Genomic DNA, 143,489 nt, shown 5'->3' with positions numbered 1-143,489 from the left:
ACCGGACTCCTTGTTGTTTTTGTGGATACAGACTAACACGGCTACCCCCTGATACTAAGAGACCATGATTCTCATCCTCCTTGTAAAGCGCTTTGGGATCCAGGGATGAGAAATGCTGTACAAGAGCTAACAAAGTATTTATTTTAGTTATTATTAGCAATCAGGATTACTGCCGAACAAGGCTGAGGCCCTCTTCTCCTTTTCCTTCTTATTTCCACTGCCTTTGACATAGTCAATCTCCCCCTGGTGGGATGTTCTGGTTTGTGTTTGGTTTTCCTCTGACTCCAATTTCTCTTCCAGCATTTCCCCCTTAGATGGCTTTTCCTCTGGGTCCTCCAGGCTCTGTCCTTGGTCTCTTTATTGTCTCCCTCTCTGGTAAGATTCTATTTTCCAACATACTCCAGCCAGAGATGTTTGCTGTACATGTCAGAAACACCTGTGCACCAAACCATTAAGCTGTGAGGGATCTGAGGAAGGGGCCAGTTCTGCTGAGTTTGTCTCTCAGCTGGTACTCTTACAGCACTCGATAAATACTAATAGCAAAGGGTGACTTCAGAGCCTTCTCTCTTACAGTAGCAGGGTTCAGCTGTCTGCATCTGGGACCAATCGAGGACTTGGCAAACCCTTATAACCACATCCAAATCACACAGGCAGCAGACTACAAAAATCCTGTGGTGATGTATCCAGGGCTCATCACTGACAACTTTTTTATTGTGATCAACACAATAGTCACGTTTGATTGTGGCTACAACTATTGTTACTACAGACAAACTATTATTTACAAATGCCATGCTAGAAGATTATTACACCTATAGAAAAGGCAGGAGGCCGATGAGCACAGTGAGTCTTACCACCCACAATTAGCCAAGGGAGTTTGACACAAGATTTGGATGTATGGCAGAGGTTTCATTTCACAAGACACTATTATTAGTGCGTGCACAAATGGTACAATAAAGATAGAATAAATTCAAAATGTCAGAAGTGTCAAAAAGGGCTTAGGGAGGCATCCCACGTTTTACCAATTCCTCAATCTTGGGGACAACAGTGTGGAGTCTACAAAGCCCTCCTGTTACAGCAGCATGAGATGAGCAGCCATCCAGTAGTGTGCAGCATCCTCAACAAAGAGGGTTGTTTCTGAGTCCCCAGGTGTGGTCATTTCCCACACCCCTCATCTGGAATGGCTGCATTTGTGCTGGAGATAGCATGGCAGCTTGAAGCCAGGCAGTCTCCCCTCAGATTGAGTGATGAGGAAGGAGTTTCTTACAGAGGCAGCAGCTCTGCCCCATTTTGCTTGCCACAACACAGCAGCATCTGCTGTGGAGCTGGTTGGTAACATAGTCCAGGTTGATTTTCTGCTGATGAGTCGGCGGCAAGGCCCCTCCTGTATAGCTTTGAAAAGTGGCAGTTGTGGCATCACCTGGATTTTGTCCAGGAGATTCTCTGATGCAATCTGACTCCCGGTGTTAGGAGCTGGGATATTTGAGAGAACTGGTAGCCACATAGTGTTCATTGACACACTTACTATTTTCATCATTTGTTTCAGTCATACATCAAGTAGGTTTGTGTGGGTAGAATTGAATCACGCAGGAACATAGTATTCTCCAATTGAGTAACAGAGAGCCATTGCTGAGCTGAACAATGTTTGCACATTAACTCTCTACGTTGAGCCCACAAGCAATTTAGGAGCCCATTACTGCTCTTATTCTTCTGAGCTGTTTTGGTGAGGTGATCCTTGTAGGTAAGGGTGTGAGCAAGAGTTACTCCTAGATCAGGGTTGGGCAAACTATGGCCCACAGGCTGGATCCGTCCTGTCAGGGCTTTGGATCTGGCCCATGGGATTGCCACCCCCATGGCGCCACGGGGCTAAGCCAGGCTCCCTGCCTGCCCTGGCCCCTCGTTGCTCCCAGAAGTGGCTGGCACTATGTCCCTGTGGCCCCTAGGGGAGGGGGGTGGGCAGAGGGCTCTGCGCGCTGCCGTCGCCTGCAGGTACCGCCCCCCGCAGCTCCCATTGGCTGGGAACGGGGAACTGGGGCTAATGGGAGCTTCGGGAGAGGTATGCACAGGCGAGGGCAGCGTACGGAGCCCTCTGCCCCCCATCCTTCCCAGGGGCTGCAGGGACATAGTGCCAGCCACTTCTGGGAGCAACGCGGGGCCAGGGCAGGCAGGGAGCCTGGCTTAGCCCCGTGGTGCCATGGGGGTGGCAAACTGGACACAGTACTCCAGATGAGGCCTCACCAATGCCGAATAGAGGGGAATGATCACGTCACTCAATCTGCTGGCAATGTTCCTACTTATACAGACCAAAATGCTGTTAGCCTTCTTGGCAACAAGGGCACACTGTTGACTCATATCCAGCTTCTTGTCCACTGTAACCCCTAAGTCCTTTTCTGCAGAACTGCTGCCTAGCCACTCGGTCTGTAGTCTGTAGCAGTGCATGGGATTCTTCTGTGCTAAGTGCAGGACTCTGCACTTGTCCTTGTTGAACCTCATCAGATTTCTTTTGGATTTCTTTCAATCCTCTAATTTGTCTAGGTCCCTCTGTATCCTATTCCTACTCTCCAGCGTATCTACCACTCCTCCCAGTTTAGTGTCATCTGCAAAGTTGCTGAGGGTGCTATCCACGCCATCCTCCAGATCATTAATGAAAATATTGAACAAAACCGGCCCCAGGACCGACCCTTGGGCACTCCGGTTGATACCGGCTGCCAACTAGACATGGAGCCATTGATCACTACCCGTTCAGCCTGACGATCTAGCCAGCTTTCTATCCACCTTATAGTCCATTCATCCAGCCTTTACTTCTTTAACTTTGTGGCAAGAATATTGTGGGAGACCGTATAACCCTATTATCCTCCGGGTGCTTGCAAATTGATTGTTTAATAATTTGTTCCAGTATCTTTCTAGGTATTAAAGTTAGGCTAACTGGTCTATAATTCCTTGGATCCTCTTTGTTCCCCTTTTTAAAGCTAGGTACTATGTTTGCCCTTCTGCAGTCCTCTGGGACCTCACCTGTCCTCTAGGAGTTCTCAAAGATAATTGCTAACAGTTATGAGATTGCTTCAGCTAGTTCTTTAAGTAACCTAGAATGAATTTCACAGTCCTGCTGACTTGAATACATCTACCTTATCTAAATATTCTTTAACCTGTTCTGTGCCTATTTTGGCCTGCATTCCTTCCTCCTTATTTTTCATATTAATTGTGTTGAATATCTGGTCACCATTAACCTTTTTTTTGATGACTGAAGCAAAATAGTCATTAACACCTCAGCTTTCTTGATGTCATCAGTTATTAGCTCTCCTTGCCCATAAAGTAGAGGACCGACATTTTGCTTCATCTTTCTGATGCTCCTAATGTATTTAAAGAACCTCTTCTTATTGCCTTTTATATCCCTTGCTAGGTGTAACTCATTCTGTGCCTTAGCCTTTCTGATTTTGTTTCTACATGCTTGTGTTATTCTTTTGTACTCGTCTTTAGCAATTCATCCATGTTTCCACTTTTTGTAGGATTTCTTTTTTGATTTTTAGGTCATTAATAAAGCGCTCCTGATGGAGCCATATTGGCCTCTTGTTATTCTTCCTATCTTTCCTTTGCATCAGGAGACTTATCCCACCAAGTCTCTGTGATGCCAATTAAGTCATAATTTAGCTTATGTATGAATACATATAGTTCTTCCTGTTTATTCCCCATATTCCTTGTATTTGAGTATAGACATCTAAGATGTTTAGCATATTCCCCCACTGATTTCCCTTTTGTTGCTCCTATGACCCTATTGTAATTTTCCATGTCCCCTCCAACATCTAACCCTCTGTTAAGGTTGCCTTTTTCATACTTAGCTGTAGACTTTTGTCACCTGCCCCATTTGAACCTAGTTGAAAGCCATCCTCACGAGGTGGAGAGTCGGTGCACAAAGCTGCTCTTTCCCTTCTTGGTCAGATGGAATCCATCTTTTCCCAGCAGACCGTCTTCCCAGAACTTCATCCAATAATTTAGGAAGCCAAAGCCCACCCATTGTCCCCATCTGCACAGCCATGCATTCATCTCCAGGATGTGCATGTCCCTGCTTGTGCCCTTACTCTCAACTGCAGGTTGTGTTCTGGTTCACCCTCCTACTCCTGACCCCTTCACGCTAGCTCCCAGAACCCTGTAGTCACTGCTGATCTGCTCAGTGTCAGACTCAGCAGTATCATTAGTGCCCATGTGGATGAGCAGTATGAGGTAGTGACCAGAGGCATGGATGAGCCTCAGCAGCCTTTCTGTAGTGTCTGAGGTGGGCTCCAGGTAGGCAGTACCCCCCTTGGGACATTGTATTAGTTTGGCAGATGGATGCCTCTATTCCCCTCAGAAGACAGTCCCCTATCCCCAGCACTCTACACCTCCTCCTGCAGTGGCTGTGAGTCTCCCAGCCTTGGAAGCAAATAGCTCCTTCCCCTCAGCCATTGGGGTCTGCTCCTCACCTCCAGTTGCCAATATAACATGCCAGTTCTTCACCCTGATGGACAAGAGACCTGGGTGGAGGGTGGAGCACTGTCTACTGCCCGACATGGCCAGCAGCCAATTTCCTTCTCGCAGATCAGCCAGTTCTCCTTCCTCCTCTGGTGCTGCTGCAGTCATCTGTAGTTGACTAGCATGCTCCATCCCAGATGTCTCCATGTGCATCCTGTTGATGCAGTCCTTGTGCTCCCAGATGCTATGCAGACAAGCCACCTTCTCCTGTAGCTCTCTTACCTGCTTCCAGAGGGACTCCACCAACAGATACCTCTCACACCTCGTGATTCTCCTGGCTGGCTTTCATTGGTGGGGATATGCAAGCCACATTTTCAGCAATCAAGACCAGCGCTGGGTGGAAGCTTCCAGAGTCAGTATGCCTGTCTGGTGGAGGACACGATGGGTGCAGGAAGAACTAGCATTGGTGGTGGAGACATGCTGTTTTCCTTCCATGATGGGTTCTTCCTTGTACAGTATCTGCAAGTTAAGGAAACAAAAAACAACATACAACCCTACCTCCCTTGGCTGGCTAAGTCCCTTAATTTCCCAGCTGCTTTTGCCTCACCAGCCACGTGTCTAAACAGCCACCAGCAGCCTGTGTGCTTTTTAAAGCCTGCACCCAACACACAACTGGAATGTGTGACTGAGCCCCTCTGACTCAGCTGCCTGTAATCACTGGCCTATCCAATCACAAGCTGCACTGCTCTCCCTTCAAAGGACCCCACTGAGCAGTGAGTTATAAAAATACTGAGAACTACACTCACAGAACACTTAGAAAGGGTTATCAAGTGAATGAGTGATTAGTCTCAGCAGAATTTTCCCTTTCTCAGGCCTCTCCATGTCAGACGCTCTACCCAGTGGGATGTAGAAAGCAGTAAATCATCCCTAGAGAGGTTGGGATGATTCTGCTTGCCCAGGGAGAATTGAAAAGGAACTCACAGGTTACTAGGACACCCCGTTCCACAACACCCTTCTAACCAAATGCTGCATCAGCAGGGGTTAGGATGTTAACTCTCTAGTGCTTGAGAAAGTGTGGGTGGAAGGCCCTGTAAGTAGTCTACAGATCTCCTCATAAGAGGTGTGTGATCTGTCTGTCCACAAAAATTGTTCTTCTGTTCACAGAGTGCATAGTAATGAAAGGAGTTGCACCTGAAGCTATGATGGCTCTGCCTTGTACCTTTATGCCCCTGAAGACTCTGTCCATATCTAACTCATACATTTTACTTCCTTAAGATGTTTGTATTCACCCAGAAGGAGAATACTTCTTTAATAGAATCCTATTATCTGAGGGTATGTCTACACTACGGAATTAGGTTGAATTTATAGAAGTCGGATTTTTAGAAATCGGTTTTATATATTCGAGTGTGTGCGTCCCCACAGAAAATGCTCTAAGCGCATTAAGTGCATTAACTCGGCGGAGTGCTTCCGCAGTACCGAGGCTAGAGTCAACTTCCGGAGCGTTGCACTGTGGGTGGCTATCCCACAGTTCCCGCAGTCTCCGCTGCCTATTGGAATTCTGGGTTGAAATCCCAATGCCTGATGGGGCTAAAACATTGTCGCGGGTGGTTCTGGGTACATATTGTCAGGCCCCCGTTCCCTCCCTCCCTCCGTGAAAGCAAGGGCAGACAACCGTTTCGCGCCTTTTTTCCTGAGTTACCTGTGCAGACGCCATACCACGGCAAGCATGGAGCCCGCTCAGGTAACCGTCACCGTATGTCTCCTGGGTGCTGGCACACGCGGTACTGCATTGCTACACAGTAGCAGCAACCCCTTGCCTTGTGGCAGCAGACGGTGCAATACGACTGGTAGCCATCATCGTCATGTCCGAGGTGCTCCTGGCCACGTCGGCCGGGAGCGCCTGGACAGACATGGGCGCAGGGACTAAATTTGGAGTGACTTGACCGGGTCATTCTCTTTAGTCCTGCAGTCAGTCCTATTGAACTGTCTTATGGTGAGCAGGCAGGTCATACAGATTGCTAGCAGTCGTACTGTACCATCTTCTGCCAGGCAGGCAAGAGATGAGGATGGCTAGCAATCATATTGTACCATCTTCTGCCGGTCAGGCAAGAGATGAGGATTGCTAGCAGTCCCATTGCATCATCTTCTGCCGGGCAGCCATAGGTGTGGATGGCATGCAGTCCTTCTGCACCATCTGCTGCCAGCCAAAGATGTAAAAGATAGATGGAGTGGATCAAAACAAGAAATAGACCAGATTTGTTTTGTATTCCTTTGCTTCCTTCCCCTCCCCCGTCTAGGGGACTCATTCCTCTAGGTCACACTGCAGTCACTCACAGCGAGGTAAATTTAGCCATGTATCAATCAGAGGCCAGACTAACCTCCTTGTTCCAATAAGAACAATAACTTAGGTGCACCATTTCTTATTGGAACTCTCCGTGAACTCCTGCCTGAAATACTCTTTGATGTAAAGCCACCCCCTTTGTTGATTTTAGCTCCCTGAAGCCAACCCTGTAAGCCATGTCGTCAGTCGCCTCTCCCTCCGTCAGAGCAACGGCAGACAATTGTTCCGCGCCTTTTTTCTGTGTGGACGCCATACCAAGGCAAGCATGGAGGCCTCTCAGCTCACTTTGGCAATTAGGAGCACATTAAACACCACACGCATTATCCAGCAGTATATGCAGCACCAGAACCTGGCAGTGCGATACCAGGAGAGGAGGCGATGTCACCGCGGTCACGTGAGCGATCAGGACATGGACACAGATTTCTCTGAAAGCATGGGCCCTGCCAATGCATGCATCATGGTGCTAATGGGGCAGGTTCATGCTGTGGAACGCCGATTCTGGGCTCGGGAAACAAGCACAGACTGGTGGGACCGCATAGTGTTGCAGGTCTGGGACGATTCCCAGTGGCTGCAAAACTTTCGCATGCGTAAGGGCACTTTCATGGAACTTTGTGACTTGCTTTCCCCTGCCCTGAAGCGCATGAATACCAAGATGAGAGCAGCACTCACAGTTGAGAAGCGAGTGGCGATAACCCTGTGGAAGCTTGCAACGCCAGACAGCTACCCGTCAGTTGGGAATCAATTTGGAGTGGGCAAATCTACTGTGGGGGCTGCTGTGATGCAAGTAGCCCACGCAATCAAAGATCTGCTGATATCAAGGGTAGTGACCCTGGGAAATGTGCAAGTCATAGTGGATGGCTTTGCTGCAATGGGATTCCCTAACTGTGGTGGGACCATAGACGGAACCCATATCCCTATCTTGGCACCGGAGCACCAAGCCGGTGAGTACATAAACCGAAAGGGGTACTTTTCAATAGTGCTGCAAGCTCTGGTGGATCACAAGGGACGTTTCACCAACATCAACGTGGGATGGCCGGGAAAGGTGCATGACGCTCGCATCTTCAGGAACTCTGGTCTGTTTCAAAAGCTGCAGGAAGGCACTTTATTCCCAGACCAGAAAATAACTGTTGGGGATGTTGAAATGCCTATGTGTATCCTTGGGGACCCAGCTTACCCCTTAATGCCATGGCTCATGAAGCTGTACACAGGCAGCCTGGACAGTAGTCAGGAGCCGTTCAACTACAGGCTGAGTAAGTGCAGAATGGCGGTAGAATGTGCATTTGGATGTTTAAAGGCGCGCTGGCGCAGTTTACTGACTCGCTTAGACTTCAGCGAAACCAATATTCCCACTGTTATTACTGCTTGCTGTGTGCTCCACAATATCTGTGAGAGTAAGGGGGAGAAGTTTATGGCGGGGTGGGAGGTTGAGGCAAATCTCCCGGCTGCTGGTTACATGCAGCCAGACACCAGGGCGGTTTGAAGAGCAGAGGAGGGCGCGGCCCGCATCAGAGAAGCTTTGAAAACCAGTTTCATGACTGGCCAGGCTACGGTGTGAAAGTTCTCTTTGTTTCTCCTTGATGAAACCCCCCGCCCCTTGGTTCACTCTCCTTCCCTGTAAGCTAACCACCCTCCCCTCCTCCCTTCGATCATTGCTTGAAGAGGCAATAAAGTCATTTTTGCTTCACATTCATGCATTCTTTATTCATTCATCACACCAATAGGGGGATGACTACCAAGGTAGCCCAGGAGGGGTGATGGAGGAGGGAAGGAAAATGCCACACAGCACTTTAAAAGTTTACAACTTTAAAATTTATTGAATGCCAGCCTTCTTTTTTTTGGCAATCCTCTGTGGTGGAGTGGCTGGTGGCCCCCCCCCACCACGTTCTTGGGCGTCTGGGTCTGGAGGCTATGGAACTTGGGGAGGAGGGCGGTTGGTTACACAGGGGCTGTAGTGGCAGTCTGTGCTCCAGCTGCCTTTGCTACAGCTCAACCATACACTGGAGCATACTGGTTTGATCCTCCAGCAGCCTCAGCATTGAATCCTGCCTCCTCTCATCACGCTACTGCCACATTTGAGCGTCAGCCCTGTCTTCAGGCCGCCACTTACTCTCTTCAGCCCGCCACCTCTCCTCCTGGTCATTTTGTGCTTTCCTGCACTCTGACATTATTTGCCTCCACGCATTCGTCTGTGCTCTGTCAATGTGGGAGGACAGCATAAGCTCAGAGAACATTTCATCATGAGTGCATTTTTTTTTCTTTCTAATCTTCACTAGCCTCTGGGAAGGAGAAGATCCTGTGATCATTGAAACACATGCAGCTGGTGGAGAAAAAAAAAGGGACAGAGGTATTTAAAAAGACACATTTTATAAAACAGTGGCTACACTCTTTCAGGGTAAACCTTGCTGTTAACATTACATACATAGCACATGTGCTTTCATTACAAGGTCGCATTTTGCCTCCCCCCACCGCATGGCTACCCCCTCAACCCTCCCCCCTCCCCGTGGCTAACAGCGGGGAACATTTCTGTTCCCACAGGCAAACAGCCCAGCAGGAACAGGCTCCTCTGAGTGTCCCCTGAAAAAAAGCACCCTATTTCAACCAGGTGACCATGAATGATATCTCACTCTCCTGAGGATAACACAGAGAGATAAAGAAAGGATGTTGTTTGAACGCCAGCAAACATACACTGCAATGCTTTGTTGTACAATGATTCCCGAGTTCGTGTTACTGGCCTGGAGTGGTAAAGTGTCCTACCATGAAGGATGCAATAAGGCTGCCCTCCCCAGAAACCTTTTGCAAAGGCTTTGGGAGTACATCCAGGAGAGCTGCGAATGCCAGGGCAAAGTAATCCTTTCACATGCTTGCTTTCAAACCATGTATAGTATTTTAAAAGGTACACTCACCGGAGGTCCCTTCTCCGCCTCCCGGGTCCAGGAGGCAGCCTTGGGTGGGTTCGGGGGGTATGGCTCCAGGTCCCAGGGTGAGAAACAGTTCCTGGCTTTCGGGAAAAGCAGTTTCTCCGCTTGCTTGCTGTGAGCTATCTACAACCTCATCATCATCATCATCTTCTTCATCCCCAAAACCTGCTTCCGTGTTGCCTCCATCTCTGTTGAAGGAGTCAAACAACACGGCTGGGGTAGTGGTGGCTGAACCCCCTAAAATGGCATGCAGAAGTGGCATCATCATAGAAGCGGCATGTTTGGGGCTCTGACCCGGAGCGGCCATTCGCCTCTCTGGTTTTCTGGTAGGCTTGCCTCAGCTCCTTAAGTTTCACGTAGCACTGGTTTGGGTCCCTGTTATGGCCTCTGTCCTTCATGCCCTGGGAGATTTTGACAAAGGTTTTGGCATTTCAAAAACTGGAATGGAGTTCTGATAGCACGGATTCCTCTCCCCATTCAGCGATCAGATCCCGTACCTCCTGTTCAGTCCATGCTGGAGCTCTTTTGTGATTCTGGTACTCCATCATGGTCAGCTCTGCTGATGAGTTCTGCATGGTCACCTGCAGCTTGCCATGCTGGCCAAACAGGAAATGAGATTCAAAAGTTCACAGTTCTTTTCCTGTCTACCTGGCCAGTGCATCTGAGTTGAGAGTGCTGTCCAGAGCGGTCACAATGGAGCACTCTGGGATAGCTCCCGGAGGCCAATACCGTCGAATTGTGTCCACAGTACCCCAAATTCGACCCGGCAAAGCTGATTTACGCGCTAATCCACTTGTCAGGGGTGGAGTAAGGAAATCGATTTTAAGAGCCCTTTAAGTCGAAATAAAGGGCTTCATCGTGTGGACGGGTGCAGGTTTACATCGATTTAACGCTGCTAAATTCGACCTAAAGTCCTAGTGTCGACCAGGGCTGAGGAAGATTGTAGTGACCTTAGGAATGAAGGCTGGTTCGTTCACAGAACTATCATTTGTGATATACATGTAATTGAGATGTCACTGAAAGCATGCTAAGCTCTGAAATCCCCCTGGACAGAGAGGTGGCAAGTAGGCAAAATACTTTCAGTGAAAAGAGGAAGAGATCTACCAAATGTGAAGCTGAAAGGTAGTTTTATTAGGATTTGTAACTGACAGATCAAGATCATGACAGGAATCTGCATATTGCCAGAAGACTGATAAGAGTTAAGAGCTAAGATGAAAGTGAGGATCATCATCATAAGGGACCTTTTGTCTGCAAATGATGCAGCCCTTGTGGCTCACAGTGTTGTTGCTCTACAACATCTTATTACCAAGTACTTTGATTTGTGCAAAATCTTTGGGCTAGCAATAAGCTTGAAGAAGACTGTTATCATGCAGCAAGGCTCTTCAGAACCAGATCCAACTTAGATGGCATTCATCTGGATGTTGCTGACCAATTTGGCTGCCTTGGCTCTACTGTTACCAGGAATGTAAATCTTGATGCTGAGCTCACTAGAAGAATTGGCAAAGCAGCCAGGAACTTTGTTTTTTTGCAAGACAGAGCCATGAACAACAACAAATTGTTAATTAAAGTGAAAATGCATATTTATGAGACGTGTTTTATCCACTCTTCTATTTGGCTCAGAAACATGGATGACTTACGTCAAACATACCAAAAGTGCTAAAGGAATTGGCGGATGTGATTGGAGAGCCATTGGCCATTATCTTTGAAAACTCATGGCAATCAGGGGAGGTCCCGGATGACTGGAAAAAGGCTAATGTAGTGCCAATCTTTAAAAAAGGGAAGGAGGAGGATCCTAGGAACTACAGGCCAGTCAGCCTCACCTCAGTTCCCGGAAAAATCATGGTGCATATCCTCAAGGAATCAGTTCTGAAGCACTTAGATGAGAGGAAAGTGATCAGGAACAGTCAGCATGGATTCACCAAGGGAAAGTCATGCCTGACTAATCTAATTGCCTTCTATGATGAGATAACTGGTTCTGTGGATGAAGGGAAAGCAGTGGACGTGTTATTCCTTGACTTTAGCAAAGCTTCTGACACGGTCTCCCACAGTATTCTTGTCAGCAAGTTAAAGAAGTATGGATGAATGCACTATAAGGTGGGTAGAAAGTTGGCTAGATTGTCGGGCTCAACGGGTAGTGATCAATGGCTCCATGTCTAGTTGGCAGCCGGTATTGAGTGGAGTGCCCCAAGGGTCGGTCCTGGGGCCGATTTTGTTCAATATCTTCATTAATGATCTGGAGGATGGTGTGGATTGCACCCTCAGCAAGTTTGTGGATGACACTAAACTGGGAAGAGTGGTAGATACGCTGGAGGGTAGGGATAGGATACAGAAGGACCTAGACAAATTGGAGGATTGGGCCAAAAGAAATCTGATGAGATTCAACAAGGACAAGTGCAGAGTCCTACACTTAGGACGGAGAAACCAATGCACCGCTACAGACTAGGGATTGAATGGCTAGGCAGCAGTTCTGCAGAGAAGGACCTAGGGGTGACAGTGGACGAGAAGCTGGATATGAGTCAACAGTGTGCCCTTGTTGCCAAGAAGGCCAATGGCATTTTGGGGTGTATAAGTAGGTGCATTGTCAGCGGATCGAGGGACGTGATCATTCCCCTCTATTCGACATTGGTGAGGCCTCATCTGGAGTACTGTGTCCAGTTTTGGGCCCCACACTACAAGAAGGATGTGGAAAAGCTGGAGAGAGTCCAGCGAAGGGCAACAAAAATGATTAGGGGCCTGGAACACATGACTTATGAGGAGAGGCTGAGGGAACTGGGATTGTTTAGTCTGCGGAAGAGAAGAATGAGGGGGGATTTGATAGCTGCTTTTAACTACCTGAAAGGTGGATCCAAAGAGGTTGGATCTAGACTATTCTCAGTGATAGCAGATGACAGGACAAGGAGTAATGGTCTCAAGTTGCAGTGGGGGAGATTTAGGGTGGATATTAGGAAAAACTTTTTCACTAGGAGGGTGGTGAAACACTGGAATGCGTTACCTAGGGAGGTGGTGGAATCCCCTTCCTTAGAAGTTTTTAAGGTCAGGCTTGACAAAGCCCTGGCTGGGATGATTTAGTTGGGGATTGGTCCTGCTCTGGGCAGGGTGTTGGACTAGATGACCTCCAGAGGTCCCTTCCAACTCTGATATTCTATGATTCTATGAAAAGATTAAACAGCTTTCATATCAGATGCTTGCGTAAAATTCTTTGAATAAGATCGGAAGACAGGGTGACAAATGTGGAAGTGTTAAATCGTGCTGGTTTGCCATTCATGGGAATGCTGGTTAGTAAGAAAATACTCAGGTGGCTTGGACATGTCAAGTGAATGCTGGATTACAGGATCCCAAAGAGTGTGCTGTACTCTGAAGCTCATGAAGGATCTAGAAAGAGAGGCAGACTACTGCACAGATTTCGGGATGCTTGCAATGATGACTTAGTATCCTTTGGAATCTCTGTGGATGACTGAGAAAGGAGGGCAATATGCCGCTCTAGTTGGCAGAGTTAGCTTGTAGATGGAGGGACGCATTGCGAGGCGGACAGGATCGAGCTTTGTGATGACCAATGTCAGAGAAAGAAAGAATCTGCTGCTTGGATTCAGAGCATAGCTAGTGCGTGGTTGTGCCCTAGACCCTAGGATGGGTCCTGCTTTTGAGCAGGGGGTTGGACTAGATGACCTCCTGAGGTCCCTTCCAACCCTGATATTCTATGATTCTATACCTGTGGATGGGACTGTCATTTGCTCATCAGACTCAGCAGCCATCAAAGAACTCATCGGCGCATACACCATGCTCTGTAAAGAGTGACTGTACCATTAATTATTATTATGATAAGAGTGATGTTCCTCAGAAATCTGTTATGTGATAGTGATGAAAGAGACCTCATGGCTTCCTTACAGTGCAATATGCCTTTAGCTGTTGACTTGTCTTTCCAAGAAGTGTTGGCCTTTGGCCCCATAGTTAGGCCATCTTGTAAAAACACTAGAATGTCTTTAGTTGCAGCTGACTTTGCCTTGATGTGTGTCCCTTGTAACAGCAACATTGAAACTTCAAGTAGAACATAGACAGCATTTGTGAATTTCCTCCCCAATTTGCCAGGAGGATGTTTATCACCTTAGAAAGAGGAATTGCAAATTTTTCCTCTCAGCTTCCCAGATGACTGGTTAGCCAACACTAGATTTTGGTTCAGGATAGGTCCCTGTTGCACTACATTTTGTATGTGTGTTGAGATTTGAGACATTCCAGTGACATTTAAATCAGGTCTGGGAGCTAAGGCCTGAGAATTAATAAGATGATTTATAATCACTGTGGCCTTTTCCTTCACTATCTTCTTTACCATCTTTACACTTAGTGGCTGGGGGGGGAGGGAGGAGGCATAAAGGAGGCCTTTTAGCCCTCTTCTGAGAACAAATTGCTATTTGGAGAATCTTAGATGCCATGGCTTCACATAAAAGCTACTGGAAGGAGCTGCCATCTAGCAGTTCTCAGAACAATTTTGGAGTAGTAGTCTGATAAGGCAGCACAGCTAAAGACCTTGTTTCACTCCAAAAGTATCATAAACTCTTGTGACCTTCTCCTAAATTGTTGCTCAGCCATTTTAAAGCAAACTTCCCCAAATCTGACCATTTACACTGGACAGTTAAGGGAGACAAATCACTGTTGTCTTATGAATTCCAAATCACTAAGTTGTCAATGATCTCTCCAAGGTTAATCTGTTTTCTAAATATTTTATTTCTTAAATACGAAAACGTACATTCATGGAACACTGAGATTGTAGATTTAAACACAACTCAAGAAATCTAAAGGTAAAGTTTTCACTGCAATATTGATTTGTCTACAGAGTATAGATTAAAACACTTGCAACAGCCTAACTAATAACAAAATACTAGATATTTGCAATAAGAATCTGAATGTTTCTTCTTCTGAGTTAGATGTAAAGATTTGCAACTTTAATGCTGTATTTTAAAGACTAAAATAAAATTGAATAGAAACAAAAATAACCAGTCTAGTTTCCTTGCCAAAGATGAATGAAATGTAAACAAACAAATGCTGAAAGACAGAGATTTAAAATTATTTCAATTACTTAACAGCTACAAATCTAACCATTTAAAAATAATTTTCAATATCCCCATGTCCCTTTTTATCAAGCTTCACGTAAGACTTTTAAAATTATTTGTCTATTCCCCAAACTGTTAAAACACCACAGGCACTGATCTCTTATTTATCAATGTAAAATGCATCAGTTGTATGGCTTGTAAACACGGTCAGTCAAGCTCTGTAGACTGATGCGATATGATGGACACAGTAACTGTGCTCTCTGTGTAATGAGAATATGGGTTTTGTCTCTCCATACTGATTATCTAGGAGGCCTTGTCCATTATCAGAACTCATTGTCTGACTCTGCATCCCAGCCACAGGATTCCAGCTGCTCATCTTGTGGGAACTCAACCTCAACATTGTAGGTGAAATCTGGGTCATCCTTCTTCTTCCTGTTCTTTTCAAACAGCTCATCCATGATACTCTTCCTTTTTGCCAGCTCCTTGTCATCCAGTTTGTTCAGGTCCTCCTCTGGGTCAATGGTCTCTTCCTGATGAATCTGCTCCAAGGTCTGGGCCAAACTCTGTCCCTGCAAGTGGCCTCTTAGCAAACTGTATAATTTCTGCAGCTGCCGCAGTGAGACCCCTTGTAGGTAAGCCTTGTGCCGAGGGTTATTCTTCAGCTGTTCTGCAGCCCTGCTGCAATCTGGAAAAAAAGTTCCCCCTCCCAAGAATTGTCCTCAAGCACACAATTCTTAAATAAATAAATAAATGATCTTTATCCAAAGATTCTCTGGGGTGAGGTGCTGCCCTAGGAGTCCCACTACTCATTTATAAACTAGACAGGTCAGGCTGGGAAGCTTCCTGGCTTGAGCTCCAAGCCTGGAGAACATTGGGCATTCCACTTCCAGAGAGTAGTCCTACTACACAACCTCCCATACAGAGCTGGTGAGAAGAAACCTACCAGTCCCTGAAGAGGTGCCCAGCTGCCATCTCTCCCACTCCTACCCCATTGCTGTTTTGCGGAAGGAGGCTGTGGGATGCCAAAATTAAGAATACTGTACCTGAGAACTTGGAGAAGTTTCGGATAGGCATGATGCGCTGGCGTGCTCTATCCTTATTTTCATCTTCATAGATCAAGATAATGGATGGAGGCTGAAAACGAATGCCACACTTTTTTGCAACATAAGTCATCCCAGCTCATGCTACTGGCTGAACAAAATGAAACCTTACAGAGCTCTACTAGGTGTGTGCTTCAATGTTCACTGCAAAAGAAAAAGGAAAACATGAATGAAACTGATGCTGCTCTTTATTTTAAGGATGGTTTCTGATCAGGGTTATAGCAGTTCTGATTCAGAAAAGCACTTAACTCTCTGTATAAGTCTGAATATGTGCTTAAAGCCTTTGCTCAATCAGTGCCATGGGGGGTACAATGACACCCAACTGTTGATTTCCAGATTTGTCAACTCTACCTCTGAGTCTGGGTTGTTTGGTTGATGTATACATGGCATAGTTTTTGTGTTCCAGGCTCGACGAGGGTACCCCATAACCAAATGGAGGCCCAAACATTTCTTTTTACTTAAAAAATGGAAAAAATCATACAACGCATCAGTGCATTAGAGACTTTTTCATAAACGATACTCCGCTGCAAATTACAGCCACTGATCTGGAAAAGCTCACAGTTATTTAACCATTAAAAAACCCTTTTTTCACCAATTTCTTGTTATTTATGACCGGTTGGATTAAAACCAGGGCACAAGGTTTGAATTAAGGGGAGGAGACAACTTGTCTGTGTAAGCAAAGTCTGAATAAGCTCTCCCCTGACATCTAGTGGTGAGCTAAAGATAAAGACTTCAGAAGCTGATCTCGATTGCATGGATACACCCACCCTGCCTAGGTGCTCAGCATAATGGGATTGCTTGCCCATATGATCACTTGTGGCTGGATTCTCCAGTCTCTTTGTTATTGGGGCAGGAGTAATAAAGTGTTGTTTTCCTTGTTGTGTGAAACAAGGGCAGCAGAACTGTACCTGGCATACCCCAATGGAGGGGCTCACCCTCAACTGAATGGCACTCGCTAAGCAAGGGACATGGGTTCCAAAGCTCAATGAGTTGAGAGGGTGGTGTGGGTCCTGGACATCATTTGATCTTTCTGCTCTCCATGGTATAATAAAAGAGCTAATTTAGATTCAATTGAGAGTCTTGTTACACACTGCAGAGCTGAAATTGCTGATACCTGGGTCTAAGTATTAGACCTACTTTAGGACAATGTCTCTGAGGTCCTATTGTACTTATGCAAAGTGTGGGCCATTAATGGTGGTTTGGAATCTTAATGGCTCCTATTAACCAGGACAATTACCTGTAGATAGCTCTATTTTACTTGTAAGTCTTCCTGTATACCTGTGGGCTGGCAAGTGGGTAATGAAGTCTTACAGACATGTGATCATGTCACCTGAACTGGAATCCATGTTTAACCTGGTGCTTTTCCATTGAGAAGGAGGGGTGGGACAAAGGATTCCCGCCGTATGCAAAAGATACATAAGTGGGTGGAACAGAACAAAGGGGGCGGCCACCATGAGATATCCCCTAGCTACCACCTGAGTTGAAACAAGGGCTGTACCAAGGGAAAGGATTGTGCCCAGACTAGGAAGGCATCCAGTCTGTGAAAGAAACTTACTGAAACATCTCTGAGGGTGAGATTTTATCTGTATTCAGTTTTATCACTGTACTAGACTTAGACTTGCATGTTTTATTTTATTTTGCTTGGGAATTCACTTTGTTCTGTCTGTTACTACTTGGAACCACTTAAATTCTGTATTTAATAAAATCACTTTTTACTTATTAACCCAGAGTATGTATTAATACCTGGGGGGGGGGGGGCAGACATCTGTGCATATCTCTCTATCAGTGTTATAGAGGGCGAACAATTTATGAGTATAAATATATAAAATATCTGAATAAAAAACAGATTTATTTGGGGTTTGGACCCCATTGGGAGTTGGGCATCTGAGTGTTAAAGACATGAACATTTCTTAAGCTGCTTTCAGTTAAGCCTGCAGCTTTGGGGCACGTGGTTCAGACCCTGAGTTTGTGTTGGAGCAGACTGGCGTGTCTGGCTCAACAAGACAGGGTGCTGGAGTCTCAAGCTGGCAGGAAAAGCAGGGGCAGAAGTAGTTGGCAGCCCTAAGGCAATTTCTGTGATCCAACCCGTCACAGGTACCTTTTCTGAGTTTTGTCAAATCTTCAGTGAAAGTGTTCTTAAAAGAAACTACACATGCTGGGTCATCATCTGAGACTGCTATAACATTAAATATATGGCAGAATATGGGTAAAACAGAGCAGGAAACATACAATTCTTCCCCAAGGAGTTCAGTCACACATTTAATTAATGCATTATTTTTTTAACGAGTGTTATCAGCATAGAAGCATGTCCCCTGGAATGGTGGCCAAAGAATGAAGGGGCATACGAATGTTTAGCATATTTGACACATAAATACCTTGCAATGCCATCTACAAAAGTGCCATGTGAACGCATTCTCACTTTCAGGTGACATTGTAAATAAGAAGCAGGAAGCATTATGTCCCGTAAATTTAAACAAACTTGTTTATCCTCGTGATTGGCTGAACAAGAAGTAAGACTGAGTGGACTTGTAGGCTCTAAAGTTTTACATTGTTTTGTTTTTGAGTGCAGTTATGTCACAAAAAAAATCTACATTTGTAGGTTGCACTTTCATGATAGAGATTGCACTACAGTACTTGTATGAGGTGAACTGAAAAAATACTATTTATTTTGTTTACAAATATTTTCACTCTAAAAATGATAATCAAAAATAATATAAAGTGAGCACTGTACACTTCGTATTCTGTGTTGTAACTGAAATCAATGTATTTGAAAATGTAGAAAAGCATCCAAAATATTTAAGAAATTTCAATTGGTATTCTATTGCTTAACAGTGCGATTAAAACTGAGATTAATCACAACTAATTTTTTAAATCGCAATTAATTTTTTTTTAGTTAATCATATGAGTTAACTGCGATTAATCGACAGCCCTAATTTCCAGAATAGATTACTGGACATCTTAAGAAACCTGCCAAAATTTTGTGAGTTATATCTATATAGCAGATTGTTAATAACTCATAGGAGAGAGGAAGAGTCAGAGATGGGGGACAAAAATTAAATAGAGGCACCAAAAGACTTCCATATGACAAGAGACTGAAAAGACTGGCATAGGTGCCGACTCACCCACCGGCAGCCAAGCTCTCCTCTTCCCACCAGCGCCTCCTGCCTGCCAGCTGCCCCACTGCTCAAGTCCTCTCCCTCCCTCCCAGCGCCTCCTGCACACCAACTGAAGTATAAAAATAATCAATGCTAGATAGAGAAAATAAATTGGGCCCACCTATTTACTTTTTCTCATAATACAAGAACAAAGATACTCTCAATTTAATTGAATAGTAGGACATTTAAAAGTAAAAAATGGAAAGGAGGAGGCTATGGAACTTGGGGAAGAGGGCCGATGGTTACACAGGGGCTGTAGCAGCGGTCTGTGCTCATGCTGCCTTTCCTGCACCTCAACCATATGCCAGAGCATATCAGTTTGATCCTCCAGTAGCCTCAGCATTGCATCCTGCCTCCTCTCACCACACCGACGCCACCTGTCCTCTCGCTCGTTCCTCCTCTCCTCGTGTTCATTTTGTGCTTTCCTGGACTCTGACATTGTCTGCCTCCACATATTCTGCTGGGCTCTTTCAGTGTGGGAGGACTGCATGAGCTCAGAGAACATTTCATCGCGAGTGCGGTTTTTTCGCCCTCTAATCTTCGCTAGCCTCTGGGATGGAGATGATAGGGGGAGCGTTGAAACATTTGCAGCTGCAGGAGGGAAAAAAAGGGATAGTAGTAGTTAAAGAGACATTTTAGAGAACAATGGATAGACTCTTTCAGGGTGAACCTTGCTGTTAACATTACATAGCACATGTGCATTCGGTACAAGGTCGCATTTTGCCTCTTATATTGAGGGTCTGCCGGTTTGCTGTGAGAGATTACACACGCAGGGCCGGCGGGCAACAGAATTCGGCTTGCAGGCAGCCATGGTAAGCCACAGTCTTTTGGCTTCTTTAAACTTCCTAACATGTGGGAATGGTTTCAAACAGCAGTGCCCTCATTTCACATACCAAATGGCCATTGGGTTGGCTCTTTAAAATGGGTTGGCCATTTAAAAGGAGGGGCTGCGATTTTCAGGTTAACATGCAGCACAAACTCAACTAACCCCCTCACCCTAGCCACCTCGGAACGTCCCCTTAATAAAATTCCCCTATTTCAACCAGGTGACCATGAATGATATCACTCTCCTGAGGATAACACAGAGAGATAAAGAACGGATGTTGCTTGAATGCCAGTAAACCCCAGGACCATACGCTGCCATGCTTTGTTATGCAATGACTCCAGACTACGTGCTATTGGCCTGCCATGGTAAAGTGTCCTTCCATGGAGGACGGAATAAGGCTGCCCTCCCCAGAAACCTTTTGCAAAGGCTTTGGGAGTACATCCAGGAGAGCTTGATGGAGATGTCCCTGGAGGATTTTCGCTCCATCCCCAGACACGTTAACACACTTTTCCAGTAGCTGTATTGGCCGCAAATTAATCATTAAACACGCTTGCTTTTAAACCATGTATTATATTTACAAAGGTACACTCACCAGAGGTCCCTTCTCCGCCTGGCGGGTCCGGGAGCCCGCCTTGGGTGGGTTCGGGGGGTACTGGCTCCAGGTCCAGGGTGAGAAACAGTTCCTGGCTCTCAGGGAAAACGGTTCCCTGCAAGCTCTCCGCTTGCTTGCTGTGTGCCATCTTCAGTCTCCTCCTCCTCCTCCTTGTCCCCAAAATGCGCATCCCTGTTGCGTGATAATCCATTGATGGAGTCAAAGCACAGGGGTGAGATAGTGGTGGCTGCACACCCTAGAATGGCATGCAGCTCACCATAGAGGCGGCATGTCTGGGCTCTGACCCTGCATGGCCATTTGCCTCTCTGGTTTTTTGGTAGGCTTGCCTGAGCTCCATAAGTTTCATGTGGCACTGCTGCGGGTCCCTGTTATAGCCTCTGTCCTTCATGCCCTTGGAGATTTTTTCAAATGTTTGGGCATTTAGTCTTTTGGAATGGAGTTCTGATAGCACAGATTCGTCTCCCCATACAGCGATCAGATCCTGTACCTCCTGTTCAATCCATGTTGGAGCTCTTTTGCGATTCTGGGATTCCATCATGGTCACCTCTGCTGATGAGATCCACACTCACCTGCAGCTTGGTACGCTGGCCAAACAGGAAATGAGATTCAAAAGTTCGCGTGCCTTTTCCTGTCTATCTGGCCAGTGCATCTGAGTTGAGAGCACCGTCCACAGCGGTCACAATGGAGCACTCTGGGATAGCTCCCCGAGGCCAATACCGTCGAATTGCAACCACACCTCCCCAAATGGGACCCAGCAAGGTCGATTTCAGCGCTAATCCCCTCATCGGGGGAGGAGTACAGAAATTGATTTTAACAGCCCTTTAAGTCGAAGTAAATGGCTTCATCGTGTGGATGGGTGCAGGGTTAAATCGATCTAACGCTGCTAAATTCGACCTAAACTCGTAGTGTAGACCAGGGCTAAGTGGCCAGATAAGAGGGTGGTGGTGCAGGTATACAGCGTGATCTTTGAGTAGGCGCCAATAATGGTGTGTTTGTTGGAGCCTCCTAGGTTCTGTCTTTGCTGGATACCAAACTGGGGATATTAGTGTTACACCATTAAGGCAGGAAATAACAGTGCAGAATGACAGGTTTCAGAGTAGCGGCCGTGTTAGTCTGTATTCGCAAAAAGAAAAGGAGTACTTGTGGCACCTTAGAGACTAACACATTTATTTGAGTATAAGCTTTCGTGAGCTACAGCTCACTTCATTGGATGCATTCAGTGGAAAATACAGTGGGCAGATTTATATACATAGAGAACATGAAACAATGGGTGTTACCAGAATGCAAGACATTGAGTGTAAAGGACATTGGTGATCAGTTTGGGCAGGCTAGTGAGGAACATTTTCCAGATCTGACAAACACAAGTTGTCTTTGTGTGCCAGTCCACAGAGCCAGTGCTAAAAGCTTCCTTTATCTTATTGCGCCCAGCTAATAATGTAGCAGTGTGACAGAGAATCTGAAGCCAGATTTCCTTTGTCCCAGTCCAGTGCCACAAGACTATCATTTCCCTCCTTTATTTATTCCTAGATTATTGGCTGAGAAACACGAGCTCACAGGGTGCATTATCAGGGCAGCTTTGTTTTTGCCTCTAGTGGCTCTAGAGCAGTAGCCAAGCGTGGGAAGCAGCATCAGTACTACCCATTGCCAGTTCCTGGTTTGGCACTTAAACTAACCTGAAATAGGAGAGGAACCCTTTGTAAAAGCTGAGGAGGAGGAGCAGCTGTGGGGGAGCACTGTTTAGCTAAGCCAGGAACAGGAGAGGGAACTCTGCTCCCTAAGCCCCTCTTACTTTAACCTCTGAATAAGAGCTGCAGGGCATTGCCCAGCGTGGAGTGTCCCTATGGAGTCCGCTGCTCCCATCCTCTGGGTGGGACATTGTTAAAGATTGGAGATCTTTAATTGTTTTCAGGACTGGATCCAGGGCTGTCGTTACCCATAGTCAAAGTAAGCAGCTGCATAGGGCACCAGGAAATTTTGGAAATTTGGGGCACCAAATTTCCTGGTGCCCTGTGCAGCTGTATGCTGCTCCAGCCCCAGCCCCTGCTCTGCCTCAGCCCCGCCCCTACTCCACCCCTTCCCCAAAGCCCTTGCTCCACACAGCCTCTTCCTGCCCCGCCCCTTCCCCGTCCCAGTCTGGGCCCCACTCCCCTGAGGACTGAAGCAGGGCCGGGCCCGCACTCACCAGTGGTGGGAAATGCAGCGGCCCAGCTCCAGCCGCTGGTGAGTGTTGGGGGGTGGTTCTCCCCTGTCCCAAAAGCCAGTTCCCTCCGCACGGAGGCCTGGGGCCAGCCGCCCCCTGCCCCCATCGAGGGGCTGCGGAGGGCCCCAGAATAGCTAGGGATCGCTCTGACTGGATCCTCCCTGGAGCCGGAGGGCAGCCAGTGTGCAGCGAGTGCTTTTGTGGGGGTACAGCAGGCTTGCCAACCCTCCAGGATTGGCCTGGAGTCTCCTGGAATTGGCATTGATCTCCTTGTGACTACTGAAAGCAATCCGGGTGATTTTAATAGGATATTTTAAGAAAATGACATTACATCATGTTGGGGAAAATTTTTTTTTCCCGGAATAGCTTCAGACAGAGTTGACAACCCTAGGGTGCAGCCAGTATGTGTGTAGGTAACAATGGGCCCCAGTGAGATGGGGGCACATGGGGGCAGGTAGAGCCACAGGCAGAAAGCAGGGGGTGGGGGTAGCTATAACCCCAGTGAGGTGTGGGGCAGGCCATAGGTGCTGGAACAGTTTTTTATAGTGGGGGGGCTGAAAGCCATTAAACAAAACTGTAAACCCTGTAAATCAGTGGTTCTCAAACACTTTTTTTTTTAAGGACCACTTGAAAATTGCTGAGGGTCTCAGCGGACCACTTAATGATCTTTCCAAATGTTGTTTGTACCATTAGCTAACTATTATAAAGTGCTTTGGATAAAAGTGCTATATTAAAAAGACGTAATAATAATTAACATTTTTTTGTTCTACAAATAAAAGCACACAACTCATATTTTAATACCAGTAGTCTTACCTTTCTAATGTGATGGATGTACCCTCTCTCCCTTGCCACGGCAGCCCCTGAGCTGGAGTTGGGAAGGAGGTGGAGGGTGTCTCTCCCTGGCAGCTGCAGCCCTGGTGCTGGGGAAAGTCACCTCTTTCTCAGGCTGACGCAGCCCTGCCTGTCCCAAATTCCCCCCACCCCATCTTTTCGCCCCACTGCCTCCTCCTACCTACCTCCTATTCCCCCCAAGGCCACTATCTCACCTTACATGTGCGGGGGGGGAGAGATAGCTCAGTAGTTTGAGCATTGGCCTGCTAAACCCAGGGTTGTGAGTTCAATCCTTGAGGGTGCCATTTAGGGATCTGGGGCAAAAATTGGGGATTGGCCCTGCTTTGAGCAGGGGGTTGGACTAGATGACCTCCTGAGGTCCCTTCCAACCCTGATATTCTATGATTCTATGATTCTTCTGCAGGATCTAGGCACCTAATTAGCCATGCCTGTGTGGCTCCACCAGGGCCACCCCTAACTATGGTGGTGCCACACGCAGCCCGAGCACCTGTGGGGGAGCAGCTGCTCTACTGTGGGGCTGGCCCCTCCACGGCGGGAGCTGCGCTCAAGGGCTGCAGGGCCACAGGGGCAGATGCTGCGGGGGCAGCAGCAGGGTAGGGATGCCCAGGGCAGTGCAGGGCATTAGCAGGGGGCCTGACCCCAGCAGCAGGAGTCAGGCCTGCACTCACGGATGGCAGCGGGAAGCAGAGCAACCTGGCTCCAGCTTGCTCCACTCCCCCAGCTCCCAGCCCTGTCTCTTGGGGAAGGGGGCTTGGAGGAAGGGGTCAGGCCCGCCCCTGCAGTCACCAGCGGCAGCAGCAGGAAGCGGAGCAACAAGGCTTGGAGATGGCACAGCAGAACAGGCTGGAGCCAGGTCGCTCTGCTTCCCACCGCCGCCACTGGTGAGAGCAGGGCCGGGCCCGATCCCTTCTGCCAGTTCTAGTACCCCCATGGGCCACGTCGCCCGTGGAAGGGGATTTGGGGGAAGGGGTGGAATGGGGGGGGTGGGGGTGGAGCAAGGGCGGGAAGAGGTGGGGCTGGGCGGAGCAGAGGTGAGGGCTTGGGGGAAGGGGTCAATGGGGCAGGGCGGGGAAGGGGCAGGAGGCCTAGCCGGGGGATGAAAGAGCCAGTGCCGCATATTCAGCCCCAAATTACGTGGTGCCTTACACAGCTGCGTATGCCAAAGGATGGCCCTGTGGGTGGCCCTTCATTCTCTTGCGTGCTGCCGCCCAGGAACGCACCTTAAGACGGAACTATCTGTGACCACCTGAATGGAGCTTGTGGATGACCACAGTTTGAGAACCACTGCTATAAATCAGGGAAACCACTTCAAACCAGGCGGTGCTGCCGCACCCCCTTCACCCCTAGTTCCAACACCTATGGAGCAGACAGGGGGCGAGGGTAGCTATAGCCCCAGAGGGACTGGGGGCAGGCAGGGGTGGGGGAGGTAGCTATAACCCCAGGGAGGTGGGGGGGGGTGGCAGGCAGAGGGATGGGAGGTAGCTATAGCCCCAGGGAGGCAGGGGTGGGGGTAGCTATAGCCCCAGGGAGGCCAGGGCAGGCAGGCAGAGGGACGGGAGGTAGCTATAGCCCCAGGGAGGCGGGGTGGGGGTAGCTATAGCCCCAGGGAGGTGGGGGGGGGTGGCAGGCAGAGGGACGGGAGGTAGCTATAGCCCCAAGGAGGCGGGGTGGGGGTAGCTATAGCCCCAAGGAGGCGGGGTGGGGGTAGCTATAGCCCCAAGGAGGCAGCTATAGCCCCAGGGAGGCCAGGGCAGGCAGGCAGAGGGACGGGAGGTAGCTATAGCCCCAAGGAGGCGGGGTGGGGGTAGCTATAGCCCCAAGGAGGCAGCTATAGCCCCAGGGAGGCCAGGGCAGGCAGGCAGAGGGACGGGAGGTAGCTATAGCCCCAGGGAGGCCGGGGCAGGGAAGGTAGCTATAGTCCCAGGGGGCGGGGGAGTAGCCAGCGCCTAGGCAGCCCCCTGCTCTGCCCCCACTACCGCTCCCTGCCGACAGACTGGGACAGCGGCCTGGCTGCAGGCAGGTCCGGGGGATGGCAGGCCTCGAGCCCCAACCCACATACCCTAACCTCGGCGTAGACGTCCGGGGCCCCATACGCCGCCCTGGCCTCTCGGTTACCATGACAACCGCCCCGCGCCCCCTCTGCAGCAGGAGTGGCTGTATGGCCCCCAGCGGGGCTGCCCAACACGTTGCCTGAACCATAGAAAATGAAACCGCGGCTCGCGGTCGGTTGTTGGTGGCGGGCTCAGCCTGTCCCTTCGAACTCAGGCAGGCGCGGCAGTCGCCTCTGCGGGGGCCTGGCCCTGTGCTGGAGAGAGTGCGAGGCAGGCGCGGCGGTAAGCGTGGGGTGGGGGCTGGCTGTCGGTGTCCCCCCTCCTCCGCCGCTGTGGCCCGTCCGGGCAGGGCCCAGGCCCCAGCGCCCGCAATCCGTGTGGCGGTCCGGCTGCGTGCGGAGCGCAGACTCGTGCGGACGGTGGCGGCGCCTTGCCCGTGTGTCTGCGGGCCCTGTCCCCCCGTCACTTCTCAGAGCCTGACCTCGGCGGGGCGCCCTGCCCCGAGTTGCGAGCGTAACTGCAGAGCCCCTTCTGTGCTGGCATGGGGCGGGGTGGCCGCAGCGCTGACGGGGCCCGGAGGGACATGCTCAGGAGCCCCCCAAGGCGTCTGTGTACATTAAGTGCATAGGGCGGGAGTGGGGCCTCAGCCGGCATGAAGTACCAGGTCCCCAAATTTATCTCCACAGGCCTGGCGGCCGGGCCAAAGCGAATGTGCCTGGCCCCCAGGAGTGAAAATCAAATTGAAAACTTAACGGCACAGGGCCTGCTCCGGCCCCAGTGGAAGGGGCGGGGCTGGGGGGTCAGCGTCTCCCTAGGCCGCGCCGCCGCGGGATCCACGGGCGATTTAAAGGGCCCAGGGCTTCGGCCGGTGCTGTCGTTACCACAGCAGCGGTCAGAGCCCAGGGCCCTTTTAAATCACTGGCCCCGGGGCAGCTGCTTCTCCTCCCCCCCCCCCCCCGTTGGCAGCCAGGGGGTGCAAAAGGGGCAGGGACGATAAAATGTTGCTGCGGCAGTGCCTTAAGTAGGGTCTGTGCCGTGGCAGCGCTTAAGGACCCTGCAGTATTTTAACGTCGCTGCCCCTTTCGCACGCCCCCATCGGCGGCCCTGCTGCTAGGGACCCGCCAGGGCCGCTGATGGGGAGCGCAAATCGGCGGCGATGTTAAAGCGCTGACGCAGCAACACTTTAAAGCAAGGCAGTAGGGGCCGGTACCTGCGGCTACTATTTACCAGTACACCGTACTAGCCTGTACTACCTTACTTTCACCCCTGCCGGCCCCTTTATGATTCCTTGGTCCCCACATGTTGGCAGTCCTTCTGGCACCCATGTCTGGGAAAGATGGGGACTCTGAGACATACGGAGGCCCTACCAGTACTCCTATGTCTGTGATCAGGACAAAGACCCATGCATGCACACGCCCACCCATACACCCACTGTCTCCCCTATGCATTGAGGGTGTGTACACTGCAAAAATAAGGTAGTTTCTATGCTAGCTCTGGTGAACATATCACTGAAGACACCGGACCTTGGGTTAGCTCAAATTAAAGCCTGTTGCAGAGCTTGGAGTTGAACTCAAGTTATTAACTCATGTTAAAAGATGAGTTGACATGTCTTTGCTGCAATTTTAATCAAATCAACTAGTCCGGGTGAGCTGTGTTAAGAGCACACACTTTTTGTGTGTGTGGTGTACACATGTTTTCTGTCTCTACTATTATCCATGTGTCATAGCTCGTGTATCAGTGAACTTGACAGTGACACAGCTACACTGCAGCTGGAAGGGGTAATTCCCAGGTTGGGTAGACGCACATGTGCTAGTTCTGGTTGAGCTAGTACACTAGAAATAGTAGTATGCATAGTGTAATGGGTGACGGGTTTGGCTAGCCACGCGAGTACAGTCCGAAATGCTAAAAACATACTTTAGATGGGTAGCCTGACCCACCACTATGGCCACATTGCTATTTTTAGAGTAGCAATCAGAGCTAGCAGGCATATGTCTACCAGAGCCCCAAATCCCTGCCAGCAGCAGTGTAGATATGCCCAGACACAAGTCTTGATGCTAACACAGATACCAAGACATTGATTCAAGCCCACATGGACAGATAAGGACAAGGATGCTGATAGGCTTTGTGACATGGGAAGTGTCATTGGTGTGCATAATTACTATGATACACAGAGTTTCTGAAGGTCTGATTTGAATTGAAAAACTGTTGATGAAATATCCCATGTTCATAGGAACTGTGATTTTTTGCAGTTGCATTTGGAAATGCAGTGGCAGTGGATGGAGAAAGTGTTTCTTTGGAAAAGTATTCTCACCTTTAGAGTATCCTTGCTTGTTTGCACAGCAGAAAATTTGTGTAAGTTAAACAAATTAAAATATTTAAGCTTTCACTGAGCAAGCTGCCAAATAAACTTTCTAAGCAAATGATAATTGAAACTGTTAAGAGATAATTTGTGAATTCCTCGCATACTATGAAATGAGAAGGGATGTGAAGTAAGAAGTGTGGGAGAGGTTATTAAACTTTCCATTGTAGAATATCCATAAATCCTGAGATTAGTTTCAAATAATACTGTGCTAATCAAACATTTTATTTCAGGGAAGAATGAACGCATGTGGGACCAAAATAATTGTTGGTGTAAGCAGGTGCAATTTCATTATAGTTATTGGAGTTACTCTTTCTTATATTAGCAGTGAATTGGATCTATAGTTTGATAAACAATGCAGAAATACAGAGATGCTTGTGGTTTTACTACGTAATCATAGAATGCTGTTTATGTATTGGGCAGTATTGAAAGAAAAGGTAAAATATTTAAGATTATAGCTTTTGAAGGTATCACCTATGATAGGAGAAGACACAAAACAAACCCACTGTATTTGCAGTTTTTTTTATTTTACATTGGAATAAAGCCTTCAAAATGTTAAATCATCTGAAATAGAAGCAATAATTTTCAGTTTTGTAAATATTCATTTTTTTTCTGATGTTCTGAACATTTCCCACCCTTCTCACTGAAAAGTTTTGTAGGTTTTATTAAACAACATCAGTTATAATAAATTTTTGTTAAGAATGTTTGAAATGTTAGTATAACCAAAAGCAATGTGTGGTTCCTATGCATGGTTCCTTGAATCTTTTTCTACGCTCGCTACTGCAAATGATTACAGAAATCAAAAGACAAGAGTAAGTCAATTGAACTTTTCTGAGATCAAGAAAAGTTATATTATCTTGTGCAGCGAGCAAATGTATTTTGCTTAGTTAAAAACTGACTCAGTGTGGGACTAGGTATCAAATGTCATTAGATTATTAGAATTAACTAGATTTATGTACACAGAAGTATTGTAATTGGTCAAGTGTTTTTGTCATTTTTGATTGCTTACAGCGTATTCAGCTGTCCTTGCCACAACTGCTTAGTCTAGGCAGGAAACATCTGAAGGCCCTTGGTGGTGACATTAAGTAACACAATCTGTGTTTAGTTAGGACCCAGTCCTGCAAACACTTATAGACACGCTTAACTTTAAGCACATATTTGTTTGTAGGTCTGGGTTTTACGTCTGAGAGCAGGAGAGCCAAAGAGAATGGCAGGGTTCTGGCTGTGTCCAGTGACTTAAAATCCCCTTTATACTGACCGCAAACTGAGGCCTGTCTCATCTTTACCATCACTGATTCTACAGTCGCTTCTTCCAGACAGGTAGTAAATTCAGAATTTGCTGTAGCTAGTTAAAGTAGCTCATCATTGTTAGTCCTAACAATGAGGCAATACTATAAACACTGTAAAAGTTTATTTTGTGGTGTTTTCAGCTGCACAGGCCACTTGTCCTGATATCACCGTGACTCAACAGCTTCTGAAAGAGGGATTTCATAGGTGAGTTGATGACAGCCATGTACTTGAGCAATGCATCAGTTGCTAGTTACTCAGGGCCCCTGTTCTGCAAACATGCATGTACTTAACTGTATGCATGTGAGTAGCTCATTGAACTAATGCATAATTGAACAAATGCACTGCACTGTATTCAGTGGGATTACTTATGAGTAAGGGTAAGCATATATGTAGGTGTTGGCAGGATCAGTGCTTAAATATTTAGTGGCCACCTATTAGTTATATCACGGCAAGGACATGAAGCCAACACGAAAATGTATTTCTGAGTATTTTCATTAATACTGGTGCATGAATGGGGAATTAACAAAAAAGAGAGATGTTGGTTTTCACAGATATGGAAATACAATAAAATATTGTTTCCTAAAAGGAAAAGGTCAGATTCTAGATAGATAAATGTTGTTTTCTATATTCTCAGAGCATCCTACAAATAGCAGAGAGCCACATCTAATATTTGAGATGATGAGTTTAAATTTTTGTGCAGTTATTTGAAATTTATGCTAACATTTTTTTTTTTTTTAAGAGACCTGCTAACAAAGGTAGAACTTGGTGCAGGGGATGAAGCCATAGGAAGCTGCACTGTGGCAATTAAAGAACACCTACCAACAGGACTTTATGTGGATCCCTATGAGTTAGCATCATTGCAACAGCACAACCTAACAGAGGTACGATGTCCAAGTGGTCATGTTGAATTGTTTGGAAGTGGTTCAAACAATAAAAAACATATCATGATTTGAATATTTGTGAGTAAATATCCAGTGTCTATAATTTGAAACTCCTTTAGCATGAAGATGAACTTTCATCAGCCATTCCGATTTGACCCTTCCCTCTTATGTCAGAGCTTTCTACTATGTAGGGGCACAGTCATGGATGGAAACTAGAATGAAGGGAAAACAGCTTGCATTAGATTGAAGTAACTGTCCAGGAGTTGTTAGGGAAGATGATCCTGAGGCTCTGAGGAACTCCCCCAGAAGATGTGGTTATAGTGCAGTTGGAAGACATGTAGGGTACTTCTATAGGATTCTCTTATTAGTTATATAGGTAGTGTGTTTTTCAGAATATTGGGTGTGAATATATTGGCTCTCATGAGCAATATAGACTTGTACAGAGTGCAGGGGAGGATGGTGGTATTACGGTTTATGGTGACACCAGTGACCTGGGGAACTGTAGGAAAGAGGCCCTGGAAGCTAAATTTATCCTTATAGTTTAGAAAAAGTTTATGGGACTCTACTAAAGCATTTCTTCAAAATGCTCCAGGTTCTTCACACAAGGCCTACTGAGAAACAAGAAGTATCAGGAAATGCATGCAAAGTAGTTGTAGGAGCACTTTGGGATGCTTGGGAATGAAAATCACTTTCTGAGGAAGGATGGCATTGTGTTTAAGGTGCTATACTGAGACTTGGGAGACTTTGTTCAGGTTCCTGACTCTGCCACAAACAGTCTGTGTGATCTCAGACAAGTTCCTTAATCTATGTGCCTCAGTTCTTCCTCTGTAAAGTGGAGATGATGATCTCTTTATTCCATCCTTTGTCTATCTTGTCTATTTAGGTTGTAAGACCTGTCTCTTACTATGTGTAGATATGGTGCTGAACACAATGGGACCCCAAACTCCATTGGAATTTTTAGGCAGTACTGTAATACAGATTTAAAATATTGGCCCAAGTGTAGTCCTCAGGTAACTACCGTAACGTCACTGAAGTTAGCAGCATAACTGTGATGGGCGCTATATGAATAGGACAGACACAGAATGAACATGGCTCATTTTATTTTAGTCATCCTGAGGAAAAAGATCTCTAGTCTGGGAATTAAATTGTTGTCTCCCTCATGACATTGTAGTAGGGTACCTTGACAGGTTGACTGTTTTAGTCATTTTAATCCTGTATTCCCTATATAACAATATCAGTGTGTTTTTCATGACATTCATTCTTCTGTATTGACTGTGTCTGTGTTTTCCACAGGCTCTGATGTTTCCAGATACTGTTGATGTGGAATCTCCTGAGTACTTAGCCACAGACCTTGCCATTGTTGTTTACATGAAATCTGACCCTCAGTGTGCTCGGTGTTTTAAAGCCATGTTGCCTGTGCACTGCCGGTATCACCGGCCAACAGAGGATGATGGGGAAGCACTTTCTCTTCTGAAGAGTCCAGAAATATTGATTCATTGCCATAAAAGTGAGAAATACACATAACTCCTACTTTGTTGTATGAAATAGGGAGGGATTAGAGAAATAATTATTACCATACAGAGTGTGAAATCCAGACTTTGGGGAAAATCACTGGTGGAGAGAGGTATGTGGATAGTCATTTAAAAACTGGGAAAATAGTGACTGCAAATGAAGGGCAAATTATTTTTTTACATCTATTTGGATCAATGCTACTTTATCCTGACAAAGGGCTAATTTAGTTGTTAATAAACTTCTTGGAAATCCCAGTTATACCCATTTTATCCTCTAAAATAACCCCCCCCTCCCCCAACCCCAGGGGAAGGAGGATTGTATCCCCTAATATGGGTCTTTAAGATGGGAGTGTTGACAGTTGGCCTGCTCCTTAGAATCCCTGTAGAATCTGGACTGATGAAGGTTTGTATGGCCCACCTGTTTCCACAGCATTCTACCTTGCAATTGATGCAGTTCATGGCTTAGCCTATACAAAGGAAAGCTGAACTGTATCAATCAAAAGTATTCCGGTGCTTTCCAGCCCTCACAGTGTTCAAGTAGGAAAATCTTTGTAGGGACTCTTGACTTTCTGACAGATGGAATGATAGGGGCCTGCGACTATTTAAAAAAAAAATCCAATATCTCATAATAATCATTTAAAATCTTATAAACAATCAAGTCCCCACTCCTACTACAAATGTGTTTCTTTTCAAGAGACAGACTCTCCCTAGCTCACCGCCAAACCAGATATGTGAATACGTTTCTCACCTTTATGTCTTTACTCAGGCATTATTTGATGGATTATTTTCACTCTTACATCTTTGGGACTGTAGGGGGGTTCTATATACTTTGATGATGGGATCTCAAGACTCTTTGCCTTCCCTTGTCTCCCTGCCACCTATAGTAAACTTTAATGGTAGGGATCCACATTTCCTAGTAATAGACTAAATTTAAAAAATAGCATTGCAGAGATACAACAGGAGTCCATAAAGAGAAATGTTAAAATAGGTTATTATGGGGTATGGTGGAGGCAGGAACCATAGCAGCAGGGCTGGAAATTGGAGACAGCTCGTAGACCAATGGTGAAATCCTGGTGCCATTTGAATCGTATTTCATCCCCATTTGTTATTCAGTGGGGCTAGGATTTCACCACTGGTGTAGACTTTCTTATATATCCAAAAATTTGTTGAGTTTAAGGATTTATGAAAGGAACTGACGGCACTAGTTTGAATCTGCAGGTTTCCCAGCGAAGTTCTGCCAGTGTTGATGTTCTTTCGCCCCTTAGCTTTTAGTGAGTAGAGACTGCTAAACTGCATGACAGACAGATATCCCCTTTGAAATGATTTTGCATTCCATATATTGCTTCATCCTGGTCTGATTCTTGGTGTAACATACTTCTGCTTTTCCTAGGTTTCCCATCAGTTGAATGTTGGAAGTATTCTGAAGTGGAAGCTCCATGTTCAGTGAGAAACCGGCATATCTGTCATTGGAACAATGTGAAGTACAAACCTGTAAGTTCCTACTTCAGACCAGAAGGGGCCTCCTAGATCATTTAATCTAGTCGCTTGCTATTGCAGACAGCCCTGTCATATAATCCCATTCATAAACTTGTAAGAACATAGGAACAGCCATACTGGGTTAGACCAATGGTCCAACTAGTCCAGTATCCTGCCTTCTGACAGTGGCCCATGCCAAGTGTCCCAGAGGCAATGAACAGAACAGGTAATCATCGAGTGATTCATCCCCTGTCGCCCATGCCCAGCTTCTGGCAAACAGAGGCTAGGGACACCATCCCTGCCCATCCTGGCTAATAGCTATTTATGAACCTATCCTCCATGAATTTATTTAGTTCTTGAATCCTGTTATAGTCTTGGCCTTCACAACATCCTCTGGCAAGGATTTCCACAGATTGACTCTGCATTGTGTGAAGAAATACTTCTTTTTGTTTGTTTTAAACCTGTTGCCTATTAATTTCATTGGGTGCATCCTAGTTCTTGTGTTATGAGGAGTAAATAACACTTCCTTATTTACTTTCTCCACACCAGTCATGATTTTATAGACCCTATCATATCACCCCTTAGCCATCTCTTTTCCAAGCTGAAAAGTCCCAGTCTTATTAATCTCTCCTCATATGGAAGCTGTTCCATACCCCTAATCATATTTATTGCCCTTTTCTGAACCTTTTCCGATATACCTTTTTTGAGATGAGGTGACCATATCTGCACGCAGTATTCAAGATGTGACATATCATGGATCTGTATAGAGGCAATATGACACTTTCTGTCCTCCTATATATTTCCCTCCCAATGATTCCCAACATTCTGCTAGCTTCCTTGACTGCCCTTGCACATTGAGTGGATGTTTTCAGAGAACTATCCACAAGGACTCCAAGATCTCTTTCTTGAGTGTTAACAGTTAATTTAGACCCCATCATTTTATATGTATAGTTTGGATCATGCTTTCCAATGTGTATTACTCTGCATTTATCAACATTGAATTTCATCTGCCACCTTGCCGTCCAGTCACTCAGTTCTATGAGATCCCTCTGCAGCTCTTGAGTAGTTTTGCATCATCTGCAAAATTTGCCACCGCACTTTTTACCACTTTTTCTAGATCATTTATGGTCCCAGTACAGACCCTGGGGGACACCACTATTTACTTCCCTCCATTCTGAAAACTGACCATTTATTCCTACCCTTTGTTTCCTATCTTTTAACTAGTTACCAATACATGAGAGGACCTTCCTTCCCATCCCTTGATAGCCCACCTTGCCCAAGAGCCTTTGGTGAGGGACCTTGTCAAAGGCTTTCTGAAAATCTAAATACACTATATCCACTGGATCCCCCTTGTCCACATGCTTGCCGACCCCCTCAAAGAATTTTAGTAGATTGGTGTGGCATGATTTCCCTTTACAAAAACCATGTTGACTCTTCCCCAACAAATTATGATCATCCATTGTGTCTGACAAATCTGTTCTTTACTATAGTTTCAACCAGTTTGCCCGGTATTGAAGTCAGGCTTACTGGTCTGTAATTGCTGAGATCACCTCTGGAGCCCTTTTTAAAAATAGGCGTCACATTACCTATCCTCCAGTCATTTGGTACAGAAGCTGATTTAAATGATAGGTTACAAACCACAGTTAATAGTTCTGCAATTTCACATTTGAGTTCCTTCAGAACTCTTGGATGAATACCATCCGGTCCTGAGGACTTATTACTGTTTAATTTATCAGTTTGTTCCAAAACCTCCTCTAATGTTACCTCAATCTGGGACAGTTCTTCAGATTTGTCACCTAAAAAGAATGGCTCAGGTTTGGAAATCTCCCTCACATCATCAGCCGTGAAGACCAATGCAAAGATTTCATTTAGTTTCTCCGCAATAGCCTTATTGTCCTTGAGCTCTCCATTAGCATCTCTATCGTCCAGTGGCCCCACTGGTGGTTTTGCAGGCTTCCTGCTTCTGATGTACTTTAAAAAAAAATTTGCTTTTACTTTCTGAGTCTTTGGCTAGCTGTCCTTCAGATTCTTTTTTGGCCTTCCTAATTATATTTTTTGGCCTTCCTAATTATATTTTTCCTAATTTTATATTTGCCAGAGTTTATGCTCCTTTTTTTTTCCTCACTAGAATTTAACTTCCGCTTTTTAAAGGATGCCTTTTTGCCTCTCTCTCCTTCTTTTACTTTGTGGTTTAGCCACGGTGGCACTTTTTTGATTCTCTATGTTTTTTTAATTTGGGGTATGCATTTAAGTTGAGCCTCTATTATGTTGTCAAGCTTCATTTTAAAACTAGGTAGGTTGTTTGCATCCACTACTCCTATTGGGAGGCTGTTCCAGAACCTCATGCCTCTGATGGTTAGAAACCTTCTAATTTCCAGCCTAAACTTGTTCCCATCCAGTTTGTCCCCATTTGTTCTTTTGCCAATGTTGTCCTTTTTCTTGAATAGCTTGTCTCCCTCTCTGGTGTTTACCCAACTCTTGTATTCATAGAGAGCAGTCATATTCCCTCTCAACCTTTGTTCTGCTAATCTAAACAAGCCAAGCTTTTTTAGTCTCCTCTTGTAAGATAGACTCTACATTCCCTAATCATTTCTGCATCTGTTTGAGTTTGAATCCATGTTTCTTGAAAATGGGTGACCAGAACAGTACACAGTATTCCCAGTGAGGTCTGACTAGTGCCTTGCACAATGGCATTAATACTTCCCAATGTCTACTTGAAATATCTTGCCTGATACATCCTAGGATTGCATTTGCCTTTTTTTAATGGCCACATTGCATTGGTGCTCATAGTCACCCTGCGATCAGCTTATGCACCTAGGTCTTTCTCCTCTTCTGTGTTTTCAACTGATGAGCCCCCAGCTTAAATGAGACATAGTTATTTGATTATTCTTTAATTTTATCTGCCCATAACTACTCCTAACAATGTCTAGCATATTTGGTGCTGGGGTCAGTGGGGAGTGGGAAAAATGGTGGAACTCTGTTATACCAATAAAATAAAAACCAGCAGGATCTTATTAAAGAGGAAAAGGCAAAATACCACATTTATTGTGAAAACAGAAAGAATCATAGTAAGAAGTTAGTTATAGCTATAACATTCCATTCAATCTCATATTTATTCACACATTCAATCATACAAACACACACACACACACAGGTTCTGCAAGGTTGTTATCATAGTTACCAGCCTTAGAGTTGCTCATGCCAAGCCACTGGCCAGGTGGCCTGGACATGAGGAGGGAGCAGGGCCTTGTCAGATGCTCATCTGATGCTCCTGGAAGTTGGTTTGCAGAATCAGACCCCAAAGTTCTCACTTTTTAGAGTCTATTTTTATAGGAATTTCTTCCTATGCCAGTCTATGGGAATTGCTTCATCATGCTGTTGCTGAATCAATCAGCCGATAGCACATTCCTGACGGCTCCGTGCTGCTAGATGTTATCTTGTTCTTTGGTTCTCCCATTCTTGAGGCTGTTGGGTGGATTCCAGTCTGCCCTCCGGTGGGGGGGGGGGTCCTCTGGTTATTTCCACTTGACGCCTTCTTCAGTCGGTGGACACTGGATTCTTAGGCTGGCACCTCCCTGATCATTCAGTTATTATCCACACCAAGCATCCATCCACATACATCCTCTATCTCTATTTTAATCACAATTGTTAATACAACAAAAGGGTGGGGAGTCTTTGGGTGTTGTTTCTGTTGTTACAGAGTATTGCTTTGAGTCTCTCTCTGTGTGAATTGCTTTGAGAACAGACTCTGTCTTAGAATGTACTAATGCAATTAGCAGCTTGCAAGTTTCACACATAGAGGGAGAGAAACAGTACCAAAAACCAAGAGACCTCTTAATTAGTAATACCCTGGAATTTAAACTGTGGGGAATCAAACTCATTTGTGATTTTAATACAGAACTTCTTTAATATGATCCAACAACTCAACTCATGCTCTACTTCCATTAAAGGATTTTTCTTGCATATCCCCTTACGAGAACTGACTGGTCTATAATTCCCTGGGTTGTCCTTATTCCCCTTTTTTATACACAGGTACTATATTTGTCCTTTTCCAGTTCTCTGGGATCTCTTCTGTGTTCCATGAGTTCTCAAAGATAATCGCTAATGGCTCAGAGATGTCTTCAGCCAGTTCCCTGAGTATTCTAGAATGTATTTCATCAGGCCCTGCTGACTTGAAGACATCTATATTGTTGATTTTTAATTTGTTGTTTTCCTATATGAGCCTCAGATCCTACCCCATTTGCACTGATGTTCATTATGTTCGTTGTCTAATAACTGCTAACTTTTTTTGATGAAAACTAAAACAAAAACGTCATTTGACACTTCTGCCATTGCTGCATTTTCTGTTATTGTCTTTCCCTCCTCATTGAGTAACGGGCTTACCTTGTCCTTGGTCTTTCTCTTGCTTCTAAAGTATTTGTAAAATGTTTTCTTGTTACCCTTTATGTCCGTAGCTAGTTTAATCTCATTTTGTGCCTTGACCTTTCTAATTTTGTTCCTAAATGTGTTGTTTTTTAATACTCATCCTTCATAATTTTACCTAGTTTCCACTTTTGCTCCCTCTGTACATTCTGTGCTGTCCGTTTCCTTGATGACTGTTGCTGTCTCTGGACCTTTCCCCCTCCTGTAGTGGTTTACCTGGAGCCCTGAGGTATAACTGATGTTATGCATTGGTCTTCATAACTAGGCTGGGCAGAATTCTATTTTTTTATATATATAATTTTGATGGATAATATAGATGTTTACTTTTAAACATTTTCTCAGTTTTTACCAATTTAAATTTTCACAGTTGTGGGAAATTGAGGGTCAGACAATAATTATTTAATTATAGGAGATGCTGAGATTCAAAAAGTTAAAGCTCTATAACCACTGAAATACAAATTGTCAACATCACATGTCAGAATATACAAAGTAAATATCCTTATTCTAATAAGTTCTCAAGCATCATTTTTCTTACTTTACTTCTCTGTAAATTTTTATTACCATTTATGGAAATATTTTTTCATCTGGTGTGAAATAGCCGCTTACTGACATTTAACAATAAAAATCTAATCCTTCCAAGCCTATGCATAAGGATTTTACTCCTAGTTTGAAGAACAAAAGGAGGAAGGTGAATGTGAATGTTCTTGGGTTTATACATTTTGTGTTGGATGATTATTTTTAGAGAAAAGTTTAAAGAACGATAAAGAGAAAGGCCTTTCATGCCAATCTGGATGCAAACCTATGGCTTATGTCTCTGATGAAGTTTTTTTTTTTTTAATTTCATTTACACTGGTTCTGGATTCAAGTCCTTGATACAGTCAGCACTTGATTTGAAACTCAACAGTGCTGCAGTAGTGCAGAGATTCTGAAATTAGAGTGACCTGGCACTGTAATTTGAGCAACTCTGCATCTCGGAAATCTTTGGAGGCCACAGAACATTAAAGGTGACCTGCAAAGGATTTAAAGAAGGTGGTGTTTGTGTCCTTTTTTGCTTCTTTATATATAAAGACGGCATGGAAGCTTTTGGTCAGTTTTTCTTTTGTTTTGTTCTTTAAAAAAGTCTTTTTGCTTTTTTCCACACGGAAATATCGGGAATATCGTGTCTGGTCACCTGCTTTTACTGGAGGACTTCTTGTTTACTGTTCTTGACAAAAATCTTCAGGACTTCATTAATAATAAGGAGCATAAAAGGATGCAAGCCCTTTTTTTGTCTTTGCAGGTCATAGTTACATGAGAGTTATTTATCCAGGTATTCATTCCATAAGCTTATTTCTCCAGTCCTATAGTGTGCGGGAGTTGCATAATGTCCCTAATGTCAAGGTTAATATAAGAGCAAAGCTGTAGAGAAAATAAATGAACAGTACAGTGCCTCTGGTACTGTGTACCAGATAAATGCCCCAGAAGTTCAAGAAGAAGCCAGTTCTCAAGATGGGCAGACAGACTAAATGGAAATGTCTCTCCCCCCCACCCCCTTTGACTTTTGAACTCCAATACTGTATGAAAGGATAAATCTTGTAAATGAATGGAGAGTGCCTGAGCAACTAGAGTGGTTAAATGATGTTGAAGGCTGTTTACTAACATTAAATAGACTGTGCTGTGAAGCTTGCTTAATTACCATATATAAACGAGAAACAAAAGCTATTGAAAATGGAATAATAGCTCAAGAATATGTTTTTACTCGGGTTTAACATCCAACTCTCTCTTCATAGGTAAATAAGGAAGTGATACTGCAGGTTCCAGTGGGACTCAAACAACACGGTGCCTTGGTATGTGCAGTGACTTTTCTTACCACCGTCCTGTGCTCCGGTCTGGTTCTTGCAGCTGTATACAAATATGGACACTTCTCCTTGGTGCACTGCTCAGAATGAAACTGAGAAAGACTTTATAGCTGGAGTCAGTACGAAACAATGATGAGTACCATGCATTAAATTTAACTGAATGCAAACCTAGTCTGTTCCATTTAGGGTTCCATAAATGGAATGCAGTTTATTATCTATAACCTGTATTATGGTAATGCCTAGAGGACCCATCTGAGATCATGACCCTCGTGTGCCAGGCACTGTACATACACCTAGTAAGAGACCATCCCTGCACTAAATAACTTGCATTCTATTTAGACAAAGCAGGCAAAGGATGGGAGGGAGAACAAAGACAGAGAGAGATGAGGTGACTTTCCCAAGGTTATGCACCAATTCATTGGCAGAGCTGGGAACAGAACTCAGGTCTCCTGTCTCCTAATCTAGTGTGCCCTACGTTCTGGACCACACTGCCTCTCGTTACGCATTCTTCTTCCAAGATTTTAAACAAACTGACTTGGTAGATTGATTATTATCAGATAAAGAAGTTCCCTGGTCGTTTGAATTTTAAACTGTTACATAATTAAGCTCTGTTGTATTTGAATTTGGTTTGTGAGGCTGTACATTTAACCTGGAACAGGAAAGGATTTCCAAGCATTGGAAAGACACAATGGTCCCTATTTTATTAACATTGACTTTCAGGAGGCAGCCAGATTTATATGATTTTAAAGAGGCCTTACAAATTTGGAAGAAACTTCCAGGTGTTTAATGAGTAAATCAGAAGCTGGACTAATAATTCTGATTTTTCAGAGGATAATAGAGCCTGTGAAATAATAGAGCCTCATCCAAATAGGAATTATTTTGAGAAAGTTCTGTGCATGTGTTATGCAGGAGGTCAGACTAGATGACCACAGAGGTCCCTTCTGGCCTTGGAATCTATGAATCTATGAAATGATGCTAAGCTGGAATTGAATACTTGGAAGACTGGAGGTAATCATCGGAGCTATTAAGAAATACAAGGAAACAAGGAGGAAATTGCTTCATTAATGGAAAAACTGAGCTGCCCCAAATATAACTTGTGTTTCTGTTGTCTGTCAGTAGGGGGCATTATGAGCTTTATGAACTCCTAAAGCAGATTTGTGCAGAAGACTGTTTTATTTCCCATATATCTAGAGGATATTAAATATAAGTGATTCTGTTTATGAAATTACAGATGCAATAAAAAGCAAAAGTCCTGTCTTTCAAATTCTATTCCTATACCCTTCTTACGTGGCCTATAGTTGCGCAGCCTAGTCCTTCCTCTGTCAGCAGAATTGGCCTTTCCTCTTCCTCCACAGTTACAGCTTCTGGAATTCCTGGGCATTGTTCATCTCCTTCTGAAACTCAATAAAGAGCTTGTCTTGTGACTTCTACCGCAGATTGGAAAGTGATTTGACTCTGGTCTCTTGTTTTCCCTTGACAAAGTGCAGAATGATGATGGCTGCACCAGTACTTCATCCACTACCTCAGTTTCTGACTCCTCTGCATCTGTTTGGGGGAAGGGAGATATTTAAAAAAAAATTCAGATAGACTTTATTTGTTACTTATTTAGCTGTGTCTGAGCAGCTGTGCCATGATGAGATCAGTTGTGAGTGTCTGTTGTTTAACTTGTCCTGGGATGGGTTTTTTTTGTTTTAATTTCCAAATTTGAGTTTTTTGGGTTTTTTTGCTGTGTTATGTCCAAACACATCCTGCGTGCTGAACCTTGGAACTGTGCCATCACAAGTGGCCCCCAGCTCTGGCAGATAGTTCTCTTTTGAAGTCCCTCCCCTTGTTCAAGGTTATATTAATCTCGAAGACAGTTAGATAACGTTCAGTGTGAACTATTTAAAGTGATTAGCCCACCTCATATCATTGCCTAGAGAAAGAAAACTGAATTTCCATGGGACAAATTAGGAAAATACTGCTAGTTGTGGAACTTAATGAGTGAGTGGCTGAGAAATGTACAGAGGTGACAATAAAAATGGAAAACAAAGTTCACAGTGGTAAACTGGAGTAGGAGAAATGGTGTGAATCTTTATGAATTGCACAGAGCCTAGCATGCTGTTGTTTCTAATCAAATAGTTTGCTTTAAAAATTAGGTGCCTCCTAGTGAGGATAGCATCAGTGCACTGATTAGTTTTGTTTGTGCCTGGTCATTGTAGTGTAAATGTGGAACAGCGTAGGATAAATTGCTTAGCATTTTACTTATCTTCATTAATGTTTATGTTAATTATTTCAAGTTAATTTGAAAGAAATAATCTTCTGCTCTGATAAATTGCAATGGTGTCTATTCCTGAATTTCTGGTAGAGGTAGGAATTTGATTACAGAATTAGCAATTTGGGACTAGTAGGCTTAATCTTTAGAAGCTTTAACTGAGTTTAATGGCCAGGGCAACCCTTTTTCCCCCTTTGCAGACACACTAATGTTCTTACCTGTTGTTGCTGAATGCAGTGTCTGCCTCCATAAAGGTCTAGTGTGCTCCTACGGCCTTTCCTGCACCTCAACCATATGCTGGAGCATTTCAGTTTGATCCTCCAGTAGCCTCAGCATTGCATCCTGCCTCCTCTCACCACACCGACGCCTCCTCTCCTCTCACTCGTCCCTCCTGTTCTTGCGTTCATTTTGTGCTTTCCTGGACTCTGACATTGTCTCCCTCCACACGTTGTGCTGGGCTCTTTCAGCATAGGAGGCCTGCATGAGCTTACAGAACATTTCATCGTGAGTGCATTTTTTTTGGCTTCTTAGCTTTGATAGCCTCTGGGACCGAGATGATACGGGGAGCGATGAAACATTTGCAGCTGCGGGAGGGAAAAAGGAAGATTAGTCTTTAAAAAAAGAGACATTTTAGAGAACAATGGGTAGACTCTTTCACAGTGAACCAAGCTGTTAACATAACATTACATAGCACGTGTGCTTCGTTTACAAGGTAACATTTTGCCTCTTATATCGAAGGCCTGCTGGTATGGTGTGAGAGATGGTTTCAAACAGCAGCACCCTCATTTCACATACCAAACAGCTGTTGGGTTGGCTCTTTAAAATGTGTTGGCCGTTTAAAAGGAGGGGCTGCGATGTTTGGGTTAACATGCGGCACAAACCCAACTAACTTCCCCCCCACACACACACACACCCAATTCTCTGGGATGATCGCTTCACCCCTCCCACCATTGCATGGCTAACAGCAGGGATGATTTCTGTTCAGCCACAGGCAAACAGCCCAGTGGGAGCGGCCACCTCAGAATGTCCCCTTAATAAAATTCCCCTATTCAACCAGGTGACCATGAATGATATCACTCTCCTGAGGATAACACAGAGAGATAAAGAACAGATGTTGCTTGAATGCCAGCAAACACCGGGACCATACGCTGCCATGCTTTGTTATGCAATGATTCCAGACTATGTGCTGCTGGCGTGCCGTGGTAAAGTGTCCTACCATGGAGGACGGAATAAGCCTGCTCTCCCCAGAAACCTTCTGCAAAGGCTTTTAGAGTACCTCCAGGAGAGCTTCATGGAGATGTCCCTGGAGGATTTCCGGTCCATCCCCAGAAGCGTTAACAGACTTTTCCAGTAGCTGTACTGGCTGTGAATGCATCCCAAGTCCTCAGGGCAAATTAATCATTAAATACTCTTGCTTTTAAACGGTGTATTATATTTACAAAGGTACATGCACCAGAGGTCCCTTCTCCGCCTTCTAGGTCCAGGAGCCCATCTTCGCTGGGTTGGGAGGGTACTAGATCCAGGGTAAAGAATAATTCCTGGCTGTCGGGGAAAACAGTTTCTCCACTTGCTTGCTGTGCTTCAACCTCCTCCTCCTCTTCCTCGTCCCCAAAATCCGCATTCCTGTTGCGTGAGAGTCCATTGACACAGGGCTGGGGTAGTTGAAGGGGCACCCCCTAGAATGGCATGCAGCTCATCATAGAAGCGGCATGTCTGGGTCTCTGACCCAGAGCAGCCGTTTTCCTCTCTGGTTCTTTGGTGGGCTTGCCTGAGCTCCTTAAGTTTCACGTGGCACTGCTGCGGGTCCCTGTTATCGCCTCTGTCCTTCATGCCCTGGGAGATTTTTTCAAATATTGTCATAGATTCATAGATACTAAGGTCAGAAGGGACCATTATGATCATCTAGTCCGATCTCCTGCACAACGCAGGCCACAGAATCTCACCCACCCACTCCTGCGAAAAACCTCTCACCTATGTCTGAGCTATTGAAGTCCTCAAATCGTGGTTTAAAGACTTCAAGGAGCAGAGAATCCTCCAGCAAGTGACCTGTGCCCCATGCTATGGAGGAAGGCAAAAAACCTCCAGGGCCTCTTCCAATCTGCCCTGGAGGAAAATTCTTTCCCGACTCCAATATGGCGATCAGCTAAACCTTGAGCATATGGGCAAGATTCACCAGCCAGATACCCAGGAAAGAATTTTCTGTAGTAACTCAGATTTTGGCATTTTGTCTTTTCGAACAGAGTTCTGATAGCACGGATTCTTCTCCCCATACAGTGATCAGATCCAGTACCTTCTGGGACTGCATGGTCACCTGTGCTGATCAGCTCACCACGTTGGCCAAACAGGAAATGAAATTCAAAAGTTCGTGGGGCTTTTCCTGTCTACATGGCCAGTGCATCTGAGTTGAGAGTGCTGTCCACAGCGGTCGGAGGCCAATACCGTCTAATTGCGTCTACACTACCCCAAATTGGACCCAGCAAGGTCGATTTCAGCACTAATCCACTTGTCGGGGAGGAGTACAGAAACCGGTTTTAAGAGTCCTTAAAGTCGGGAAAAAAAGGCTTTGTCGTGTGCAGGGCTAAACCGATCTAACACTGCTAAATCCGACCTCAACTCGTAGTGTAGACCAGGGCTAAGAGTACAATTGCTCTCTCTGAATACAGCAGGGAGGTAAACAACAGGGAGGGTGAAAAGCTATAGAAATTATAGGACAATGTTGGCTCAAGATCAAAGGGGTATAAACTGGTCGTGAACAAGTTCAGGCTGGATATTAGAAGATTTCTAACCATCAGAGTGGTGAGGATCTGGAACAGCCTTCCAATAAGAGTTGTGAGGGCAAACAACTTGATTAGTTTTAAGACAGAACCTGACAAATTGGAATGAGATTGTATGGTGGGGTTGGTTTTAATGGTAAAGGGTGGGGCTCAGCAGCCCTGAGGGTCTCTTCTGGTTTATGTCGTCTGTTCCTAAAATCTCTGCTTCAAGGCCAGTCACTGAAGATGTCACAAAGGATATCGCGGTGTCTGGAGTGGCTCAACAACTGAGAGTGCATACCACAGGGTAGACTGTCAGAAAATAAGGGCAGATACCCCAAACTGGTGGTATGTTCTATAATTAGATTTCACCAAGCCTGTGAAATCCTGGATCACTGTACCAGTCTTACAGTGGAGTCACAGACTGTCCTCTTAGCCTCTCCAGTCACCCAAACAAACTGAACTTTGTGATAAAAGGTTACTTAAACCTAAAATCGCACCACATTGTTTCTCCTAGTCCCAAGAGACCAGTCACTTACCCTGAATCAATTGGTACTCCAGATCTTACATCAAAGACAACGCTGGCAGCCAATTCTATAGTAAACTGACTATGGGTTTATTAGCTAAGAGAAAAGAATGAGATTATTGAGAGGTTAAATCATGTAAAATATAACAGGTAAATCACAGTTTGAAACTTCAAATGGTGGTAGAGATGTAATGAACTGCTGGTTTCCCAAAAGTCCTTTGGGGTTACCCAGAATAATTCTGGGGGTTTCCATCTTCTTGTTCAGTTATTGTGCCATATTAAAATGCAAACAGTCCAGAAATACAGGATCTTTCTTTGAATCCATATTTATATCTTCTCACAGAAGACAAGCTGACTTTCTCTAACCATGTGGGCTTTTCTTTTGATTACAGATAGTGAGGAATGCACTCAGAGTCTTTAACCTCGAATATCACACGCAATGATCACTTTCTTTGAAAGTAACGTTTTCTATTAAAGTCATTAAATACTTGATTAGCAATTCATAAGATTTCTTTGGTGGATAATTTAGTTACAGGGTTATAAACAAATGTTTGCTGCTTCTTTACAACAGGAATAGATAAGTGAGAACAATAGAAGTAAAGACCCAATCGTTTTCGTGAAGTTTAAACATCTGAATACGCACTTATATATTCAAGAATTACTTTGATCTGTCCTAATAGCAAGTAAATTAGCCTGAATACACTTTTACATATAACAATTGCTTTTGATCTATACTAATACACAAGTGAACTGGCCTGTGGCCCTGATCTGACCTGGTTTGCCAGTGTCACTGAGGGATTTCCTTTTCCCCCTTCCCCCATTCACCCCCCAAAAGTATCCTGGGTTTTTTTTATCTCCTTCCTCTGAAGAATTACAGAGGCCATTGCTGGCGATGAACCACTGGACAGGATGAGTCAGTGCTCTGAAGTGGTACTGAGCATTCTCTTTCTCAGGTGTTTGGCTGACTGGTTCTTGCTCACATGCTCAGGTTCCAACTGATCATCGTATGTGGGGTTGCAAAGGAATTGTTCCCCAGCTTAGATTGGCAGTGGCCTTGGTATATATTTTTTTTTAAATATGCCTTCCTCTGCAGCGTGGATGCAGGTTATTTGCCAGGATCATTGGGGTCTCCCTCTCTCTCTCTATCATTTCCCTGCCCTCGGGCACCAGTATACCTCATCCCTTCTATTCTCTGCTTGTGGCACATAATAGTTTAGTCTCCTGTGGGCTGTAATACTTTGGTCTGATTTGGTTATTGGGTTTACTGTGCAATCAGTGGTGTTGGTAGCTTGTGACATGCAGAAGATCAGACTAGATGAAAATTAAACCCAATAGCAAAAGATTCTTTAACCATATAAATAAAAAGAAAACAAGGAAAGAAGAAATGGTGTCGCTAATCACTGTGGATGGGGTGGAGTATAAAGATAATCCAGGGATGATCTAACACCTAAACGAATATTTTTGTCTCAGTTTAGAATAAGAGTAATGAGTAGCTTGGGACAGTGGCAGGATGGCCAATAGGAACAAAGGTATGGAAGTTGAAATTACCACATCTGAGGTGGAAGTCAAACTCAAACATCTTAATGGGACCAAACGGGGGGCCCTGGATTATCTCCATCCAATAATATTAAAGGAACTGGCACATGAAATTGCAAGAGGAAGGATTTTTAATGCATCCATAAACTCGGGGGGTGATGCCCTATGTGACGTTATTGACAGAATCTGTAACTATAGATCACTGTTGCAACCACTGTTATATATTTGCAGCAAATATTGTACAAAGGTTGTCGTGTGAGGTGTCTATGGAAAGGTTATGATTATGATTATGCTATCTGTGTGTGTATCATTTTTGTAGTTGAAATTATGCATATTGGCTATGTACTTGCATCTCAATGTGTTTTGATTCCAAGAAGCCTTAGGGCATGGCTACACTTGCGAGTTAGAGCGCATTAAGACAGCCCCGGGCGCCCTAACTCACGACGCGTCCATACTGGCAAGGCACGTAGAGTGCCCTGACTCTGCGGCTGGAGCACTCCTGGTAATCCACCTCCATAAGAGGCATAATGCTTGGTGCGTCCTGGCTGGAGCACCGCGGTGCCAGTGTGCACGCCCTGGTCTGTTAATGTGCTCTGATCGGCCCCCAGAAGTGTCCCACAATGCCTGTTCTAGCCACTCTGGTCATCACTTTGAACTCTACCCCCCTGCCGTCAGGTGACCATCAGACCTGCCCTTTAAATTCTCTGGAAATTTTGAAAATCCCCTTCCTGTTTGCTCAGCAAGGCATGGAATGCTCTCAGTGCATCTTTCCAGGTGACCATGCCTCCATGCGCCAGGCAATCCCCAGTATGGAGCAATGGTGGGATGCTGGACCTCGTCAGTGTGGGGAGGAAGCTGTCCAGTCCCAGCTGCACTCCAGCCATAGGAATTGCAGTACCTTTGGGAAGATATCAAGGGACATGATGGAAAGGGGCCGTGACTGGGACACCCTGCAGTGCAGGGTTAAAGCGAAGGAGCTGCGGAATGCCTACCGCAAAGCCCACAAGGCAAATTGCTGCTCTGGTGCTGGCCCTGCAACCTGCCGTTTCTACAAAGAGCTGGATGCAATAGTTGGGGGCGACCCCACCTCCACTCTGAGGACCACCATGGACACTTCAGAGCCCAGTTCAACAAGTCAGGAGGAGGAGGAGGAAAGCGGGAGCGGGGGTGCTGAGGAGGAGGAAGACACCCCGGCATCCCCAGATGCAAGCAGCCAGGAGCTGTTCTCAAGCTAAGAGGAAGGTAGCCAGTCACAGTGGCCAGTGCTTGGGGAAGACAAACACCAGAGGACGTGCCTGGTAAGCTGCTTTTATTTTGGGAAGGACATTATTCTGTGAGGGCTCTTGGGGTGAGGAAGGTTAGGGCTGCATGCATGCCTAGATGCAGAATAGGGCATTGATGTGTTCTCTCACATCGTGGTAATCGGCCTCAGTGATCTCTTCAAAGGTCTCATGCACAAGCTGTGCAATGTTCCTTGTCCCAGTCAGGCTAACATGTCCGCGCCACTGTGCTGTGAGGGGCGGGGGACCATTGCTGCACATGGGGAAGCTGCATAAGGGCCAGGGCGGAAGCCGTATTGTAGTAGTAGACCCTCCCTTGCTTCCCAGGTCACCCTCACCAGCGAGATATCTTCCAGGATGAACTCCTGTGGAAAATGTGGGGACAGTGTTCAGTATAGGGGCCCCCTTCAGCTGTTGGCTCTTCCCAAGGCACAGTACCCCAGAGGACAGTACAGCAGTGAAACAATCAGTCCCCCTTGACCCTGTGCTTACTCACCATTTTGGGGTTCCTGTGGGTTATGTGCGCTCGCTTTGGGACAGGCAAATTCTGCTATTGTTTAGACTGTACTCTTCTCTAAGTATGGGTGAATCGTTGCTCTGTATGGTGTGAACAATGCTGCCTCTGTTAAGTGTTGCATTTTGCCTTTACAGATGCAACCTTGAGATCTCAGCTGTCCGTGTTATCACCATCTGAAAGATTCCAAAGAATTAGGAAGAGGCCACGTAGAGCAAAGAAGACATGCTGCATGAAGTAATACAGCAGTCCCTTATGAAAATCAAAAAGCGCAGGAGTGGAGGTGTCAAGGTTCCTCCCCCACTCTGAACTCTAGGGTACAGATGTGGGGACCTGCATGAAAACCTCCTAAGCTTACTTTTACCAGCTTAGGTTAAAACTTCCCCAAGGTACAAATTAATTTTATCCTTTGTCCTTGGAATATCCACTGCCACCACCAAACTCTAACTGGGTTTACTGGGAAACGTAGTTTGGACACGTCTTTTCCCCCAATATCCTCCCAACCCTTGCACCCCACTTCCTGGGAAAGGTTTGGTAAAAATCCTCACCAATTTGCATAGGTGACCACAGACCCAAACCCTTGGATCTGAGAACAATGAAAAAGCATTCAGTTTTCTTACAAGAAGACTTTTAATAGAAATAGAAGTAAATAGAAGTAAAGGAATCCCCTCTGTAAAATCAGGATGGTAGATACCTTACAGGGTAATTAGATTCAAAACATAGAGAATTCCTCTAGGCAAAACCTTAAGTTACAAAAAAGACACACAGACAGAAATAGTCATTCTATTCAGCACAGTTCTCTTCTCAGCCATTTAAAGAAATCATAATCTAACACATACCTAGCTAGATTACTTACTAAAAGTTCTAAGACTCCATTTCTGTTGAATCTCTGGCAAAAGCAGCATACCGACAGACAGACCCTTTGTTTCTCTCCCTCCTCCCAGCTTTTGAAAGTATCTTGTCTCCTCATTGGTCATTTTGGTCAGGTGCCAGCGAGGTTACCTTTAGCTTCTTAACCCTTTACAGGTGAGAGGATTTTTCCTCTGGCCAGGAGGGATTTTAAAGGAGTACCCTTCCCTTTATATTTATGACAGGAGGGAAAGTGAAAAGAGGTTCTGCCAGCAGAATGGGGAGCGCTGGCACCAAAGCATGGAGAGGCTGATAAGCATTATGGAGCGCCAAGTGGAATCGATTCATGCGCTCATAGCCATGCAGGCGGAGCACTACTGCACCCTCCCCCACTGCAGCCCTTGTCCCAAAACTCTTTCCCCTGTGCCCCCATGTCACCTCCAACCCACTTTCCCCAACATCCGGGTTCTTATCGCCACCAGCTGCCTCCAACACCTGTAGCTTCGTCTCCCAGTCCTGCAAACTATGACCCTTACCCACTGCACCATGCATTTTAGCCAACCTGAAGTCTAACACTCATTGTACAGCACTGCAGACAGGAGGTATGCAATAGGACATGAGAACAGGACATATGCAAATCTGTGATTGAACCGTTCCCCATCCCACCCCCTTGCCCTTTCTGTTTCCCAAGCAGTTGTGTTTCTTTTCAGTAAATGAATTTTCTTTTAAATAAATGGCTTTTTTGGCTTTGAAAACATTCTTTATTATTGCATTACATGAGTCAACATAATTGTCGGACTCCTTACTGTCAGTTTGTAGCTTAAGGAGTAACTTGACTGTCAAACGTGACGTGCTGGCGAGACCCATCAGCATATTCCTCAGCACTTCAGGATCCATTCTCACAGAACGAAAGGGAAGAAAGAGCACACAGTACAAAAAACATTGAAAGATGGCGCCAAATGTGGACAGAAGCACAGGGATTGCTGGGATGCGAAGTGATGCATCAAAGGGCGGTGGGACAGGACCCAGAATGCCCCGCCCCCTTCCCACAAGCCACAGCACCAGAATGGGAAGAGGTGCTCTGTGGGAGAGCTGCCAATAATGCACCACTCCCAATGCCGCTGCAAGTGCCGCAAATGTGGCCACGCCAGTACGCTTGCAGCTGACAGTGTGGACACACTGCAGCGCTTTCCATATTGTGCTCTTCGAGGGCTGGTTTAACTCACAGCACTCTACATCTGCAAGTAGCCATGCCCTTAGTAAAGCATTTGGTCAGCTTCTTGAGAAAGGAATTTTCAAATTAAGTGCCCAATCAAGAAACACTTAACTGACAATGGGCCTTGGAAGATTCCAATCCACATAAGAAGTCTTCCTGGGGACATTCAAGTTAGCATGTGAGCAATGGCTGCCGCCTGTAAAGAACTGAGTCATGCATGGACATGTGATTTGCCCATGTGAATCCAAACTCCATTTTGCTCTAATTTTCCACAGTAAGAACAAAGAGGTGTTCTTACACCTGGAAGAAACTATAAAAGGCAGCTGCCTCATCTCCATCTTGTGTTCAGTCCTGCTTCTTACCTCTGGAGGAACCTTGCTACAAACTGAAGCTGTGAACGACCCATCCCAGCCGTGGATGTACTCCAGAGACTTGATTTGAACCTGCAGTTCATTCCACCACTGCTACAAGCCTGAACTGAGAACTTTTCCATTATTGTATGTAATTGATTCCATTTAACCAATTCTAGCTCTCCTGTCTGGGGGAAGAGTTCCTCTGGGCAGGGTCCACTGGCTCCCTGGACATCTATGAGGAGCAGTTGGCGCTGTTTGGGAGTCTCTGCTTGGTGTCCCCCTCTGGATCTCTGATTTTGAACCTCTGACTCTCACTCCCATCCCAGTTTTTTCATTTGTTGTCCCCTGTGTTTAGTTAATGTCTGGGTGTACTGGCTACTCCCCGTAGGCTGTGGAGAGGGGCCTTTAGATGTGGGCAGGACCACACGAACCCATCCTGAGTGATTCAACAGGTGTTCTTACTGCTGCTTCTATTGGCACCCCTGTGTTAGAAGAGTGCCACACACTGGTGAATGGTGGAGGATGGCAACAGTGGAAGCTGCTGCCATTTGTTCCCCCTAACTACCAGTGCGTTTAGATGGTGGGGCAAGGAAAAGGTGTGCAAGCTACGTCTGCAGAGACTGGTGGTGCCTAAGGAACGTAGAACACCACCCAAACATGGTTAATTTCTCTTCAGTGGTGTTGATACAAGCGTTGGTTCTCCCTCCCCCAAAAACCTTAAGGAAAGAGGAAGGATGAGTAAAGTATATTTGTAGGGATGTGAGATGCAGCCACCTGGTGCTGCCAGACGTCCTTTCATAACTTAGTTTATTCTGAGTTTGTGACAAACATTTTCTCGTTTTTCAGAAACAATGTGGATTTCAAGGAGACAGTTTGTGTCCTTTGTCTCCTATTGCAATAAAGAAGCAGGATACCCCCTCCTGCACTCATGGTAAATAAATTTTATTCAGCACTCTAAAAAGTTTTGAGGAAATGTATCAAATTTCAAAAGAAAGGAAGACCGAGCTGAAGTGTGAATTAGCGATAGACAAAAGTGTAGATGACCAGAGTTTCTATTCCATCTCTGTCTCCTTTAGAAAGAAACCAGCTCTCAATCTGTCTGTGTTTTGCCACGTACAGTAATGGTGCTATAGAATCATTAGAGAATGTTTGGCTACTACTCAGGAAATATCTCACTTAGGGAATTTTGCATTTTGAAGTAGCTTATTTTACAAATAACAACCATCTGTAGGGATTGTAGACGATGATCCAGAGGTGCGACCAGACTCCTCATTGTTTTTATCCAGAGGCTTGTCTGTTTGGCTCCCACCCATAAATGTCTATCAGTCTTCTGTAGGATTTCTCAGGCCCTTAGGACTTTTGAGGGTGAAGCAGCATTTTAGTGCACCCTGGCTATTGGGGTTGCCCTTTTATCTTCATAAATGATCTGGAGGATGGTGTGGATTGCACTCTCAGCAAATTTGCGGATGATACTAAACTGGGAGGAGTGGTAGATACGCTGGAGGGGAGGGATAGGATACAGAAGGACCTAGACCAATTGGAAGATTGGGCCAAAAGGAATCTGATGAGGTTCAATAAGGATAAGTGCAGGGTCCTGCACTTAGGACGGAAGAACCCAATGCACAGCTACAGACTAGGGACCGAATGGCTAGGCAGCAGTTCTGCAGAAAAGGACCTAGGGGTGACAGTGGACGAGAAGCTGGATATGAGTCAGCAGTGTGCCCTTGTTGCCAAGAAGGCCAATGGCATTTTGGGATGTATAAGTAGGGGCATAGCGAGCAGATCGAGGGACGTGATCGTTCCCCTCTATTCGACATTGGTGAGGCCTCATCTGGAGTACTGTGTCCAGTTTTGGGCCCCACACTTCAAGAAGGATGTGGATAAATTGGAGAGAGTCCAGCGAAGGGCAACAAAAATGATTAGGGGACTGGAACACATGAGTTATGAGGAGAGGCTGAGGGAGCTGGGATTGTTTAGCCTGCAGAAGAGAAGAATGAGGGGGGATTTGATAGCTGCTTTCAACTACCTGAAAGGGGGTTCCAAAGAGGATGGCTCTAGACTGTTCTCAATGGTAGCAGATGACAGAACGAGGAGTAATGGTCTCAAGTTGCAGTGGGGGAGGTTTAGATTGGATATTAGGAAAAACTTTTTCACTAAGAGGGTGGTGAAACACTGGAATGCGTTACCTAGGGAGGTGGTAGAATCTCCTTCCTTAGAGGTTTTTAAGGTCAGGCTTGACAAAGCCCTGGCTGGGATGATTTAACTGGGAATTGGTCCTGCTTTGAGCAGGGGGTTGGACTAGATGACCTTCTGGGGTCCCTTCCAACCCTGATATTCTATGATTCTATGATTCTATGAAAGTAACAGGGAATCAAAGAGCAAGAAGATAAGCAGTACAACTGCAGGGTAGGGGTTGCTGACAAGAGCACACATTTGAACCTGGATAGTATTTATTAAAAAAGTCTTTTTGCCCCAAAAAGGGGAAAGCACAGCTCAGAGAAGCAGAGGACTTCAGACTTTTCCATAGCCTGTGTGCCAACAATGAGAAATTAAAAAGCCTGCAATTGTAGTCTGACTGAGGCACGTATTAATACATGAGTTTTGTTTTAAATGAGGGAAATAATCCCCCTGTGGTAAGCAGGGGCGGCCCTAGACTAGCTGCCAGCAACTGGCGCCCTAGGTGAACCATGCAATCGGTGTCCCCCACCCCCAACCCCAAGGGCAGATCTAGGCTGAGGTTTCTGGTAAACTGGGAAACATTTTGTCCCTTTTTTCCTTTTAATGTTTTTTTAAGCATTTTTTTTTTAAACGGGCTTAATTATTCGGTTTGTCAGTCCTTCTGTCTGTCCAACCAATGTTTCTGAGATCAGATAAAATAGAGATACGAAATTTTCAGAATAGATTTGTACATGACTGCTAGATGATATTTCAGTCCGATTTCAAATAAAAATGAATTAAAATGTTAATTATATTTTTTATTATTACAAATCCAAAATCACCCATTACGCTATCCTGCTTTAACTGCCATTACCACCACATACAATATAGAAAGAAATAAGAAAACTCTTCAGTGAACTTTAACCTGTATTTACAAAACACTCCAAATTTAAAAAACACTCTGTGCTCTTAAAACATGACTTTTCTTGCATTAAGTTTTGAAAATTCAGTCACTAGTTCTTTTAGATCCAGTTTTCCAGCTATTTCATGCTCTGTTGACATTGTGGCAAGTCCAACATGTCTCTCTTGCACCATTGTTGAACGCAGATATGTTTTTATCAATTTTAACTTTGAGAAGCTACGTTTCCCACTAGCTACGGAAACTGACAAAACAAACATTTTCACAAACAAACTTCGCTACTTCTTTAGTTTGCTGCAGTTTTTGAATAGCTGAATGTATGTTCAAGTTCTTTTCCTGAAGCTGCTTACTAGTGAGGTTAATCTCAAAAAGGATATTTATACCACAAAATGAGTGAAGTCACAAATTTGAACTTGGAAAGGCCATTTGCAAAAGCTTCTGTAGCTGAACATGCCGTATTGCCAGATGATCCAGTAAAGATAGTATCATCAGAAATTTCAATTAGGGCATCATAAATGTTTCCAAGTTCATAGCGAAGAGGCTTCAAAGCATCAATGCTACTCTCCCATCTTGTCTAAGTTTCACAGTTAGAGAATTCACATGGTGAGTCAGAATCTCCCAACGGCATACTGAGCCTGAGAAAAACACACAAACACGTTGCACTAGGTCAAAGAAACTGCTTGCTTCCAAACAGCATCTAGCAGCATCACTGACAACCTGATTCAGAGACTGCACACTGAAAGGAACAAAAAAGGCCCTAGGATTGACTTCCATCGTTGTCCTTTGCACACCATTGTCTTTACTCCCATTATCATAGCCTTGGCCACGTAAGTTTTCAACAGAGAATGACATTGTTTCAAGCTCTTGTAGAATAGTTTCAGTCATAAATGCTCCAGTCGTCTCCTTCAGTGGTACGAAACTCAAAAAATGTTCCTTTATGAGCACTTCAACATTATCTTCATCTGCAGACTTTTCCATATCCACAAAATGAATGATCATCATCATTTGTTCAATATGACTCACATCTGGTGTACAGTCCAGTATTATTGAAAAGTATTTTGGAGAATGGGCAGCTTCTACAATTTTCTTTTTAATGGCATTTGCTAGGATTTGAATCAGTTCATTCTGCATGTTTTTTCCTAAGTAATGAACCTGTGTTTCACGATCAGTGATTTTACATAGATGCTCCTTCATGACTGGATCAAACATAGCTAGGTATTCAAGAAATTTTTAAAAGTTTCCATTAGCTGGAGTGTATAAGTTTTCATTTCTACTGTGGCCTCGGAATGCTAAATTTTGCCCACCGAGAACTCTCACTAAAGCAATCAGATGCTCTAATATTTGTTGCCAATATTCTTCTTTTTCCTTGATCATATGTAAATTTTCTTCGATAGTTTTTCCTTTTTTCAATCATAATTCAAGTTCTTTCCAATTTTGAAAACATTCCAAATGTTCTGTACTTCTTTCACGTGAAAAGGGAATTGAAGATATGTTTTTCCAGTCCTTCGAACCATTTTCAGTAAGCCATGTACCAATTGCTTGATTTCATAGAATCATAGAATATCAGGGTTGGAAGGGACCCCTGAAGGTCATCTAGTCCAACCCCCTGCTCGAAGCAGGACCAATTCCCAGTTAAATCATCCCAGCCAGGGCTTTGTCAAGCCTGACCTTAAAAACCTCTAAGGAAGGAGATTCTACCACCTCCCTAGGTAACACATTCCAGTGTTTCACCACCCTCTTAGTGAAAAAGTTTTTCCTAATATCCAATCTAAACCTCCCCCACTGCAACTTGAGACCATTACTCCTCGTTCTGTCATCTGCTACCATTGAGAACAGTCTAGAGCCATCCTCTTTGGAACCCCCTTTCAGGTAGTTGAAAGCAGCTATCAAATCCCCCCTCATTCTTCTCTTCTGCAGGCTAAACAATCCCAGCTCCCTCAGCCTCTCCTCATAACTCGTGTTCCAGACCCCTAATCATTTTTGTTGCCCTTTGCTGGACTCTCTCCAATTTATCCACATCCTTCTTGTAGTGTGGGGCCCAGAACTGGACACAGTACTCCAGATGAGACCTCACCAATGTCGAATAGAGGGGAACGATCATGTCCCTCGATCTGCTCGCTATGCCCCTACTTATACATTTCTAAACAACTTGCAGCAAAAGCAAAACACAGAGTCCTTCGACACTGAATATTGTAACCAGTTTTGATGAATTTCTTCCCCATTAATGACAGGTTTCAGAGTAACAGCCGTTTTAGTCTGTATCCGCAAAAAGAGCAGGAGTACTTGTGGCACCTTAGAGACGAACAAATTTATTAGACCATAAGCTTTCGTGGGCTACAGCCCACTTCAACATATAGTAAGAAGAAATATATATACATACTGAGAAGGTGGAAGTTGCCATACAAACTGTGAGAGGCTAATTAGTTAAGATGAGCTATTATGAGCAAGAGAAAAAAACTTTTGTAGTGATAATCGAGATGGCCCATTTAGACAGTTGACAAGAATGTGTGAGGATACTTAACTTTAAAGGGAAATAGATTCAATATGTGTAATGACCTAGCCACTCCCAGTCTCTGTTCAAACCTAGTTAATGGTATCTAGTTTGCATATTAATTCAAGCTCAGCGGTTTCTCATTGGAGTCTGTTTTTGAAGCTTTTCTGCTGCAAAATTGCTACCCTTAAATCTTTTACTGAGTGGCCAGAGAGGTTGAAGTATTCTCCAACTGGTCTTTGAATATTATGATTCCTGATGTCAGATTTGTGTCCATTTATTCTTTTGCGTAGAGACTGTTTGGTTTGGCCAATGTACATGGCAGAGGGGCATTGCTGGCACATGATGGCATATATCACATTGGTAGATGTGCAGATGAATGAGCCCCTGATGGCGTGGCTAATGTGATTAGGTCCTATGATGGTATCACTTGAATAAATATGTGTTTCCTCTTGTAATGCTGAGCAGATAATTTTCTTTTATTTCCATCCTTAGGGAAGGGAAATTCATGAACTTGTTCAGGTCCATGTTCCATGAGAATTTGCCACACACTGTCATCACATCTGGGCCATGAAGCTGGGTCCCCATACTGTAACTTGTTTGTAAGTTCCTCATTCTTTCTTCATTCTACCTCATTTACTTCAATTTCTGCATGTCTCTCTGAAGCTGAATAAATTTTCTCCACTTCCATATCAGTCTGATGCTGTGAGCTGCCTTCGTCTAGAAGTAAGTTTCTAATCACCTTGAGTTTCCAAACTGCTTTTTTGTGGATGTGAGCTATCCTCATCTCAAAGTAATATAACTTCATCTTGATGTTCCAAACTGCTTCCATGCGAATGTGAGCTAACCTCCTTTCCAAGTAAAATTCCTTCATCTGGATGCTGTGAACTGCTTCCATTATTTGGATTAAAGAGAAGATATTTCAGGAAGGATCCCTGAAGTTTTTCTTGGTCCTTTTCCTTCTCAGCCTTTCATTTACAATACTCAGCTCCTGAGGGTTTTCTTTTTCCTCTTTCTGCCATGGGGCATTTGAATATTGTTGTGTACTGTGCTCCCGACTGCAAGCATTATAGCATGAAGGATGGCTGATACACCACATGGTTGGTGATTTAAACCACATTGTAGCCATCCCAATACGTCTTCTCATTGCTTAAAGGTTGAATGATTAGTAACATACACTCATTTACCTATTAAAACAGTTAATTACAGCATTTACATGGAAACAAAATGACCTTTTTCGACGTTCTAACCCGACATCGGTTGTTTGGAAAGTAATCCCCTTCCTCACGGTTACCTGCTTGCATGTCATCACTTTCATAGTCTATTAAGCTTTAACACTGTTACTTTTCTGTTATGGACCTTATTTATTATGTGAAAAGAAAGAAAAGTTCATAATTATACAGCCTGATAAGAACGCTAACGCTTAATAACCCTTAAAGATCCTCACATTTTGAATTTATAATGCTGAAAGATGTTATTCTTTATTCTTTGGCACCAAGAAACACAATTTTCTACAGTATTTGCTCAATTCTTAACCGTCTACCTGCAATGTGTGTTAAAATGACCGTTTGTATCAGCTCACGATATCTCCCCTCTACATGAATTTCTGGCTGTGCGACCTTGATGTATATTTGAGTTAGATGTCCTTAGCATTGCAGCTCTTGCCGCTGGCAGATGTGTTTCATTGTGGCTGAGTTATTGCTTATCAAAATTGCAGAGTTGGTCGTTTTGACCCTACATCGCAAATTGAAAAAAAAAAGTCACTAAAATATTATTTATTTTGCAGTAAATAAAAGATTTGACATATTAATACATTCTCAGAAATGTAGAGAAATGAATTATAATTCATATTCCCTCTATACGGGCACAGGAATTGAAATAATGACATCTTCGTTACTTTTATTTGTATTTTTTTCATCTTTTTCATTTTATTTTTGATTTGATTTTTTTCCCCTCGAATTTAACTTAGCCCCCTAAGCAACCGCCTAGTTTGCCTATATGGGCGGGCCGCCCCTTGTGGTAAGTGAATCCTAGCCGTGGTGGGGAAGGGTGTGAAGCTCTGATTTTAGCTGCCTGGACAGGGTGACCCATGAGGTGCTGCTTTGATCCCTGTGGCTCCTCTTTACACAGGAACAAGCATAGGCCTGGGTATTGGTGCCGCGGTGCTAGGCGCTGTATGGCTGCATAGGAGTCCAACATTTAAGACATGTGACATGGCTTGTGAGGGAGGGGGCTACGGCACCGCTGCGCTTCCGCCTATATCCCGTGCTGGGAATCGGGGCCGCGCAGGTGCTGATTAACCAGGACTATACTTCCTAGCGGGCTCCGCGCAACGTCGGCTGCCTCTCTCGGGGCCACCCTGACCGTCCTGATGCATCATGGGAACTATAGTCCTCAATCGATGCGCTTCTTCGCGTATACCCCGCTTCTTCCTCCGCATTGCAGATGTGTCATGGGAACTGTAGTCCCCGCGCTCTGCGCGTGAATATCTGCGCGAGGGGCGGCCCCTCCCCCTTCCCCTCCTGGGCTGTGGCCACGCGCGGAGGTTCCGCTTCCCCCTCCGGCTGCTGCCGCCGCCGCCGCCTCCGTGGGTCCCGCTGCCGCCATTGCAGGAAGCTCGTGCGGCGGCCGCGCCGTGCGAACTAGAGGTCCCGCCCCGCAGCCCCCTTGGCGGCCGGCTCCTTTCCGGACGTGGGAGGAGCAGCGGGCAGTCCCGTCCGCCACCGGTGAGTTCAGCGCCCGCTGCGCGCCGGGGCGGGGAGCGGTGAGGGGGCAACGCGGCTGGGTGGTTGTTCCTCCCGCCTCGCACACGCCGCCCGGCCCGGCTAGCGGCTGGGAGGCTCCCACCTGCCGCGGGGCGGAATCCTAGCCCTCAGGCCGGCGGGTGGCGGCGCCTCCCTGCCGCTTCCTCCTGGGTCGCTTCCTTGTAGGGGATCGCTAAGGCGTGGGCGGCGCCCTCTCTGCCCGGCCCGGCCCGGAGACTGTCGGACGGAGACCTGGGGCTCCGGCACCCGCCGCCAGGCTCCCCCCCGCCAGGCTCCCGCAATTCCCCCAGCGGCTAAACTCTGTGCGAGGGTGCACTCCTCCCTGGCGGGCGTGGCGTGTGCTGGCTGGCACGGTGGGGTGGCGGGGTGAGGGTTTTGGGACACCTGTGTGGGGTGGCGGGGTGGGGACCCGTGCGGACCTTGCGCTGTAGCGTTAAGGCTATCAGGGTTTGGCTGCAGCTCAGGGCTATGAAAAACTTTCCGTCGTATATTACAGGGTGGTTGATCTAACCCCCGCTGTAGAGGTAGCTACCATGTCGCGGGGTGAATTTACTATAGCTATGGAAAAACACCTTCCGTAGTAAAAAGACAAGGAGTACTTGTGGCACCTTAGAGACTAACCAATTTATTTGAGCATAAGCAGTAGCTCACGAAAGTTTATGCTCAAATTAATTGGTTAGTCTCTAAGGTGCCACAAGTACTCCTTTTCTTTTTGCGAATACAGACTAACAGGGCTGCTACTCTGAAACCTTACAGCTACAGGTGAGTTTGGGATGGCTGCATAATAGTACTTGCAAAAGCATACTCGCAACAACTTTGTACCACACCATCTTGTAATCACTCTAAGAACTAGCACATAAATAAGACAGAAGTAGACTTAAATGAGCCAATGTATTCATGTTATTTCACTTTAATTCTGCTTTTAAAGTTGTAATATAGTTTCTCTTCCCCCACCGCCCCCATTCTCTTCCTTTCAGACACCACTTTCTGCTTTTAGAAGTGCCTTCCTGTTCAACAAAACTTAATTGGTAATAAAATTGTCTTTCTAGAAACAAATATTGAGTTTTTTAAAATTTCTGTGTACAGTTATTTCCTTATCATGATTGATTTTGGTATGCTCACTATAGATCTTGCTGTATAATATGTAGCTTTTTTAAAAAAGACACCCATAGTTTTGTCATGCTGCATATATATGCTAAATTTAATTTGTGTAAATAGACATGAAAATTTAGGCCTGAAACGAAGTGCAACGTGTGTTTCTCCCTATCCTGTTTGTCTTTAATTCTCATAGATAGTATGATAGAAGCACATTTTTGTGGGGTTGATTTTTTCTGGGGCTGCTCTCTCAAACTTAAAGGTCATCTATGCTTTGGGAGATGGGTGGTACACATTTGTCCTCTTTTTGTGTAATTTTAACAAGTTTTACAAAAAAGAATTAACAGAATTCTTAGTAAAGTTTTGCCCAGACTTAGTTTTTGTAAGTACTTTTCCAACAGAAATATTTCTGGTAAAGAGCTGTGTTCTACTGGATTTCTTTTTCTGTAACATTCTCCTGTAGTGTAAACAACCCAAATATTGCGGCATTCCATTAGTGTGGTTTTTTTGTTGGAGAATTCCTTGGTGGATCAGCACCCCATGTTTATTTATGTTTTGTCTCAATGTAGTTGCCCTGTCTCTTCTTTTGTTATGTCGATGTCACTTTCTGTCTTCTGGCTGGTTTTCTTCTTCTCTTTAATTTCCTATTTTTTTAGTTTTTTTTTCTTTCTGCTCCCCCCCAGCCCTGCACAGGAGAAGGCTATAGAGGGTAAGGCCAGAAGGTCATTAAATTATGTAGTTTTACAGGCCACTAAATTTCAGCCAGATACCCCTGTGTTGAGCCCAGCTAGATAAATAAAGCACTTAGTCCTTAGGAGACTAAACTAGTGTTTGCCGCAGGCAGAGAACAGGAGAGACAGGTGCCACCAAAGTCCTTGCAATGGCAGGAAACTGATTAGGTGAGATGTACCTTGATGATCCCAGCAGGCACTCTGTATCCCATACTGAGGAGGAAGGCGAAAATCCCTCAGAGTCCCTGCAAATCTGACTTGGGGGGAAATTCCTCCTTACCTGTATCTGGAGATCAGACACTTATCTTGTGATCAAGACATACCAGCCACATGTCTAAGACAGAAAATTTGGGTGCAGATATGAGAGGGAGTCTCTCTCTAACTGGGTCTCTAATTTACCCCACTGAGAGGGCTACTTTTAGTCCAGTACTTATCCTCTCCTGTCCTGTTTTTTCTTCTTTCGCTTCTCCCAAATTCTTTTTGGGTTGGAATTTCAACTCCTAAAGTGTTGGCTGAGAGCTGGTCTGAGCTTCCAGTGCCAGTATACTCTTGCTGCAGATTAGCAGATCATTAATTGAGGTGTCTCTGCTGTCGCCACAATGAAGATAAATAGTGGTTTTCAAAACAAGTCTCCTAGCTGTGTTTAAAGGGCTTATTTAAAAACAAAACAAAAACAAATGGTTTATTTTGATGCCATCCTTAAACTACATCAGTATCAAAGGGTCTGGCCCTAAGTTCCTTCTAAGATGCGCAGCAGTCTATCAAGGGCTGTGCAGGTGCACAGCCTGGGAGAGGCGCTCCCATGGCTGGGGAGAGGTGCTTCTGCCCCAGTCCCAGAGCTGCTTTGGCGAGAGAGGGCTGGGGGGAGATCTCTCTCCCTGCTGCAGCCCCAGGGAAGCCTGAACCCCAAACCCCTCATCCCCAGCCCCACCCCAGAGCCTGCACCCCCAGCCAGAGCTTTCACCCCCCGCACCCTGACCTTCTGTCCTAGCCCTGAGACCCCTCCCACACCCCTAGCCAGGCCCTCACACCCAGCACCCCAGCCCTCTGCCCCCTCCAGCACTCTGAACCTTTTAGCCCCACCCTTGCCACACATCACCTCGATATTGGTGCACATAACAAAATTCATTCCACACATGGAAGGATGCAAAAAATTAGAGGGAACATTGGTCTGGCCTAGTAGTGGCAAGAGTGAAGATGCTAATGCTGGAGTCTTGGGCTGGGACCCAAGCAGCGCTTTGTAAACTTGTGTCTTGCCAAAATATACAGGTCGGGAGAAAAGGAAGGAGGATAGCAGAGGCTTGGAAGTGGAAGGAGCTGAGTTAGATGGGGAAAGTATCTGGATACTAAAAACATTTTGCTGAGGATCCCCTCAGTCATTAACAACACTGACATACCTGGCGGGCTGTGGAAGTCCTATTTAAGTACTTTAAACTTAAGCATTTAAAGCAGGGGTGGGCAAACTTTTTGGCCCAAGGACCACATCTGGGTATGGAAATTGTATGGTGGGCCATGAATGCTCATGAAATTGGGGGTTGGGGTGCGGGAGGGGGTGAGGGCTCCAGCTGGGGGGGTGCAGGCTCTGGGGTGGGGCCAGAAATGAGGAGTTCAGGGTGTGGGAGGGAGCTCCAGGCTGGGTCAGGGGGTGGGGTGTGGGGCGGGGGGGGGAGAGCTCCAGCTGAGGGGGGTGCAGGCTCTGGGGTGGGGCTGGGTATGAGGGGTTGGAGGTGCAGGAGGGTGCTCCAGGCTGGGACTGATGGGTTTGGAGGACAAGAGGGGGTAGGGGTGCAGTCTCCAGGTGGTGCATACCTCAAGCAGCTCCTAGAAATAGTGGCATGTCCTCTCTCTAGCTCCTATGCGGAGGCATGGCCAGGTGGCTCTGTGTGCTCCCCCTCCACAGCCAATGGGAGCTGCAGGGGAGGTGCTTAGGGTAGGGGCAGCTTGCAGTATCCCCTGGCTGCCCCTATGTGTAGGAACTGGAGGGTAGACATGTCGCAGCCTCTGGGAGCTGCGTGGAGCCATGGCATGTGCAGAGCGGGCAAGCCCCCTCACCCTGCCTCTTGGCTGGAATGCTGGAATGGGGCAAGCCCTGGACCCTGCTCCCTGGCGCGAGCTCGGGACCAGATTAAAATATCTGAAGGGCCAGATGTGGCCTCCGGGCCATAGTTTGCCCACCCTGATTTAAATTAATCTGAAACAGTTTTCACCAGTGACATTTTATAAAATGATTTAAATGTTTTGAGCAATAGTGGTTGAGCAGGTATATGATTTATAGTTTATAATTTGTAGGCTTGAAACTGACTTTATCCAATCAGATGATATCCCTCCTTCCAAGCTATTTTATAACTCCTCAAGGTATAAAATCAAATAGCTAAAGGTATTTGTGACTTCTACAGGGATGAAACAAATTATAAATGTAACTTTAATGATGTATATTGTTGGCAGTTCAAGCAGAGTAGAACCAGTTTTTCAGACAGGTGGTTGTAAAGCTTTCCAGATCATTAGAGAAACTTAAGTACAATGATCAGTTTCACTGCTCTTTTTTCTCTTTATGAAAGCAGAAAACCAGTTGGAGCAGTGAGAAGGTTCAAAAAGAATACTACCTTGCTATATATTCCTTTGAACCTCTCATGTTAACTAGGTAGTATTTTCTTGGAAATATTGTAAGGGACTCTCAAACACAAGTCTGCAATTGTCAAGCAGAGCTTGGAAAATATTACCATGCCATAAATAAGAATTATGCATAAATTACAATTGAACATCACTAGAGCAAGCATTGCAGTCAGACCAAGGATTCTTGAGATGCTTTTCTGTTTAGGGGTGGGGTTCTTTGTATCACTGTAATGTAGGATTAAAAGAAACTATGCTTAATATTTGCATTATGCATTTTGATGAAAGTATGAAGTGTTAAATGTTTTGGCATTAAAATGTTCAGATCGTGAACTAGCAGTTTTGGGGCTTGGATCGTTGTGTTGTAAGTGGAAGGAGCTAGCCTTGTACTTCAAAGCTTTACATTGAACAAGATTGAAATCTTCAAGCAAGATTTCATAGAAAGTCAGTTATGTTAGCTTAATTGGGTATTGGTCTACATTTTACTGCCTGTTATCAAGTTCGCTGGTCTAGAGGGTAGAGCTTGGTACTTGGAGTTTGGAGACATGGGTTTTGTTCTCAGCTCTGCATCCTAAGACAAGTTGCTGCTTCTTTTCTGTTTTCCCAGGTACAGTATGGGGGGAGGATCAGGCCTTTGAAATTTCACACCTGCTTGCCAGAGTTAGCTATGAAGGTGGGGCCCTCAGCAAAGTCCAAGGGCAGTGGGGCCCTCTTTATCATTCCCAGCTAAGGGAGAGGTTACTGGGTCTTTTTCCTGAAGCCTGATTGTGGATGTCATATTTTGTATTAGCTTCTGGCAAGTAGTTATCAGATAAATGTGAAACTGCTCTCGCTGAGGAAGAAGCTTCCTGTCTCATCACGACCTCCAGAGCATCCTGGCTGTTGCATGTGGGTTTCTGCTTCTATACCCTTCCCATAGGGGCTCTTTGGGTGAAGGGGGAGGGGTAAAGTCTTCACCACTCCTTCCCCAATCAACCCTCTTCTTGGTTCCTCTTCCACTATGACTAGCTGCAATGCTTGCGTTCTCAAAAAGTAGTAATATATGATTGACAGTTTTACAGCTGCCCACTGGGTTCTGAATAACTGCAATAAATCTGACCAAAAATGTTTTAAATTTCACTCTGCTGCAGCTTGGATAAGCCATGGCCAGCAGCAGTACTGGAGTTGGCTGTCTGCAGATTCATGAAAACAGTACATGAGTTTTGGCTCTTTCAGAGGTCATTTCTTCAGCTATTAGGGCTAGAAATTTATTTTTTAAATTAAAAATTTCTGCAGAAATTGCTGGTTAGGTCTCATTTTAACTTGACAGTTCAGGCTATCTGCTCACGCAAAGCAAGCAGATTTTTGCAGCTCTCGGGTTAATGATACTTAACCATCTTTTTAAAGCACTTTGGAGTTTGTGAATGAAAAGCGTTATGTCAAGTACTAGTTATGTAATAGTGTTTAGAACCATTTTAACGATCTTGCCTTGTTTATCTCTGGAGAGAGATTTTTGTATAGTTCTCAAAAGCAAAAGATCCCCACTAGGTGCTTTACGTTTACAGAACAACTAGAAAGACAGGCCCTTTTCAAAAATATCGAAGTCTAACTTCAGAGATGGCAAGATAGGTTGACAAATAGGGAAGAAAAATGACATGGCCACAGCTGGATACTGAGTTTAATCAGGAGCATATCTAGATGCTCAGTTTTTAAAGAATGATTGACTCAGTATTTGTGAGCATCATTACAGATGTATGCCTTAAAAAATGGATTTGAATGAAGAGAGGTTAATAGCTTGGCAGTCCTCTATTATTGTTCCTTGTCATAACATTTCAATACTGTTTAGGGCATGCTTGTCCTAGATATATTGGTAGGCTAGGTAAAATGTTGAATGGGAGCTGGACATCCATTCCAGAAGATTCTTGATTGCCTCTGCTTGACTTTGTATACAAAAACTGCCAACTCAGATTTGCCCAAGGTTGCTTGCTTCACTTGAAGTTGATTACTTGTTACTGAAATTTTATTCTTGTTCCGGAAAATTAGCTGTTACCTGTTGCCATCAAACAGCTGCGGTATTTGAATCTTGCATCAGAGTAATTCTGTCTCTGAGCTAATGAAGGTGGTAGTTTTCTTTCCCTGCATACACAGTTGTGGTAAGATACATTTCATAGAATCATAGAATATCAGGGTTGGAAGGGACCTCAGGAGGTCATCTAGTCCAACCCCCTGCTCAAAGCAGGACCAATCCCCAATTTTTGCCCCAGATCCCTAAATGGCCCCCTCAAGGATTGAATTTACTCCAACCTTCTACTTTTGTAGCTTTTTAATATCTCAATTTAATCCAGGTACAGGGGTTGGGAATCATCTGGTGTATTAGAATGTAGAATGATAGTTTTCATCAAATCTTAATTATGAATTATGACAGTTAACAAAAATATTCTTGAGTTTTATGGAAGGCAGTGTGACCCACTGGAATAGTACTCAGGAATCCTGGCTCTACCACTGATCTGCTGAATGACATTAGGCATTTCTCTGCCTCTTGTTTCACTTCTCACTGTAGTCTTGTCTTTGTGATTGTAAGCTTTTGGGGCATGGACATTACTGTGTGTTTGTACGGTGCCTCGCACAGTGAACTCCTGTTTTGGTTATAGTGGCTCTATGTGTTACAGTATCATCATTTGTATTATGCTAATTCTTCCATTGGTCACAAAATTGAATAAAAGAGCAGTGGTTAAACACTCTCCCACAAGTTGAAGAGTTGTTCCCCTCTGGAAAGAGAATAGTGTAAATTGAAAGTGTTTACATCTTTGCAACAAGTCTGAAAATTTAAGTTAAGCTTTCCTATTTGGTGTATAGGGTGTTCCAGCTACTAATTTGAGATTCGATTTTTTGATTGGAGTTACGGTTTTAGTTGTGACTTATGAGCTGACAATTGATTAAAAACAGTATCATGTTAACATTCTACAGTTATTTATCGTAAGGTTTTCCATAGCTTCCATCTCTGTAGTATCTAAATAGTAACAAGCAGATGCAGGAGTATTTTATATTTAATTGCATGGTCAATTGAGAATTTTAGAGGTAAAGTTTCAGTGTGTCACATTGAAGAATTATGGCTGAAAGTAGGCAACCAGTAAGTAGTTATGATAGGTTTAAATATAACTTAAAAAGTGATATATTCTTTTCATAGTAAGGTTTGGCATAATATGCACCCTCTTCCTTTTGTACTGAACATTAGTTTGAACAAGAATGAATTCAGCTGGCAGATACTCTAGTGCAGGAGATGTGACTGGGCTAACAAGGCCTTTATTATGCAGCTTCTGACTGCGTCTCTGAAAATTTCTCCTTCCTGTTAAGTTGAAGGTAGTTACTTCACCTCTGACTCATCACAGACCCACAAAAGTTCACAACTATCAGCATAAGCACATGCTTTCAGAACTTCTTTAATGTGATTCAGCCTTTTGGTCCAATATATCATGATTTATTTCATAAATTTATTTGAGGGACACCTCATAAGTATTTTCTACCTTAGGGCAGATTAGTCCCTTCCCTGCAGTCTCCTGCTTCCTAAAAACCCAAATAATTTTTTCAAAAGGCAACACATTTAGAGTGACACTGAAAAGGGGATGTTTCTGGAATGGTGCATTCAACTCCCCCAGACCCAATTGTTTTGTCCTCAAAAATACTATTCTTATGATGTGTTATGGGAGCTGATGAGTCTCAGAACTTATAGAAAGGGCTCTCTGCTTGTCCTGGTGCCGATGCCTGTTGCAGAATTCCCAGTTGAAATGTCATCCTCTATTAGGGATGCACTATGAGGAATTGCCAGATGGTATTCTACTTACTTGAGGTCAGAGTTCTTGAAATGCTGAGGGTAGCATCTCTGGTGGTCTTGCACTTCGGTGGTGCCATATGGTACAAGAGAGATTTTCTGACAAGGATCCTGATGTCAGCTCCAGCTGGAACCCAGTGAGGTTGGATTTCCTGGATCTTAAGGGTCCTGAAAAGCATAGGCCTCCTCTGATTTGGCCTGGCAACCTCAGTTGTCAGCATTGGGGTGCCAGTTGGGTATGTCTGGATAAAGCACCAGGAGTCAACACCCTTTGAAGGTTTGGAAGGAGTGGATGTCATTGCACTCAGAACAGTCATCAGTGCAGAACCCCAACTACTACTCTGTAGGATCTGTTGGATTATAGGTTTAGGCAAGATTTTCTTCAGAGCAGCCTTCCCTTAACACTTTGTGGATGAGCCCTTGATCCAGTGGGAGATGGATCTGAGTTCGTGCTGTGGACTTCTCCAAACTGAAAAAAGCAGGTTTCTTGCCATTCTCCTGCAGTTCTACATCTAGTTTGGGCCCATGAATATCATTTGGGCTTCAGTTTTCAGTTTGTACAGCTGTCAGACTTTTTTCCATCTGGGTACTGTGCACCTTTGGACTTTTGGCCTTATGGTACTCCCGCTCCTGTGTCAGTAGTCTCTGTAGGCTTGTCCACACGAACAGTTAAACTGTGGTGAACTGAGGTGTGACTCTGCCCCACTCTAGCCTGCAGCCGGTTACCTGTCTGTATACACCCTGCTGACATGTTAAGTTTGTTAATGCACTTTGATCTAGTCCCATTTCAAAAGAATGTCTAGTTCAAAGTGCTCTAACCGACGTAGTCTCCTCTTTCTAGGAAGTCTCCAAGAAGAGGTGAGGGCTGCTGTGGGCATTCCTTTACCTCTTCTTCCGGAGTTCCGTAGAGTTAGATTTTGTCAGCACTGGGTATTTTAGCCCTTAGTAGCCAGCTACTAGTATATCCGCACTAATACAGTCCTGTAAACTGTCAAAGGCACAGTTTGCAGGGGTGGAGCTTACCCATGTTTGAACTTGTAGTAAGCTCCACTTGTGAAAATACTTCCTCTCCCTAGGCAAAGTTACAGGCAGTACCTCAGGCTCATAGTGGATGGTGACCACTATCGGTACAAGGTACTACTTTAGGGTATGTCTTCACTGCACAGATAACCTGGTGATTGGCACCTAGGTTAGCCTAGCATGGGTACAAGCATCCCCATGGCAAAGCCCCACCTGTGTTACTGTGGTCGTCACTGTTTCTGCATGTTCGTGTGTGTTAGGGGCATGTCCCATGGTTCTTTGTGCTGAAGCACCCTGTCAATTGCTGGAGAATGTTTGTTCTTTGGCGGGGAATTGTGGGAAGGGCATTGGAGGACTCTGATTAGTCAAATGATTTAGCCTGTAGCCTGCATCCTTACAGCAAAGTGGGCAGGTTCCAGCCCATGTTAGAGCAGAGCTTAGATTCTGTACCCTCCCAACCCAACTCAATGCTAAACTGAGTAAGCTAGCCTGGACATAAAGTACCTCCAAACATGGGACAGAGGTTTTACTTTGTGGACAATGGGGGGTTGGGCTAAAACCTGGGTAAGAGCCTAGGTTAACTGTGCAGTGAAGATATACCCTTGCTCTTTGGGTTGCAAGCAGCCTGAGTGTAATTTAGTATGTGCTTGGTGGTCACAGACAGCTCTTCTGCATCAAGGGGTTGTGTATGTTGTATCTATATCTGAGTCAATGGCTAATAACATCCTTATCTCAGTGAGGTAAATCACACCCTTTGTGTACCTAAGTCAGTCCAAGAGAGCAAACCAATAACCCATGTTCTTGAATCTGTCCACCAGTCTCAAACCCTGCTTCAAACTCCCCCCTGCTGGTATCCACAACCAAGATAGCCACATCAGTCTGTGCAGCTTTTGTGATCATATTTGGGATGGAAATCTTTATGGCCCAGAGCATCCATCAATGTAATAACTTTAGTCTGTCTCAAATTTGGTCGTACCCACATCCATTGTTACACCCCTTTCTCTTCCCCAGTTTCATCCAAGACCCATAAGCAAATGAAGCTTTGCCAGCCTTTTTGGATTGTTCACATTGCCCAGAAGGTAGAGTAAATGACCCGTTAGAGTATTTTTACCTGTATCTATATGTCCTGTTAACACTATCCCCACACAGGTTCTAACCTTCACTGTGGTTCCCCTGTATTCCACTGAAACACTAGCTTGCCTGCTTCAGGACAAGTTCCCAGATACAGTCCAGGCAGTGGGTTGCATCCTATCCAGCTTCTGGGCAGAGGCCCAGTGGGAATTTATGTGAATGCTTCAAGTCCTAATGTTGGGTTATAACCTGGCTAGGTGAGTAGTTCTGTCCCTGTGTCTGAACTGTGAATAAGACTAAATGGAAATGAAACTCTGGGTGACTTTTTTTTTTTAAATGGGGTGGGGGCAGGGAACTTATTTAGCCTACTGTCACTTCATTTGTTCTTTTACTTTTCTGTCAGACTGGATCATAGTGATCATCCCCCCCTGAAGTAGGAGAGATGGACAGCACTCCCTCCAGGGCTAGCCAGAGGGAGCTAGAAAACTTCCTCTCCTCACCTGAGTTGAGCATACTGCCTCTAGTATTTCCTACCTCTGAAAGCTAAGTAACTCTAGATTACCAGACTAGCTGGTGTGACTTAAAACACTGTAATTTCAAATATTTTATTGGTTTCAGAGTAACAGCCGTGTTAGTCTGTATTCGCAAAAAGAAAAGGAGTACTTGTGGCACCTTAGAGACTAACCAGTTTATTTGAGCATGAGCTTTCGTGAGCTACAGCTCACTTCATCGGATGCATACTGTGGAAACCCACGGTATGCATCCGATGAAGTGAGCTGTAGCTCACGAAAGCTCATGCTCAAATAAATTGGTTAGTCTCTAAGGTGCCACAAGTACTCCTTTTCTTTTTATTTTATTGGTTGTAATTATATACTAGCATTCATTATGTTCAGAGCTTGAAAAATCTACCTAATATCTACTAAACTGATGAGTAAGCCTACTTGCCAGGGTGATTGATATGCTTGCCATCATGCCCTCTTCAGACACACCCCAAAGGCTTGAGTACTTTAGTGGAGACTTACTAGCAGCAGGGAGAAGCTACTGATGGAAAGGAAGACAACCACAAGTGAAGTGCGGAGGCAGTGCTCAAGGCCCTGCTGGTTCCTCGCTCAGTGCTGAGAAAGAGGAGGGTACTGTGTTTTTTGAGAATGCTGAGAATGAGAATGCTGTCCCTGGTCTCTGCTTGGAACTTTTTCTTTTTAAATTTTTTTGTATCAGCCTCTAGCTTGTGGGTGTTTGTACTTGAAGTAACATCCTTCTCTAGCTAATGGGAGAAAGAGTTTTGTTTCTTGGTGACTCTCTCAGGAGGTCTGGCAAAGCAGAGGATTGAACCCAGTGTCTTGAATATCCAAGTACAGTGTTTACTGCCTTAACAAACAAGACCATCCTTCTGACGTTTTGTTGCTTTGGATCTGCAGTGCACCTTGGTAGGGGAATAAATGTGGGTAGTGTTTATGCATTTCTTGGTAATCTAATGCAATAAACTGTTAAACCTCTGGGTAGACAAAAATGCATTTAAAATGCTCTAATCTGGATTTAGAAGGTAGCTCCTTCTTGCCTCATTTACTGGTCACTTTTCTGTGATACACTGAAGGCGTGGTGCTGACTAGTTGTGGAGGGACCTTCAGACCCTGGGTGGGTTACACCAACACAGCCTTTGTGGTGAGAAATTTGGGATGTGGAATTCTAGGGGAAAAGAGAAATCCTAGAGGATATTCTTCTCTCACTAAAGAGCAATCTATTGACTAAAGCGGTAAAATCCCAGGTTCCTTAAGGGAATGGATTAAACTGATTTATGAGGAAATCTATCTAAGTAGAACCACTATCTCCAGCTATTGATATTGAAGTGATAGGCTACAATTTTGAAACTGGTGTGCTTAAAGTTAGGAAGTTAAGCATATTTAGGCACCAACATTAAGTGGCTTGATTTCCAGAGCTGCTCACCACCTGCAGCTTCCATTAAATTAATTTGGATGTGTCACTTGGCACATCTGAAAATCAGAGCCATTTTATTTAGGTTTCTTAATGTGCTTTTAGGTGCCTAATTTTAAGCACCCCAATTTGAGAATTTCAGCCATAGTCATTTACTAGGAGGAGAGGGTCATTTCAGTACAGGTCCATTTCATATTGAATAGATGTAAACTTTTGTTGTTCTAATCACTTTTTTTAGCCAGTTTCAGCTCAATGTTTCTGAATTGTTGAGTTGGAAATATTATTTCAGCCAGCAGATCAAACATAAAATAAACAAACTGGTATTAACTGTTGTAATTCATTTCAACAAAATATTACTACATTTTTCCATGATACTCCTTTACATAGGAAATAAGTACATGTTTATACTAAATGATTCATTACTTTGAGAGAGGCCCACTTTTTTAATGTGTGAAATAGCATTGAGTGTTTGGTACTCATAGTAACAAAAACAGGTTATCCTAAATTTCTACCATAATACCTAGCTTCTAAAATCAAAATACTGAGTATGGAAATGCAGTCAGTAAAAGTGTTTTGTGTGCTTGTCCCCTCTTCTCCATGCCAAGATATAATTCAGGTGCAAGATTCTCAACAATTTATCAGACTACACAGCACTGAGTTACAATTGGTTCCTGACATAGTTTTCATAGATTAATAGATTCCAAGGCCAGAAGGGACCATTGTGTTTATCTAGTCTGAACTCTTATATAACACAGACTATAGAGTGTCCCCAAAATAATTCCTAGAGCAGATCTTTTGGAAAAACGTCCAGTCTTGATTTAAAAATTGCCAGTGATGTCATGACCCCTGGTAAATTGTTCTGATGGTTAATTACCCTTACTGTTAAAAATTTACACCTTATTTGCAATCTGAATTTGTCTATCTTAACTTCCTGCCATTGGATTGTGGAGTGTGTTGATTCATGTGTCCAAGCTTACTTTAGAGGGCCAGAAATAATTCTCTGTATTAAACAGAATCCTAACTAATATAATCAGGGAGTTGGTACGAGTACGTCTCCTGGTTGTCATTTATTCAATGCTGTTCAGATGCAGTTTCAGAGGGAATAGGATAGAAATTAGATATACCTGATCTGCTTCTCTTAGGAGCATATGTGCTTCTCCCCCCACCCCACCCCACCCCCCAAAAAAAAGGGGGGATAGAAAGGAACTGCCTCCTGTATGTCTTTGTCTACAGGGAGTTTTAAGACAATCTCTTCCAGAACAGTTTCTCGCTATCTATTCACAGAATCTATAGTTCTTTTTATAGCAAATGAGGCAACTCTAATAGGAGTGGAGAAGGGATGGCAAGACCTTAGCTAACATCAAAATGCTAATTAACGTTAGGTAATACTACAGTATTATTAATGCAATTGTACTGAAAATTAAAGGTGATTTAACTTCGTCTCCCTGGAAGTATATATTAAACAGTTTTATGTTGTAGGCCAGGATTCAGACTTGTAAAACAGCTTTGGAGACAGGATAAGTAATCTACATCACCGTTTTAACAACAACCCCAAATTGTCCTACAACTGTGTGTGTGTGTGTGTGTATAGGATGTAGGCTGTGTACAGAGTTAAGGGGTTGAATGTATCTCTGGAAATGGTAATTCAAATTTGTTCCCAAATTAACATGTCTGGTTTATTAGTCCTTGTTCTGTCTCAAAATCATCATACTATTTGACATAAATCAGCATGTTTGTCAGTTTCTGTTCCATAGAGACTTGTGATTGGAATCGCATAGTCAGGATTGAGGTCTATAGGGTGGAGGCTTGTGCTGGCATTTGTTTTAGCTGCTGTGTCAAGGCAATGCTACTAACGTCTCTCTTTCATGAATGCTAATTCTTTCACATGTTTAGATTCTTCCCCATCTTATATGTGTGGTTTGAGGAGGGTTGGAGGTCCTCATTGTCTTGGTAGCACTGAGGGTTTATCCCTGAACTCTCCAGACCCCAGGGGTTATCCCTTTGCCCAGCAGGTGGAAACAGAAGATAAAAATCTTTGAGTAGTCTTCTATAAATCTTTACTGTTTCGTTTCTGTTGCAAATAGGTCAGGGAATCTGGGTCTGTCATACTCTTTCGAATTGACCTGTACTTCATTCTTAATATTCTACCTTTAAAGGGTCCATTCTACCCCTGCTTCAGAATCCTGTGTGTATCTTGCTCTCAAAGATTTATCATAGCTTCCATCCCTCTGGATGTGGATTAGATGGGGGCTCTAATCACAACATGCAGTTTGTGGTTAGAATAAACCCCAAGACTTGTCTTGTGTATGACACAGCCAGGCTCATGCTTGGTAAACTCTTAGACTACTGATGCTAAAGGAGAAATCTGTGAGACATCCAGTATAGTCACGCCGTCACTAGATGCAATTATGGAACCTACCAGAGCACTCGGAACCACAGTTTTTATGTTTTGGTCTAATTTTTAAGATAATTTCTCAAGGAAAGCAAGAAAAGAAACATAAATTGAAAGGAAGAAGAATGAGAGAGAGAAACCAAGAAAAGAAACTTTAACTTTCTCTATATCCATTTAAAGCTAGTCTTATTTCTCTGGAATAACAAGTTATCTACTGACATTGAAGTGTGCTCTATCAGGATTCTCAGTCCTTCACTACTCTTGATATTCAGTCCTGTCTGGACACATTTTCTAGAATCTATTACTGGCATATTTACTTTGTCCAGGGTGGATTTGGTTTAAATGAAATTGATTTAATATGAAATCATGATTTAAATCACTAGTCAGGAAGACTCGATTTAATCATGGATTTCTACATAAAAGTGCATTCTTGTCAGTTGTTATAACCTTAATACATATTCTTCACAACTCAGAGCTAGATGTCGGTTTAATTTTTAGAAGGTACACACTATACATTCTTTAAAAAAAGAAAAGAAGTACTAGTGGCAGCTTAGAGACTAACCAATTTGAGCATAAGCTTTAGTGAGCCACAGTACACTCATGAAGTGAGCTGTAGCTCACGAAAGCTTATGCTCAAATAAATTGGTTAGTCTCTAAGCTGCCACTAGTACTCCTTTTCTTTTTGCGAATACAGACTGACAGGACTGTTACTCTGAAACCTACATTTTTTTAAGTGATTTATTTACAGCTATATCAGAAAATGAATGATTGTTTGGTTATTTCATTTACCAAAGGTAATTGAAGCAGATATTTATGAAGTCATTGGGAGGTGAACTATCTCCAAGTCAACAGTTTAATCATAAATATTTGGAGGATTTTCTTGCCATGCAACATCACCAGACAGACATTTAAATTGTTTTATTTAATTAACACAACATTATAGATTCTGGATTTTTTTCTTCAACAACAAACACACAATATTTTAAGAAAACAAGCATATGAATTTTTGAATTTAAACATTCAGGTTTTTTAAAATCAGGGTTTTTTTTTGTTAAAACTGTTTTCAACTAAAATAGTTAAATGAAATATTTAAAAAAACCCACAAAAATTAAATGGACTATGTCAGCCAGGTCAACATGAGAAACTTAAAATACTGGCTTCTGTAGCTAACTCAGTCATCTTCACCTTCATTTTCCTGTTAGTTCATAATCTAGAAAAGAAAAACAAGCTTTCCTGCTTTTTCAGGTCCCAAACGATTTCTCAATTTAGAATTAATTAGTCCAAGGGTAGAAAATATTCTTTCTACACTGGCAGAAGAAGCTACTGCTATTAAAAGTGAGACTATCACTTCAACAGTCTCTGAATCCAAGTGCTTAAGTGACTTTCACCAGTTCACTGGTGTGACTTTCTTTAAAACATCATCAGCAAACATGTATTTCTTGAATGGTTCACCCTTAGCTCTGAAGTTCATTATAGTTGACATTATGGAGGGATGATTGCTGGATGTCCATGTCATAGCCAACTCCTCTTCTTCAGCAGTTAAGGTTTGACCCTGGTACCGAGTATTGAGAGTATTTGCAAGAAAATGAGCTGGAGATAGTGCTTGTCCCATTTGTTTTTTTAATGCTTGTAATTTAACTCTGTCATTGCATATTTCTCGTTTTAAGATCTCTCAGTTCCTTCCAAATTTCAACAGCGTCAGCAATAAAACAGCGATTTCCCTGCATTTTGTTCAAGGCTTCAGAAATAGGCTTCAGGGTACTCAGCCTATTTCTCTTACGTCCAATGTTGAGAACTTTGGCTGTGACTGTGCCATCTATTTTTTTCACGATTTTGTTCACAAACTGTCATCAGATTAGGCTAGTTCTTGATATAGTGCTCAGAACAGTCCACTACTGAGTTCCATAGCACGTCTTGTGGGAGAATTAGCTTGGTTCCTCGCACTTTTTTCAGAGCAGCTGCTGCAAAGTGGGTGTTACGGAAGTATTTTGCAATTTTGGCCCGAGTTCCACATCTGGGTGGGGAGGGGGCAGGGGCTGGGGCAGGGGGTTGGGAAGTAAGGGGGTGCAGTGTGTTGGAGGGGGCTCAGGGCAGGGGGTTGGGGTGCAGGAGGGGGCTCAGGGCAGGGGGTTGGGGTGCAGGAGGGGGCTCAGGGCAGGGGGTTGGGGTGCAGGAGGGGTGCAGCAGGCTCTCAGGGCAGGGGGTTGGGTGCAAGCGGGGTGTGGCAGGGGGCTCAGGGCAGGGGGTTGGGATGCAGGGTTCAAGAGGGGTTTGGGGTGCGGGCTCTGGCCCATCGCTGCTTATCTTGAGTGGCTCCAGGGTGGCAGCAGCATGCAGCGGGACTAAGGCAGGCTCCCTGGCTCCGCGCCGCTCCCGGAAGTGGCCGGCACGATGTCCCTGTGGCCCCTGACAGGGAGGGCAGAGGGCTCTGTGCGTTGCCCTCGCCTGTAGGCACCGCTCCCTGTAGGCGAGGGCAGTGCCCGGAGCCCTCTGCGCTCCCCACCCCCCCTCCGGGGCCACAGGGACGTGATGCCAGCCGCTTCCTGGAGCGGTGCGGGCCAGGGCAGGCAGGGAGCCTGCTGTAGCCCCGCGGTGCCATGTGGGTGGCAATCACGCAGGTTGGATCCAAAGCCCTGACAGGCCGGATCCAGCCCACGGGCCGTAGTTTGCCCATCCCTGCTCTAAACCTTTTGCACGCTGCTCAATTTCTCTTTCATACACTTTATCCAGCAATTTGCCTGCGACATCTGCTCTGTTGGGTGGACTGTATCCTGGTCTTAATGACTGAACCATGTTAATGAAGTGTGGGTTCTCAATCATACGGAAAGGAGAGTTTGTTGTATAAAAAAAAACGTGCAATTTTTTCATCAGTTACCTCTTTTTGTAATCTGCTGGTTCTTATTACAAACTTATCTATGGTTGTTTCTGGGTGATGGAGATTTTTTTTTCTTTTTGTTACAGGTGATATACTGTGGCTATGTGACATACATAATGTGACTGAAACACTATCATTGGTAGATAACTCTGAAACTATAGGAAATGATGGTGATCTTGAAGGTGGATAGTCTTCAGAATCCTGTATGTTGAGGATAGATTCTCCTAAACAAAATAAGTCAATGCAGTTATTTAGTTATTATTACCATACTGCTCATTTAGTATTACTCATTGCATTCACTGACAGTACTATTTTAAAAGTGAAATTGTAAAAGGAAGATAGTACTATAGAGTAATAGCTATATTTTTTGCTCAAATATGAGAATTCAAGAATAGTCCAGAAAGAAGACAGGCAGTCCTTAAGAAAGAAGTATGAAATAAAAAAGTCGACCAATCTGAAGATCCTGTTCAGACATGTTCCTTTCAACATCTTCATCGCAGCTTCCTCCTGAGAAGGAACACTTCTCATGATGATGTTTCATTGGGGTAACCAGGCTTTGCATTTCTTTGTTGCATGTTTGCATTTTGCATGCATGTCTGTGTTACCCACAGGTAGAGGAACTTCATTAAAATATTCCCAAACTGGGTCTTTTACGGTCTGCTCCCATTATAGGTTTTCCCTTCTAACGAGAGAATGGTATGGTAGATCTCAAATCAATGCTACACTCAAAAAGACCTCAAGACTTGTGGCATATGCTGCTCAAACAGTTTCACTTTTGTTTCTATTGCCTGTCCCTCCGTTCTCACATTTATCTCCAGACTTCGTCTCCTTGTCCAGATCCATTCCTCCCCCAACAATCTTCTATTCACTGAACTTTTTGAAGCTTTGCACTTTTAGAGAGAGGTAAGGGATTGGCTCTGTGTACGCAAATTTGCAGAGGGACAATAGGGTTGAGGTTTGTTATTTCTCACCTCTATGTATTTATTTATTTATTTATAACATTTTTGCTGTTAAGCATGTTATCTCTGGAGACACAAATCTATGGTTTGGGAACTACAAAACTAAGCACCTCTGATGGTATCTTCTAGACTGAGCACCGAGTCCCATTGGGTAGATAGAAAGATTAACCTAAATAATCTATACAGAAGCCGCTGGAACCCCATAAGATAGGGTCCCTAATCCATGAACTATTGGAACTCCTTTACAAAGCTTTTCAAAACATATATTTATATTACATGTATATATTGTTTCATACTATAGAATTAGAATTTATAATCCCTATTCCATGGTGAGATATCTTTGATCTATAATGTATCTTAATTAAAACTGTCTTTAGATTGGTTTTTTCCTCAAACATTTTATCAAAAAAATCCGATTTAAATTAAAAAAAGGATTTTTATTATTTATTTATTTATTTAAAATCACCTATTTTTATCCACCCTACTTTTGTCCCATTACAATTTAGAAGTGATTTATTGTCTCCTATCCCACCTGGGTAAACATTTGTAAGGGAATTATGGGGAACATCTCTTATTTAGAGAAGTAACTGTTGGCAGCCATGTTTTGCCTCTTCAGTGCTCCCAACCTCTGCAAGGAACATGAAATGAGATTAGGTTTTGTAATTTACAGAAGTCAGTTTGCTTGTCTTCTGGAATTTTGCTCAAGATTGGAGATGAATGTAGTTTTAGCTGTCCATCTCTATTAGAAAACATTTTTAATTAGCAGGAGTGAACAAATTTCTTAGGCCATCAAAATATCACTCTTCCCTAACCATTAGAGACCTGTGAAATTCTTGGAAGGGAAAACGTGGATTATTTTCCTTATCCTTCCCCCGTCCTTTTTTCTTTTTATGCTATATAGGATGAGCAATAGTGCTTTATACATGGAGCCAGCAGCAAAGAGAAACTTTGACTGAGGTCAGTTTTCTGCATCAAGTGATTTACAAAGATAACAATCCTAATTTCCCTTTGCAGCAGGCTCCATGTGTAAAGTGCTTTGTTTTGGCTGTTGCTAGCTGGTTTTCTGTTGCTCAGGGTGTGCCTTGTGTGCCATGCTTATCAATTTGGGAAGTATGGTACATGGCTTACAATGCATAGTGGACAAACCTTCTATAAGTACTATGGAGAAATATTAGTTCTACGTATCTGCTAAAGCTGGTATTTTATGGGCTTTATCAGTGCTGTACTGTTTAAAACAGATCAATCTCTTTTGTTCCAGCAGATAGGAATAAGTAACTCTGTTGTGTTGGGGGGTGGGTGGGTGTGTGTGTGAGAATGGAACTCATTGGAGGAAAGTCCATTTATAGAGGTGAATTTTTTTGTTCAGTATGTGATAAAACATGATCATTCTCTTCTTGTAGCATGTTTAGGGCCCTTCCAAATTCATGGCCATGAAAAACGCATCATGGACCGTGAAATCTGGTCTCCCACCATGAAATCTGGTTTTTTGTGTGCTTTTACCCTACCCTATACAGATTTCATGGGGGAGACCAGCGTTTCTCAAACTGGGGGTCCCAACCCAAAAGGGGACTGCAGGATGGTTGCAAGGTTATTTTAGTGGGGATTGCAGTATTGCCACCATTCCTTCTGTGCTGCCTTCAGAGCTGGGTGACCAGAGGGTGGTGGTTGCTGGCCAGGCGCCCAGCTCTGAAGGCAGCGCCCCAACAAGAGCAGTGCAGAAGTAAGGGTGGCAATACCATACCATGTCACCCTTACTTCTGCACTGCTCCTGTTGGGGCGCTGCCTTCAGAGCTGGGTGGCCGGAACGTGGCGGCGGCTGACTGAAGGCCCAGCGCCGAAGGCAGCAGCACAGAAGTAAGGGTGGCAATACCATACTCTGCCATCCAGAGCCCAAAGCTTCAGATCCAGGCAGGGGTCGTGTAACATGAGCCCTGATGCCCAAGTCTGAAGCCCTGGGGCTTCGGCCCCAGGTGGTGGGGCTCAGGCTTTGGCCCCGGGGTCTCAGCAAGTATAAATCAGCCCTGGCGACCCCATTAAAATTGGATCGTGACCCACTTTAGGGTCCCGACCCCCAGTTTGAGAATTGCTGGTATCGATCTTTGAGATACACAAATCAGTGCTGTTTAAGAAATAATTATTAAATATTGCAGCAAAATAAGTAGTCTAATGAAAATTGAATTTTTTGATATAACTTTGTAAGACATTGAAAGGCATGCCTGTGCCCTTGTTCTTTAGGTTTAATGTTTTTTCTGAAGCTGCTAATCTTGGATGTAGAGTAGGGCTTGAAACATTTGTTATCCAGATGCTTGTTAGCCAAATATAGATATGAATGAAGTCAGGGGGCTTCAACCTTGAGTTCTTGGGGAAACATTTTGGTGAGAACACACGCCTTCCTTCAGTCCTGAATTGCTGTGAATGGAGAGAATGTCGGAATTTCTATCAGGGGTATTGCTCCTGGACCTTGCTAGGATGTTCTAGCTGTGACATTTGCCTCTGAAATTTGAGACTTAACCTCCATCCAGCAACTAGAAGAGAGAAAAGAGTTTTTGTATCTTTGCCCTGCCTCCCCACAAAGAACCCTTCCCTGGGTTTGCTAGAGGTTGGGAAGCAGTACTTTGCTACCCTCTTTCCTGCCTCTGTATTTTTTCATCCTTCTTTCCTGAGTAGCTCTAGCACCTGTCTTTGCAGTGGCTTGTACATTTCCCAGGCATGAATAGCATCCTGAAATTCAAGGGATTTGTGAGTTTCATGACTGCACATAGGGTTTTTGATTAGGAGTGAAACTGACAAGAGATTTTTGGCAATGCTGAGCACTACCACAGGCAGTGGAACCATCTATAGACCCAGAAAGACATCCCTGTGTTGGATTGCACTCATTTCACATTTGGAAGATTATATTGGCAATTATGAGGACCAGAAACTATTTTCAATAAAAGCTTACATTTTGTATCACTTGGTAATTTAGGTCTCCTGTACACATGCTGGAAAGTTTCCTGCTGACAAGTGGCTAGGCGGATTCTTCCAGGGCTGAACTGGGACATCATGTTGTGAGTAGCTCTCAGATAGGGCTATAGCACCACAAAGCTGAGTCATGCCATTTGGATGTCAGGGACATAAACTGAGTACTGGTTTTCCCTATGGAGATTACTCTTGATTTGTTATAAATTTACCGTGTATGCCCCCCATGTACTGCCTCTGTCTATGGTTCAGTTTAGAAAACTGATGTGCGACGGTGTCCCACTAATGTGTTTAAAATTACCAACACCAACATTCTCATGCTATTAGATCCACAGGTCCTGTGTTCAGTCTCCCGCAGATGGTGCCCATACATTGTGGTGGTACACAGTGGTGGCTTGTAGGGTGGATGGGTCACTTGTATGTGAAAACATGAGCTTCTACAGCTTGGACTAAAAGACCTGATCCACTAGCTCAAGTCTAGTAGCAAACTCATAAGCAAGTTACATATTCTAGCCACTGGTGGGGAGGGGAAACGACGGGGACAGAGCCATGCTATTAGCAACTGTTACACACTTATAGTGGCTGGAGATGCTGGTCCCAAGCTTCAGAGGTCTGTCTCAACTCCCCACATGGAGTACCACTGTGTAACTGTGCTCCAGGGACCGCTAGATCTAAAAGCATGAGTCTCTATTGCCTGAGTGAAAGGAACTGGTCCATTAGCTCAGAGGTAGTAATACTCATAAACCTGCATCCATGGTCTATCCCCTAGCATAGCTACAAAGACCTGAATTTAGGGCACGTGGGGATAAATGGCTTTTTTTGGGGACAGGTTTGTTCTGTCTCTTCTCTCTCCAATCTTGTAACTCTTTCTACCATTGATTCTAATGTGCAACAGTTGTGATGTCAATGCCAGTAGCATTATAAGTAATGGAAGCCAAAAGCTTGCTTCACAGTAGAGATTGAACTACTAGATGAGGTGAATTGAAAAATACTTTCTTTTGCTTATTCATTTTTACAGTGCAAATATTTGTAATAAAAACTAATATAAAGTGAGTACTATACATGTATTCTGTATTGTAATAGAAATCAATATATTTGAAAACATAGAAAAACATCGAAAATATTTTATAAATTTCAATTGGTATTCTATTGTTTCACAGTGCGATTAATAACAATTAATTTTTTTAATTGCGTTTTTTTGAGTTAATCACGTGAGTTAACCGATTCATCAGTAGCCCTAATAAAGACACGTTGTCAGGGATGACAAGCACAGACTAGTGGTCCAAATTGCTGTGATATCACAAACAATTAGTAGTAATTTGAGTTTTCTCTACCTTTAAACTTCCAAAAAAAAAAATTCACATTTCCCTTTGGCTTGGAAGAATTCAGCTTGTGCAAATAAGGGCTTGAAAGTGTGTTGCTCCCAGCTACTGAAGTATGAGCACGTGCAAACAACCCAGATCTCTTCATTTGTTGGGATCACCGATATGCTGGTGATGTAAACACACTGCATACCTTCCTCCTCCTCCCCTCCTGTACTGGTTCTTGGGAGCCTGTAGAGAATTTAAATTGATGGACATTTCCTTTTCTTTGGTTCTCTACAGGCTCATATGGGCAGAGTTAATGGAGGAGGAGCACAACAATATGTATTTGCACCATGCACACATCTACAGTCCTAATAAATAAAGCAACCTGGCTTGTTTTTGTTTTATCTTACCCAATTTTCGTGCCCGTCTATCTTGGGTGTTAATTACTCATAAAACAAATGTGATTAATGAGTTGGCATTTGGAAGATATAGAACAAAGATATAGAGCAGATATAGATATATTCATGCTTCGTTCACTTATAATTCACTCACATTCATTAACACGCATCAACTATAAAACTGTCTTTGTGCCAAATGTGTATTTTATTTAGCAGTGTCATAAATATAAAGGGAAGGGTAACCACCTTTCTGTCTACATTGCTATTAAAATCCCTCCTGGCCAGAGGCAAAGTCCTTTTACCTGTAAAGGGTTAAGAAGCTCAGGTAACCTGGCTGGCACCTGACCCAAAATGACCAATGAGGGGACAAGATACTTGCAAATTTGGAGGTGGGGGGGGAAAGACTTTTGTCTATCCGTGTGATACTTTTGCCGGGAACAGATCAAGGATGCAAGCCCTCCAGCTCCTGTAAAGTTAGTAAGTAATCTAGCTAGAAAATGCATTAGGTTTTTCTTTGTTTTGGCTTGTGAAATTCGCTGTGCTGGAGGAAATGTGTATTCCTGTTTTTGTGTCTTTTTGTAAATTAAGGTTTTGCTTAGAGGGATTCTCTATGTTTTGAATCTGACTGCCTCAAAGATTGTCTTCCATTCTGATCTTACAGAGTTGTTTGCTTATCTTTTTTTGTTCTTCTAATAAAGTTCTGTTTTTTAAGAATCTGATTGGGGTTTTTGGGTCCTAAAAATCCAAGGCTGGTCTGAGCTTATCTTTTTTATTCTCAAGCCTCCCCAGGAAAGTGGGTGTAAGAGCTTGGGGGGGGGATATTTTGGGGAAATAGAAACTCTAAGTGGTCCTTTCCCTGATGGTTTGTTAAATCACCTTGGTGGTGGCAGTGTTTTACCTAATCCAAGGGCAAAGACTTTGTGCCTTGGGGAAGTTTTAACCTAAGCTGGTAGAAATAAGCTTAGGGGGTCTTTCATGCGGGTCCCCACATCTGTACCCTAGAGTTCAGAGTGGGGAAGGAACCCTGACAAGCAGAAATTTATAATTAGTTGTTGGTATTTGGTTTAGTTTGGTCATGGAAGAAAACAGAAGGTTTATGGTTGGGTATTGAGGCTTTTGCATATGCCATCTTTAATAGTGAAAAGCAAGATAGTCACAGAGCATATCTTTTCTAATGAAATCTGTCAGTGATTGAGAGTAGCATAGTAGGAAATGATTTTTCTCCAGATTTGAGTCTGTAGCCTTTTGGGTTTTTTGAAGAAGCTGTTCACACTATTATTTGGCTTTTTGTTGTAGCTGGATGTGTAGATTTTATGAAAGTGAGGGCCACTGTGGCAACCTACTAGGAGCTTTAAGAGCAGTTTATCTTTGCTTGTTAGTCATTACACAAAAATCATGCCTTGCTGTGTCAGCAATAAGGGTGAAGATTACTGAACAGCAGTGCTATTTGCAATACGTAGGTTGTGGGCCATCTCAATATGAAAGAGAGTGGCTTATGTCAGCCGTGGGTCACTTAGTAGAACTCTGCATGTCACTTGAAGTGCCCTTGACCTAAGATGACAGCTTTTTAGCATAATGTAAGATTTGCATCTTTACACAAAAATGGCCTAAGGGGGAAATATTTTATTTCTGGGTGTTTCTTGTCTATGGCTTTGGAGTACGTTCTACCTTATTTAGAAGGAGGTACCAAAACCTTTGCAACACTTTTAAAACGCCCCATTATGAGAATATATTTCTTCTGTAGTTAAGTCTACTGTAGAGCATATGACTAGTCAGTTTTGGAGAGACCAATCCTTTCTCCATGATTCATGTTGAAGCTACCTTTCTGATTTGCTTTTATGCGGTATTCTGACGCTACCTTATTTTTTCTTGCCATGTCCAGTTGATAACTAAATTCCAGCTGTTTATTTGCCCTAGGTTTGCTCCTCTACTTTTGAGTGTGCTAGCAAAAAAGATAGGGAGGAGTGGGAGCCTGAAAAAGGATAGAATGAAAAGAATTTGCCTGGATTGCTATTGTGTACACCATTTGGCTTGCAAAGTTATTATTTTGCAAGGTAGTACTCTGAACTTCTCCTGTATCCCTTGTAGATTAAGATTTGTCAAAGCGCCTAGCCTGGGGACAGACATGTGAGGGAGAGACTGCCTCTGTTTTTAAACATTTCCAGGCATGAAGTGGTGTGTGTGCTTTGGGAATGTGGCAGGAACCGCTCAAGTGAGTTCTCTGCTTCATCAGTGAGGAGGCTTCTCCTGTGAGTAAATTTAATAAGTTATTTCCCTTGTATGAGTTGTGAAGTTGTTAGACTTCCTCTGAGCTTTTATCCGAACACTGTTTCGTAAACTTTTGAATCTAGTCTTTCTGGCCCTCTAACAACTTTTAGTCAAACCAAATAAATCGATGAAGTGTTAAAGTTCTTCACTTGGTTGGAGGGGATTAGAGTAGGGTTTGTTCCATTCCCCCAGTGAATATCCGTGTTTTTTAAACTTCCATCTTTTATCTCCTATAGCTATGTAGTCTGGCATTGGGCATGTACATTAGTTTATCTGAGACTATCTAAATCTGGTAAGACTTGTGGCAATGAACCCTATTAAGATTGCTGTCTGCCTTACAAGGTCAGAGGTATTTGACTTCAGTATATTAGTATATAGAAGCTAAATAAGTGTATTATTATGACTAAGTGGAGTTGTCATAAATATAAAGGGAAGGGTAACCACCTTTCTGTATATAGTGCTATAAAATCCCTCCTGGCCAGAGGCAACATCCTGTTGCCTGTAAAGGGTTAAGAAGCTCAGCTAACCTGGCTGGCACCTGACCCAAAGGACCAATAAGGGAACAAGATACTTTCAGATCTTCGGGCATGGGAGGCTTTTGTTTGTGCTCTTTGTTTACATCGTTTCAGAGTAGCAGCCATGTTAGTCTGTATTCGTAAAAAGAAAAGGAGTACTTGTGGCAGCTTAGAGACTAACCAATTTATTTGAGCATAAGTTTTCGTGAGCTAGATGCATTCATCCGATGAAGTGAGCTGTAGCTCACAAAAGCTTATGCTCAAATAAATTGGTTAGACTCTAAGGTGCCACAAGTACTCCTTTTCTTTTTGTTTACATGGTTGTTCTCTCTTGGGACTGAGAGAGGCCAGACAGAAATCCATCTTCTCCAACTCATCCAAGTCTCCAATATTGCAACCAGTATAGGTAAACCAGGCAAGGCGGATTAGTTTATCTTTTGTTTTATATGCATTTTCCCTGTGTTAAGAGGGAGGTTTATTCCTGTTTTCTGTAACTTTAAGGTTTTGCCAAGAGGGGGATCCTCTGTGTTTTGAATCTGAATACCCTGTAAGGTATTTTCCATCCTGATTTTACAGAGATTATTTTTACCTTTCTTTTTTTTAAATAAGAATCAAAATTAAAATTAAAAAATTAAAAATTAAAAAAGAATTCTTCTTTTAAGAACCTGACTGATTTTTCCATTGTTCCAAGATCCAGGGGTTTGGGTCTTTGATGATTTTGTAACCAGTTGGTGAGGATTTTATTCTCAAGCCTCCCCAGGAAAGGGGGTGTGTAGACCTTAGGGGGATATTTTGAGGGGAAGACGTCTCCAAGTGGATCTCTTTCCCTGTTCTTTGTTTTAAATGCTTGGTAGTGGCAGCATGCTGTTCAAGGACAAGGCAAAGTTTGTACCTTGGGGAAGTTTTTAACCTAAGCTGGTAAGAATAAGCTTAGGGGGTCTTTCATGCGGGTCCCCCCATCTGTACCCTAGAGTTCAGAGTGGGGAAGGAACCCTGACAGGAGTGGATTACCATTTTGACTCCTACCGACTGTTGTCAAGATTATTCTCGTTTTTGCTTTTCACAGGCTCCATTTTGGCAGTTTGGCAAGTTCAACGGCAGATTTCCCAAGTCTGGATACATGCAATTCTATGTGTGCAACTAGTATGTTTTTTAATAAATTTTCTGATGAGTTAAAAGGTAGAAATAGCTTGAAAATACTTGAATTTGGACTCTTAGTATAGTTTTTGGACCCCTACAGATCAAGCTGAAGGAATCTTATGAAACCAACCTGTTCAGCTTTTAATAGTTCCTTTTTGTGTGTTGCTTTTGGTATGAAGCAATCTGAATTTATTGGTTCATCTGAAACCAGATTAGAATTTCTCTAGAGTGAGTAAGTCATTTAAAATTGATTAGCTACTGTACTAACATGCTTGCTAGTGATGGGGCAGGAAGTGAGCTGTGGCTAGGTGTAACAGGCTGAAATAAAAACTTGTCCGAAAACTGCTTTGAGCTAATCCCAGAGAGGAAGTGAGCTATGATCGGTACTAAGTGAACTATTCAAGGGAAACTTATTGCTCAGTGGAAGCCTTTAAAAAATATATGTGCATATACATACTCTGCACTTTGCTTTGTACTGAAAAACTGTTTGGTCTACGAAGATCTTTCATAAAACCAGTGGCCCCAAAATGAAGATTGGAAGCATTTATCACACAGCATCTATACCTGCTTATCGAAGGTCTGCCACCAACTTTACCTTTTTTCCTTTCCCTTCCAGAATAAACAAACAAAAAAAATCAGACCTTATCCCATTCAGGAAACTTTTTTTTGAGAAGATTGTTTCTCAAAAAGCAATAAACAAAGGGGTATGAAGGAATTGTCAATCAGAATCACTGAAGACGTGGATTGGAGCACTGAGAATAATTATCTCACCAGAACTTGAACAAGTGTTGCTATAACATGAACTGCATTCTGATTCTCACTCGGTGTTAAATCAGTTTACTACACACCAGTCCTTATAAGACATTTCCTCCAGTCCTTCTTTCTAATCATTTAGACTAGGGGTCTCAAACTCAATTTACCTTAGGACCAGTGCCAGTCCTCAAATCCTCCCAGCAGGCCAATAATATCACTGAAGATGGTGTTCAGAAAAGAAAACATTTATATTGTAATTTTTATTTTGAATTTCTTATAAATAATAAAACTGTCATACAACTTTATACAATTCTTCACCTGCCAGAGAGTTTTTAGTGTTTGCCAGACACCTGGCAATGCTTCAGTTCTGTCAGTTTGTTGATGTTTGGTCTCAGTGACTGAGCAGTTGAAACCTTCAGGATTGCAGCAAGGTGTGCATCAGATAGTTGTGTTCGGTATTTTGAATTGTTTGTTTTCATTGTGGGGAAAAAGTGATGCTGCCTCCATGGCTGACTTTGCCAGGTGACTACTGATGGTATCTCTGTCCCTCTCCCCCAGCCAATGAGAGCTGTGGAGGGCAGCACCTGCAGTAGACATTGCCAGCAGTGTATCTGCATGCGTGTCTCCTCTGTGGGCCGCAGTGGGGAGGTTCTCAGGCTGCAGATCACCTGCGGGCCTGGACTTTGAGACCCCTGATTTAGACATTCGTTTAATAGAACTGTTGAAACACTATAAAAATAAAAACCCTCCTTGGGTTTTTAACAATTTTTGGCTTATAATGTGAAAGCTTTAATATTTCAATACTTATTCTCTGAAATTATTATATGTATATAGCTTCTTCCCCTCTCTACCTCTGCCCAAATCCTTGGATGCTATACAACAGGATAAAACACAGTGCAGTATATTTAAAACATAAATCCTGCTGAAGTACAAGCACTCCAAAACAAGTGTCATATTTCCAGTTTAATAAAGGAGAGAAATGGATTTCAGGGGAATGAGATAAATATAGGGATACTAAGTTATTCTGAAAATAGCTTTAAAAACTGCCTTTTCAAAGTGGAGAGGAACCAAATGAGGTTTCTAGTGTGGAGGGAGTTCTGTATCCCAGGAACCACCTCAGTAACAAACATGATGACCCACCCACTTGCAAAGGTGGAAACCATAAAAGGATGGCATGTGAGCTCAGAAACCAATGCAAACCAAAGCCAGTCTCAAAAGAATTCAGGGCCAACACAATTAAGGGCTATGCCTAACAAGTTTCCCAGGAAACCACCCACTTTACACTCAAGAAAAAGAGGACTATATCAAGGTGAGTGTGTTCAGACAAGCTTGCTATACCAGTACACTATTTGATATAATCTTTGATATCAGTAGTACACTCCTGAGAATGCTGCAGAATTCTTCTCAAGCTTTTCATCTTTATTACTTTTATATTCGACACATCTTCTATTTGTCTCTTGAGTGAACTGGGTTACGCAACAGGTTCTCAAACCCTCTTCCTCCCACAGAGAAAAAAAGTCTAGTACAATAATTGACTATAACAAGGGTCGGCAACCTTCGGCACGCGGCCCATCAGGGTAATCTGCTGGAGGGCTGCAAGACATTTTGTTTATGTTGACCGTCCGCAGGCATGGCCCCCTGCAGCTCCCAGTGGCCGCAGTTCGCTGTTCCTGGTCAATGGGAGCCACAGAAAGCAGCAGCCAGCACATCCCTGCAGCCTGCGCCGTTTTCCACAGTCATCTCTTCACCAGACCTAACAGGCCCACTTGTCTGAGATTTCAGGAAGTTAGGAAAAAAGTCTAATTAATATGAATCTCATGTGCCTTACTGAAGTATCTTCAAGCCATCTGGGTAAAAGTCGCACAGAAATATGAATTAGGCTCCTGTTTTGCCAGTATTCAAGAACTACTCGTAAGTGTCAGAATTGTAATTGTTTCATGCTTCTTGCAATCATATCCATAAAGCTATGATTCAGCAAGCCAGCTGTGGTGATGCAAGAACAGCTATGCCAAGTGAGACACCTTTTCCCTTCTGTAGTGGCAAGAGGTGTGGGTGAAGAAGAGCTAGCGGCAGACTGCAGATCTTGCATGCACTCAACAGTTTTTGCTCCAGCCTTTGTACAGAGTGCCAGCCTCTCTGCAGTGGTTTCGAAAGCACTTCCTGCCTCTGTGCAAACTGTTTCCCTGCAGGCTGAATAGGGAAGGAGAGTTCACACCCCACCCCCTTCAATGTAAACCTGATTTTCAGCATGAATGTTAACCATTAATAAAAATAAAAATCACTTTTACATGTATCATAAAATGAGCTGTGTTGTGAGTGGAAATTTTTTTTTTTAAAAAATCACAAACTCAAAATTGTTTCCATTTTGCAGGGTTTGAAATGGACCCATATTTGTTTAAACATTTTTTGTGACTTTAAAAGGTTTTGATAAAAATTGATTTAATAAAAATTAAACATTTCTTGTGAAAAAAGTCATGTTCATAAAACTTGAGCTATAATCGCAAGTGGCTAAACCTGGGTGGCTAATTTAACACTAATGCACTGTTCACTCTGCCATTCTGTTCTGCTTTTGTCACATTGGTCTGCAGCTCTGCTCTTCCTGCTGCTCCCCACCATGTTGCTTGGGATCATTTTCCTCCTGAAATGCTGCACATCCCTCATTCGGACAAAGTCTTGGGTGTTTTCAAGTACTCTGGAAAAAAACAAAACTAACAGCTTATCAGCTGGGCTTCAGAAGAGGAGATCTAAGGAATTTGCACAGCTGCTGTTCTGTCATTTTTAAAGTGCCTTTTTTCTTATCGAATGGATGGTCTTGAGGATTTCCCAGTGCTCTATTCCCCTAACCCTGATTGCTTTAGTCCCCATCTCTCCCCCTCCCTGCCAAAAAAAAAAAAAAGAAACAAGTAGTTCTAGGCTAAATATTTTAGTACAGTTACTTCTGGGGGCATTCTGCGCTAAAAATTTTAAAATTCTGCGCACAATATTTTTAGAATCTGTAAATGTTATTTTTCAAAATAACATTACATAATCATGCCAGTTTTAGTTATTTTGGTAACTTATTTCAAAATACTTGTTAGCAAATATACATGTGTGTGTGTGTGTATGTATGTATGTATGTATGTATATGTAATAATACAGACAGAGACACAAATTTCCAAGGGAGTAGAGAGTTCAAGAAACCTCTATGAGACCCAGTTACTATTTCTCTGTCCGTCCCCCCACCCTTCAGCCAATACACCCGAACCCTCTCCTCCCCACAGTCCAACTGCAGGCCCCCTGCAACAGCCCAGCTGTGGGGGCCCCTCTTGCCCAGACACCCATTCGCCCCCACCCCCTTACCCCCACAAGCCCAGGGATTCAGAGGGAGAAACAACCTGATGCTTGGTCCTAGGTTTGCACAGTTTCCTGCACATTGCCCTCTCCTTCCTTCAGGGCATGCTGGGAACTTCAGCTGCCAGGAACTCTCTAGCTCCCCCCTACAGCAGTGTCTTCCATGTGCAAGCTGGGATCTGCTGAGTCCAGTGACCCCTAGTGGCCGCTAGCAGCACTGCAGCCCATTTTGGGGGCGGGGGAGGAAATTCAGTCTGCGCAACGTTAATTTCTGCTTCTGCATTGCACAGTGGTGCAGAATTCCCCCAGGAGTATACAGTGTAAAGTAAGTTTTTTATGTGAGTAGCCAAGAGGAGGGGCACCTGGCTCCAAGTCTCAGGGCTTCCTTCCAAGTTCCAGCAGACTATTTAGGACCTCCCATTTGAGGATGACTTTTTTTTTCTGAAAAGACAGACAAGAGGCTACACAACCTGAAAGACTCACAAGCCACTCTCAAGTCGTTGGACCTGCACACTCCTGCCACACAGCGAAGACACTTCAGACCACAACATCCTCTGAGATTCCATCAACAGAATCGAGAGGACGATTCTCGGAGGAGGAACAGGAGTGGAAGGAGGAGGCAACACCCATTCTCAGGCCAGGGCTCTGGCCAGCAGAAGCCGCCCTCTGACCCTAAACTGGCCTTTTGAAGGTGCTGTTGAGGATGGCACACCAGATCAGAGACTGGATCTACCCTGCCTTACCTTTTCCTCCCGACTGTCCCCTTTCTACCGTGCATGGTCCCGTATCACTTCGGACCGCTGGGTGCTTTCAATGGTAGAGAGGGGATACTCCATCCAATTGTGCCCTCCTGCTCTTCCACCCCCCTTCCCCATCCCTCCTCAGGGACCTTTCTCATGAGCAACTCCTCATTCAGGAGGTGCAGTTGCTCCTATCACTAGGGGCAGTTCCTCAGGAGCATGGGGCAAGGGTTTCTATTCCCGTATTTCCTATTACCGAAGGCTAAAGGCGGCCTCAGGCCAATCCTGGACCTGCAAGAACTCAACAAGTTTGTAAAGAAACTCAAGTTCCGCATGGTCTCCTTGGCCTCCATCGCCTCACTGGATCCAGCAGACTGGTATGCTGCCCTCGACTTGAAGGATGCATACTTTCACATCACAATCTCTCAGCCCCACTGTAAGTACCTCAGGTTTGTGGTCAACAGTACCTACTACCAATTTACTGTTCTCCCATTCGGCCTGTCAGCAGCACCTTGAGTCTTCACAAGTGCATGGCAGTTGTCACGGCATTCTTGCAGAGGCACGAAGTTCAGGTATTTCTGTACCTTGATGACTAGCTGATCAAAGGCCGCTCCAGGACCCAAGTGGAAGCTCAGGTCACATTTATCAGAGCCACCCTCGACAATCTGGGTCTACTCCTAAATGAAGCAAAATCGACTGTCTCCGGTCCAGAGGATAGAGTTCATGGGGCAGTGCTGGACTCGACCCAAACCAGGGCATACCTGCTACAGGTGAGCTTTTAGGCCTTCAACCACATAATCTGAGGCCTCGTGCAGTTCCCCATCACTACAGCAAGAAACGTCCTGAAACTTCTCTAACACATGGCTGCCTGTACCTACATGGTGCAGCATGCCAGACTCAAGCCAAGCTTTGATCGTTCCAGTCGTGGCTCGCGTCAGTGTATTGCCCAGCCTGGGACAGCTTGGACAGGATTGCGACCCTGCCTGGCCCGGTCCTCTACTCCGGTGGTGGATCAACGCTCAGGAGTTGTGCCCAGGGGTTCCCTTTGCTGCCCCACAGCGATCTCCATCATTGGTGACGGACGCATCAGACTTGGGCTGGGGAGCTCATCTGGGAGACCACAGAATTCAAGGCTTCTGGTCGCAGGCAGATCTGGGTCTCCACATCCGTGTCAGAGAGCTGAGAGTGGTGTGCCTAGTATGCCAGACATTCTGCCCTTACCTAACTGGACAATGTGTTTCAGTCATGACGGACAATACAACAGCAATGTTCTCTATCAGCAAATGGGGGTGCACGCTCCTCTCCCCTGTGGCAAGAAGCCCTCATGCTGTGGGACTTTTGAGTAGAACATTCAGTTCACTTTCAGGCATTGTACCACCCTGGGGTACAGAGCGAGCTGGAGGACCACCTCAGCAGGTCGTTCCACAGCCACGAGTGGTCCCTTCACCCGGACATCACAGTTTCAATCTTCTAGAGGTGGGGGTTCCCCCGATAGACCTCTTCGCCATGTGACGCAATAGGAAGTGCCAGCAGTTGTGCTCCTTCCAGAATCACAGCCCAGGCTCCAGTGCAGATCCGTTCTTCCTCCATTGGGGAGGTTCTCTCCTATACGCCTTTCCAACAATACTGCTCGTTCACAAGATGCTGCTCAAGATCCGCAGAGATCAAGCTCGGGTCATACTGATAGCACCGGCCTGGCCCTGTCAGGACTGGTACGCATCCCTCCTAGAAATGTCTGTGGGAGCCCCCATTACCTTGTTGCTCTCCCCAGATCTTCTCACACAAGAACATGGACGTCTTCAACACCCGAACCTCCAGTCTCACTGTGTGGACGCTCCGTGGTTAAATCCGTTGGAGCTTTCCTGTTCAGACCAGGTTAGACAGGTCCTCCTTGGCAGTAGGAAACCCTCTATAAGAGCCACGTACCTTGCCAAGTGGAAGAGATTTTCAATCTGGTTGGTGCTGCGCCATTTGCCCCCAACGCTAGTCCAGAATGTGCAGCACTGAAGCTATCTCCTCCATCTGAAGCAGGAGGGTCTCTCGTTGCCTTCAAGAAGGGTGCACTTATCCACCATCTCAGCCCTCCACCCAGGCGTGCAGGGCCGCTCAGTATTTGCTAACCCTGTGGTCAGCCGATTCCTAACAGGGCTTGACAGGTTATACCCTCACGTCCATCAAACGGTCCCTGCTTGGGCCCTCAACTTGGTCCTTTCTAGGCTCATGGGGGAGCCCCCCTTTGAGCCTTTAGCAACATGCTCCCTGCTCTACCTCTCTTACAAGGTGGCATTCCTGGTAGCAATAACCTCGGCCAGGAGGGTGTCTGAGCTCAGGGCCTTAACATCAGACCCTCCCTACACCGTGTCCTAGAAGGACACAGTTCAGCTCAGACGCTCACCCTGCTTTCCTCCTGAAGGTTGTGTCGCAGTTTCACCATCAACCAGGACATCTTCATCCTGGTTTTCCACTCTAAACCTCATTCCAGCGGCAGGGAGCAGTACAGGTATTTCTGTACCTTGATGACTAGCTGACCAAAGGCCACTCCAGGACCCAAGTGGAAGCGGCCACTCTCGGGATGTCTGCAGGGCTCTGACCTTTTACATTGAGAGAACTAAACCATTCGGAAAATTGGTGCAGTTGTTGTTGGTAGACAGGATGAAAGGTCAGCCTGTTTCATCCAAACGCGTCTCGTCATGGATAGTGTCCTGTATCTGTGAGTGCTACAACCTGGCAGGTGTTCCTGCACTTCCGATCACTGCATACTCCACCAGGGTGAGGCTTCATCTACAGCGTTCCTGGCTCAGATTCCCCCCCCAGGAAATCTGCAGAGCAGCGACATGGTCCTCCATACACACTTTCGCCGTGCACTATGTGGTCACCCAGCAGGTCAGAGATGATGCGGCCTTCCGACAAGCAGTACTCCAGTCCGTGGACAACTCCAATCCCACCCCCGAACTTTGTCTTGCGAGGCCCATGATTGGAATGGACACGAACAAGCACTTGAAGAAGAAAAATGGTTACTCGCTTCTCAGTAACGTTGAGATGTGCTGTTCATGTCCATTCCAATACCCACCCTCCTTCTCTGTCGGAGTAGCTGGCAAGAAGGAACTGAAGGGGTAGCTGGTCGGCAGGGCTCTATATTGAGCGTCATGAAGGTGTGACTCCAGGGAGCGCCCAGACCAACCCGACAGATGCTGCTATGGGGAAAAATCTTCCAGCCACTGTATTATATCAATAAAATAAAAGCCAGCAGGATCTTATTAAGGGGAAAAGGCAAAATGCCACATTTATTGTGAATACAGAAAGAATCCTAGCAAGCAGTTAGTTAGAGCTATAACATTCCATTCAATCTCATATTTATTCACACACACACACACACACACACAGAGGTTCTGCAAGGTTGTTATCATAGTTACCAGCCTTAGAGTTGCTCATGCCAAGCCACTGGCCAGGTGGCCTGGACATGAGGAGGGAGCCAGGGCCTTGTCAGATGCTCATTTGATGCTCCTGGAAGTTGGTTTGCAGAATCAGACCCCAAAGTTCTCACTTTCTAGAGTCCATTTTTATAGGAATTTCTTCCTATGCCAGTCTATGGGAATTGCTTCATCATGCTGTTGCTGAATCAATCAGCAGATAGCACGTTCCTGACGGCTCCCTGCTGCCAGATGTTACCTTGTTCTTTGGTTCTCCCATTCTTGAGGCTGTTGGGTGGATTCCAGTCTGCCCTCCGGGGGGTCCTCTGGTTATTTCCACTTGATGCCTTCTTCAGCTGATGGACACTGGATTCTTAGGCTGGCATCTCCCTGATCATTCAGTTATTTCCGCACCAAACATCCATCCGCATAAATCCTCTTTCTCTATTTTAACCACAATTGTTAAAGCGAGATGAATACAACAAAAGGGTAGGGAGTCTCTGGGTGCTCTTTCTGTTAGAGTATTGCTTTGAGTCTCTCTCTGTGTGAGTAGTTGTTGTTGCAAAGAATTGCTTTGAAAACAGACTGTCTTAGAATGTACTAACACAATTAGCAGCTTGCAAGTTTCACACAGAGAGGGAGAGAAACAGTACCAAAAACCAAGAGACCTCTTAATTAGTCATACCCTGGAATTTAAACTGTGGGGAATCAAACTCATTTGTGATTTTAATACAGAACTACTTTAATATGATCCAACATCTGTGCATGTGCGTGCGCACACACCTGATTGGAATGGACATGAACAACACTTCTTGAAAAACAACAGTTACAAGAAGTGAGTAACCGTTTTTTCCTGTCTCCAAATATAGCTATTAGACCGACCCTGAGCAATTTGGCAAGACCCACCACACAGATACCTGGGAAGTAATTCTCTGTAGTAAGTCAAGCCCTCACCCTCTAGTGTCCCATCTCCCGCCGTTGCTGCTTTACATTAATTTTTCAAGTGTGAAAACAGCAGTATTGAAAGAAAATCTGAACCAGCAATGGCAGGTAGTACAACTCCTTTACAAAAAGGAGAGTATGGCCTTCCTTTCTGTACCAGACAGAATATTTGAAGAAAAACCTTGAAGTAAATTACCCTCAAAGCATGTACTGAGGAGCCTAGCTAAGGAGAAGTTACTGACATATCTGAAGCTTCTATTGTTCACAGCAGTCTGTCAATCACAGAGCTTATCCTGTGCATCTCCAGCCCTGGAGCAGAGAGGGAAGCCTGAGTTGCTGAGATCCTTGCCTCTCCAGCAGCTGTATTTGTTCCTGAGAAGGGTTTTCAAGAAAAAGTCCCTTTTTCAGGAGAACTGAAACAGAAATGTTTGCCTTCCTGGCTGCTTGCCTGCATGGTTCTTGTCAGTTTCATTCCCAGGCAGAGCCTGGCCACTCAGAGCCTCGCTTGGGTGATGACAGAGGGACACAGGAGGTAGAGGATCGGGGCCTTGGCCTTCCAGGAAAGCTTTTTTTTGTCAGTTTCACTGGGGGAAAGTGAAATTGACAAGTGTCTTTCTGGCAGGGATCTGCCATTTCAATTTTTCCAGCAGAAATTTGAATTTCTTGGCACAACTAACATTTCCCACAGAAACTTTTGGTTCTCCAAAAGAGGCATTTTTGTCAGAAAATCATTCAAATGAAAAATGTTCAACTAGCTCTGTTTGGCATGTCTTCAATCACACATAATTATTGACAATATTTGAAAACAATGAGGCCTATGCAAATTGACGTCTCATTTTTATTCTAACAACATTCCATACAGACATCTGTCAAGTGGTGGTAAATTGGTTTTAAAAAGGGATTTAAAATAAAATCTGTTTTCTGCGAAATGGGTGTCCTCGAATCAATAGCACTAGGGTTGTGACTCCATGTATCCTCACTACCACAGATATGCACATTTTTATCCAAGTTCCATAGAGAACAGGCCCCTTGAATTTCACCTATGTCATTTATTCCCGGCACATAAGATCTGGCACTATCAAGAGGCCTACATACAGTTTTTTCTCCTGCTCTGCACTGTCCCTTTAATAGGGATTCATGCTGTTCGAAGACCTTCCATTTTGCTAGAACCAGTAGCTCCCACAAAATCTTTGTGTACACTCATCATCTCTGAAGTACTTAGAGGAGGGGAAAGTGATCAGGAACAGTCGGCATGGATTCACCAAGGGCAAGTCATGCCTGACTAATCTAATTGTCTTCTATGACGAGATAACTAGCTCTGTGGATGAGGGGAAGGCAGTGGACATGTTGTTCCTTGACCTTAGCAAAGCTTTTGACACTGTCTCCCACAGTATTCTTACCAGCAAGTTAAAGTAGTATGGGCTGGAGGAATGGACTATAAGGTGGATAGAAAGTTGGCTAGATTGTCGGACTCAATGGGTAGTGATCAATGGCTCAATGTGTAGTTGGCAGCTGGTATCAAGTGGAGTGCCCCAAGGGTCGGTCCTGGGGCCGGTTTTGTTCAATGTCTTCATAAATGATCTGGAGGATGGTGTGGATTGCACCCTCAGCAAGTTTGCAGATGACACTAAACTGGGAGGAGAGGTAGATACGCTGGAGGGATACAGAGAGTCCTAGACAAATTAGAGGATTGGGCCAAAAGAAATCTGATGCGGTTCAACAAGGACAAGTGCAGAGTCCTGCACTTAGGATGGAAGAATCCCATGCACTGCTACAGACTAGGGACCAAATGGCTAGGCAGCAGTTCTGCAGAAAAGGACCTAGGGGTTACAGTGGATGAGAAGCTGGATATGAGTCAACAGTGTGCCTACTTTCCAAGAAGGCCAATGGCATTTTGGGATATATAAGTAGGGGCATTGCCAGCAGATCGATTGACGTGATCGTCCCCCTCTATTCGACATTGGTGAGGCCTCATCTGGAGTACTGTGTCCAGTTTTGGGCCCCACACTACAAGAAGGATATGGATAAATTAGAGAGAGTCCAGCAGAGGGCAACAAAAATGATTAGGGGACTGGAACACATGAGATATGAGGAGAGGCTGAGGGAAGTGGGATTGTTTAGTCTGCGGAAGAGAAGAATGAGGGGGATTTGATAGCTGCTTTCAACTACCTGAAAGGGGGTTCCAAAGAGGATGGATCTAGACTGTTCAGTGGTAGCTAATGACAGAACAAGGAGTAATGGTCTCAAGTTGCAGTGTGGGGGGGGGGGGGTTAGGTTGGATATTAGGAAAAACTTTTTCACTAGAAGGGTGGTGAAACACTGGAATGCATTACCTAGGGAGGTGGTGGGATCTCCTTCCGTAGAAGTTTTTAAGGTCAGGCTTGACAAAGCCCTGGCTGGGATGATTTAGTTGGAGATTGGTCCTGCTTTGAGCAGGGGGTTGGACTAGATGACCTCCTGAGGTCCCTTCCAACCCTGATATTCTATGATTCCCTACCTTGAAATAATGAAATTTTGGAATTCTGTTGCCTCAGGATGTACATGTTGGAAAATACAGAGGGTCCTGTGTACAGCTACAAAAATCTGAACGCATCGATAAACTCAGCAAACCTTTGGGCTTTGAAAAAGTCACTTGAATCTAAACTACTAAATCTCCACTGTATTCAGATACTGCAATCATATCTATTCCTACCTCGACAGAGAAAAGTGTCTGAAGACAGATTCTTCTAGGTAGATATTACACAGCATTGACAGCTGTCCCACGTCAATCTCTCAATAGAGAGGGACAACTAGCAACTGTCCAGTTTACCGTTAAGGTACTGGACCCTTGTATAGTACTAACTGGCATTGTAAAGATATTTGTAGAGAAACTATATTGCTTAGATATTTATGGCAACAATTTACGCTCTATTTCAGAGTACATGATATATGACATTACACTCTTGTGGTCTTTGAAGTGAGCCTGCTTTGTTTAGTAGTTAGGAACTGGCACTATACAGCCTTCATTGGTGAGAGGCTAGATGATGGCATTCAGTTTATAGTTTCTCTGCCAAGAACATGTCAACGTACAAAGATGCTATGCAGCATAATATCTGTGATATGAAAATAAGATGTGTTGATAAAAGATGTCGTACACATTTTACCCTGACTCCTTTAAATGTCATTGAAAATAGTTGCCCTACTGGTGTGCCTAGGATCAGTCCAGTTCTGCACCAGTGTAAGTAAAGTTTGCTAACAGTTTGCTGAACTGGGTGAAGACCAGTGGGGCATCCATTTTTCACACAGTTTTGGGGAGGGAGAAGAGAGGTGCTTGGCATGGTTTTCTTAGTGAAGACAGAGAGAGTTGCAGGAATAATGAGGGAGCCATTTGCTTCTCAGTTATCACCAAAATGCAATTTAGTAAGCACTTTAATTCACAGTGTATGTTTTCTATTAGTTTGCTCCATATTTCATTATGAGTAGAGACTGTAAAAATCAGCAGGCTATTATGGCGGGGGGGAATCCTGTGTAGGTTTTCCCAAATGTGGAACTTCTCACCTAGGTGCTGGCTTTCCTTGGCCTTTCTCCATTTTAGTATTAATGGAGGCATTTGAACATAAGGACACCACCACTTTTTTTAATAAGAACCCCAGTAGCAGCCAAGCACTAGTAGCCCTCAACATTGTGCCTGTGTTCTAGCTCAATTGTCTCAATTACTTGAATAATCAAGAAGCTAAGAGCATTGGTTTCTCTTTGTCTTGCAGGAGACAAGAAGCTCTGTCTTGTCATTTGAGCAGCTCCTATTTACTTTAACGGTTAAACATTTCTTAAAAAACAAAATGCTAAATTCTCGGGCAATTAACAGTTCAGGGATCCTTCCTGTTGCTCGCTGCTTTTAATTCTTCTTCATCTTGTGTTCATCCCGTCTGGTTTGTACCGCCCACCCAATTTTAACATTACCTCCTACAATTTGCAAAAATTCTTATCCACAAAAATCAGGTTAACAAATTACTAGAGTATCAAATCTCATTTATTAAAAAAAAAAACATTTCAAACAACCTCTTAGTAATTATGAATATACTTTTGCAAATTTTAGGCAATGTAACTCTGGGATGAGAGTGAGTGAAGGTTTAAGAACTGGGAAAATTGAATTGTCTGGGTCTCTAACTGTTCATTTGCAGATTTTTCATCTTAAAGCATTAATGCTTTTTTTTTTCTTTAAATAAAATGTGTACATTGTACAGTCAGTTCAAGCAATCAAACCTTTTGGGATCCAGCTGAATTAAAGGCACTGTAGATATTCAAGGCTATTATCGCTATTGCTTGTGGAAATCCTACCACATAAAATTTCCTGCTGAAGAACAATAAAAAATTGTTTCAGCATGCTCCCAAGTTTGAATATTTTCTTAATTGACAATGTTTCGGTATTGGATGCTAAATGCTTCAGTAATCATAGCTGCTTTTCAGTCTGGGTCAATTACATTTTGCTGAGAGAGCACCTTTCATTCAAGAATCTTGAAGCATTTCCCAGAGGTGAGAAGACCCATTTTACAACTGGGAAATGAAGGCAAAATGACTTTCAGTAGTGGAACTGGCTGGTTTCAGATGACATTTATTACTGATGTATATTAAGCCACTTCCAGCCTCATCCATAAGACAGCTGAAGGTTTGCTTTTGAGGTAGAGTTCAGTCACATTTAACCAATGGTTATTTTGGAAGAACATGGTAGCTTTTCTGGCCAGGTTTTCTTTCAGTCATTCCTTTTCCATTGAATAGGGGTAGTGTGTCTTGTAAGGGATTTGTATTGGAGGTGTTGCTTCTAGGGCGCATATAAAAGGTCTTTCTGTTTGTATCATTCATAAGTGGTGGCTGCTGGAATTATTGTAATTGGTCTTTTCCATATCTGTCTTCTGTGATTCTGTTTAGTTTGACTTTTTGACATGGTTTACTTTTGGGACTTCTCTTGCAGTCTGATGTACCAAGAAGGTAGTCAGAATATGTAAAAGTAGGCCATTCAAAAGTAGGTAGTAGCAAATGTGCTTCTAGGCAGAGAGGAGGAACACTATTTTCATTCAATGTCTACTTTAGTGTTAGCTAAGTGTTTGTCATTGTGTGAGATCTAAATGCTGTCCCTGCCGCAAAGAGCTTGCATTATAAATAGGCTTGGCAAAATTCAATTTTTTAAAATTTCAAGAGATATTGATGTTTGGTTTTAAGCATTTTGATTATTGATTTAAATTTTCACAGTTGCAGGAAATTATGGTGGGGGTCAGACAATTGTTTAACAGTAGATGTTGAGATTCAAAAGGTTAAAACTTTATAACAGTTGAAACACAAATGATCAACACCACATTTCAAAATATACAAAGCAAATATGCTTAAATCAAACTCTAAGTACTCAAGCAGCATTTTTCTTTGCCTATCTGTAAATTTTTATTATTGATGAAAATATATTTGTCAGTTTGTGTACGGGGAAATTGACATTTAGGACACCTAGAGATAAAAATATCCTTCCAAGCCTAATTATAAAATGGATAAGAAAAGACTTGGAGATTTAGATGATGGTGTTAGCTTAGTTAACATGCCTAATACACCTTCAAGAGGAAGTGCATCCTTTGTAGTAAGTTTTTCTGGTAATTTTGGAAGGAATCCAGCATTTGTTTCTAGTGTTTTTGTTACCTTACGTTTGCCAGTCATGTTTATACTTGTTTCCTATTTTCCATTTCAGGGTTTTGTCTAGCCATTAAGAGCCATGTCTGATAACGGAGAAATGGAAGATAAGCCACCAGCCCCTCCCGTTCGAATGAGCAGTACTATCTTCAGTTCAGGGGGCAAAGACCAGTTGTCTACCAACCACAGCTTGAAACCTCTGCCGTCTGTACCAGAAGAGAGAAAACCTAGGAACAAAATCATCTCCATCTTCTCTGGCACTGAGAAAGGTAAGATACCTCAGAGCAGACAAAACCATCTTCCATGAGTAGTGGATACGTTTCTCCTTGCTCTTTCATTTGGCTGTGCAAGTGTTGCAAACACACACTAATCTTCATATCATGGACTTGAGTATCAGATCTCATTATTCTAGTCTTTCCAACTGCAGATGGTACCTCCTTTAAGGAAGTGCTAATGTCCAGAACACACGTTTGATTTGGCTAAGAGGAAACTTTCCTTTGCATCTCGAGGCCCTTGAACGTGGAGTGTTGCAGGGAGAAACACTAAAACTAAGTTGGTAGATGGTAGAAAACCCCTCCAAAATAAAATTCCATTCTACCATCTTAAATCACCCTTCAAAAAACTCCTTTTACCCTCTGTTCCCCTTACTTTTCATAGTGTCTGCTTTTTGTCTCTAGTCCTACACTTGGGTTATAAGCCCTTTATGTTACATGCATGTATAGTGCAGTGGGTTCCTGATCCTTGGTCTCCTTTTGGAGCCTCTGTGTGCCATTGCAATGCAAATAAATAACGAACTAGCCTTTCCTCTTCCACATGCACCCCATTTATAAAATTGTATTTGATCAAGATCTTCCCAAAGCCTAATAAGTTACAGCCCTGGAAGCTTGTTTTAGCCTTAACTTAAATTTCCCCGCATTTCAGAACTGTAGGGAAAAAAATTAAAATCGCAAATTAATTTGCTAACAGGATATATACCAAGTAAATCCTGACACAGTGTAATCTGAGTCTCCTTTAGACATAATATATTGCTGAACCTTTTAGAATTGAATTGATTTTTTTGCCTGGGTATTCTCCTTAGGAGATTACTATATCTGCTAAGCATGTGTTTAAAAATACTAAAGTATGTACAAATATCTGAGAATTAGAAATCCTCACTGTAGAGAAGCAAATATTTAGACATTAAAATAGAGCTATTTTAAATGTATTGCCATCAGTGTGGTTGGATTTTGTGGGTGAGGGACTAGAGCAGAGGTGGGCAAACTACGGCCCGTGGGCCACATCCGGCCCACGGGACTGTCCTGCCTGGCCCCTGAGCTCCTGGCTGGGGAGGCTAGCCCCCAGCCTCTCCCCTGCTGTCTCCCCTCCCCTGCAGCCTCAGTGTGCCACGCCACCAGTGCTGTGGCCCACCGCTCCTGCCGGGCAGCATGGGCGGTGTGGTTGGCTGTGGCTCCTGCTGCTCTGAGCAGTATGGTGGGGGGGCCCGCAGGAGGCCCCCGCGGGGGCAGTCAGGGGACAGGAAGCAAGGGGGCTTGGATAGGCATGGGAATCCTGGTGGGGCTGTCAGGGAGTGTGGATAGGGGTCGGGGCAATCAGGGCACGGGGGGTGGGAGGGTGTTGGATAGGGGTTGGGGTCCCGGTAGGTGGTTAGGGCCAGGGGTCCTGGGAGGGGGTGGTCAGGGGACAAGGAGCAGGGCGGGGGTTGAGAGTTTTGAGGGTGGTGGGAAGTGGGAGGGGGCTGATATGGGGCAGGGGCCAGGCTGTTTGGGGAGGTACAGCCTTCCCTACTCGGCCCTCCATACAGTTTTGCAATGCCGATGTGGTCCTCGGGCCGGAAAGTTTGCCCACCCTTGGTCTACAGTAACATGTTACTATCTGGTATTATTACTAGGAACGCAGTTTTAGCCTCACTGTTTTTACTTCCATTTAATATATTTCCTCCTAATGCCTCCTGGTTCTGCTCTTCCCCTCCCTGCTTCTTCTTATGCCTGATATACCCAGCGGCACTGTTTCAGTCATGCTGACACAGGTTTCATCACATTGCTTGGAAAGACTTTTTTCCTCTAATAATTTATTCACCATATTGAGTCTTTTCCCCTAAGGCAGTTCTTTCTTCACTCATCTGTCTGTTCCAATAGCAGTCAGTTCGTGACTATGCTTTACCTCTTAGAAGAAACCCCAGAGGCAGGATCATGCATATTCATAGAATAGCTTTCAGTATTCTTCTGGAGTTTCTCTACAATGGATAACAGGCATTAACTGGTATATTTTTGGGAGTGGAGTATGTATTCTGGAATAAGGTCACTTTTATTCTGGAATAGTGTCCAGACAAGAAAGTCATCCAGCAGCTGTGGTGGTCAGTTTCCCTGTGTAGACAAGCCCTCAACAGTTAAGACCTTGTCTACTCTAAAGGGGAAAGTCGATCTAAGCTACACAACTTGAGTTACTTGAATAGCGCTCAGAGGGATAGTGAGTTGCGTGCCTTACTGAGGTAAATCCTGAGCAACTGAAATCGGTTTGTGGGAGATCAGAGCCTTAGTTTAAGGTGTGTACAAAACAAATTAGAAGAACCAAGTGATTTTATAAAATGCTGGGTTTTTCAAGATCCCAGATTTGGAGCACTAACCCTACCCCTCACCTCTATGAGGGACTGCAAATTTCAAGACAATCCGAGTCGGTGTGAGGATGTAGAGCATGTAGAATTAATTGTCTTTTAAAAAGTAATTGACTCTCAACTTTAATTCCAACACCCCACTATAACTATAGCGCCTTTGGTGTGTTCGCTCAGCGTTGGTATTCTACTTGTTGGTTTTTTAAGTGATCGTCCTTGGAATAAGTCCAAGGACGTACTGTGTCATGTTTTCATGCAAGCCAGAAACTGCAGCAGTTCTTTTGCCATATTACTTGGCTTTGTATATAGTGTTAAAAACTTGCAATAGGAAAATAAGCATTCTACACTTTGGCTCCAGACATTTGGTCATGCTAATGTGTACTATGCGTATTTGCTGGCTTTCTTGCGTGGAATATTTATTAGTGGCTAAGCCAAGATTCCTTCAGTGTAATTTGGGGCATTTTTAGTGTGTTTTGATATTTTATAATCAGCTGTTATGGTTTTCTGAAGTGAGCTGTAGCTCACGAAAGCTTATGTTCAAATAAATTTGTTAGTCTCTAAGGTGCCACAAGTACTCCTTTTCGGTTTTCTCCAGGATTTTACATTTCTGCTTGTTTTGCTCCCCATTAGCACCACCTTGAAAGATCCTGTATTTTAACCTCCATCTGAGCAGTGCTGTGTACATGTCTTGCTCTCAAGCCTTTCAACCATGAGGGTAATTGGAAAATGGCCTGAGGTGTGCTCCCTCCTCTCCAGAACATTACTACTTCTGCAACACTCTAAGCTCCCGTTAGCGCTGAGAATAAGCGACCATATCTTAAACCGATTTGTGGTTTGAAACAAAGGAGTCACGCTGTACTAAAGGAAGTCCCTTTTAAATACAGAACTGTAATGCAAATATAATCAGAGGTTCAGAAATAGTGTGGCCTCACAGTGGCCTTGTTAATTGAGCCTCAAGTACCTGCTGCCAAAGTATGACTCATTGATCCAGCCTCTTGGCTGAGTTCTGCTGCCTGCATTTGTTTAAAGTGTTTCTGTGGTTTGTTGTTCATGTGGGTGGAGCAATGGTTCTTAGAGTCTTTGCCCAGTGTACTAATCAGATGTGTATTTGATTGAAAGAAGAAGGGTTTATTTGTGTAGCACATGCCTGGGGATTTGAACACCAAGTTATGTCCTCTAGAAGCCATCAAATGCTTCAAACCTGCAGTCTTTCTGAGGAACATAAGTCATTTTCTGTTTCCGCACAATTAGCAGCAAAAGGTTGGGCAAGGAGTGATGCTCTCTAATGCTTTCAAATAAAGAGATAATCCAGTTTTCCTAATCCTGTAGTTGAAGTATTTTTCTTTATAAGAGCATTTGACAATCCATTTACATTTTGGCTTCCAGACCTGTGCAGCCATATTAAAGATATCCTGTTTATAACAGCAATGTCTTCCAATGTATTGTTCAGCTGTAGGCAGGCCACATGGCTTTTCAGTTCTAAGTATAGTCTTTAATTCCCTCTTTCCTTTCCTGTTAGTGTGAGGGTCTGTACAATTGGAAATACAGTAAAAGCTGGTAATTAAAAATAAATCCTCAGATAGCTCCATATTTGAGTGAATACCCAACTGTGAAACCCCAATGGATAAAGTCTTATTTTTATTAACCATTGTCTGGCCCACTTTGCTCAACCCTAGCATGTGCTGTTCCCCATATTTCTGCATCTCCAAAGACAATTACAGATAAAGTTGAGGTGGTGTTACTTGAGTTGCTTATAACTTCTTTTTTTTAATTTCCTGGACTGAAATTTAACATAATCCTTCATCTTAAGGTGATTTTAAAACAAAGTAAATGTAAATTGAGCTGCAATGTTTATTTTAAAACTTATAGTGTCGCCTTCACTGAGAAGCTTATTTTGTTTGGAAACTTGTAAAGCAATAATTAAGTCAGACAGAAATAGGTATTTAACAATCGGTGCTGTGAATGCACTGTACTTCATTTATTATAATAAGCACAATGTGGTATTATTACTGGATTTATGCGCTAGAATAAATGTAGCTGTTTATCAGTAAGTGGACCTAGTGTCAGAATCTGCAGTCGTTTCCGAGATCACACATTGAACATATCTGATGGTAGGTCAGGCTCCCCCATGCCCTGTTACCCAGTCCCCTCTCTTCAAAGAGATCATGAAAGCCTCACCCACCCTCATTTCTCCCTACACTAGGGAGTGACCACTAAAGGACACATACTCTTCCTGGGAGGAAGAAGAGGGTTGTGGAAGCAGTAGTAAGTGCCTCTGGCTTTCCTGTGGTGTCACTAACTTAATTGTGGGTATATTTTTTAGTTTAAAGGAGACTTGGAGTTTGTGGAGGAGATAATATAAAAGTGGACCTTGAGCAGAGTACGGCCAGCTTAAAAAAAAGGGGCAACGATGGAACTGATTTGTATTTAGTATTTTAATTTAAAAATATAAACAAAAAGGGAAGAGGCAAAGATTTTTGTAAAATGCCTAAAATTAGACAGCAATGGAAATAATCTAATAGTTTGTTTAAGAAAATAGCTAATTTAAAAATGTAACTGAATCTGAATATGGCTGTACACATAGTTCATCTATCTAACTGCATGATCTTATACCTATTAATCTTTCTGATTCATCACCCTTTTCCCCTTCTGTGGCTTGTTACACCCACTTTGGCATTTTGTCTTAAATGAGATACTCTTTGAGGCTGGAGACTTAGTGTTGGTTTTTTTTTGCACCTGACACAATGGGGTCCTGATTCTGATTCAGATTTTGAGTGCTACTACAATATAAATAATAACTTTCAGTGCAATGAGTTAGCAGTTCTTACACTGAAACTTAAACTAAAATTAAAATGTTGCAGGACAGTGTGCTCCATGCATTTATGAAATGTTCGTGTCCAAATTTCAGAATAAATATAAAGAATATATTACTGCTCAAAGATTATCATTGTATTAAACAGGGATCTTGGGGATCTTCTATCTTGTGACTGAATGTTCTGTGAATTTAAGTGGATGGTTTTCAATGTCGTGTTTTAGGAAGCAAGAAAAAGGAAAAGGAAAGGCCAGAAATTTCTCCTCCATCAGACTTTGAACACACCATCCATGTTGGCTTTGATGCTGTTACTGGAGAATTCACTGTAAGTATACCTGTCCTAGAGCTGTTGAGAAAGCCATAGGGTTCCTTGCTGAAGTGAGAATGTGTCACTTAAGAATAAGGTGTAAGTTAATCTGTTACTCTCAGTCACAAAAAGAAAAGGAGGACTTGTGGCACCTTAGAGACTAACAAATTTATTTGAGCATAAGCTTCCGTGAGCTCACAAAAGCTTATGCTCAAATGAATTTGTTAGTCTCTAAGGTGCCACAAATCCTCCTTTTCTTTTTGCGGATACAGACTAACATGGCTGCTACTCTGAAACCTGATCTCCGTCACAAGTCATTTACAATGCCTGCCACACCAAGACCTTCGTTGGTCTCTAGGTGTTACTTCACTATAAATGTTTAATATTAGTCACTGGAATCCTAATGCTTTACTTTATACCACATGGGAGAAACTTTAGTGAGAATTCCTATTAGCCTGTAGAAAAATGAAGTAGCCCCTTTGATTAGTTCACTTCCATTTACAATAGATATATACATAGAAAATCAGACTGAGTGATGAATGGGGAATGCTGATTTAATGTACCTCACTAGGAGAAGGGGGTGTGTAGGGGCAGGAGGCTGCGAGGAACACAACTTCTTCCTGAAGTGCCCCAGTAGGCTAGAAGACCTGATAGAGCTGTTGAATGTTTGTGCTAGCTTAACTGAAGGCTTGGTTTATATTGTCACCTACACATGTTGAACTCAGTGACTGAAACCCCCACCACATTTGAGTCACTTAGAATCACAGATTAATGCTCACATGTGGAAAGAAAATCCATTCCAATTTTTTTTTTAAATGACTTAAAAATATTACGTATTAAGGTTGTCTCCTGTTTCAGGGAATGCCAGAGCAATGGGCTCGATTGCTACAGACCTCAAATATCACCAAGCTAGAGCAGAAGAAGAACCCTCAGGCTGTACTAGATGTGCTGAAATTCTATGACTCCAAAGACACAGCAAAACAGAAGTACCTGAGCTTCTCCGCTCCAGGTGAGAGACAAGTACATACGAGACATTCAGAAGAAGAGTTTGGTTCTTACAGTCCAGTCTGCTCTTCCCTGTACGTCATTACTTAGAATTGGGAAGATAGGCCCATGCCAAAGAATCAAACTAGTATCTAATGGGTAAGGGACACTACTAAATAAAGGCTCCACTAAAGTTGCACTCTTTGTCCAGTCAGTTTCCTGTTTCAGGTGGGTAAGAGAACAAATGCAACAGGATAATTCAAAATGGCAGTACCACTCAGCTAAAATCAATTAATTAATGGCCTGTTTTTATGACGGTAGAACTATAAGATTGATTAACTGGTTGAGTTCTGTAGGGGTTATTACTCCCATTATCTCTAGTCAGAACATGCTTTCGGACAGTTACTGTGCAGTAACTTGCATTGACTCAACTTTCCCAAATGACAGGACCAAAGATTCAGTGTAACTTATCACTTCTAATGCAAGTTGTAGACAGATGTGTGTGAATGGCTGGAAAAAACATTTGACTGTATTTTTCCAGTGTATGCAGTTCCTTTTAGCTGTTTAAATCAAAAAGATTTCCATTCTAAAAATAGCCTGGTGATAAGGGTTTGTCACATCTTTGCCTTATCAGTTTGGTCATAATCTTTTCTCTCGTATGCATATCAAAACCAATGCACAATTTGACAAAACAGTCTCAATTCAGGTGAGATCCAGTCATGTAGCAGGTCAGGATTTGAAATATATATTGCCTGACCTATGGGGGGGAAGAAGTTTTTGTAACACCTGTCTGCATCTAGTCAGGGAAGTAGGTGTTTCATTCATCAACCATGAAAATTCACCTGGTTGGAAGCAGGGAAATCTCATGAACTGTCCGTATTCCTGATGTGTTGCTCATGTTTTCTATAAAGTCCACTTTTATTATTATTTATTATTCCACTAATTATATATATTCACTTATTACTCTTCTTGCTGTTTTTAGAAAAAGATGGTTTTGCTTCAGGAACACCAGCAGTAAGTGTATTTATTATTGCTTGCACCTTTCCAGGCTTACTCAATTAGTGTTTTTCTTAATTAATTTAAATCTCATATTATATACTTCATAATAAATTGAGTAACATTTTATTGAACTGTATTTTTAACCGACGTTTCCTGCAGGAAACCAAGTGCCCAGTAGGGGGTTTAGTTTTAAGGATGTTTATGAATACTTCTGTGTCTGCTAAAAGCTTTCCATGGATGTCTGTATATTACTTAAAGAATGGTGAGAAATACTTAACGTATGCTTCTAGCAACTTAGAGTAGTAGAAGAGGTAATTTAAATATTCAGATATGTCTTTTATAAAAAAGAGTTGTTAAAATCATGAACATGATTCTTGACTTTAGCAAAGCTTTTGACACGGTCTCCCACAGTATTCTTGTCAGCAAGTTAAAGAAGTATGGGCTGGATGAATGCACTATAAGGTGGGTAGAAAGTTGGCTAGATTGTCTGGCTCAACGGGTAGTGATCAATGGCTCCATGTCTAGTTGGTAGCCGGTGTCAAGTGGGGTGCCCCAGGGGTCGGTCCTGGGGCCGGTTTTGTTCAATATCTTCATAAATGATCTGGAGGATGGTGTGGATTGCACTCTCAGCAAATTTGCGGATGATACTAAACTGGGAGGAGTGGTAGATACGCTGGAGGGCAGAGAGAGGATACAGAGGGACCTAGACAAATTGGAGGATTGGGCCAAAAGAAATCTGATGAGGTTCAATAAGGATAAGTGCAGAGTCCTGCACTTAGGACGGAAGAACCCAATGCACCGCTACAGACTAGGGACCAAATGGCTAGGCAGCAGTTCTGCGGAAAAGGACCTAGGGTGACAGTGGACGAGAAGCTGGATATGAGTCAGCAGTGTGCCCTTGTTGCCAAGAAGGCCAATGGCATTTTGGGATGTATAAGTAGGGGCATAGCGAGCAGATCGAGGGACGTGATCGTTCCCCTCTTTTCGACATTGGTGAGGCCTCATCTGGAGTACTGTGTCCAGTTTTGGGCCCCACACTACAAGAAGGATGTGGATATATTGGAGAGAGTCCAGCGAAGGGCAACAAAAATGATTAGGGGTCTGGAACACATGACTTATGAGGAGAGGCTGAGGGAAGTGGGATTGTTTAGTCTGCGGAAGAGAAGAATGAGGGGGATTTGATAGCTGCTTTCAACTACCTGAGAGGTGGTTCCAGAGAGGATGGTTCTAGACTATTCTCAGTGGTAGAAGAGGACAGGACAAGGAGTAATGGTCTCAAGTTGCAGTGGGGGAGGTTTAGGTTGGATATTAGGAAAAACTTTTTCACTAGGAGGGTGGTGAAACACTGGAATGGGTTACCTAGGGAGATGGTAGAATCTCCTTCCTTGGAAGTTTTTAAGGTCAGGCTTGACAAAGCCCTGGCTGGGATGATTTAATTGGGGATTGGTCCTGCTTTGAGCAGGGGGTTGGACTAGATGACCTCCTGAGGTCCCTTCCAACCCTGATGTTCTATGATTCTATGAACATATAGATCAATTAAATATAATAAACTGAATATTGTAATACATGTACTGATACTTTTGTGTCTCTCAGCATACTTTAGTTCTAAATTGCTAAGAATTCCTGGATCCTCATTCTAAAAATGCCTTAAAACTCATAAGCTGATTAAAATTTTTGGGAAGAATAACAGCTTTGCTTCTAATATATTAATATTTTATTTCCATGTTATTCCATTCAATAACAAAAATATAGCCCAATGCCAAAGGTTCAGAGCCCTCAACAGCAGTAGCAGAAGATGATGACGATGATGAAGAGGTTCCTCCTCCGGTTATTGCCCCTCGACCAGATCATACAAAATCAGTGAGTATTTTTTTTTAATTTACTCTGGAATTTTTGCTTTTTTTTTTTTTTTTACATTACTTTCTGTTCTGTCTATTGCAGGTCCCTGCCCACAACAGATGGGGAAGTTTTTTATTATTTGCAAAATGTCACTTTATGTATATTAGTTTAATTTTAGAGGTCATGTTGTTTCCTAGGTATAGCTACCTCTCAGATACCAGTTGGACCAGGATTATCCAAATCAGTGCTATATTTTGCAGGGCTACATTGAAAAAATCCCAAATTTATTTCCTCATCCTCTAAAACACATTATAAGGAGGATCATTAGAAAACTTTACCAATGCCCCTAGCAAATCCCAGATATTGTGGATAATGTACATTTTTAAAAAACTTAAACTCACATGTTGTGTGCCTGATTTTTTTTCTATTATCCCATCACAAAAAACCCTCTGCATTGTAGTTAAGTCTGGGAATTTATTCTACCAACAAGAATATTTATGTGAGAACTTAAACACTTAAATTCTTAGTTAAGCTTTAAGCACCATTTTTAAGTCCCCCCAACCTCCCTCCAGAGGACCCTCCCCCCCGCTCCTATAAAGGCCAAATGTAATCTTCTCTTCCCTCTCTGCCACTGTTGCCTTGCTTTGTCTGAGGGGTAGGTATGGAGTGTATACAATGTTCACAGAATATTGCTTTAAGGAATAGGCCACATGATATTTAAATAAGAATATAGGTGGAACATTACATGTCTAAAGATCTGTAAATATTGCCACATTAGCAAGTATAACTGTCAATTTATGTAATTTTTCAAATGATGAACAGTTAGGTAGTTTAGTTGACACACGTGAACTGTCTTCTGCTCCCCAAGACCGAAAGATTTGGCTGTGCAAAGGTATCTGCTGCATCTTCATTTTAGTATAGCTTACTACTTCACAATCTCCTTTCAGATGATTTGTGCCACTGTTAAATAAAGAGCAGTTTATGATGGGTGGGAATCATATAATGTGAGGAGAGACTGAAGAAATAAGAAAATGTACAAAGGATGAAGGGGCAGTTAAACCCTAGCCTGTATTCCAGCATATGGTGTAATAAGGAAGTCCTGTTAGAGAACAAATGGGTAGAAAGCCTTCCCTCCACCCTGCAAAAAAAGTGGAGGTTAGACTACTGTGCTTAGTAATGTTTGTATTTCCAACTAAGCTTTCAAATTAACAGTTTATGGAGGTGAGTACCAGACTCTTTAATTCATGCTTCTGCAGTGTTTGAAGAGATTTCCACCCAGTCTGGCAGAGCAAAGCAATGATGTACCAATTACATTGTAGGACAGCTTTTGCAATGAGTCCCCAGCTGTAGAAAAGAAGCTAGAGGCAACAGGGATCCCTTTCCTAAGTAAATAGACCCCTAGCCATCTGCAGTGTCCAGCAAGTCTCCAGGTCAGTTTTTCAGAATCAAGTAGTGTTGCAGCCACATTGGCTAGTGTTCAAAAGCAGCAGTTCTCAGAATGAGTGGCTCCTGGTTCCAAAAGTTTTAAGTGAAACAATGCTAGTGGTCAGATAAGAATTTATGGCACTTTTGAACCTGAAAGTCAGTGGTTGCAAAGAGAACTCTGAGTTCTAATAGTGAGTGTTCTTCTTTTGCCACAGATTTACACACGGTCTGTAATTGACCCTATCCCTGCACCAGCTGGTGACTCTTGTGATAGTGCTGCCAAGTTGGCTGACAAGCAGAAAAAGAAGACCAAAATGTCAGATGAAGACATTATGGAAAAGCTACGTGAGTTGTAATTTTTTTTTAAAATACAAACTCCAGTATTGATGCTAATTATCAGTAATTCCATTATTTATATGGGAGGGGTCTGTGCAGACCTGATCAGCACATTGCTTTGAACTGATAATACCTATTGGAGTCTGTTACAGAAAAGACTGCAGATATCAAATCAGCATGATGAATGGTCTGAGGCTATCACAAAACAATCTGTACAGATGTTTGGTTGCAGTTTCTGTTAGCCAGAAAATGGAGACAAATGACTGTCTTTTGACTAAGCCATCATCCCCGTTTTTCATATAAGGGTGATGTAACCAAAAGACTTGGTTATTTTCTGTCATCTGCTAGTTGGGAGGAACTGTATTCAGGCATCTGGACTGGTCTTGAAGAATGGAAATTAACAAGTAAACAAAATTTCCCCATTTGAAGCTGTTTTAGGGTCAATGTCGCACTTGTGGCACAGTGATCAGCTTCTACGGAGGTGTTCCTTTTAGTGCAGAATACAGTGGATTTTTGCTGTTCCTAATTCCATAACCTTCATAGATGCACTCATTCAGCAAACCAATGCCATTGTCTAGCACAAAGCAGGCAATGACTTAGTTTAGATAGGCAGTACAAATACTGGATTATTACTGATTCATCCCACAAATGTGTTACAAGTCACAAATGTCATACAGAAGAATATAATTTAATTGTATAAAAAGCTCTGTTTTTATTACCATAAGAATCAAAAGAAAAAAGCACACATCGTACTCTAATAAAAAGTGAAGAATGCTCCCTTAAATCACTGGTTGGCTTTATGTTTTGTGTGGAATTTTTTTAGGGACTATTGTGAGCATAGGAGATCCCAAGAAAAAATATACCAGATATGAAAAAATTGGGCAGGGGTGAGTATTTGTCGAGCTATCCAAAATTTTTCACAGAATGAACTAGTATTAAAGGTGTGATGTACTCTTGTCCTTTTGCCACTATTTATTAAAGCAGAAATGTCCGTGTACAAGCAGTAATAATCAGATGCAGGGGACTTCAAACAGTGATAGAAGTTTTGAATCTGTTCCTTTATGGGGCTCTGTGTGTGCATTAATGTCTCTTTGGAAACAGATCACTTTCTGGTGATACTGAATGGGAGTGAAAATGTATTAATTTAAGTGAACTTTTGTCTCTTTTCTCTTCTTCCCCTTCATGAGATAAACTTATCTGTTCTTTTAATGTTATGACTAGTGAAAAGCTGAGGGTGATAGAATTCAAGTTTTTCCTAACCCGGTCAAGGTGCTATCAATCTAGTGTAATTTGCTCTAGGTATTTCCATGAATCATTTCAACATAAAAGTTCAGTTGAAGGATGAATACTGGCAGAGCTTGCATAATTTGTTTTAATATAAATGTTGTTCTTACTGTGTTTGCATCCCCTCTAACAATATTTTGATATTTTGTGTGTATGTTGGGGATTGAGGGGTGAAATAGAATCCCCTTTAGAACTGACTGTCTGATTTATCCAATATTTGGGAATAGCACAAGGTATAGGGATTTGCATACACTGACATGCAAGAAAAGTAGTTTTCCTGTTACTATGGAAGAGGCTGGTCCTGTGGTGACTAGTGTGCTCTTTCTGAGCTGGCTGGTATTTGTATTTAGTACTTTTTTATTTGAGTACTCCTTGAATGCCCTTCTTTCTTAAGAATATAGCTGCTATACTGGGTTGGACCATGGTCCATATTGCCAAGTATTTTGTTGCCAACAGTGACCCATTCCGGAACTTCAGGGAGAGAGTACAGAACAGGGTAATTAGGGAGTGATCCACCCCGTCTTCCTCTCCCAGCTGCTGGTGACCAGAGGTTTAGTGTCGCCCTGAAAGCATGGGGTTGCACTCCTGACCATCTTGGCTAATAGGCATTAATAGATCTCTCCTCTATGCACTTATCCAGTTTGTTTTTTTTTTATCCAGTTACACTTTTGGCCATCACAACATGCCATGGCAGTGAGTTCTACAGGTTAGTTGTGCAAAAAAGTATTTCCTCTTGTTTCTATGAAACCTGCTTGCTGCCTATTGATTTCACCAGCTTTCTAAAGGGAAATCAGGCCTTGCCAACTATTAGAATTCTTTGAGAAAGTCATCAAGTATGTGGACAAAGGTAATCCAGTTGATACAGTGTATTTGGATTTTCGCAAAGCCTTTGACAAGGTCTCTCCTCAAAGGCTCTTAAGGAAACTAAGTAGCCGATAAGAGGGAAGGTCCTCTCATGGATCAGTAACTGATCGAAAGATAGGAAACAAAGGGTGGGAATAAGTTATCAGTTTTCACAATGGAGAGAGGTGAACAGGAGGGTTCCCCACCTATCTGTCCTGGGACCTGTGCTGGGTTCAACGTATTCATTAATGATCTGGAAAAGGAGATGAACAGTGAAGTGGCAAAGTTTGCAGATGATACAAAATTATTCAAAATAGTTAAGTCCAAAGCAGACTGTAAGGAGTTAGCGGTAATCTCTAAAAACTGGGTGACTGGGTAACAAAATGGCAGATGAAATTCAGCATTGATAAGTGCAAAGTAATGGACGTGGGGAAAAAACAATCCCAGCTATACATAAATCTGTATACGTGTATTTATATATACGATGGGGTCTAAGCTATTACCACCCAAAAAAGAGCTCTTGGCGTCACAGTCAATAGATCTCTGAAGATTTCCACTCTATGTGCAGTGGCAGTCAAAAAGAACTATTAGGAAAGAGAGAGAAATTATCACAATGCTACTATATATCCACAGTGTGAACTCATACCCTGAATGCTGTGTCCAGCTCTGGTTGCCCAAAAAGAAATATGGTGGAACTGGAAAAGGTTCAGAGGAGAGCAGCATAGATGCTCAAGGGTATATAACAGCTTCCTTTCAAGGAGAGACTAAAAAGATTAGGACTATTCAGCCTAGAGAAAAGATGACTAAAGAGGGATATGATAAAGGCCTACAACATCATGATGAATGATGTGGAAAAAGTGACTAGAGAAGTGTGTTTACCCTTTCACACAATACAAAAGCCAGGGGTCAGCTGATGAGATTAATAAGCAGCAGGTTTTTACAAACAAAAGGTAGTACTTTTTCACCCAATGGGCAGTTCCTGACAGTTTTTAGATGTGCAAAACTTAAAAAAAAAAAAAAAAAAATCTGTGATCTGCCTGTGCATGTATATCCTTGTTAGGTTTGAAATCATACAGCTGATCACTTACCTTGTATTCACAGGGCTTCAGGTACAGTTTTCACAGCTATCGACGTGGCAACAGGACAGGAGGTAGGATCTGTGTGCTCTGTATGAATATTTTCCATTTAAATCTGCAGCTATGGGTGACGGATTGAATTGGATAAGGTTTTTTTTACCAGTGGCTCCCATCTCTGGCATTACTTCTCAGTAGAATATTTGTGATAGTCATTTGTAACAGTGCATTCCTTGTTTTGTAGGAACCAGATGATGAATACTAAATATAGGATTTTGTTTTTCCAATGAAATGCAAAGGGACCAAGATGTTCAGAGTTGTGGGTTTTGAAAGCCGTTTAACCTCTACGTGTTGTAGGCAATATTGTCTTGAATTCTGACCAATAATTTTGCATTTAGCCTTCTACATAGCTTCATCTGTGACCATGATAGTCTTGCCCATAAGGAAATTGCTTCTCACCAAACAATGCCTTCTATTTTAATTAGCCTACCTTCTACATATCCTGTTCCCAGATTCTTCCCATTGATCACACCCATACCACCTGGCAGACGTGGTGGCATCATTGTCATCTACAGATTGTTCGTTAAGCCTTCACCATCCTATTTGCTTTGGTGTTTTCCTTCAAACATCTTTTACTCCATGGGTCCCCTACAACTAAAATTCACAATTGTTGGCTTCTTTCTAAAATCATCTTTTCTTTAATTGCTTTACCCATCAGCTCAGTCAGTCTCTCCTTCTGCCACCACCTCCTCTGGCACCTGAATGTTCATTTTGCTAATAGCTGAAATGATCTCACCTACAGTTTTTCCTCTCACCTTTATAGCTGTTGGCTTCTTCCTCTTTTCTCCCTCTTCATCCTAAGAGTAACCACACCCTGGATGTAATGAGTAATTTCCCCCTGTACTTTCCTTTACCTGTCTCACACTAAGCACTTTTTGTGCTTGTCCATCTGTAACAAAATCCCATACCTGGATTCAGTTTTTCTAGCCCTTCTTTACTTCCTGTTGGAGACAACTAACTCGCTGTACGTTTTTCAACCAACCTACCCTATAAAAATGCTTTCCATTGCCGATCTCTCCAGAACCCATGGTACAATAATAGCTCAAATCTTTAAGACCTCTCCCGCACCCCCACCCCAAAAAACACCCCAAAACAAAAAAACTAAAGTTCTGGTACACCAAAATATGCAGTATTGTAATAATCACAACAAAACATGACATAGCTCCTCTCCCGGGTTTCCTTCTGATTTCAGCGATACTATTGCTATTCTGTAATCTCCAGTGTCACTCTCTTGCACTGCCAATTCAGTCCTTCACCCACTTGACATCTCTTCTTCTCTGAACAGAGCTTACTATTTCTTCCACTCCAGAATTGCATCTGTCTGTGGTTATCACATTGTCAGCTTTTCCCTGTCCCTTCCAGTAGCACTACCAATCCTCTGTGTAGTTCCCATGAAATCTCCGGTGCCAGACCATTGATCCAGCACTTGATCACTTCCAATCTCTTTCCTCCCTCTAGTAGTGAAACCGTCTTTCACATGGCTTCCTCATTACTTCTTTTACCTCAGTGCAGCATTTAGACAGTATGTAGCTGCCAGCTCTAAACGCTATTTTAGCTCTGGAGGGGATGACACATCAGACAGTAGACCATTCCTTCTCCATCTGTCTTAATTATAAAACATCTACTTCCAGCTCATAGATGGACATGGTTCTTGGCAAGAAGAATACCATAGTTATTAATGGTCCAACTCATTCCTCTCAATTTCTCAACCTTGATCTTCTTTTCAGACTTTATGGCTGTAATTTTGAAGTTGTCACCCCACGAAGCTCCTCTTTGTTCCTTGTCTTGCTATGTTGTAAAAGTTCACCTCTCACCTGTTTATCAATATGTCTGCCTTTCTCTCATCACTCACTTTATTGAATCATTCTTTCGGGCATTGTCATTTCACACCTTCATATTTTCAGCTCCTTTTGCCTCACAAACGCACTTTTATCCAAATGCTAGTCTGTTCAGAACAAAACATATAGAGAAAATCCTATTGCCTTCTCCTGAAAAGCTTGCACTGGCTATCACTTGTATCCACTACAAAATCACTCATCTTCAAACCTGTTAATAGTTTCTCTCTTGGCTCTGATTTCATTTCTGTCCCCCAAACCCTTCCTACATAAGAATGGCCATACTGGGTCAGACCAAAGGTCCATCTTGCCCAGTATCCTGTCTACCGACAGTGGTCAATGCCAGGTGCACCAGAGGGTGTGTACCTAACAGGTAATGATCAAGTGATCTCTCTCTCCTGCCATCCATCTCCACCCTTTGACAAACAGAGGCTAGGGACTCTATTCCTTACCCATCCTGGCTAATAGCCATTAATGGACTTAACCTCCATGAATTTATCCAGTTCTCTTTTAACCCCTATATAGTTAGACCTAGCCTTCACAACCTCCTGAGGCAAGGAGTTCCACAGGTTGACTGTGCACTGAGTGAGGAAGAACTTCCTTTTATTTGTTTTAAACCTGTTACCTGTTAATTTCAATTGGTGGCCCCTAGTTCTTGTATTATGGGAACAAGTAAATAACTTTTCCTTATTCACTTTCTTCACACCACTCATGATTTTATATACCTCTATCATATCTCCCCTTACTGTCCTCTTTTCCAAGCTGAAAAGTCCTGGCCTCTTTAAATCTCTCCTTATATGGGAGGCTAGGACTCCACTTCTCTCTCTTCTGATCTGCACTGTGTTGGAAGTGACTCTTTTGCTGGCACTGCATTTCCTTGACTGTGATGGGGTGATGTTAATAGTGGTGTAACTGCCAATGGAAGGGGAATTAACAGCAGGGAATGCAATTAACAGGACATGCCTGTCACATCACTTCATAGTTTCCTGTTCTTTTCCTGCCATTACCCTATCCTTTGCTTCCCCTCATGCTGCAAGCTACTTCTGCCTGCACCAACACTGACTTTCTGATGTGTAATTATATCACCATTTGTGTCGCTTCTGAATTTGGCTCACTGTCTGGAATAGTCATGCTGCCACTTTATTGACTTGCTATCCTTTTTTATAAAACACAGCTCCAGTCCTGCCTTGTACATAGCTTATAGCCAGCAAGGTGTTGGACAGTTTGACAGAGCATCCCTTGTTACTACTAACCCACATGCGTTGTCTAGTCCTCTGTTCTAATCAGCCAATTCACTTTTACTGCAATATTATAAATGTTACTTAGTGTTGCAAGGGTTTGGCACTCAGGTTTGTATGACTAACACTTCATCTTGTATTTTACCCTTTCCCCTTGTTTTCAGGTTGCTATCAAACAGATAAACCTGCAGAAGCAGCCCAAGAAGGAGTTGATTATTAATGAGATCCTGGTAATGAAAGAATTAAAGAATCCCAACATAGTCAATTTCCTAGACAGGTAAATGCAGACAATCGAACCGTTAATCTTCCTTCTCCCAGGAGTCCGGATTCTAACCTGACATCTTCTGTAATTCTGTGATCACTGTGGGTACTTTTCCACTGCAGCTGGAAGCATGCGTCCCAGCTCCGGCAGACAGACATATTAGCTTTGCTTGAGCTAGCACTCTAAAAATCACTACAAATAGCCAAGTGGCGAGTAGCACAGGCAGCACATTGTGCTAGCCCCTGAAATAAAAATCTGCCTGGCCCCCTGTGCACACACTCAGGCAGTACCGTGAGTATTTGGTTTAAGAGATCGCCAGGCAAAAGTCAGGTATGTTGCAGGGTGTAGGGCTGGTGATTCAGTAAGTAGCATTCTTTTCTGATTCGGTACCAAACCAATATCCCAAACTGGGGTTGGGGAGCTGCTGGAGGTGCTGTTTTAGATGATATGCAAAGCTGTAATTCTGACTTTTTAGTCAACAAAGATCTTTCGGCATTTTGGTAAGACAAGTTTGGCCCCAGCTTTTAAATCCAGTCTGTCTACCTAAAAACGTGTTTTCCTAATTGATCTAAAACTCATAGAAATGTAGGGCTGGAAGGGACCTCAAGAGGTCATATAGTCTATCTCCCTGCACTGAGGCAGGACCAAATACACCACACCTGGCAGGTGTTTGTCTAAACTATTCTTTAAAATCTCTAATTTTGGGAGTTACACAACCTCCCTTGGTAACCTATTCCAATACTTGACTATCCTTATAGTTAGAAAGCTTTCCTAATATCTAACCTAAATCTTCCTGTCTGCAGGTTAAGCCCATCGCTTCTTGTCCTACCTTCACTGGACATGGAGAACAATTGATCACTGTCCTCTTCATAGCAGCCCTTAACGTATTTGAAGATTATCAGGTCTTCCCCTCAGTCTTGTTTTCTCAAGACTAAACATGCCCCGTTTTTTAACCTTCCCTCATAGGTCAGATTTTCTAAATCTATCACCATTTTTGTCACTCTTACCTGGATTCTCTCCACTTTTCCACAATGTTTCCTGAAGAGTGGCACCCAAAACTGGACATAGGACTCCAGCTGAAGCCTCACAAGTGCCAAATAGAGGGGGACAATTGCCTCCTGCGTCTTGCTGTTAATATACCCCCAAAATATTTCCCCTTTTCGCAGCTGCATCGCATTGTTGGCTTACGTTCAATTTGTGATCCACTATAACCCCAAGATCCTTTCCTGCTGTACTATTACCTAGCCAGTTATTCCCCATTTTGTATGTATGCATTTGAATTTTCCTTTTTAATTGTTGTACTTTGCACCTGTACTTATTGAATTTCATCTTGATTACAGATCAATTTGTCATGGTCATTTTGAATTCTAATCCTGTTCTCCAGAGTGCTGGCAACCTTTCCCAGCGTGGTGTCATCTGTAAACTTTATAACATTCTCCACTTCATTATCCAAGCCATTAATGAAAATATTAAATAGTATTGGACCCATGAGATAAGTCCTCCTAATTTGACAGTGAACCATTGATAATGACTGAGTACAGTTTTTCAATCACCACACACCTTAGTAATTTCATAGACCACATTTCTCTAGTTTGCTTTTGAGAATATCATGTGGCACTGCCAAAAAGCTAAAGATAGATCATGTCTACTGCTTCCCCCCCATCCTCTAGGCCTGTACCCCTGTCAAAGGAGGAAATTAGGTTGGTTTGGCATGATTTGTTCTTTACAAATCCATGCTGGTTATTCCTTATCATATCCTCTAGGTGTTTACAAACTGATAGTTTAATTATTTATTCCAGTATCCCTCCAGATTTTGAAGTTAGTCTGACTGGTCTATAATTCCCCAGGTCCTCATTGTTCACCTTTCTAAAGACAGGTGCTGTGTTTTCCCTTCTCCAGCCCTCTGGGACCTCACCTTTCCTCCATGAATCCATTTGATTGCTAATCCTAGAATATTAGGGTTAGAAGGGACCTCAGGAGGTCATCTAGTCCAACCCCCTGCTCAAAGCAGGACCAGTCCCCAACTAAATCATCCCAGCCAGGGCTTTGTTAAGCCTGACCTTGAAAAACTCTAATGGGTCCATGATTGCTTCAGCTACTTCCTTAAATACCCTAGGGTGAATTTTATCAGCCCTGTTGTGAAGTATTCTCTTGAACAGTTGCTGCAATACACTGTCAGTCATTTATCAGTCCTGATTCTCCACTCCTGGCAAATGAGTTTATTTCTGTATTTTCTGCCTTTAGTTTTCTTGTAGGTGATGAATTGTTTGTTGTGATGGAGTACCTCGCAGGAGGGTCACTCACTGATGTGGTCACAGAAACTTGCATGGATGAGGCACAGATTGCTGCTGTTTGCAGAGAGGTGGGTGTTATGTTTCTGTGGGTACGGGGTGAGAGTGCAATCTTCTTCCCACATTTACATTACTCACCAGCCACTGCAACAATTGATTTGATGTCCAGCCTTCATTTAACTTCTTCGCTAATAATCGGAAAGAGGAATTAAGCAGCTTTCTAACTAATGTCGAAGAGGATATTTAATTGGAGAGAATTCTACTGACTGTCTAGTGATGTCAGGGAAAAAATATGAAGATGAGATAAATAAGTGCAGAAAAATAACAAAATGAGTAACAAAAAAATGCAACTTAAAAGATCTGGGGAAAAACAATCCAAAGCTGTGGGAGGGAAACCAGTGATGGATAGAGCTGGCTAAAGGTGACAGCAGAAAGCAAATGAGACATGATTTTGCAATGCAACATGGCAATAAAAGCTGATGGAGTTTTGGGCTGGTATATAGATACCTCAAATCATGGAGCATTGGGGTAGGAGTGTCCCTTTCTATTTGGTACCTGGAATATTATGTTCATTCTAGTTACCATTTTACCAGAAAGATACTGACAGGCTGGATGGAGTTCAGAGAAGCACAGCAAAAAGTTTCAGGTGGTGGTAGTGATTCACTTTCAAAGAAAGATTTGAAGACAACCTTACAGGTATTTAGCAGGTGTAAACAATAACAGGGAAATCCATGGTTGTTTGAGTGTGTATATAGCCAAGAGTAATGAGAGTGAAAAAGTGGGCTGAATATGTAGAAATCCTGAGCTCTGTTACCCTGTGGAGTAGTCTCCAAGGGGAAGGGGTGGAATAGCTATCACCGGGAAGGCTTATGAATAGACTGGGTAAAACGGGATACCAGAGGGTACAACCCTACACTGGCATGGCAATGGACTGGATGGTTGAGTATGTTTGTTCTCTCTCTCTAATTAGTTCTGTGGTCCGTTCAGACATTTAAATTATGGAAGGACGCGCTTTCTCTGTTCAGCTATTTTCTGAAAAATAACTTAAATAACAAAAAATTGTAGCTGTGATGATCTTAAGATGTGTGTTATCAAACCTGGAGACTTAAAAATCTACCTGACATCACATCCCAACAATTTCCCTGAATTGGAATGCAAGAGTCCAGCACAAACCCAATTTATTGTCGGGGTAATTATATTATCTGCCCTGCATGGGAAGGTTTTAAAAGCCCCTTAGCGTGCATCAGCTGGGCATCTGCTTAGATGATGCACTGCAAGGGAGGGCTGGGAAGCACGCTCATACGTCAAAGTGTGGATAGGTAATTATTTCCTGAGGAAACCAGAGCTGCTTCATATGCAAATAGAGGATATAATTAAAGGCAAAAGTAACTACTTACGGTAAGATCAGGTGTGAACAAGAATGTTTTTTTTAGCCTATAAAGTTTTAATAAAAATAAGTATACTCCTGCTTAGCTATTTCCAGTTTGCCATCTGTTTTAACTAATTTGCAGTTTTATTTCCAGGAATCTTTTTGCCCAGTTAATTTGTCTTCAATTTTTTGGCCTTTCCAGTTTCTTTATATTTATTGTTCATCTTGCTGCAGCACCTAAAGGGTCTGTTCACAACCAGAGATGGACAAATCTTTAGGAAGAAATAGTCCATGCTGTAAAGCGCACTTTCCCAATTTCATCTGAGAATTTTCAGCAAGGCCATTTCAAAATAAAACTCAGCTTTCTTTTCCAGTTGCAGTACATAAAACACTTTCAAAGCAAACTTCTGAGGCTGAATTCCTAGCCTCGGTTCTTGTTTTAACAGTTAAAATCTCTAATGATGGCATTAAAATCAGACCAATAATTTAAACCTAAATTAATTCTAAAGCACTCTGGCTTACCATCATCAGCTTAAACTAATCTAAGGTTTTATATCAATTCAGGCTCCTTGACCGTTTTTAAGGATTTAAACCAATTTAAACTAAAATAAAGCAAACAAAGAAAAAAACCTCAAAACATAATAAACTGGGACAGTGGAGGGTCTATTGAGGGAGCTGGAGGGCTAGCCACTAGATCAGAGGTGGGCAAACTTTTTGGCCCGAGGGCCACATCGGGATTGCAAAACTGTATGGAGGACCGGGTAGGGAAGGCTGTGCCTCCCCAAACAGCCTGGCCCTCTCCCCCCATCCACCCCCTCCCACTTCACGCCCCCTGACTGCTGCACCCAGAACCTCCGCCCCATCCAACCATCCCCTGTCCCCTGACTGCTCCGACCCCTATCCACCCCTCCCCCCCCCGGGACTCCCTGCCCCTTATCCAACACCCCCCCCCACACACACACACCACCACTCCCCGTCCCCTTACCATGCTGCTCAGAGCAACAGGAGCTTGCAGCCATGCCACCTGTGTTCCCTGGCAGGAGTGGCAGGCCAGAGAGTTGGTGGCGCAGTGCGCTGAGGCTGCGGGGGACGGGGGACAGCAGGGAAGGGGCTGGGGGGCTAGCCTCCCTGGCTGGGAGCTCAGGGGCTGGGCAGAATTATCTTGCGGGCCGTAGTTTGCCCACCTCTGCACTAGGTGATGTATTAAGCAGTAGTTATTCAGGGATAGGACAGTGTTCAAGGCAATCTGTAAAAGTCATGCCTATTCAGGAAACATTTGTTGATTTTGAGAAGTAAGATCAAGCCAAGTTTTAAGATTATGAATATGTAAAATCAGCAAGAGTGGGCTCTTGCTTGACTCACCTTAAATCATTTCAAAGCTAAAGCTCTTCAGAGCCCAGCTATATTCTTAACTCCTTAGATTTTGAATAAATCTAAAAAAAGAAAAGCAGGCAAAAAATTTTAAGCTGTTGATTTCAAACTCAGCTTCATTTCTTGGTCTCATTAAGATTATACTAAGTTAGTAAGATATTAAGCTAAGTTTAAAGAAAATGGTGGTTTTTAAAATGATCTGTCTAGATGTCAAATTCAAAGTTAAATTGTCTCCAGTTTCCAGTAAATTGAAACTTAATACTCTGCATTTAACTAGCTGCCCATGAATGAGTTTAAACTTACGGTTAAAACTTACTTAAAACTGTGCACACCATTTGACTTAACCAATATTTCTACTGCCCAGCGTGTAAATTCTGAATACTCATGACTGGTAAATCAAAACCGCTTTTCTAAACTGAGCATATGTATTACTTCTCAATAAGGGTTAATTTGTGGAAAGTTTCAAACCCAACTGTTTTGGTTGCAGTTTTAAATAAATATAATTTTTTTTTACAATGAGGAAGAATGTAAGGGTTTTTTTTACCTTTGCTGAACTCAAATAACTGGAGGGATTTTCCTCAAATAATACCTTTAGGCAGAAACCCAACATGGAAAATTTCAGCCTAAAAAGTAAATAATTGAGAGGCCTAGAATCATGTAAAAATTTTTATAAAGGAAACTGTTTTGCACCCTTCCTTATAGCAAGCACTACATATATTTAAGAGTGAAGCATCCTCCTTATAGTGAAACTCTACCAAAGGAAACTGATCTCAATAGTCAGGATTCCCCAACAACTGGAAAGCTATGAAAAGTAACACTTAGCAAAGTGAAAGTGCTTTGGAACTTTGGGGAATCTTAGATGATGCCTGGCTAGTGAGCACTTTAGTTCAGTTTGCAGTTCTGTAATGGCAAGGAAATAGCGTATTCTCTGAGGTTAAAGAAGCAGGTTTTGACCTCAGTGAATTTTGGATGGGAATAGTCTGGTTTCTCATCATGAGAGCTTCCTCCACTGGATATTTAAAGTAATACCTGCTACCTTTTTACACATTGCATTATATGCACATAAACTTTGCTTTTTGATTCACAACACAAACTGTATTTGCTTTTGCTAAATGTTTTCCTTTTCCTCTTCCCCTGTACAGTGTTTGCAAGCACTAGAATTCCTACATGCCAACCAGGTAATCCACAGAGATATTAAGAGTGACAACGTACTTTTAGGAATGGATGGATCAGTTAAACTCAGTGAGTGCCAGACAGTTGTTTCAACCTGCTGCTTCTTTATAAACGTTTTGCAATGAATAGTATGTTTGTAAGCGCATAGTTGTCACAGATAGTTGAGATGAATTTTTACTAATAATCAGCAAAGGAATTCATTCCGCTTTGCAAAAAGAATTTTGCCCACTATAGTTGGTTTTGTAATTCTGAGCATCTGAAAGTTACTGACTTTGAGTGTATCAAACAAGAAGGATGTTTAAGTAACTTATCAATGCGTTTGTAAATGTGAGTTAACCTGCAGTGTAAAGTGAGATAAAGATACAAGGATTGCCAGTGAGGGAAGCTGGCAATAATCGGAGCTGCCTTATTGGCTTCTTTCAGATTGTCAGAACTTGCTCCAAATGCTTTTGCACTGTCCATTTAATTGACAGGATGAAAATTACACATTTGTATTTCAGTACTGCCTAAAGGCTGCAAACCACGTAGGATCCTATTGTGCTGGACATGGCACTTGTCTTACTTTTAACAGTAGTTAAAGAAAATTAACTACAAAGGTAAAAATAATGTTAGAGATTGGGAAAATATTTTTTGTTTTCAGCTTTTTATATTGTGCATCTGACAGCACTTATTATGCATTTGGTGGTTGTGTGCATCTTTCATACAGCAAGTGAGGAAAGGAAAAAAAACTTGAAAAATTGTGAATTTAATCTCAGTTGTTGTCAGGAGTGCTTTTAGGGAGAGGTGCATTGAGATTTACACACTGAGCACCTAAAAGTTTGCTAAGCGCTACACAGATGCCTAAGACGACATGGGGAGACACTTCGAAAGCTGCTTTCTGGATTTGAACACCTGGGAAATCTACCACTGTTCCCTGTTCCAAGAGCTTGTAGTCTAATTTCAGTTATGATACATGGGAGAGCTCGTAAACAGTAGTGGGGAGAGGTAAACAGTGAAACATAATGGGGTTACTCAAGTACATTAAGTGCACTTCTTAAGGGTATATCTGTCAGATTTATAGGGCTGTGGAATTTTTGCTTTGTTTACAAACCAATTATTTGCAGGCTCCTTTCCTAATGAGGTGACAAGTGAAAGGCAGTGGAAGGTGTAAGTGGGAGAGATTGAATGGAGGGAGGAGAGAGGATTCTAGCAGAGGATGTGTAAAGAGGAAGGATTTAAGGAAGGACAGGTTGAAGGTGAGATAGGTGATAGGAACAGGTATGAAGAAGAGGTGGTTGTTGAAAGAGGGAAAAAAGGGGGATCAGCAGAGATGGCATGGGGGAGCAGGGGAAAGTAACTATAGAAACTTGCTAGCTGAAGCAGGTGGCTGTGGAATCTGTTGAGGTTAATGGAATCTGTAATCCTCTATTTGGTGAAGGAGGCGTGGGCTATTGCCCACCTCACAACCCACTGGGAGTATCTGTAGTGAAGATGGTGGCAGGTTGACCTGGTCCATGGGAGGTGGCTGATGTGCACTCCCATGCTAGGAGAAGGGGCCTGAGCAGTCTTGAGGGCATCTCGGCACTCAGGATGGTACGGTGGGTGAAGGTATCTTTTTTTTTCCAATTTTGCTGTCTCTGAAGAAGCTGACAGTGGGAGGTCAGTGTGAATGCAATGGGGATCCCCAGGTGGATGAAGAGTGGATGGGCTGCCAGTGCTTGGTCTCCTTGAAACACCTTTCCTTGCATAGTCTGCAGAGGCCCACACCTGCCTTCTCCCTGCTGGTGTTGTGGAGGCTACAAGGCTTTTCTGGGGCACCCAGAGTTTTTAATAGGCTGCCCTGTAAGAGAGCTGCTGCTTCTGTCACATTTTTGAAGTCGCCTAGATTTCAGGTTGACTGTGACCCTTTGAGCGAATGTAAGTGAATGATGGTATAGACCTAGAGGGGAAAGCCTTTATGAAAGAGTAGCAAGATGAGCTACTGGCTGCTATTGCTTTGGAGACTGGGAAGGAGGTAGATAGTAGCTTGCTAAACTGCCTTCAGGCAGCAGTTAAGATTTTCAGGCATGAAACCCATTTGTCAGCATTATCTGGTACTAGCATTTAAAATGTAGGGAAAAGCATTTTTAAAGTTTGAAATCCTATTTCTCAAACTAATATAAACCTTAGGATAAACCCTGGCTTTTGCTGAGATTGTGTCCTCATTGGTGCTCTCCATGCCTGAAAAGAAGTGGGAGATCTGCAGGTTGGACAAAGTAGCAGGGTGGAATACGCACTGAAAATGCATTGTTGATGCATTCCATTCATTCCAGTAAAAATAAAGGGCCAGATTTTCAAGAGATTTTACATTTAGGTACTAAAATAACGGCCAAAATTTCCAAAAAGCATCATAGCACATTGGTGTTGAGCTCTTTTGAGAATAGGCATACTTGTGGCACCTTAGAGACTAACAAATGTATTTGAACATAAGCTTTCGTGGGCTACAGCTCACTTCATCAGATGCACAGAATAGAATATATAGTAAGAAGGTGTGTGTGCGTGCGTGTACACACACACACACACAGAGAACATGAAAAGGTAGAGTAACCCAGCCACTCCCAGTCTCTATTCAAACCCAAGTTAATGGTATCTAGTTTGCATATTAATTCAAGCTCAGCAGTTTCTCCTTGGAGTCTGTTTTGGAAGCTTTTCTGTTGCAAAATTGCCACCCTTAAATCTTTTACTGAGTGGCCAGAGAGGTTGAAGTGTTCTCCTACCGGTTTTTGAATGTTATGATTCCTGATGTCAGATTTGTGTCCATTTATTCGTTTGCGTAGAGACTGACCTAATCACATTAGCCACTCCATCAGGGGCTCGTTCACCTGCATATCTACCGATGTGATATGTCATGTGCCAGCAGTGCCCCTCTGCCATGTACATTGGCCAAACCGGACAGTCTCTACGCAAAAAATCTCTTAGAGGAGGGATAGCTCAGTGGTTTGAGCATTGGCCTGTTAAACCGAGGGTTGTGAGTTCCATCCTTGAGGGGGCCATTTAGGGATCTGGGGCAAAAATTGGGGATTGGCCCTGCTTTGAGCAGGGGGTTGGACTAGATTACCTCCTGAGGTCCCTTCCAACCCTAATATTCTGTGATTCTACGCAAAAGAATAAATGGACACAAATCTGACATCAGAAATCATAACATTCAAAAACCAGAAGGAGAACACACTCTGGCCTCTCTGGCCAATCAGTAACAAACTTAAAGGTGGCAATGAAGTGAGCTGTAGCTCACGAAAGCTCATGCTCAAATAAATTGGTTAGTCTCTAAGGTGCCACAAGTACTCCTTTAATTTTGCAACAGAAAAGCTTCCAAAACAGACTCCAACGAGAAACTGCTGAGCTTGAATTAATATGCAAACTAGATACCATTAACTTGGGTTTGAATAGAGACTGGGAGTGGCTGGGTCATTACACATATTCAATCTATTTCCCCATGCTAAGTATCCTCACACCTTCTTGTCAACTGTCTAAATGGGCCATCTTGATTAACACTACAAAAAGTTTTTTTCTCCTGCTGATAATAGCTCATCTTAATTAATTAGCCTCTTACTCTACCTTTTCATGTTCTCTGTGTGTGTGTGTATATATGTGTGTGTGTGTGTGTCTATATATACACACACACACACACGTTTTCATATGTTAAATATACACACACACATCTTCTTACTATATTTTCCATTCTATGCATCCGATGAAGTGGGCTGTAGCCCACGAAAGCTTATGCTCAAATAAATTTGTTAGTCTCTAAGGTGCCACAAGTACTCCTGTTCTTTTTGCAGATACAGACTAACATGGCTGCTACTCTGAAACCTGTCTTTTGAGAATGTGGCCCTTGGTAAATCTAAGCTTAAAATGTTTCATTTTAAAAATGCTCCAAACCCCAAGTGTTTTAATTTTGAACCATAACTTTTTACCTATAATAGTCTGATTTAAAAACAAAAATCCAAAAAGATTTAAAAAAAAACCCAAAATCTGTTCCCCATTGCAAAGTCTTTATTTTGCTGTGTCTAAGATCTGAGCTGCTAATAAGAAAATGCACTTTTCCAGCCAGCAGATGGAGACCTTGAATGAATCTATATAGAATGAGTCTAGCTTGCTCTTCAGTTGTTTCCTTATCTAGGTGATGGCTTTGTTCCTCTAAGCTTTTTCTGTGGAATATACTTTATAGTAGCTTCATATATCTAAAGCCTCACTTCCAGACCTTTGTTAACCATAGTGCAATGATTCAGTAGCTAAACCTGTGATTAAAATACTGAAGTTGGTAAATACAAAAATAAATACCGAAATTATTTTTGTATAGGGTTACCATATTTCAGATTCCCAAAAAGAGGAATGATGGGAGGTGATGGAGGGGATGCCCACTGGAGGTGGGGAAACTGTCATGGTGGCAGGGCAGCTGGCACAAGCCCAGGACACAGCGACAGCCAGCAGTCAGCGCCTGCCTGTGAGATCCTTTCACAAGGAAGGAGAGATGAGACCTGGGTGGGTGGGGTCTGGCAGCTATGACTTGTAGGGGAATGGACCAATCAGCTGAGGATGCAGGGGAGGGACCAATTAGGGCTCTTTCTGAGCTGCAGCTTGTCTGCTCTGCAAAAACCTGGACATGGCTGTTACTTGAAAATCCTGCCTGGGCAGAAAAAGGAGGCTCAAAAAAAGGCTCTGTCCAGGAAAACCTGGACATATGGTAACCCTATTTTTGTACTGGGACTGGAGCCCAGTCTGATGGTGTCATCCTTTCGGGTTCAGGACCATTACATTACACAACATAGTATAAAGTCTATACCAGTGCACAAAAACGTTTTCACATATGTTGTTGGTCCCTTTTTGTTGGAATTCTGGGTGGCTTGAAGAGGGCTTAGACAAAACATCACTCTTTTATAGGAGACCACGAGTTACCTTTATAAAAAAGAACTTAATTCTTTAAGTATGATTTTATTTGTTGTAGGCTATATTCTTCAGTGTTTGTATCAGCTTGCTGGTTGGACTTTCTGCTGTGACATGAAAAATATAGGAAAACTTTGAGATTGCAAATGTACAGATGCAAAAGATGTTTCTATAGTAATAGAAAAATGTGTAGTTCGATAATTGGGGCTTTGAGATGGGATTCACAGCAGACTAGGATGCACTGAATTAACTGTCATTAACTAATTCCTTTATTATCATGCAGCCGACTTTGGTTTTTGTGCTCAGATCACCCCAGAGCAGAGCAAGCGCAGCACCATGGTTGGGACTCCCTATTGGATGGCTCCTGAGGTGGTCACACGGAAAGCCTATGGCCCTAAAGTGGATATCTGGTCTCTGGGTATCATGGCTATTGAAATGGTGGAAGGAGAGCCCCCATACCTCAATGAAAACCCTCTGAGGGTAAGATATTTCATCCTTTAGGAGTGCTGCATCAATCATGAATATAAAACAGTGGCTCAGAAATGTGAAGAGATTTGGGACCTTTAATTTACAGATTACAGGTTTGAATCCAAACCAGGTTAGAAGTGTTTAAATGGTTATCAGCTGATGGCTGTTTAGTACAGTCAAGGCAGTCCCTAATAGACAGGAATCTACATGAAAAAATCAAGGGTAATTAGTGCAGGTAGCTCTCAGTATAAAGGAGGATGATCTAATAGACATGGAGGATATTACCCTTTCACCCTGAGAGATGGTCTCTCCAGAACATGGTTGAGGCATCTTGACAGTACCTGTTTTTAGTTAAATAGTAGAATTCATATCTGAGTACTGACAGTCTTTTGCCAGCAATAAACTTCTGTAGGCTCAGAAAAGTAAATCCAATTAAATTACAAAGAACAAAGTACAAAGCGTGCTCTTTCTCCTTATATAAGGATATGTTTATTATAGTGTCCATCACCGTAAATTCTTAAGTATCTATAGTCATCTTGTTACTAACAAAAGCAAGCGACAGTTGCTAAAGCTGTGCAATGCCACTCTTACAAGCATCTACCAATGTGAGGAGAAGCAGGTTGTATTCCTTCTACCCCTCAAGACTCAGGCCATGTCTACACTATGGGTGCTACAGGGGCACAGATAGGTTGCTATGGCGCTGTGGATACGGGTTTACCATCGCTGTAGGAACTCCACCTCCCTGAGCAACAGCAGCTAGGTTGACTGAAGCATTTGTCTGTCAACCTAGCTGTGCCTACACTGGAGAGTTAGGTCAGCATAGCTACAGCACCCCGAGAATGAGCTATGCCGACCTAACTTAAGTGTAGACCAGGCCTACTGCATTGCCTCTAATATTCCCAGCCCTTAATGGAGAGATGAGTTCAGAAGTTGTGCCCAAATATTTAACCAAATCAGGTATGTGTAGTGTTAGTCTGTCCACAGTTTGTCACATAGAGCAACGCTCTTTATCTCAGCGTCCTTGTGGTGGGAGTCTGTCTTTGGGCTGCTCTTATTCCATAGTTGCTCATTGTTATTGTTTTGTAGCACGAAACCTGCCCATGTATTCATTTGTAGGAGCTAGATTAGTGGTGAATAGTGGTTGCAAAGTATACAAAGGCATACTATACATACTCAAATGAGGTACCCTGCCTAGGTCCATCATGCATATTCCTGTTTTATCATCTTAAGGGGGAGACTTTTGAGAATATATGTGATAAAGTCTAAGTTTACTTCCTGGTTGTTTTACATGATTAGTATAATGATCATAACAGGAAAAAAGAAAAATGACATTTCAGTACCTGCATCAGGCATCCAAATTGAAGATTCAGCGAGGAAACTTAATTGTCATATGCTAGTCAGTGTCTGCTCTGTCAATCTCCTTTCCTTTTTCCATTCAATAAATGCTTCTTCTAACTTGAAATACTAATACATTGCAAATCACATTTTTTAGAATTTTAACTGATGACTTCAGTGTAATGACCTTTTTCTCTCTCTCTCGGTTTGCAGGCTTTGTATTTAATAGCAACTAATGGCACACCAGAGCTGCAGAATCCAGAGAAACTGTCCCCAATATTCCGGGATTTTCTAAATCGTTGTTTAGAGATGGATGTAGAGAAAAGAGGATCAGCCAAAGAACTGTTACAGGTAAGTATATGTATGTTGGGGTCTTCCCAAAAGCTTGAAATTCGGAGGTCACTAAAACTGTAGTCAGCTAGTGCTGACAGACGCTTGTCTTTGTCTTCCTTTTCCTACTGAAGAATCATTTAATGGGGAATAGTGGGAGGGAAACACAGGAATCAAAATTTGCAACACAAATGTAGATGATTCTTCTACTGAAATCACTACTGGCCGCTTTTTGCCAGCGGTGATTCTTCAGTGACACCACAGCTTAGTTAAACAGAGAGGCTGCTGTAGCCAGCACAGCAAACACAGAAAAGGGTAGAGGGAAAATATCAAAAAAAGGAATATCTCTGCATGGGGAAGGTTGCTGGAAAGAGGACGGCAGGGACTAGCCAGGGATATTGGATATTGCTATGTGGAGGAATAGCTGTCAACAAATCTGTTCTTCTATGGGATCATTCATTGGGCATATCTCCTTGAGGTGCTGCATATTGGCACCTTTGTGAAGTGCTTTCTTAACTTGGATAGAAAGTGCTATGTAAATACAATAGTTTGTTTTTGAAATTTGACTCTTACTAACTTACTGTGTTTCTCTGTTCCTGGCAGCATCCTTTCCTGAAACTGGCCAAACCTCTGTCTAGCTTGACGCCATTGATCCTGGCAGCCAAAGAAGCAATGAAGAGTAACCGCTAACATTGTTGCCATGGCCTTCATTTTTTTTTTTTTTAAATCTTTATAATATATGAAAATTGTTACTCGTTAGGGGGGGTTGAAAAAAGTCTGCAAAAGGGAAAAACGCTCACCCAGAAGACACTCGAAATGAAATATGGTGACTTTTAAGTAAACCCTTTTTAGGGTCCAAAAGGAATTGTGGACTGAATCACTGGTCTTTCACCTCTTTTGCAGACAGGCCAGGAATCTTGCTTCCCATGCCTGGGGTTTTAAGTTTTTTGATGACTTTGCTGTAACAGTTCCCATTCATTGTGCCCTCTTGGGTACTTTCAATACTTGAATGACAGGTTCAAGCTTTTGGAGAGAGGCATTAATTTTATCTGCTGATCTTTCCTTCTCCTCCCCTTTTCCTGTCCTCTTTCAAGTTGCATTGGCCATCTCCCGTATGACTAGATTAACAGCAGGTGTGACAGAAATGTGAAGGTACATTTTACCCCTACCCCCTTACCATACAATTTAGCTGTGACTGTACTGTAGAATTAATGACTCAGATACTTAAAAAATTAACTTTAAATGAAATCTGCTTGTAAGTAGAGTATAGGGAGAGGGGGAAGAGAAGAGTTCAGCTGTCTTTCTGATCTGTGGCTGCTCCAGGGACTTCTAATCCAAGAGAGACACATCTCAGTGTAGCAAATTGTGGTGGTTCAGGTTTTGGGAGGTCAGCCTACACATATGAGGAAAAGGGAGCAGATGTTTGAGGAAAGAAACGCGCCCCCCCGCCCATTGTTTGGTTCCATTCTCCACTCCTCTCTCCCCCTCCCCTTCCCTCCCCTCTCCCAAACTTCCCTAGACTTGTTGGCCAAGGCAGAAGGGATGTCTTGTGTGGTGTAGCGGTTGGTCTTAAAACCAAGTGTTGTATCTATGCTCTTACTTGGGCTATGGGATTTATGCTGGTGCCTTTGACTTTTTTTACATTTCCCTCCTTTGTATCAAATGAATTTTTGTATATGTTGTAATTTTATTCCCAAAAGCAAATAATGCAACAACCTTGGAGTTGTCAAGATTTAAGTATTAGAGCTATTTTTTCCATTTTTATATGTGCTCCATTTCTACTAATGAAATCAAAAGAACAAATAATTCATCAGAGCTGAGGAAAATGAAGATCCAAGACTCTTTTTTTATAATTCAAACAGGAGCTTATGAACACCTGGGAACACCAAAGTGCTGTTCTATGGAGAGACAGTCTGAGGCGGGAAAGTAGTTTCACCAGACATGAAAGGGGCTTACTGGAGTGGCTGATGCATGACTGGAGAGAGTCGTCATGTCAGGATGGCCCCTTCTCACTAAAGACCTTTTACTAGCTAGGATGGCAGAAGACAACATTTAGTGTAAGAAAAAAGTGCTTTCCTATAAGAGCTAGTGAGTAACTTGAGTTGTTGAGTTCTTGAGATGGTGCCAACTGAAGTAACAGTAGAAACCATAGAAGTAACCTTGGATTGCTGCATTTATACCTATAGATTATTTTCATAAGGATCAATTTGTAACTGTAATGTGCCAAACGATGCACATGAAAGAATAGCCACTAATTTGGTGCTAAGCAGTTGTGTTGCATTCCCAACTGGCAGTGCATGTCAAGCAGAGAGAGTCCGGGTCCTGGGGTGAGATGATTCCATTTGGTGTCTGACAAATTGTGTAAACCAGAGTTTGACACATGTTCTTTTTACTGTGGGAAGGCTATTTTCTTCTGTGTACGAATAATTTCAATATTTATATGCGGATAGAAATGGCTGTTCTGGGTTTTGGTAACTGAGAGATAGCTCTGCCTAGAGCACCTGAACAAATTATCTTTCACTTCCTGAGCCTATATATCATGGATTTCATTCTCTCAGAACTTATCCTTCAACAAATTGCACTAGCAAATTGCTTTGCGCCAACAAGATACCTTATTCATGGAGGAAATAGAAACACCACACTTCAGTCTGACTTCTTGTAAACACTAGTGCAGGGGTGGGCAAACTTTTTGGGCCGAGGGCCACATCTGGGAATAGAAATTGTACAGTGGGCCATGAATGCTCACAAAATTGGGATTGGGGTGCAGGAGGGGGTGAGGACTCTGGTTGGGGGTGCGAGCTTCAGCGTGGGGTCAGAAATGAGGAGTTCAGCATGCGAGAGGGGGCTCCGGGCTAGGGTGGGGGAGTGGGGTGCAGGGGGGAGGTGAGGGCTCCGGCTCGGGGGGTGCAGGCTCTGGGGTGGTGCTGGGGATGAGGAGTTTGGGGTGTAGGAGGGTGCTCCACACTGGGATCGAGGGATTTGGTGGGCAGGAGAGGGATCCGGGCTGGGATCGAGGGGTTGGGTCGTGGGGAGAGGCTATGGGGTGCAGGCTGCGAACGGCACTTACCTCAAGCGGCTCCTGGAAGCAGTGGTATGTCCCTTCTCCGGCTCCTATGTGGAGGCACAGCCAGACAGCTTTGCATGCTGCCCCGTCTGCTGGCACCACCTCTGCGAAGCATGTAGGAGCCGGAGGAGGGCCATGCCGCTGCTTCTGGGAGCTGTGTAGTGTGGCCCCCGACTCTGCGCCCCAGCTGGAGCGATGGAGTGGGGCCATTCGGCTGCTTCCAGGAGCTGTGTAGAGCAGCCCCATGCCCTGTGCCTCAGCTGTAGCGCTGGAGCAGGGTAAGCCCCAGACCCTACTCCCCAACAGGAGCTCAAGAACCAGCTTAAAACGGCTCATGGGCCGTAGTTTGCCCACCCCTGCACTAGTGTAACAGCTACCAAGCTGAATTACTTTAACGAGAAGAATAAATCAAAAGAATACGCAGCCCACTAGCCATAAAGCACTAGAATGCTTCATTCCAAGGAAGTGTCATGTCATGGGCTGAATACTCTAGATCTGCTTCCCCTCTTACAAACTTTTTATGTACTGAAAGCCATTGATACCATAAACAGTAGAATGGCAGTGGCCTGGTTTCAATACATGTGACTCAAAGTGAAAGATTTTCCTGTCCATAGAGAGAAGCAAGGAGTACTGGATTATCTTTTCTTTTCTCATCAGTGGCTCCCTGTTTGTCCATTGCTGGCAATGGACTTTGTGAAAATCAGACTCCTAGTGCAGCAGTATAACTTGGCTTTCCTTGCGCCTCTGCTGCGTGCTCCCCCCCCCCCCCCCCCCACGCCCAGGTAGCAAAACTTAGTCTACCATATAAATATAATTTTTTTCTGAAATTAGCAGGTAAACTTAAAATCATGAAGTAATTTTAACTTATTAATTCAGTCTTATTGATAAAGAAAACTTCCTTCTGATCTTGCAATAGCAAATCTGTCTAGATCAGTATCTGTATCTCTTTAAGGGCTGACTTCTAAACTTTTAATTCTTTTAAAAAAATAAAAAATAAACCTCAACCAGGAGTTACCAAAATGCATCCTATTGCTTCTCATGTGGCCTAGAGTACTGTGAACTACAGTTAAAAAGCGCACAAGAGTGCCCCTTGTATGTATATGATTCTACAATAAGGTTTCTTCTGCTCCTGTTGCCAGAAAGTAATCAGGACAAAGGGGAGAGGTCAAGGAAAGAGCAGAAATATTGGGAACATTTTAATTTCTGCAGCAAAGTGAGGGAAAATAGTTAAGTAGAGTCAGTAAGCTGGCAAAAAAAATCATAGGGAAGTTGCTGCTCTGTGCTTCATTGTGTAACCATTGTGCAGTTTGCATGTCAGTAGGTTGGCCATCAGTCTTCTAACTGAACATGTTACATATGTCTTCCAAGTGTCCATTTTTCCCAGGAAGGACCAGGTTAGAACTGAGACTAGCTCATTTGTTCTCCCCAGCCCAGATGAATAACTAGTGCAGGTGAAGAGAGAATAGTCAGAGTTTGAGTGGATGCCGAAAGCAAAATACCGCTTCGGAACATGCCAGAATTCCCAGATCTCTAGGTGACCGCAGATGACAGGCACAATCACAAATATGCATATGAATAAATGCAACAGTGGCACAACACAATAGTTAGTCGGGAGTAGAGATTGGCAGCGTACTGTTTTGAAAGGAAGTGAACAGGCCATGTTTGTCTTCTAGGATTTTTTTAGCACAGAACTTGGAATAAACCCGACTTCTCACCAAGTAGACATGCTTGCTCACACATGAGGTCACACATTCCCATCTGAATATTCACTATACAAGTAGATCTGTGCTGAGTAGTTGCAAGAGATGTGCTTCACAGCACATCAGAGTAATTGAACTCTGCTGTCAGAAAAGGGTGGAAAATCAAGGATACTGTTTAAGGTCTTTATAGCTGGAATTGAAAAATCTCTCTGGTCTGCTTTCTCTCTCTCCTTCGCTTTGCCAGATGGAAATGGATGTAGGTTCAAGCTTTATTTTTTATTACTGTACGCAGATTTTAATGTTTTCTTTTGTTTAATTTAATCTCATTCTGTTATTTAATTGTTTCTGCGATATTAACTACTGTATTTGATTACTTTGTTTATTAACTTTGATCTTTCAGGGCTAGAAATAAACTTTTTAAAATGTTTGTTTTTCCCTTTTCTGAGTGTTTTATCTTTTTAAGATCAGAGTAGTGTAAAAGTAGTGTAAAAATGGTTAGATATTTTAAAGGGTTTAGGGGAATGTTCTCTGTTTGTGTAACTTTGAATTTAAGCGAGAAATGTAAATTGTTCATGCACACTTCCGTTTCAGTATGATTTTTATTTTGAGCTGCATCTCAGTTTAGTTATCCTTTGTCTTCAAAATCTTCCTAAGCAATGATAACAGCAACACCAGGTGATAACTGCAGGCTTTTCTTGCTACTGAGCTCCATTTGCAAGTCAGTCCTGCCTCCAATAACCATTCCTGACTGTTTGAAACCAGGAGAGCAGATCTGGATTGTCTTCCCGTCTCTTAATGGAGCAGATAACTAACAAGGTCTTTCCGGGAGGCTGTTGCTAAAGCAGCACCAATAGTAAAGAACTGACCAGACTGTCTGCACTGCACCTTCCAAGAGAGAGCACTGTAAAGTAGTATTTTGTTAGTGATGGGATTTGGAATTGACAAGCCAGTAGTCATTGATCGAGCTGCTAGCAGTATGAAGTTCCAGTAAAATTATTCGTAACGAGACTGGAATATTGTTTTATTAAAAATTTCCTCAAGTGCCACATTTAAGTGATACACAGAATAGAGTACAAGTAGTATGGAACACAAATGCTACCCTTTCGTCTAAACAGACTATGATCTTCTTTGATCAGCTTTATGCTAGCATTGAGAAGTCTTCAGGAGTCAATGACTTACCTGGGCTTTGGTACTGGATCAGAAGTGCCTGTTGATAGACTATCAGGATTTTCTCTTTAGTAACTGTTTATCAGTACTGAAGTCTGTCACTAAGAAAAGGACAAATAAAGTGAACCTTTCTAGGGGCCAAGTTTCGTTTGGTTGAAATCTGGATGAAGTTTCCATTGTTAACAATTTTTCTGCTGTGAACATCAAGGATGCATCATGCATATCTCCATTACTGCCCCCTTTCTACATACTTCAGGAAATAGCTTCTCTCCCTTCTCAAATGTCCAGTCAGCAAGCGAAGTGTGGAAACAAGTGGTCTTCCAGAAATGTTTACACCCTCAAAACATTGGGGCATTGGATTGTGCAGTATTCTGCCTATTCAGATTATTTATTTTCCTTATCATGGTAGCTTTGGTTTTATGTATGCAAGACCCCTTGTTCATTTCATGTTCTTAACGTTGCATTAGATCTTGAATTTAATTTTAGGTTTTTTAAAAATTTTGTAGAAAAACTGCTTGATAGTATTTATGTAATCTATGTGGACATTAGAGTTCATGTCTCATTAAGGAGAGCTAGACTTTGTCTGCATAGAAACTTGCACTCTTGTTTCAGTTTAAGTCCTTTATAAACCCATTTCTTATTTACCGGGTGAACCAAAATAAGCATGGTCTAAACCCAGAACAATCACATCCACAGAGCCTTTTGCATCTGTTTAACTAAATTTGAAATTTCATATTAAGTTAAACTAGTGCAACCCTGCATGCAGAGAAAGCCCTAAGATTCAGGGGCAATTGAGTACCTACTTTCATTGTGGCAATTTAGCTGGAAGGAGTTTCCTACAGGGCTGATCTGGATCAGCTTTCATTTTTGTCCAAGTGTTGGCTAAGATGATAGGAAATGGTTGTGGATTTTTTTTTTTTTTTTTACTTTTCAGTTTATTCAAATCTTTTATTTTGCTTTTCATGGAAGCATCAGTGCCATTTAATGTCCCACATCAGCCTAAAATTGGCCATATGCCTAAAATAAGTATTTAAAAATAATTGTTGCAAATTTTGACAGCCCTAAAGATAAATTCAGTGAAGGAGAGAAACTAGGGTTGCTAATTTACCTCTGTCTTTGGAAACTGGGAAAGGCAAGTGAAAATACAAAGCTTTGGTTCATTGGGAAAGGCTGAAAAAACTCATCTGTAACCTGCATATTTAGGCCTTTTGTGGGGGGGTCCCAGATTATCCAGAATTGTGAAAGTGGGAATCTGGCTGATAAAGGTTCCCACTGGGTCCAGGTTTCCAGTACAAGTGTACAGGTGACTTTGATTCATTGCTCTCATTCAGATCAATACCAAAGCTACTGTTGATTTCAATGAAAATGGGAACAGGGCCATATTTATCAGGCTTTGAGCAATAATACTTCAACAAATGGAGCTATCCTGGACTGCTTCCCAGATGGTTTTGCCTTTGAATTTCAGTGCACTCAAGTTGTACTGCGTACCTGGTTCTGTAGCGTTTCCTGTGCTCTAACATGAGATAGGAAACTAATTGATGCTATAGCTGTCGTTACATAATTTGGTAATTATATTCATTGTTTCTTAGTAACTTAATGTATTTCCAAGTCCTCCCTTGAGCCTGAGTTAAATGCCATTCAGTTGCAGGATATGACATACACATTATTACAGGTTAGGTATAGGACATAGCTTTGAAGGCCTCAATGTGATTTCCTAAGCCTGGCTTTTAAAGCATGCTCCAAGGTAGTTTTACTTTTAAAACAAACCCTTCTCATTCTTGCCCATTTCATGCATTTTAAAAGGAACAGATGATTGGACTTTTACCCTTTCAGTCTTGGAAAAGTTTTGGCATAAATCCTCCCTCATTCTGCTGGTAAATATATTCTTCTTGCTGTAAGCTAGGAAGAAATGAGGGAGTTTGGCAGGTTGCTAGAGTGGCTGCTTTTTGTAACAGTGGTTAAAAATGTTTGTTTTTAAGGATCATATATTAACATCAGCTCCCTACGGCGATATCTACACTGGAAAATTGAACCAGTGCAATAGAAGTGTTTGTTAGGTCTTTCTGTGCTTTTATGCTTATGGCAGGGGTGGGCAAACTACGGCCTGCGGACCGGATCCAGCCCATCAGGGCTTTGGATCTGGCCCGCAGGATTGCCCCCCATGGTGCCACAGGCCCCATGCCACTCTCAGAAGCAGCCGGCACCAAGTCCCTGGGGCCCCAGGGTGGGCAGAGGGCTCTGTGCATTGCCCTTGCCTCCAGGCACCGCCCCTCGCAGCTCCCATTGGCCGGGAACCACAGCCAATGGGCGCTTCTGGGGAGGTACCTGGAGGCGTGGCAAGGGCAGTGCGCGGAGCCCATGTCTTCCCCCCTCCCCTCCCCAAGGGCTGCACAGGGATGTGGTGCTGGCCACTTCCTGGAGCAGCGTGGTGTGGCTAGGGCAGGCATGCAGGGAGCTTGCCCTGGCTCCGTGCGTGCTGATGCCACCCCGGAGCCGCTTTAGGTAGGCGGCCCAGGCCAGAGCCCCAACTCCCTGCCTGCACATTGCACCCCTCCTGCACCCCAACTCCCTGCCCTAAGCCCCCATCGCTTCCTGCACCTCAACCCCTTGTCCTGAGGTCCCTCCTGCACTCCGCACCCCTCCTGCACCTCAGCCTCCTTCCCTGAGCCCCCTCATACGCCCCGCACCCCTCCTCTGCCCCAATCCCTTGCCCTGAGCCTGTTCCTGCACACCGCACTCCCTCCCGCACCCCAACCCCTTGGCCTGGCCCTGTATACAATTTCCCCACCCAGATGTGGCCCTCGGCACAAAAAGTTTGCCCACCCTTGGCTTATGGTGTTGAGCTGAGCGACTGTAGCATGAGTCAAAAGACACCAGACTCCATGTACTTAAGGAGCGAACTAGGATGACCTCCAGGCTCCTACCAGGAGTTCAGCACTTTGTTCCTCCTAAAACAACGTATCCTGGTCCAGTCTTGTAACTGGAGAATCAAGAACTCAGGTCAGCTCAGCTGCCTGTGTCCTCTCTAATGGTGTAGACTGAGCCAGTGTTCATGCTTGCTGAATAGTATTTGGTACACACGTACTCCAGGAAGAGCACTTCTGTGTGGGAACATGGAGTGTTAATATCAGTATGTCAGCAGGATCAAGGGGTTCTTGGAACAGTAAACTTCTCTAGCCTAGACACAGACTGTGTGTCTGGAATATTAAACCCACCCTGTTGTGTTGGAACCAAAATTCAGACAGATTGTCCTTCAGGACATATGTGACAGATTCAGATGTGGAAAAAAAAATCTTGTGGGCACTCTGGCTCACCACTCTGCCTCCTGCTCCTAAGGAAGGGGTCATTCTGTAGCAAAGCATTCAAGTTAATTGGTGATGGCAGAGTTGGGGGAGGTCACTAGCTGCTGAGTCCTTATAAGGAGTGTGGTTTTGTCCTGAATGGTGGTTGTGGGGAACATCTGTTTAGGGGAAGTGAATTATTCTGATCTCAGGAATTGTCTGCTCTGGGTTGGCCTAACCAGTAGTATGCTACCATCAGAATCCCTTTCTCTGAGCTAAGGAATAAGTTACTACTTATCTGTACAAACAGTCTTTCAACCTTCTCTATTCAGACACGATGACCTGCCCTTTATGGTGGTAAGCCCGGATCTCCTGCAATCCTTACTCATGGGGAGCTCCTTTGACTCACGAAAGGAGTTTTCCCTGAATAAGAACAACAGGATTTGATGTGTGGTGTGTTGTTCCAGCTGGAACTGCCCCCTATACTTCCTGGTGCTTTCTCACCTCCTCACAGGGCCTCTTTACAGGTCAGCTGGGTTTAGTTGGAGATCAGCCTGGCTGCAGTATTGTGAGCTTGAAAAGCTTATGCAGAGAACCCAGTATAAGAGGCTTTTCTTTGTGGGGAGGCCTTCCTTAGAACCCCCCAAGCTGGCTTTCTGTCTTTCAGGGGCCCAGCCCATGATAGGGAGATTGCACTGTCCCATACTTTGAATACAAGAATTTCTAAAACAAGAGCACTGTGCTGCTGCCATGATGGGTGCCTGGGTATTAACAGACATGAGGGGAATGCCTGGCACAACACATGCTTATTTCAGCAGCAGTCAAAGGTGAAAATAGAGGGACATAAGCATTCTTTCTGCAAACACCGGTGTGGGGAAGAAACCCAGGGTGGCTGTTTATATCTTCACAATTAACTATTGTGCCTTCATTGAAAAGAACCCTTGTTTCCTTTCCACCACAATAACAATTAGGTGGGAGGAGGGGTCAAGGAGTTGTTCTGATTGGTTTAATATGTACATACTCTGTCTTCATGTCCTGGTGTGTTCTGCAAGTTAACTCAGTAACAAGGGAGCCATTTTGAACTGTAAAGTGCCTAAAGCTCAGCTCAAGGTTAATTCAATACCTGTCTTCTGGGATTGTACAAAGGGGAAAATAAAACTAAATACAGCTGTGTTGGGACCTTGGTTTCTTTGTGGATATTAAAATGCTGATTACACAATGTGAGAGACTTACCCTTGCGAAGAAGGTGATAGTGTCTGGTTAAGGGGATTCTCTTTTCTGTGTCTGTACAGTGCCCGGCCCAATGGGCCATGATCCCTGTTGGGGTATTTAGGTGTTGCCATTTCTCTCTGTGGTACTTGTATGCTCCCCAGGAGCATAGTCTCTGAGCACTCAGTGTATTTATTCTCTCAGCACTCTGTAAGGTTGGGAAGTACTTTTATCCCCATTGTACAGATGGGATACTGAGAAACACCAAAGTGACTTGCCCCAGGTTATGGAAAAGTCTGTAGCAGAGCAGGGAATTCAACCTGGGGCTCCAGAGTCCCAAACTTAATACCCAAAGCACTGGGTCATTCTTCCTCTCTGTTAGCTTTCATGTAAATATTTAATACTAATACCAAACTTGATTTCTTCTTCCAGTGATTGCTCGTGTGTGTTCCACAATAGGTATGCATGCTCGCCATGTGCACTGGTGCCAGAAGTTTTTCCCCTAGCAACCCCTGGAGTGGCGCCTCTATGGCACGGTATCAGGGGCGCTGTGTGCTCCCCCACCCTCAGTTCCTTATTGCGGCCAGTGAAGGTGCTTCAGAACTGCTCTGCTCGAGCTTTGCTGTAGCTCGTCCCCAAAACTGTTTTTGTTCAGTGTTGGTACCTGTAGTTAGTTTGGTTTAGTTTAGTTTGGCTAGAGCGCCCGGGCCAGGGCATGCCCTGTGCCCCAGGTTTTAAGTCTTGCGACACTTGCAGGTGATCTATGCCAGTGAGGAATCCACACGCTGACTGTTTATGCTGTTTGGGGGAAACCCATCTCAGCGATCACGGTAAGATTTGCAAGTTGTTTCAGCCTCTGACCAAGAGAGAGACAGACATTAGGCTCCGGGCTATTCTGATGGAGTTGGCTCTGACCCCGGCTCTGGAGTGCCGCTCCAAGTTGGCACTGGGCGCCACAGTGTTGGTGCGCGGCAACCCTTCGGCACCATCGACTAGTCTGCACCGCTCCCCATCCACGGGGCACACCAAGAAGGCTAGGAAGAGGACTTCTTCACCGCGGCACCAGAGTAAACCTGGGACAGAGGCT

General features: G+C 43.5%; 3 protein-coding genes across 15 annotated transcripts; 2 read left to right on the top strand and 1 right to left on the bottom strand.

Moving 5' to 3' along the window:
• Positions 1-8,570: 8,570 nt before the first annotated feature.
• CEP19 (centrosomal protein 19) lies at positions 8,571-26,340 on the bottom strand. Of its 9 annotated transcripts, XM_073360386.2 has the most exons (5): positions 23,455-26,322; positions 20,421-21,025; positions 19,366-19,593; positions 15,791-15,991; positions 14,396-15,432 (listed from the first exon to the last, which is right to left on the bottom strand). In XM_073360386.2, exons 4-5 carry the CDS (start codon positions 15,918-15,920, stop codon positions 15,071-15,073), a joined length of 492 nt encoding a protein of 163 aa, XP_073216487.1. In that variant the 5' UTR covers positions 15,921-15,991; positions 19,366-19,593; positions 20,421-21,025; positions 23,455-26,322; the 3' UTR covers positions 14,396-15,070. The 9 variants fall into 9 exon arrangements, 6 of the variants coding, with proteins under 6 accessions (XP_073216487.1, XP_073216488.1, XP_073216489.1 ...); XM_073360387.2 differs by lacking the exon at positions 20,421-21,025; XM_073360388.1 differs by lacking the exons at positions 19,366-19,593; positions 20,421-21,025 and adding an exon at positions 22,624-22,920 and having other exon boundaries at positions 25,553-26,322.
• On the top strand, positions 25,525-40,756 carry PIGX (phosphatidylinositol glycan anchor biosynthesis class X). 2 transcript variants are annotated; one of them, XM_073360383.2, is made up of 7 exons: positions 25,525-25,826; positions 27,794-27,896; positions 29,334-29,397; positions 29,933-30,074; positions 31,368-31,581; positions 32,976-33,076; positions 39,253-40,756. In XM_073360383.2, the coding sequence occupies exons 1-7, from the start codon at positions 25,698-25,700 to the stop codon at positions 39,409-39,411; spliced, it is 912 nt and encodes a 303-aa protein (XP_073216484.1). In that variant the 5' UTR covers positions 25,525-25,697; the 3' UTR covers positions 39,412-40,756. The 2 variants fall into 2 exon arrangements, with proteins under 2 accessions (XP_073216484.1, XP_073216485.1); XM_073360384.1 differs by lacking the exon at positions 25,525-25,826 and adding an exon at positions 25,834-25,980.
• A 17,858-nt stretch (positions 40,757-58,614) lies between these two features.
• On the top strand, positions 58,615-134,816 carry PAK2 (p21 (RAC1) activated kinase 2). Of its 4 annotated transcripts, none has more exons than XM_073360381.2 (16): positions 58,615-58,895; positions 80,393-80,474; positions 100,896-101,106; positions 106,482-106,582; positions 107,423-107,573; positions 108,531-108,562; positions 110,300-110,407; positions 112,027-112,156; positions 112,971-113,034; positions 115,376-115,424; positions 118,645-118,757; positions 120,987-121,104; positions 124,916-125,015; positions 130,132-130,328; positions 131,865-132,002; positions 132,585-134,816. In XM_073360381.2, the coding sequence occupies exons 3-16, from the start codon at positions 100,920-100,922 to the stop codon at positions 132,669-132,671; spliced, it is 1,575 nt and encodes a 524-aa protein (XP_073216482.1). In that variant the 5' UTR covers positions 58,615-58,895; positions 80,393-80,474; positions 100,896-100,919; the 3' UTR covers positions 132,672-134,816. The 4 variants fall into 4 exon arrangements, with proteins under 4 accessions (XP_073216482.1, XP_073216483.1, XP_073216479.1 ...); XM_073360382.2 differs by lacking the exon at positions 80,393-80,474 and adding an exon at positions 59,912-59,962; XM_073360378.2 differs by lacking the exon at positions 80,393-80,474 and having other exon boundaries at positions 58,616-58,895.
• Positions 134,817-143,489: the final 8,673 nt, after the last annotated feature.

Source organism: Lepidochelys kempii, chromosome 9, assembly GCF_965140285.1.
Source record: "Lepidochelys kempii isolate rLepKem1 chromosome 9, rLepKem1.hap1, whole genome shotgun sequence".
NCBI classification, from domain to species: Eukaryota; Metazoa; Chordata; order Testudines; family Cheloniidae; genus Lepidochelys; species Lepidochelys kempii.
Note: the sequence above shows the minus strand (reverse complement) of the source record. Positions and strands in the feature narration are given on the sequence as shown.

Bases quoted from the DNA above. Each gene is read 5' to 3' on its own strand.
- CEP19 (XM_073360386.2), bottom strand. From the start codon at position 15,920: ATGACTTATGTTGCAAAAAAGTGTGGCATTCGTTTTCAGCCTCCATCC. The intron at 15,433-15,790 runs GTACAGTATTCT...CTTTTTTTCCAG, and splicing joins AAACTTCTCCAAGTTCTCAG to ATTGCAGCAGGGCTGCAGAA.
- PIGX (XM_073360383.2), top strand. From the start codon at position 25,698: ATGAAACCGCGGCTCGCGGTCGGTTGTTGGTGGCGGGCTCAGCCTGTC. The intron at 31,582-32,975 runs GTGAGAAATACA...TGCTTTTCCTAG, and splicing joins ATTGATTCATTGCCATAAAA to GTTTCCCATCAGTTGAATGT. The intron at 33,077-39,252 runs GTAAGTTCCTAC...CTCTCTTCATAG, and splicing joins ACAATGTGAAGTACAAACCT to GTAAATAAGGAAGTGATACT.
- PAK2 (XM_073360381.2), top strand. From the start codon at position 100,920: ATGTCTGATAACGGAGAAATGGAAGATAAGCCACCAGCCCCTCCCGTT. The intron at 101,107-106,481 runs GTAAGATACCTC...GTCGTGTTTTAG, and splicing joins CTTCTCTGGCACTGAGAAAG to GAAGCAAGAAAAAGGAAAAG. The intron at 113,035-115,375 runs GTGAGTATTTGT...TTGTATTCACAG, and splicing joins TATGAAAAAATTGGGCAGGG to GGCTTCAGGTACAGTTTTCA.